At 36.4% G+C, this 124,845-nt stretch overlaps 4 protein-coding genes and 2 pseudogenes across 4 annotated transcripts; 3 read left to right on the forward strand and 3 right to left on the reverse strand.

Moving 5' to 3' along the window:
- Positions 1 to 2,521: 2,521 nt before the first annotated feature.
- LOC117329077 (alpha-amylase-like) lies at positions 2,522 to 9,699 on the forward strand. Its single transcript, XM_033886790.1, is given in 8 exon segments — positions 2,522 to 2,609; positions 3,519 to 3,649; positions 4,020 to 4,165; positions 4,397 to 5,456; positions 5,458 to 5,512; positions 6,208 to 6,429; positions 6,637 to 6,868; positions 9,255 to 9,699. Coding segments are annotated over 8 exon segments (2,139 nt in total). The 5' UTR covers positions 2,522 to 2,548; the 3' UTR covers positions 9,487 to 9,699.
- A 2,260-nt stretch (positions 9,700 to 11,959) lies between these two features.
- On the forward strand, positions 11,960 to 16,812 carry LOC117329078 (cytochrome P450 2F2-like). The gene is made up of 4 exons (XM_033886791.1): positions 11,960 to 12,422; positions 13,183 to 13,701; positions 14,058 to 14,498; positions 14,691 to 16,812. Exons 1-4 carry the CDS (start codon positions 12,071 to 12,073, stop codon positions 14,867 to 14,869), a joined length of 1,491 nt encoding a protein of 496 aa, XP_033742682.1. The 5' UTR covers positions 11,960 to 12,070; the 3' UTR covers positions 14,870 to 16,812.
- A 2,008-nt stretch (positions 16,813 to 18,820) lies between these two features.
- Positions 18,821 to 24,130, reverse strand: LOC117329079 (heat shock 70 kDa protein 12A-like). The gene is made up of 4 exons (XM_033886792.1): positions 22,461 to 24,130; positions 21,401 to 21,619; positions 20,773 to 20,950; positions 18,821 to 20,335 (listed from the first exon to the last, which is right to left on the reverse strand). The coding sequence occupies exons 1-4, from the start codon at positions 22,794 to 22,796 to the stop codon at positions 19,287 to 19,289; spliced, it is 1,782 nt and encodes a 593-aa protein (XP_033742683.1). The 5' UTR covers positions 22,797 to 24,130; the 3' UTR covers positions 18,821 to 19,286.
- Positions 24,131 to 28,228: 4,098 nt separating this feature from the next.
- Positions 28,229 to 38,748, reverse strand: LOC117330055 (annotated as a pseudogene).
- A 4,762-nt stretch (positions 38,749 to 43,510) lies between these two features.
- LOC117329080 lies at positions 43,511 to 56,878 on the reverse strand (annotated as a pseudogene).
- Positions 56,879 to 74,413: 17,535 nt separating this feature from the next.
- On the forward strand, positions 74,414 to 110,295 carry LOC117329081 (RING finger protein 150-like). The gene is made up of 6 exons (XM_033886793.1): positions 74,414 to 75,092; positions 78,642 to 78,916; positions 98,036 to 98,107; positions 99,439 to 99,521; positions 106,033 to 106,135; positions 107,816 to 110,295. The coding sequence occupies exons 1-6, from the start codon at positions 74,531 to 74,533 to the stop codon at positions 108,209 to 108,211; spliced, it is 1,491 nt and encodes a 496-aa protein (XP_033742684.1). The 5' UTR covers positions 74,414 to 74,530; the 3' UTR covers positions 108,212 to 110,295.
- Positions 110,296 to 124,845: the final 14,550 nt, after the last annotated feature.

The following is a 124,845-nucleotide window of genomic DNA, read 5'->3' on the forward strand; positions in this document are numbered from 1 at the left end:
CTTTACAGACCCTGCATCTCTAAGATCTTTGAAAGAATCATGTGTGGTCAACTGACTGCGTTTTTACCAGTAGTTTTTATCAATCTTTTCCCGACGTGTTGTAGAATAGCGAAAGGCTTAGGACAATCACGTATATATCGCCGCCATACTGATGGACCTGTCCAAGGCTTTCAACTGTCTACCTCATAATGTGCTCAAGAAGCTGGGGTCCTACAATCTGAGTAGAGGTTCTGTTGACCTGGGGTCCTACAATCTGAGTAGAGGTTCTGTTGACCTGGTGTCCAGCTATCTGAGTAGAGGTTCTGTTGACCTGGTGTCCAGCTATCTGAGTAGAGGTTCTGTTAACCTGGTGTCCAGCTATCTGAGTAGAGGTTCTGTTGATCTGGAGTCCTACGATCTGAGTAGAGGTTCTGTTGACCTGGTGTCCAGCTATCTGAGTAGAGGTTCTGTTGACCTGGAGTCCAGCTATCTGAGTAGAGGTTCTGTTGACCTGGAGTCCAGCTATCTGAGTAGAGGTTCTGTTAACCTGGTGTCCAGCTATCTGAGTAGAGGTTCTGTTAACCTGGTGTCCAGCTATCTGAGTAGAGGTTCTGTTGACCTGGAGTCCTATGATCTGAGTAGAGGTTCTGTTGACCTGGTGTCCAGCTATCTGAGTAGAGGTTCTGTTGACCTGGAGTCCAGCTATCTGAGTAGAGGTTCTGTTGACCTGGTGATCTACGATCTGAGTAGAGGTTCTGTTGACCTGGAGTCCTACGATCTGAGTAGAGGTTCTGTTGACCTGGTGTCCAGCTATCTGAGTAGAGGTTCTGTTGACCTGGAGTCCAGCTATCTGAGTAGAGGTTCTGTTGACCTGGTGTCCAGCTATCTGAGTAGATATTCTGTTGACCTGGAGTCCTACGATCTGAGCAGCAGGAAGCAGCAGCTAAAGATTGACACTTAATGTGGTGACTGATTGATTTTATCAGTGCACAGGGAATCTATCTTAAACGTAATATTGAAGGTGAATTTATAGACTGGTTTACATCAAACAAAATGAAGGCAAACCCTAATAAATTTCAGGCCATTTGCATAGAAAAACGTACAGTAGAATCTTTTGAAGTTGGCGAGGCAAATATTACTCCTGGGATTATTCTTAAACTACTCGGTGTAAACATTGACTCTTTTTGAGACACATTTTTTTTTTTAATCTGTAGGGAAACCTCACGACAACTGTCGACTCTCGAACGTATTGGAAGCTTTTAAACTAAACAAGGCAGACTTGTTATTTTGTTATTTTCATAGTGTCAAATTGTAATTACTCTCCGATGTTATAGCATTTTTGCTCCATGAAAAGTATCAGATAGACGAAAAAGATACAAGTACTTGTCTTGCAGTGTATCGTAGAGGAGCGAAAATTACAAGACCAATTTTGATTAGATTGGTAAGAAATCCAACTATGACTTTAGGAAGGAGTATATGGCAGAGGTGCCATTGGTAAAAACTGTTAGTTATGGTCAAAAGTCATTTGTTTTTTAGGCCGACCGGGTATGGGACAGTGTTCCTAATAACTTTTAAAGACAAGAAATCTTCACGGTGTTCGGGAGACTGGTTCACTCCTGGGATGGTCTCATCTCTCTATATTATATTTGCAAATCCTGATGCTTCCGGTTGTTTGCTCTGGTCTATAGATATTTATTTTTCTAAGCAATTTTACTTTCTATGTGTAACCTTATATCAGAAAATGTTCAATTTACTATTCATTTATTTATGAAATTATTATCTATCAGGTAAGAGAGTATGGTACAGAGACTATTCCCAACAACCTACTCTCCGAACTTTTAATTATTCTTAATTTGTAATTAGTGCGTATATCAATTTAAATGACAACCTTTCTTGTATAGATCTATTATTATTTTAGCTTGTTTAAATGTGTAAAGGCCGGTAAATCAGGTAGGTAGGGATTCCAAATCACCTGTTCTGTGAGCTATCTATTTTACGATATTAATTTATAATTAGAAACAAGCTGTTTTTAAAAGCTTTCATGATAACTTTTAATGCCTTCTATCTGTTAAAATAATATTTCATTTTAAGGCTAATGCTCCTATCTATATTGTAAAAACGTGTAAATGACTGTCAACTATCATATCAGGTCGATGTAAACTTAGATTTTTGTTTTATCTTTATAAGGCATAAATATATTAATATATTTCATTCATTTTTTTTAGGAAATATAACTCCGATATCAATGAGTGTGTTATGAATGTACATCAAGTTATCAATTTTGATGCATAAAATTTGTTCGATAAATCATTGTATCACTTATTGACCGTGGTTATCCCCTTATAATGGAGATCCACTCAAATCGATGCAATGTTATTGGAACTTTGACATATCATTTTACAATCTCTACATCTGTTTGGCTATATTAATCATTAACAAGTTGTCGAGTGTATAGACACTATGAGACAGATCACACGTGTCTACCATACAGAGGTTATCAGGGACTCCGCCGCACTGTCTTATCTTACCAGGACTACTTGATTTGGTCCTTCTTACCGTGAGGAGGAGAATGTTTGTCCAAGCGGCGTTTGTCCGAGCGGCTATTGTCCTCGCCATCAGCGCTTTCTATGGTAAGTTGTGAAGGGCTCTGCTGTCCACAAAATTGTATACCAACCATTTGGTTTATATACTGTGTTTACGTTCGTATGGAAATGCTACTTGCTTATAACTTAATGCTCTTTGAAGATACGTAGGTTCAGATAAGAAACGGAGATAAACAGACCACACAATTTGTTCCATTTCTGATGTGCAAAGCGCATTTTAAAACGCTGTTTTATTGGCAGATTAACGTTATCGTGGACCGTTTATTATCACTCAACCTCACGCATTACGTCAATTTCTCTATCCAATATAATAATATTATCAACACACTCTCATAAAAAAAAAATTAAAAATAAAACCTTTGGGTTGATATGGACCGAGGGCTAATATAATTGTAAATAGAAATGTCCATATGACATCAAAGTAAAACTCTTCCGTATATGGATAAAACGTTTATCTCTAAAGTGATACTATTGTCGATGTTAATCAGTCAATCAGGAACGTACATTCAATGTATCTCCCCGAGTTAATAAACTTACGGATTTTCCTTCTTATACATCTTATCTGATTAAAATCAGTATGACTGATCAGTACCAGAACTATAGAAGGGCTATATACACCATCTAGGATGTCACCGGGTGTAGACTTACGTGAAAGGAGAGGTAGCTCTAGAGAAGACTTTTCATACTCTCTGGGTAATTTATATATTTATTGAAGTTTGTCTAAACGTTAATCACAGAACATTAGACTACTCTATGTATATATTTCAGCAATTATCTATATCTTATACCCTGAGAAATTCCAGACAAAATATACGACAATAAATTCGTTTCCGAAGGCAACATTTTTTGAGTTGAAACAAGATGAGACATAAAAGCCCCCCATGCTCCACAATGTAATGCATTTGTGCGGGAATACTTTATTTTTTTTCCTTGCAGTCAAATCTGAATATACTGATCCTCACTGCTCGGGAAAGCAGGTTATTGTTCATTTATTTGAGTGGAAATGGACGGACATTGCAGATGAATGCGAACGGTTCTTGTCAAAGAAAGGCTACTGCGGTGTTCAGGTTTGTACACGGTAACAGAAGTTTGGCCACAGTACGAGTGGATATAGAGGAAGTAGAATATACTAATGTTGAATCTAGTTATATAGAATGATAATGATAATATTAATGATAACAAGGGGAAGGGTGGGTGGGTGGGGGTGGGGGGGGGGGGGGGGGGGGGGGGGGGGTGGGGGCATATCTGAATCTGAAGCAAGAAAAGAATAATAAAACTGCAGATAGATTTTTTGTTTTTGTTTTTGTTTTTTTTATAATGCATATACATAAATATTTAGTCGAAATTAAACCTTAAATAAAACATTATTAAAACATATGTGTTAGATAGTCTATACCTTACTATGCACGCATTACTCTGTGCCCTGTAATTGTTAAGGTGTCCCCAGCCAATGAGAATGCCGTCATTGACCCACGTCCTTGGTGGGAACGCTATCAGCCGGTTAGTTACAAAATTGCCACCCGCAGTGGTAATGAGGCCCAGTTCAAGGATATGGTCACCCGCTGTAAGAACGTAGGGGTCAGGTGAGTGACGAGTGACGTCAAGCAGATAGCATACGTCATTATTAAGTCATATTTATATCATGTAATATACTTTTTCAAACACAATATCTTATTTTGGTTTGTTTGACATTGTCTCCGTCTATCGTTTACGATCAAATGTATTGCTTCCTTTTACTTCATCATTTACGTTATTAAGAAATAATTCATTTAATCATGTATTGTTTATTCATTTATAATCTATTTCTGAAAAAGAATTTACGTCGATGTTGTCGTGAACCACATGGCGGGACTCGGCAGAATCGGAACGGGCACTGGTGGTACTCATTTTGACTCGGATAACTTCGACTTTCCTGGCGTGCCATACCGACGGGAACATTTCAATCCAAGAAGCAAGTGTCCTTCCGGCGATGGAAATGTCAACAACTACGGTGATCCAAACAACGTACGAAATTGTTTCCTGGTGGGTTTGACAGATCTAAACCAGAACTTAGAATACGTCCGTGACAAAATATCAGATTACTTCAATAAACTCATAGCTATGGGTGTGGCAGGCTTCAGAGTAGATGCTTCTAAACACATGTGGCCAGCGGACATCAAAGCAATCCAGGAGAGGACCAACGACCTACCTGAAGGCGGAAAACCATTCTTCTACCACGAGGTCATAGACCAGAATGATGGCGCGGTGAAGGTCACAGAGTACGAGCCGTACGGTTACGTCACTGAAATGAGGTATTGTCAAAAGATCGCCTGGGGGATCAATAATTTCGGTCAGTTGAATAACGTGGTCGATTATGGATGGGGAATGACAGACTCCGCTCATGCTTTCATATTTGTAGATAACCATGACAACCAGAGAGGTCATGGTGGAGGAGGAAATCTCATCACACACAAACAACCACGAAATTACAAATTGGCTCAAGCGTTTACATTGGCTAATAACTACGGCTTTCCACGCGTTATGAGCAGCTATTATTTCCAAAGCACGGACCAGGGACCACCTCACAATGGCGACTTCTCTACTAAGGATGTAACAATCGATGGGGATGGTTTATGTGGAAACGGATGGGTGTGTGAACATAGATGGTCGGCTATTGCAAATATGGTTGGGTTCCGCAATGCTGTAGCGGGGACAGACGTCAATCATTGGAGGGATGAGAATGACCAGGTATCTTTCAGCAGAGGAAATAAGGGATTCTTTGCTATGACAAAACAAGGACACATGGACGAAACGCTACAGACGGGACTTCCGGCTGGGCAGTACTGTGACCTTATCACCGACTGTAAGACTAAAGTCACTGTCGACGGAAGTGGTGAATGCTCACATAGTCATCAGTGACAACGAAAATCCTATACTAGCATTCATCGTTGGTAAGTTGTGAGTAACTGTTGAAAATTATGAAATAAACACTATTAATAGTGTATGCTACACATAGTCAGTATCTCCAATCATTGATGAGTTATTGTTATGAGTAAAAACTGATTTCCCAAATATCCTTACAGTGACCGTGATATAATCATTTAGGCCTGAAACAGTATCTCAACAAACACTTTTATATCGATCCAACAAGGCGGAAATCAATTCTCTAAAATAAAGTACTCCCATCGTTATCTTGTGAGAGCCCTTTCAAAGGAGGAGATTTAAGAACTATCGAATTAAGGTAGTAAAATGTGAAAGTAAAGTAGTATCGATGAAACATATCCAGATAAAACAAACCAATCTCATGCAAGCCCTTTCAGAAAAGATGGTTTTGGTTTTAATTTGGAGAACTCAATTCACCATCCCTATCTGAAACGGGTACTTATAGAGAACACATTCCTAAATAAATACATCCAGTGATATTTTAGATTTTAGCTATTTAATTTATCACATTGCTTCCAATATGTATGAGATCTATAATGTACAAATCCACAAATGTTCTATAAACAACTAACGAATTATCACTTTACTTCAATTTTTGAATCAGAGATTTATGTTAAACTGAAAATAGAGTTCCGATGCTTTGATTAAAAATAATGAAAAAATATTCCATAAATAGAAATATGCTTATTCTCAACTCAAAAAGGTGGGCCTTCAGAACCTACAGAAACGCACGGCACATCCGGTGGTAACTCCGGCATCACAGCTGGGCATGCTGTCACTTCTGGTCCTGTTAGCACTTCCGCTTCAGTTACCTTTGGTCCTGCTCCTACCGGATGGGCAAGAACTGTTATTTTAATACAAGCAGAAACCAGGACAGGACAGAACGTCTTCCTTAGAGGAGGAATTGATCACAGCCACCGAGACGGTAAAATATTCAATGTTTGATTTGGACCAATATATATTGGAATATCTAATCACTTATTTATGAATATAGAAAACAAATTCTTTTAGATTCTACAATCATTCAATTTCGAACAAACTAGTTATCAAACTAACCACTGACAAAAAGAAGCTTTATCTCAGGACGTAAATCAAGGATTTAACAAACTTGTGTATCTAAATGGTCCTATAGGTTGCACCAACCAGGCGTCCTCCAGTGCGTGCGCCATTCCAATAAAAAGCCGCGATATTGGTACCGGTGACCATTATGCTGGATACAACGCGTGGCGACAAGGTGACCATTTTCTGGACTGGTACGGACCTGAGCCGGGTCAAGGGTCATTTCACGGGGCGCCAGCAAAGGGTACCCCAGCCGTATGGACAACCAACCAACCTGGAGGTCACGGCTACACGCCCTTAAATACGTATGTATATCGAAGGGAGAATTTTGTTGAATTCCTCTGGCTTTGGTTTCGGATTGGAGATTTAGGCATACTTTATTTTAAAATGTTATCAGAGAGGACAGACAAATCTTTATATGACCAAATCCATTTTTTACCCTTATCAGCATCTGGCAAAATCACTTGCAATCTTTTAACTATTAAAAGCGAAGCCTTCAGAGACTATTTCGCCATTTTTCAACTTTCGTTTTCAAAAGTGCAACTGTCCTTAACATTTTCCGATCATAAAAGGACATCCACCTGTGGTTGCGAACCGCTATAGAAGGACTGGTAGACTACTTTTATTGTTATTGATAGTGTATGTGTTGAAGATATTCCTACTACCCAAATAGGGAAGATGAGATGAAAAACAAAGTTGAGAATTGTTTTAGAAAGTTCAGGTCTTTGGCGAAAGAAGGGTTTAGTGTAGTTTAGTCTTTACCCATCAAACCTGTACACAATAGATGTAAACAGAGTTGAAATTGTTATCTGAAATGGTTTTCTCTCATATTTCGCCATGTTGGATAGAGTTTGCCCATGTAAGATAGCTATGTAAGATAAATCTATCTTACATAGCATTTCACGCGCGCGGATTAATCTGCGTTCAAGGGGGACAACTCTCACAACGTCGTCTGCTTGTGTTCACATCCGACAGTCCTTATCGTCGGTGTCGGTTTTGAAACGTTGGACTTAACTATAAAAATACATACATTCTTAGATAAATATATATCATATCAGCAGTAAATCAATAGGGCTACACGGTTAAACGATTAGACATTTCGTCTGAGCGAACATATAACTCCGTTACTGTAACAAACAGTTAGACTACGCCTCAGGCCTGTTGTAACAGTTACAGACAAATACAGACATGCCTACCCGACAGATTTGTCATTTGTCATTAAAAACATGTAAATACACGCAATCACCTGGCAATGACAGGAAGTAAAATAAAAGCCATACATAAAAAAATATAAAAAAGAAAATGTCAAACGTCACAACCTATGAAATGGTTCCGTTTGCGTCAGCAGAGGGCCCTGGAATTTGTGTACTCTACTGTACTGTCAGTAACTGTTAGGCCTACTCAGTAAATTGTGTATTTGGAAGTTGGGAATTGGCTCTTAAATGAACGAACATTCGGTAAAAATGACACCCCTCGATGTTCATATAAAAATATTTATTTTAATTGTAACTCAGAGTCTATATTTGTGTAGAGTAACCATGAAAACTAACTGCCATCCTAGCCTTTCAATATGATCATCGTTAGCCTATCGACTGACCTACCTTCGTCATTCCATCAAGACAACCGGTTAAACACATATAATCCTATGTCACAGAAAAGATCGAATACTCGTATAGAGTCACTGTTCGCTGGTTCACACACGAAGTTGCCAAAATCACAGTGAATTTAAAATTACCAGCCACGAAACATCGCCGCGTCATGGCGATCGAGATCGACATCACTCTCAATATCCTTGAACTATGAATGGAATTCCAATGACAGTCGTGACGTCATGCAGTGACGTGGTATTTTATAAAAAAAAAATTTTGACTTGACATGTAAAAGTACAGTGTGTTCTGTGAAATGATTAAATATGTCGAGGTGCAAATCAAATTATATGTGAAGTTGGAAAACTCATTTCAGCGTTGGCTTTCAGTATTGTTGATAGAACTTCTTTTTCTCGGATGTTGACAATTTGATCACGGCCACGTAAAAGTCGGTCAAGTTACGGTAATTTTTATCGGCGAATTGTTCATTCGTTCATCACTTAACCACAAAATGAATGAAAATTGTGTGCAAACATAGTTTGCCAATATAGGGTATGATCTTTCAGAATATCACAAGTATATTTAGTAAAAACGTCAAATAAAGAAATTAAAAAATTGAAGAAAATGGATGGCTGAGGGACACTTTCGCCAGAAATTCGGTAATGATATGAGAGAATAAGACTCTTTCATTATGTGTGTATGTAGGATAGGGATATTCCACCCTCGGGATCACAAAATGTGGTAAAACCCTCGGCAAGCCTCGGGTTTCACCACATTTTGTGACCCCTCGGGTGGAATATCCCTATCCTACATATACACATATGAAAGAGTCTTATAGTCATTACCGCGTTGGTATCGTGGATTGCATCCATGCTGAAAATAGCCAAAAACGAAGGCCGATACTAATGGTAAGTTAAAGTCTTCATCACCCAGTGCTATCTTGGGCAGAAAGCGTCACTCTCCAGTAATAAAGAAGAATGTTCTTTATAAGAGTTATCTAAACCAAAACAAATGATTTACGGCCAGTGGTAATGGATCATGAATGCAGTGTCTCAGTTCAAAGTGCGTTTGTGATAAGTTTTTGCACACGATGTTACTTTTATAGGTATGGTCAGCACTACTGGTTGGTAGACGTGGATATGGACTGTTCCAAAACCGAGAACGGCTGGTTTGAGATCAAGGCCCTAATTAATGACAACTGGGAACATGACATGCGCGTAAGCGGATGTGGCACTGAGACAGCCCCTTATGCCTCCAACAATCACTGGGTTAGATGTGGCTCCAAAAACGTCTTACATTTCAATAGTGGCAGTTGTGAAATATCGCCTGTCGCATGATTCATTAAATAGGTAGCACGAAATGTCTCGGTTGTATTTTAAATAAAATTAATCATGTAAGCACATACATTGCAAAACATGCGTTAGTCTGTGGGAGTGTTTTAGTGGTTAAAAAGCCTATTTCCCCTCATACGGGAGAGTATCGGAAGGGTGAGCCTTATTTTATTCCTGCTGTTTAACATGTGATTGGTAAATATTTATAGTGTTGCTCTGTTTGTTTGTTTGTTGTTTTTTTGTTTGTTTGTTTGTTTGTTTTTTTGTTTGTTTTTTAGGCGGGATCTGGTTTCTCAAATAAAAAAGGGGAATATATTTGGTGGTTAATTACACATCTAGATCATAGTGGGCTAATTCATTTCACTTAGGGATGGTCGGACGGCACAGTGGTAACACCCTTGCTGTCCACCCGTTCGGGTGTGAAAAGGTGTGTGGTAACCTGCCCGATCACGTGAGTTTTTCGCCGATATCTGACCTGTAAAGCGAGAACAGTGAACAACACGCGTCTCCGAAACTGATTAAGTGCACGAGCAAGCAACCACTGCATTCGACGTTGGCGTCGCCTCTGCGTAAGTGGTGGACCAACATAGGGACGTCCTGGCCTTACACGAAACTCCCGCAGCCGATTTCTTACCGTTCCCTGACACATTGACCGACCAGAAGTGCCGACAAATTGACGTGTCGTCTCAGCCGCCGTCTGGAATCGGTTACAGGGGTGCGAGAAGCATATGCCTCTATGTTGACGCCGCATTACCAGAGCAAAGACCCTATCCCTATCGACTTCATTCAAACGCAGCATTTCGCTGTGTAATCTTTTCGAAAAGAAATGTTGTGTAACCATTCCATTGTTTGATTTGTAATGATTTACCAGTACATATGGTGCAAGAGTACCTCAGATGCACGCTTTCTTGAAAAAAATGACCAAACCGATTTCACCCCGCTATTATACGTAATAAAGCTGTTCATATATGTTTTATTTATCCAAAGTTGTAATATGAAATCATTTTACGTAGAAACATAGTCCTCTAACTTGCAACAATCCTTAAAATTTGAGCAAAAACACAATTGTTTTACATGCCGCGCCCGAAGTGTGCCGATGATAATGACGCATAAGTAGAATAGGAAATTGCTTCTTCACATCGAGTCGCGTCTGTCACTTGACCCTGTGACGAACAGTTGTACTTTGTCACAGAAACACGTACACTTACCTCCTTAGATAACAGGTTATAGAGAAACGCATCATAGAAGTATGTAATGAATAAGGTATGTGATATAGGTCACGCACATCATACAATGAAGAATGTAAACAAACAGGTTATTGATCAGCTGATAACTGGAATAAATATGAAACACAAATGTATAAGCAACAGATTAGATATATAGTAAGATATTTGCTTTTAATCGAAGTTTATTAATTAGTAATGGTCTCTTCAATGGTTTCACAGTAAGCTCGCACAATACGGACGGAATCTCAAGACTACTGCCGACGTAAAACCATTTTATCAACCCATGTATGGTTCGTTGGCTGAAAAATATCAACAGGAAAGCAACAGGTCACCACATATCAGGTTAATTGCTTGTTTGATGTTGTCAGGAAAAACTTGTGTAGTGTTTGTTGTTTGTTGGGGGTATTGACAGGAGAAAAAGCATCACTCCATGAAGTATTTGGTTGTTGTTGGGGGATATTGACACGACAGAAAAATTCACAACCCATTGTATTATTTAAATTTGATAGTTGGGAGTATTTACAGGAGAGAAAAAAATCCAACGCCACATGTAAAGTCGTTGGTTGGATGACATTGACACGAGAGAAAAGCTATAACGTCATGTTGGATGTTTTGTTATTTAGTATTTTCTAAAATCCTATAAAACAATAAGGTCATAGCTGGACGGTGCCTATGTGACTGGGGTTAAGTGAACGCCATTCACAATGCCTGTCATTCATGCTGACTATGGAATTAGTACATGTATATAACAGTCATGAGTCTGACATAATAGCAAATATTCAGGTCTTAACATGAGACAGTATCAATTAACATTTTACCATTTGCACCCAAACTTCCCTCCGGAAAGTTTTCTGTAAAAAAATATAAATCAACAGGAATCTTGTAATTTAGTATCGGCATTAGTGTTGATATTTTTTAATCAATAAGGATTGTTAATCATAAAGATAGAATTGATCACGACATTATTTTTGTAATATATGCGTCATATCTAAGCTGTTTCATTCAATATCATCACTACCACCCTTATCGCAATCGTCAACAATTCTAAGTACTAAGATAGGTTTTTTCTTAGAATCGTAGTTAACCTTTTCAAAAGCATGTCAATGGTCACGTTTGCTACACGTATATATCATTCTTCCTCGTAGGCCCACAAGTGTTTTGTAATTGAAATCTCTGCACATTTCATTCTCGATGTAATAACATCAACAGGAAACTTCTTCCGGTATATTCCCGATATTCTTCCTGTTTGTCAACGAGCGGTCTATAATAGTCCCGGGTGATGATATTCTCCTATAAAATATACTCATCGAAGGTCTGCACCAGTGTCTGTGTTGATATAGAATTGTCGACATAGATGAGACAGTATGTGGATACAACACACAGTATCGGACTACCTGTACCAGATAGCCTTGGTGTCCACAGTCTTCCTCCTCGGTAAATACTACATAGGATGGAGAAAGTGGTCCAATGTTCCCCCGGGGCCACAACCACTACCCCTCATAGGGAACATGGGGTACTTCAGATCCAAAGATAAGTTACAAACGTTTCGGAAACTTAGAAAGATTTATGGTGATGTTTTCAGTCTTCGTGTTGGCGGCAATTTATTTATTGTGTTCAACGGCTATGAAACTTTAAAGGAAGCATTTGTTAAAAATGGCGATGTTTTCTCGGACAGACCAAGAACGTATATTATGGAGCTGATGTCCAGAGGGAGAGGTAAGAGAGACATTTCAGAGAATACTTTTAGTAACATAGCTTTTATCAAACTATCGAAGAATGCATCTACAAAACTGAAATCTACGTCAGCTTTTTGTTTACAGTACACAGTGTATAACACACAAACAGGGGACATTGCTAGACCTCCGTTTGACATCATATGATAGATATATACACAATTGAAAAAATACAACGACGATCACCACTGTACATCGACAAGAAACATCACAATACTTGTCCTGTTATAGCCCGGGCACGTTGTATGATGCAGTCTATATTCATTATTCGGCATATTATTAAATTCATTTTAACAGATATATTCCAATGTCTGTCTTTTGTGAAACCCTCGCACACAGACAAGAGCATCACACACACTCTTAAAACAATATGGTAACTCAGCATGTTGACTATAAGCATACATACCCTAATCCCGGAAAGTCCCAGAATATGACATTGACACTGGTACATACAATGCTAATCGATATAGATATTATAATTGGAAGGCAGGAAACACGCTGACTTTTATTAGGTTCTTGTTCTTCCGGCAATATATTTTTTTTCGAAAGAGTCGCTCATGACCATTCTAAATGATAGGCAAGACGTTTTATAGAAAATTAATAACAAAATACAAAATAAAGAACTCATTCCCTTTCCATGCTTCATATCTATCCCTCTATTATCTTAAGATAAATTATACCCTCATGGTTGAAGTATTCTGCATGTCAAACTGAAATACACCTGGTTTTTTTTTTAATTGTAGGCATATCCGGGAGCTCGGGAACGACCTGGAAAGAGACCAGGGCATTTACCATCAGCGCTCTCCGAGATTTTGGATTTGGAAAAAGGTCAATGGAAGCGAAACTCATGGAAGAGGTTGAGACGTTTTTAGCTGTTATAAAGAAAACAAATGGAGAACCATTTGACATAAAGAGTGTCAGTTACACAAGTGTGTCAAATGTCATCTGCAGTCTGATATTTGGCCGTAGATTCGATCATGGTGACGAGACGTTTGAAACCCTTCTGGAATTATTGGACCAAAATTTTAAACTTGTTGGGCAAACTGGTATTATTGGTATTTTCCCGTGTTTAAGATATTTACCGGGGGACATGTTCGGAGCAAAACGCTTGATAAAGAATACTGCTAGAATTAAAAAATTCTTCGTCGAACAGATAGAGTCTCATAAGGAAGGCTTTGATTTAACAAATATCCATGATTTTACTGATGCCTTTCTGAAAGAACAGAAAAATCACGTAGGCGAACCCAACACCATTTTTACAGGTAAGAGACGGGTACAGTGTCCTGTTAATATGAGATTTTGTGAAATATCATAACTGGTCTGTAGATATTTCATATTATTAGCGTTCGTTTTTGTCAATTAAAAATGTATTTTTTTTTATTATAACAGGAATGTTTCAAATCTAGATAAAGCTTTAGTATTTTGACGGTATATGTTTATTTTCCTTTTCGTAAATAAGCATCACTAGAATACCATGTTTTTGATGTCATATACAACCTAAATAAGACTATAGGTTTTACTGATGTGTAAATACAGAAACAATTTTGTTAGATATATGTATGCAAAGGTGTACCCAAGCTTCAAAATAAATGTAGCTCTATTTTCGTGTCTATTTCAGATGACAACCTCACAACATTAATCGGAAATGTGTTCTCTGCCGGAACGGAAACGACTGCGACAAGTATCCGATGGGCAGTACTCTACCTTTTACATTACAGAGACATACAGGACAAATTAAGACAGGAAATAGATCAAGTCATCGGAAGGTCTCGGGCGCCATCTATTTCCGATAAACAAGACATGCCTTTCTTCGAAGCCTTCATTATTGAAGTCTTACGTCACGCCAATGTAGCCCCTCTCGCCGTGGCGCATGGAGCCGCCCAGGATACAATGTACAAGGGCTTTTTCATTCCCCGTGGGTCTATTCTAGTCCCAAACCTCGACTCCGTCATGAATGACCCTAAATTGTTTCTCCATCCGGAAACATTCTGCCCCTCACGGTTTATAGGGGACGACGGAAGAGTCACGGGCTGTGACAAAGTCACAGCTTTTTCTGTTGGTAAGTGAACAAATCCTTTAATGAATACAGCACGGTCGTAAATAGTGACTTTCTTCAGTTACTAAGTTTTCATCATATTTTATCTTATAATACTATACAATCTCTCTCAAAGCAGTCATAGGTATATGCCCCCTGTTTTACTACCGAAGTTTCTGATCATGTCCTCAGTTTAAATTACGTTGCTGATTTCAGGAAGAAGACTGTGTCCCGGGGAGACGCTAGCGAAAATGGAACTCTTCTTATTCCTGACTTCTCTTGTTCAGAACTTCCGGTTGCTTCCCGAGGACCCAACTTGTCTACCATCATTACAGGGGTTTATGGGAATGACAAAATCTCCCAAACCATTCAAACTACGAGCAATTAAACTATAGATATACATTTTATATACTTGCGTCGCTTATATGACATGTTGTATATAACAAATGGGTGTTCCTTATGTGAATTGTGTTAAAAAAACGTCTCGTTTCATTGTGTACTACAAAATTTCAGGACTGTAACTCAACGAAAGTGCATGAGATAAATAACATTTCTATTAATACCTCAAATTTCCAAACTATTTAGAGAATTAAATTGAACACATAAAATACATCATTCTTTCCTCTTTTTTCTTAGTGTCTTTTCATCGCACTTTTATGTTATTCATGTTGTTATCGTGAATAATTTTGGAATACTGTTAAGACGGAATATTCCAGAAACATTTTTTTGCTAAGTTTTCTCAAGCATTGAACTGTTACCAGATGCTAGTATCGACTATTATTACTAGTATTATTGACTCTAAAATTATTTTAATGAAAGTGGTCCTGACAGTAGGTGAAGGACATTTCGTTTGAACGGATTCCATGTCTTATCGGTCAGATAAGTGTCTCTCGGTAGCAGACAATGTTCACAGGGGCTTGGTTTCGAATTTTGAGTAAGATAGGCAATTGACATAAGATGATAACCACGACATTAAAATCCAGTCTGTATACACATCCAAAAACAATGTCGATACCCCCGATTTTTGAAAAATGCTGGACTTTTGATGTTGTCTTATACTTGCATTTCTCAAAATTCGAACACGAGACCTTGTGACGACAATGACAAAATTCGAAAACGAGCCCCTGTGACGACATTGACATTTTGGTAATTTTGGTATCTGGATTTGCTCTTAAAATAATTTTGTGAAAATTAGAAACCTACATTCCTTATAAAAATGTAGCGTCATAACATATGAAACTGCTTTATTTTTGTGGTTGCTTATATGCCTAAATGCTAAAAAAATTAGAAGGCGCTCTAGACCTGTAGATACCGAAAGTAAATTGAGAACACTTGGAGCTGTATAAATATACTCACCGAATCACTGTAGTAAACTGTCTCATAACTACTATTTGGTTTACTTACGCCATATATAGGAAACGCAACACATAATATAAATACTATAAGTATATACATTGTAATATATTCCCGTCTTAGATACAAGTATCTGATAAATTGTCATATCTGTACTTATATATGTGATAGGGTACATACTGTATACGTACAATGCTATTGCCGACACTTATTTTGTTTAATATGGCACAGACTGTTCATATGGGCCATTTTAATTAACACGCTGTCGATATAGGTCGTTTTTATAAGCACGTTAATGGAACATATGGAAGTGTTTCTATTTTTTCGGTATTTGCAGCAATGTAGTTTCAAAACTAATATTAAGGAAATGCGATTTTCTCTCACCATCAGTGTATGTCAGGAAGTATTAACATATTCAAGCATGTGACCTGGTGTTAACCTGTGGAATCTATAGAGGTGTTCTATGTATGCCCCTTGGTATTCTATTGAAAGACTCCATATGATCAATAAATAAATATTTCATCTTCCAATCATGTATGTGTTACAATATGTGATGTATGACAATGGAATTGTATATGTCTCCATCGAAGTGCTTCACATTCTCATTAAAATCATGGCTCCTCTTCTACTTTTGTACTTTAAAACAATATACCCTGGTTTCTACCACATTACGCTGTGTTACTCCACTCTCAGGCCATGTAAAACTATTGTGACTGTTTAATGTGTTTTTCATATTTCCCTAGTGTAATATAACCTTCCGGTATTTTGATTGATCTAGAATTCGAACTTTGACCCGAACTCTAATTGTTTTCACGTTCCCCTTTGATTCAAGCTGATGTTATTGTGGTAGGAACAGGTCACACGACTCGTCATTTTTTATATGTAATTTATTTCACACTCGTAAGTATACATGATGTAGTAGTAAATTGGTGTGATTTAACAAGATTTTGAAACTGGAGAAAAATAATAAAAACACACAATGAAAGTGTCGTCCAGTTACTTAATTGATTTAAAATGATAAAAATATGCGTTATCGGTGTTTTACGTCATTATTCATGTTGTTAACTAAACCGGGGAAAGAGCATAATAACACACCAACGCTATCCTGGGACGTTATAATTTCTCTTGACAATCACTTTTTAGTTTTGGATGGAAAAGAACATTTTGTAAATCAATATGTATTTCTTAAGACCGGAACTCTTTAATTTCATAATCAGGCTGCGGTGTTTTTGTTCTATCATCGCTAAACAAAATTTCAATATTTTCTTAAATAATTATATGAGAAATCTGGTTATCAGTCTGGTACGCATAAATGAGAAATGGTCAAAGAGATATGGCGCATGTTGATCATCTTCGCTAGCCAAGGCTTTGATTACGTTACACTCCACGAACCCTGGGCAGATATAGGCGTCAGTTCTGGCCCTCTAGCGGAGATTCGAAATTACCACCCTTTACGTATGAAGTTTTCGACCAATCAAAACGAACGTTACCGATTTATTTCATCTGTGATGTTTAAAAACACACAAGGAGGCTTATGTCATTTTGATGAGAAATGTGATCAATGACTTCTATCAATTGATCAATCACTGCGAATGTTTCCCCAAAGATTGTATGTATCTGTATTTAGATAAAATACCATGACATAGTCGACAATGTAGCTCTGCACTGGGCGCCGCAATTGTTGTTTCCTGTGAAACCAAGCCTGAATGTAAAACGCAATTTGATTGGGTGCCCTGGGATTCCAGGGCGCGACGGTTTTGACATGCTTTCATGGACATATGTATAGTGTCAAACCACAAGCTATTATGTGGTTTGGTCAACAGCGCATGTGCGTTTTCAGACCTGCCCGGGCAATATCATTTAGACGTTATTGGAAGGCAATACACGTGTAAGTGAATACCTATCGTTATTTCAATGTCAGTATCTTTCTATGGGTACCATATTTGAAGGAATCGCGATTTCTGGTAATACCACAAATGACGGAAAATAAGCGTTTGCGGGTAATCGGCATGCTTAAGGTTGGAATGACCTAATATGGCGCCGCACAGCGTTTCCATATGCATATGAATACCATATACTAGCATAGAGCCTTTCGTAAGACGTTATCGACAATGTGGCACAACTCGGGATACACCGCGTTCAAGGCGTCTGCATGTGACGTCATGTCAATAGGACAATCACATACGGTTAACGCATCTTAGAACTCGTTTCCAAACGGCCAGTTTAACGTCTAGAAGCATTCGTGGACTAAACAATATCCACCCAAGAACCGTCCGTAACCGGTTGAGAGAACACGAAATTAGGCCGGGACGCCACGCCATAAGTCTGTATTGCTTCACCGTCATAGCCAAGAACGAGTAACGTGGTGTCGAAGGCATGTCCGATACACCCAACGCCAATTGACATGTACTTTATTCGCGTCAATTTCACGGATAAGTCAAGATTACACTTAAATAGCAGTGACGGCCGTAGCAGAGTGTATCGTCGTGTGGGGAAAAGATTCCAAGATGCCTGCGTCATAAGACGACGTTCTTCTGGTGGTGGCAGTGCCATGGGTTGAGGAGGGATCACTGCCCATGGCAGATCCCCTCTTGTGTTTGTCTAAGGTAATTTGACTGGAATTCGATACAGCGATGTGACCATTCCACAAAATGTTGTACCCTTCATTCGTGCCAGACAGCATCAAGTGACGTTACAGCTAGACAACATACGTTCGTATGTTGCACGTGTTGTTATCGACTACTTAAACCAACACTCAATGTTCTTCCCTGGTGGGGCGTTTCTCCAGATTTGGCACCAAACGAGCATTAGTGAGACGAGACGGAACGTCGTCTACGTCAACTGCCTAATCTTCAGATTGTGCTGTGCGTGGACTAGATTAGGATAAACGTAAAACGACATTTATTCTTTCTAAAATGATCATGTGTTCCAAACACCAATAAGTTAAATTTGGTCAAACAGAAAAGACATCACAGATAAGTGACTCGAGAATTGTCAACTTCCTGTTTTATTTAGCACTTTAAACATGTCATTGATGATTATTTGGGTCATCTAGTATTACGTGGATCAATTTGTGGTTAAAAATCTGACATAAAATCGCTATATACTAAAATACATAATTATTGTCAATATTTTGTAAAAGAAAAACAAGTATGTGAAATCTGCTTAATAGGCTAGTATGCGTAAATATAAGGTTACATTTGCATTTTTCGTGGTCTTTCGACCTATGTCAGTTCCCTTAATCGCCTCCTAGAATTAATTCTGAGGCCTTTTCCATTGCTGCATGATGAAAATTTACTGTAAATATATCACTGATAATTGTTTGAGTTTGTTGTAAAGTCTCGATCGACTTCAGGTATGTTTAAAATCTTATTCAAGTGTCAGTATCAAGTCGTTGTTTCATCTGTCTTTATCACGCGGACTATAAATCTGATACCAAGGGTATCCATAAACGTTAGTCTACAAACAGTCAAATGTTGCCTTGTGAATGATCCCTGTGTCCGCTTCTTCTGCCTTTACGATCACTTCCGTTGCTCCAAAATTAAACCGTGATCGTATATTTCTACTCAATCCTGGCTTGAAAACTGGAAGTGGAATTTTGAGAGTTCCAAGTAGTCGTACATCTGGATCTGTGATATATTTCGGATCTTTCTGCTGTGATGTGTAAATGTTGATGGTCATGTCGTTTTGTTTCTCCGATGCCGGTCGATGTGTAGATGTGATATAGTCGCCGCATTGTATCTCTGTACCTATGCGAATGTAATGCTGGAAGACTCCCCTACAACATTCAATGCCACTCAGACTCACTTTCTTATCCAGGGGATGGATTTTGGGGTTAAATTTTGGCCAGACTTCATAGCCGTATGTATATCTTGCGACCCTGGACACAATTGCCGTGGGGTTTTGACCATATATCACGGCGCCTTTCAAAACTGCAAGGACACCATCTTTTGGATTCAATATCGCAATACCAGGGAAGTTATCGCGAATAGCTTTGTCCACAAGTTCACAATCTGAGAATCCTCCGACCATCATGATCATTTCAATCCTTCCTACTTTCTTCAACAACTTGTGAACATGACTGACGATTTCCTTTATCGGTACTTCAAAAAACCCTTTCAGAACATCTGCATCTATTCTCAGTTTGTCACTAAAATATCTACATTTTTCTAAATATTCAGAATTGCTCAGAGCGTTGTGGACAGTTGTGTTTGAATTTTCTTCAAAAATTTCTTTGAAAGATCTGGGGAGTTTCAGACTCACTTTCCCAGTTGTTTCTGCTTTAATAGTTCGTTTTTTCATTTCAAAGTCTCTACAAAAATCCACGTAATCTGACATACATTTTCTTTTGAACTTTTCTACTACTTTTCCTCCGAAGACTTGTGCCAGAAATTTGAAGAACTCCCTGTCGACAGCCGTTCCTCCCCAGGGTCCTCCCGTTGGCTCGTGAATTTCCTTCAGACTGTCATTCACCTGCCTTTCGTGCACTGTAATGTCCGCTGTTCCACCTGTGTAATTATATTTCATAAGTTCTGATCAAACTAACAGCTCTTCACATTATATGTGATCAGACAGTTATGCTCATGGCATGGCACATAAGCATTAATAATAATTAATAATAATTAATGTTAAAGACTTTGAAATGACTAAATGTCGCCAGTGATTTTTTATACACACAAAATGGCTATGCAGTTGTTCTCTTCATAGCTCTAATTTTCACATGTTACACAAAGCTACATCTTCTGATGCCATTGTTTGTACACTAACACTACTTCGTTACGCTACACATATGATTTTGAAACAAATCAGCGAAAATAGTCCTTCATTTTCTGCCTGCACAATGTTTATAACTGTACAGAAAAATCCATCCTCCAGATTTTTATATTTCGGAGCATGGTATGCTAGACCTAAGATACATTGTACGTATTATAACCGCAAAACTTACCTCCAAGATCCAGAATCATGTATTTTTCGCCAGATTTTGCCGACTCAAACTCTTTCTTCTTCGCATCAGTACCACCAGGTGTATCCACCTCGGCCACCTTAACCTTCACTAATTGACAATATAGTGATGCAGCTTCCGGTTCCAGTGCAAAGGACAGTTGATCGGATTTAATGCCGCTCTGTGGGGAAATATGTTCTTGTTTTGGTTTTGGTTTATTTTATTTTTTTTTTTTTTTTAATTAATTATTTTTTTTTGGGGGGGGGGGGGGGTTCTATCTATGCGCCGTGAAATGTTTCACTTTATCATATATACTTACATATATCACAGTATTTCGTAATAAAAATGTCACTTAATTACCACGATGAAAATCCTGAAAACATATAACTAATACGTAGAACAATAAAATATCGTTAGGACTGTCAGATTTCGTTCCCATGCGCTATACAGCCCTATTTTGTTTGACCAGTTTATCTTTGTTATGAGGAAGGACAACTAGCATTCTTGTTGATACTTCACCCACTGATCATAAGATCATGTATTTGATTTCCTATAATTACACTTTAAATACATGTACCTTTTAATAATGACCATCTCAATATAAACGAATGTGGTATATACAAATGCTTACTTTGACAGCAGCTTCACGCATGAACTGTTTTACTGAATCGTCCCAGATGGCAGGGATGGTGATGATCCAGTGGATGTCGTTTTCCTCAAGGCCAATACACCTCTTGTTGATGAGAGTTTTGAGGTGATCCTTCATGTACCCGATAGACAAGGATATGACCAGCATTGCCGGGAGCTTCTTCCCAGTTTCATCCTCTATCATTGTTTCCCTGGTAATGCCCTTCAAAACAAAACTAAGAGTAACTTACCTACCACATGGAAGAAAGCCTACAAAGCATGTGTGTGAAAGGTAATTTGAGTTAGTTTCGGTTATTGTCAATTAAGCATCTTTATGCATGGGATAGGTATGCAAGGAGATGAAAATAAATGAATAACAGCGAAGTTAACAATTCTACGGTTATTGGAATAATAAAGAAGGAAATACTGTCAAGCTGAAGATAATAATTTATTATTAGTCAGAGGAAGAATAGTTAAACAAGACGTTAGTCACAAACTAAGTGATATCCCAGTTCCTACAAATTTTTTTTAAAAACTTTTATAAAGCAAGCTATCTATTGAAAAGGCGCATGATAAATTTCGATCATGCAGATGTATTGGTATTTACCCAAAGATGCACATACTGGCATCACTAAAGAAACTGTGTTTAAAATTTCCAAGACTGTCCGATTTGATATTTTATTCCTTGGCGTAGGGAAGCTAATTTTACAAAAATACCGCATGTATCATCAAAATTATATATATATATATAAAATACCCATTATTTATATTATTTTTATGCTAAGCAGATACTATGATAGGACACTGTAAGATAATACTTTTTTACAGAATAATAAAATTCTGGACACATTTTCTTGATACCACACAACATGAGCATCCTTAAGTGTCACGTGTTCACATACGATTTTATATCTATGTACAAATCTATATCTGCATCTGTACAAATTGTTATATCGTATCATTTATGCGAGCGCTTCTGTGACAAATGGGAAATCATTGTTGTTTTTTTTTTTTTAATTTATCAGTCTTGTTATCAGATATGCTTTGTTTCACTTTGTATTTACCCCTCGAACGTTGTACAATAACATTTTAAACCGTCTGAAGTAGTAATATTTCTCATATGGCCTGTCATCGATATCATTGTCTTCAGAATCTTCGATCAGTTGGCTGTACTGGTTTTCTGCCTCATAACCAAAAGCTTTGAGTTTCTTGTCCGGGTCAAGTAGGAGACAGGTAGGCGTTTTCTCGGAAAGGCTACTTCCTGAATTCCATACCGGATTCGCCATCATCTTAAGTGGGTCCTTCTCAAAATCGCTCCGAAATGAGAAAGCATAGCCAGAATACGTTGTCCCAAAATCTATAGCGGCTACTAAGAGGCGGTCTGTGCATTGAGCTTCCATTATCTGCAATAACAAAAACCTCAATTAAGATTTGCATATACAGAATAGAATTATAAAGAAGATATCTGATAGCTTCTTTCCATAATAATATAGGGAAATTCAGCTTTTTATTTCAGTAAATACAAATTTTTTTTTTTATCAGTAACAGGATTTTGTATTTATCATATGAGTATCCCGCTATCAGTTTAATATCACCCATCACAAGTACTCGTTATAGATATAAAGATGAACAACAACAACCACGGATAGACGATGTCACGTTATTGATTTTCGTTACTTGCGGCTTCGTTAAATTGTATTATATTGATATTCTGTTGTATTTCAAATCAATAACCCTAAATGTTTTTATCAATGTTTTCATAAATGTCTTTGAAAAGTTGAAATGATCAATGAAATATTTCATTATTTTCTGCATCTATGAGATTTGGTGAAATCAGTTCCGATTTCTGGCAGAACCCTAGGTAAAATGAAAAGTTTTGGACTCGTTTGATAATTTGCCATGATAGGGAAACACAGACAATTCCTGTATCTTAATTTTCCTTAAACGTGTTTATCTATTCATTTATGGGACATTATATAGAATGGTGTGTAAACAAGGAAACCATCGATAACCTTAAACTACATGGTTGTTTTTTCAATCTTTATAGATATTAAGGTGTCGAATACCATTAAGGCATTCTGTCGACATAAATGCTTAATCAACAATGGGAAGGATCAAAAAGGTATCTTTCATATGCAATAAATCAAATAGCTCATTCCCATATATGCATTTATAGCGCTAATATGTTTAAATCACGTGTTCGTGTGCATATCATAAGCCTTGGTCACAAATAATTATATATAATTGGTATACTAAGTGCACGTTCAAAAAAGCCTCCTCAACGATAGCCACACGATCAGATTACCAGATTACAAGATCCGATTATTATCCGAATTCCATTTTATTACTTTGTACACAGATTATCCGAAATGATGAAATAAGATATATGTGCTCAGGAAAACATGAATATACTTACATGTATCCGCTCACTGTCCACTACAAACGCATTCGGAAATCGGAGATTACACCTCCCCTTGATTTTGTTATCGATTAAGACCTTGTACTCGGCTGATAATAAAATCGCTGTACGTGTACAGACATAAAAAATATGCACCCATGGCTGTATAAAATAAACAGTGGATGTTTTATATTGAAGTTGTTAAACGACGTAGTTGGGAAGTAATAACTTTAATATCTAGTAATCAATAAATAAGGTACAAAAATGAAGATTTACAATCATTTATATATTATCAATTCATGGTATGAAATATAGAAGAATAAAACACACCTTTGAGACCTGTTCCGACACGCGTGTAGTGTCAAAATATCAAAATATCAAAATATCATTTATAACATCATTTTGATCAAATATTGTTTAACTGTCTCCTTTCCTCGCCATGTATTTCTGTATTTTGATGAAACACCATGATCAATCTTATCAACAACACAGCAATACGTTGGAATATAGATACCGACACTGATAACGACCTGTAGAAGGTCATTACGTCACTACAATCACTGTAAGGGGTGTCATAACTTTATATGTTTCATTGGGAATATATTGCAAATTAGGTATTTCCTTTACTCATAGTGATTTAGGTAAAGATCGTCAGAGAATACGTATGTGTCCGGACAATCGAGCTACCATACCTACGTTTGTACAAGCTGACTTAAAGATAAATATGTCGCTAGCAAACGCTAGTAAAATCGAATTTCTAGTATGAAGTTCAAATTAAATGTATTACGGGAAGAAAATAAAACGCACTGTTGTGTTACTGATTGCATGTGACTACAGAAACCGCGACTACAGGAACAACGGACAGTTCCCGTTGTTGAAACATTATGTCAAAAAAAATAATAAGACGGGAATTTAAAGTCATGACTTTAATTTTAACTTGTTTAATAAAAGAAGAAGAAAAAACAACGTAAACAAATAAACTGTCTTGATACTATATTTATAATTCGTTTGGCAAAGATTTGCAAGTACATGTGAAAAAGTTTTGGAGACAGTTACCAGTGTATCATCGTGTAGTGATTTAAGTTCTTCAGCTCTGGTTCTGTCTCGATTTTTATGGCAGGATACAATACTCACAATGCTCACGTGACCCAACCGTGCTCCGGCCTATATCTCATATGAAAAATATCCACCCCTGCCCCCACTGGGGATAAATGTACATAAAAATACCCCGGCTATAACATGCCTACAATTGAGAGAAATATTCCACCTAACCCGGGAAAATTTAGAGGTATACGGCCGAAATATACTACATACTTGACTCTATAAAAGAGAAAGATGAGCCGGCCGCCTACGGTAAGGCACTGCTAGACTGTCGTATAATTATAAAATGCACAGTTTTATAGCTAAATTTAATTATATTCCTAGAAATGCACGTACAGTATGTCCTAAGACTCTAGATAGACATATGCCTGAGCGTAGAGTAGTGTACAGGTGAGGTTATTATAAATAAACACATACCAAGATTATTAGTAAATCAGATGCGTCGAAAATTACAACCGAAAGGGATTCCCCAACGAACGGGAATACTTCAATATGCAACCAATGATCACAACAACGCAAACGCTGGTTTACGGTATGTGAATATGGAATTATGCAGTTCGATGCTTAAATACAAAGATAGCATGTTAATGATTTTGTCTCATTATACAAGCCACATCATTAGACATTGATGCCTCCACACAATTAATAAAAAAGAATGATGCTCTGTTTTATTTAGGTTATGTCTCATTTCATAGCATTAGGGTTTGATACAAAAGAGATAAACTTTTACTAAATATACTAACATACCTTATTACAGCTAAAATGTGTTAAGGGCAATATACTGGAGTTGGAGGTGGCAGAGACAAATCGTATCTTCTAGAAAGTCTAATCCAAACTTAAGATCGATCAGATGATGAAAAAGAAAAACTTGAAAATTATTTGAAGATTATGGCAATGTCATCATTCATTATTCATATGTTTTGATACATTCACATAGAGGAATCGCCAGGATAATATCTTCTAAAGCCATACTTTAGTGTTATCCTGAATTTCTTATGACAACTTCTTTATTTGATTAGAAATTACATTATTCGTCCTTAATGTTGTCAGTGTTTCTGTCTTCCGACGTTGACAATCAACCGTGAATTTGCTATCTTCCTGTCCATCGTACAAATCAGTTCTGACTATGATCTTCTGCGGTCAATGGTCCGGGTATAATTTTTAAAGAATGGATTTTAAGCTGAAATATGGCATTATAAATGAGATAGTTGTTAAAGCATCATCAGTCTATATGAAAAAGGAGGGTGCCAATTTGGGCCTTTCTGTGGCCAATCAGTGATAAGGATAATATTTTGAAAAAGACTCTCTAAGACTAGATGCACATAGTATGCAAAACATCAGATTTTACTGAGCCCATAGAAATTTCAGGGGTCAAAGGTCACAGGGTCTTAAATTCCAAATTCATTGTTAGGGCTAATACAAATTCAATATTGGAGTAAAATTATATTTTTGAAGTTTCTGTTAAATAGGAGTCGGGATCAGATATCCCCTTCTTTGTTGGAGTAATTTCCCTTTCCTTAGCACTCATCTTTAAACTACAATTACTAACAGTTTACAGAATGGATATGTAGTATTACATATTGGTAGCCATATCCATAATATGACATAAATCATGTGAAATCAATAAACATTCACACTGTAATAACAATATAGCCGTCGTGCGTACATTATATGGCATATTTAAAAAAAAGGATATCAACCAGTTTATATTTGCTATATACATCATACGTATATATCATGTTATATACTTATCGTATGGCACGATCAATTTAAAATTTACATCCATTTTGTAAAACCGGATGTATCCTGTATATTGATCTACATGTATTAAATCATTATACATCAAATACAAGTCAAGTACAAGTATATCCTTGTAAAGCTCTTTTATCACTCTGAAAAAAATGTTTTAGATAAGTATGAGATTGTTAATTAAATAGGATTAGATACAAATACACTCATATTTTACATTTTGTTTTACCAAAATACTATGTTTTACATATCCTTAACATATGCAGTCTTGTCACTTCTTACAAAAGCCAATTCATCCCAGTAAAAAATCCGAATATTTCCGAAAGTTGCAGTCATATAAATAAAAATGCACTAATATTTTTTTTTAAATCATTATAACTACCATTGTAACATTGTGAGTGTTGATTCTTTATATAAAGATACCAGCTGAAAACAACAAAACACTATAAATACAGTATAAAAATATCATTGCACGTGCTGGTTTTTCCCACATTGCAACAGTTCAATATTTATACGCCTTAAAATGGTCCCATTTTCATTACCCTAAATTGTGTTTTCTTTTCCATCTATACACATCAAATAAATCTAATCTAACACGAATTATTGTATATAATGTTATTTGATGTCTTTTTGTTTTGAATAAAAAGCAAAATCTACATATCCCGTGGTGTGCCTTAGCAAAATGGTTTTATGATAGAACAATGCCCGAGCCCTGCCATAAAAAATGTTCTTTAAATATAATTTTACAATTTTTTAACCATGTTTACCGCGTTTGATTATTGTAAATAATGCTACACGGAGAAGGTCAAATTTAGTGGCGTTCTTCCGAGTGACGAGTCTGTATAACGTTCTGCTTCCAAGCGATAGCATATAGATTCCTGTAGGACCTACTGTATTGTTTTGTACCGATTTCGGTATCTACAAAATATGGTTACAGACACTTTATATTTTCGGAGGTAAGGGAAAGTCTTCCTTGTATGATATTATAGCTTTCAAAAATATTACGGCTGATAATATCTTGCAACAGCGATTTGTTCAGTTACAGTCGTTCTAAAATAATTATCAACTCATACCACAACAGAGAAACTGTAATAATTTGGAATTTGGTAAAGGAAACAGTAATGCAGAATTGTGTACTTGTAGTACTGAAGTGTTGAATAGAGGAAGATTGTGAATTTAGGTTAGGTTCATCCAGCTCCTTCTAATCAGAAAATACAAAATGTATACAAGATACTTCTTTCAATAAAAAGAAATGAATGCTAGATAAGATGTAGGAGGGATAAATGGTCGTCTATGTAATGTTGGGGGTATCTTGGGGATGATAATAATTACTTTTTGTTTAAAAAATCATACATAATTTCAAACAAAATGAAATTTACTCATTGGCCACACATTTCTTGCCTTCAACAACAAAACGAACATATAACACCAACTTGATCAAACATTATTTTTAGATAATGTGTATATCTGTAACCAAAAGTAGAAAAGTTCATTGGCTCCACCTGCAGTAATCTGTCTGCCATGTCAAAATGACATTTCTCAAGTACAGCGGATTCACAATGCATTAAAATGTACAAAAAATCCAATAATCATTTTATTGGGAATTTACTTATCACTAGTAAATGGTTTTGGTGTTATGTTGGAGTTAATACGAGTTAGTTTTGCTCTGGTATCGCTTCATTATTGAATTGTTAACTGTAAAATAATTTCTTCTTTCGGTGAGTCAAATATAATCCATCAAGTCAAGAGTTCGATTATTCACAAACAGTCAAACGTTGCCTTGTGAATGTCTCCAGTTTCCGGGTCTTCCGCCTCAATTATAACTTCCGTTAATCCAAAGTGAAGACGTACCTTTACTAGTCTTCTTGACCCCGGCTTAGGGATCGGAACTGGAAGTTTGAGAGTTCCAAGGTATTGTACATCGGGATCTGTGACAAATTTTGGATTCCCCTCGCGAGATATGTAAATGTTAATAGCCATGTCATTTTGATCATCAGATACCGGTCGATGTGTATGTTTGCTGTAGTCGCTACATTCTATTACAGTACCTTTTTTAATGTAAGACTGGAAGACCCATTTACAGCATTCTACGCCACCAAGGTTTACCTTCAGCTGCTGTGGATGAATGTTTGGATCAAACTTTGGCCACGTTTCAAAGCCGTAGGTGTATCTAGCCACCCTTGACACAATCGCCATGGGATCGTGACCAGAGATCACGGAACCTTTCAAAACTGCAACAACTCCTTCTTCTGGATTCAAAATTGCAATACCAGGGAAGTTGTCGCGAATGGCTTTGTCGACAAGTTCACAGTCTGCAAATCCTCCAACCATCATGATCATTTGAATTCTTCCTACTTTTTTCAACAACTTGTGAACATGGCTGACGATTTTCTATATCGGTACTTCAAAAAACCCTTTCACAATACTTGCATCTATTTTCAATTTGCCATGTGCCCATTTCAATGAATATGCAAAGTTATTCAAAGCAGTACCGAAAGAAATGTTTGAATTTTCTTCAAAGCAATCTTTGAATGACACGGGCAGTTTCAGATTTACATTTCCAGTTGTTTCTGTTCTTATTGTTTGTTTCTTCATTTCAAAATCTCTATAAATTTCTACGTAGTCGGACATATATGTTCTTTTGAAGTTCTCTACGGATTTTCCTCCAAAGACTTGAGTCAAAAATTTGAAGAACTCCCTGTCGACAGCCGTTCCTCCCCAGGGTCCTCCCGAAGGTTCGTGAATTTCCTTCAGGCTGTCATTCTCCTGTCGCTCGTGTACTGTGAAGTCCGCTGTTCCTCCTGTGTAAGTATATAGCATATGTTCTAAATAACAGCTCTCTACATTGTATGTGATTATACAATGTACATAGTTATGGCACTTTAGCGATAATACTAATCGAATAATAATTAACATTAAAGACGTCGAAATGACTTCATATTTTTGTTTCCTTCCTTTGGCAATCCTTCCTTACAAATCAATGAACGTAGCATTCGGCTATATATCTCATACCAACGCCAGTGGAATGCTCATAGAACACAAAACGGCTATTTTGGCCACCGAATGACTGAGACTTTTATATATTAAAACATGTAGTTATTGTTGTCTTCGTAGGAGTTTTTCACATCTTATACGAAGTAACATTATGCCATGGATTTTATACTGACGTAACATATAAATCTTTTCCTACTTTTTCTTAACCAGCAAATATGATTTTAAAATTAATCAACGAAAATGGTCCATATTTTTATATTTTGGAGCATGGTATGCTAGACCTAAGATACATTGTACGTGTTATAACCGCAAAACTTACCTCCAAGATCCAGAATCATGTACGTTTCGCCAGATTTCGCCGACCTAAAAGCTTTCTTCTTCGCATCAGTACTATCAGATGTGTCCACCTCGGTCACTTTTACCTTCGCTAATTGACAATATAGTGATGCAGCTTCCGGTTCCAGTGCAAAGGACAGTTGATCAGATTTAATGCCGCTCTGTGGAGAAAGAAATGTTTCAATGTATCACATAAAAAATACATGTATACCTTTATTTCGTAATATAGAATGTTACTTAATTACCATGATAATGTGAATAATGTTGATATATTGATGCTTCACCCACTGATCAGAAAATGATGTATTTGATTTCTTATCAATACAGTTTTAACATTTCAAAAAGGGTCGTAAGTAATCTTGTACCTGTTAACAATGCCCATTTCAATATAAACGAATGTGGTATAAACACATGCTTACATTGACAGCAGCTTCACGCATGAACTGTTATGCGGAATCGTCCCAGATGGCAGGGATGGTGACAACCCAGTGGATCTCGTTTTCCTCAAGGCCAATACGTCTCTTATTGATAAGAGTTAGGAGGTGATCCTTCATGTACCCGATAGACAAGGATATGACTAGCATTGCCGGGAGCTTCTTTCCAGTTTCATCCTCTATCATTGTTTCCCTGGTAATGCCCTCCAAAACAAAACCAAGAATAACTTTATTACCACACGGAACAGAGACTACCAAGCATGTGGGTGAAAGGTAATTGGAGTTTTTTTTCTCATTGTCAATTAAGCATCTTTATACATGCTAAGTATGCAACGAGATGAAAATAAATGAATAACAGCAAAGTAAACCATTCTCCGGTTATTGGAATAATAAAGAATGAAACACTGTCGAATGGAAGATAATAATGAATCATATAATAAATACATTAATCAGAGGACGAATAGCTAAAGAAAGATATTAGTCACAAACTATGTGATGTCACAGTTCCTACAAAAATAGTAAAATGATCTACCCTTTTATAAAGCAAGCTTTCTACTGAAAATGCGCACCATAAATTTCGACAATATAAGTGTATCAGTATATCGTTACACAGAGATGCACATGCTGTTATCACTAAAGAATTTCTGTTTAAAATTTCTCCGATTTGATATTTTATTTTTGATGTAGTTATGCCATTTTTGGATAAATACTACATTTATCATCCAAATAATGAAAAAAATACCCAGAGATAATGATTGTGTATTGTTATGCTAAGCAGATACTAAAAGAAGACCCTGTAAAATAATATTTTTCAAAGATCATTTAAGGACACATTTTCCTGATCCCACCCAACATTTTTCTTAAATGTATGCCAATTTACAAATCTATATCTACATATGTACAAATAGTTATATTGTATCATTTATGCGAGCGCCTCTGTGATACATGGATTTTTTGTTCAAATGAATCAGTCTTGTTATCAGACATGCTTTGTTTCACTTTGTATTTACCCCTCGAACGTTGTACAATAACATTTTAAACCGTCTGAAGTAGTAATATCTCTCATATGGCCTGTCATCGATATCATTGTCTTCAGAATCTTCGATCAGTTGGATGTACTCATTTTCTGCCTCATAACCAAAAGCTTTTAGTTTCTTGTCCGGGTCAAGTAGGAGACAGGTAGGCGTTTTCACGGAAAGACTACTTCCTGAATTCCATACCGGATTCGTCACCATCTTTAGTGGGTCCTTCTCAAAATCGTCTCGAAATGAGAAAGCATATCCAGAGTAGGTTGTCCCGAAATCGATCGCGGCTACTACGACACGGTCTGTGTGTTGAGCTTCCATAATCTGAAATAGCAATAATTACATTACCAAGAAAAGATGGGTCCATGAATATCCTAGTATGGAATACTTGGAGAAGGGGGTCATTCTTTTACACTAAGCCCTCGGCTTACGAGGGTATCACATAGCAGGTTTAAAGCACTATCAATAAAATAAACAACATTGCTACATGAACTTCAACAATTTAATATACTGAAAATCACTTCTGTGGAAATTAAGACACTGACTGACATCTGAGCCATTCGGTGACAACTTGGTTAACATGTAACCACCAAAGTCCATCTTGTTACAACATTGTCTCATCCATGTCATTAATGTGAACGACCTAAAACAGAGTTAGCGAAGGCATCAGAACAGTCCACATACCTGTTGTAATATTCATTTTTAAGGAAGCTGCTCTAGACCAAACTGCTGTATATAATATATTGCTTAGTTTGATATCTGACAAAAATGTAGAAGTACTCCTGTAGGAGTGTGCCCTGAAATGTGTAGTGTCAATACCAGAGAAGAATAGAACCTCCTTCGGCCACCTGGGAATAGTAGATGTACTCACAGCTTTTAAAATTTTGAATGATACAAATAACCTGCTGGATTTTCGTTCAATTGTCCTTTTAAGATAATACTTTAAAACTCTGACAACGCATAGTCTTTTGTCAACTTGGTAATTGCTAAACTCCAAACGTCTGGCAGGCTTCCCTAATTTGAGAGTAAGGAACTTCAATGAGAGCTGCTCGATCGGGTATAATATTCGTTAAAAAACAGTACTACTGACACATCCCACGTGTAGGAATACCTTGGTTTAGGTGCTCTTGAGTTGTAAAACCCTTTCATCAGTATAGAAAAATATGTAGACCCCATACACCACTTCACTCCTAATATAGGTAAAGTTTGAGTTTAACATAGCTTGATGGCTGCTGATCACAGAGTAAGGCAGGCCAGTCTTAAACAGGTGAGTAAGATAATCCATTACCTGAGCTTCAGACGGGAAAAATGAATAGATTTTCCTGAAACGACACCAAATAATCCACTTTCTCTAGACCTGTTCATACTGTAGGGAATATACACCGGTCAAAACACCACTCCCAAATTGTCCTAGTTAAATTAATAAGTTCAATAGGCTGCATGCCATCCATGTCATTTATATAGGAAACTGATGTATAATTGTCTGTTTAACGCTTATGTTCAAGTGAGATCTTTTAAAGAAAATGCTCCGATTCCAAGAAAAATTGTCGTAAGCTCTAAAACATTAATATGCATATAACCTTCAGGTCTAGACCACCTGCCTCCAGCAGGGCCACCAATGAAGTATGCCCCCCATCCTTGTAGGGATGCATCTGTTTATATCCAAAATACAGGGGGGGTCTGTCTTATTGATTTACCATTTAACACACAAATATTTTGCCTCCGTCAACAAATCTCGTGTACACTCTGTTCAGATAAAACCACGAGTGAGTCAAAATCATTATAGCTGTGTTGAGTCAGTTGATATTGGCCCTTTCTAAAGGTCGATAATGTATGGGCCCTGGTTGGATTGCATGGAACGAATGGACTATGAGTGAAGCCAAATCGCGATTGACAATTTTAGCTGAATTATCACGCTTGTCACAAGACTCGATGATTGTATCTACCTTTCCCTATAGAAGATAAAACTTAAATTGATCAATATCAACAACAAGTCCAAAAAATACAATTCTCATAGTTGGAATCAACACCGATTTTTCAGTATTAACAGTGTAACCTAGATTCGCCAATTGATTTCTCTGTATTACTGACTGAACAAGCATAGCTTTGAATCATCTGCAAAGAATCATCAATGTAAAAGGCACATCTAATACCTGCTTTCCTGAAGTCAGCATATACAGTTTTCAACACCTTTGTGAATACTCAAGGAGCTGAAGACAACCATAACGAATAAACCAAAAACTCAAAAATCTGCTCTTTCCATGGGAACCTTGGGTATTGTTGATACTCTCAATGTATGGGAATGCTGACATAAGCATCCTTCAAGTGTATTGATGTTAAAAATCATTCTTTTGAATCAAATCCAAAATAATCTTAATATGTTCCTCTTTAAAATGTATATATTCTACAAAATCATTTAGTCCACGTAAATTGATAACTGGCCTAAATTTCCCATTATTTTTAGGAACAATCAAAATATTTGATAAAAATTGGCCTGACTTTGGTTCAACTTCTCGTATAGCTCCCTACCTAAGAAGTTTACTAATTTCCCTATCTCTGTTCCTGAAAAACATATATCATTCGGAAATGAAGACTGAAACGGTTTTGCACAAAATTCAATTTTATATCCAGAATTGGTGTTAAAAATTCCACTTATCAGTAGTGAGCAATTCCCATTTATCAGTTACTGGGAGGGTGTGGCATTATTGTCTTTTTGGGGCATTCTATTGCCTGTGAGTCTTTCAGTTATGTTGTCTTCGAACAAGTGATGTGTTACTGGCATTTCCTGTGAGCAAATGTTTCTGTACCTCGGATTAAGGGAAGGCCGCAGACCATATCTCCCTTTCACCGACAAAGATTACATGGCATTTCCCATCATTGCAACAGTGTCTGCAATCAAACTCTTGCATTGACTCTTTTCCTTCAACTCATCAGAGAAGGACGTAACCACTTCAGCGACGTTACAGATGGGAGCTCTAGAAGTTAGAAATCTCAATAAATCGCAATTTGCTTGTCTGGGGTATTTGTTTTCATAAGCTCTGCTATTTTACCAGAGTCTACTCTACGACTAAAGACTCTATCAACAGCTCTGGCCAGTGGGTGAGATATTTTAGGACCCATAGTCTCATTATCCTCATTCTGTCATATTCAGGCTCACTGACTTCGTCAAAACTACTTTTGTTCTTATCCTCGTCTATAGACGATTCACCTGACTGAAACAGCAACAGGACATCGTCCTTGTCGGACACAATTTCGTAAACACGTTTCCACCACGTTGAACAACGACAACCAACTTACCTGTAGTCGTAGCGTAGCACCGACAGAAATGAAAAGCGTGACATTTTTAACTGAAACTGTTAAATAACATCAACAATTGTAAAAACAATAATCAACTGTCTCGTTGTCACCTATGTAGAGCAATTCTGCAATACACATGTATCTCTGTGTCGTCTATGACTGCTCAAAAAGAAAGATGCGATTTGTGCAGGCGCATGCGTTAAATTGCTATTGCTATGCATATTCATGAGGTAAAAAAACTCTTTGAATGAAGATCGTCTCTCGCTGGTCAGCGAGAATATGCTATGTGATACCCTCGTAAGCCGAGGGCTTAGTATAAAAGAATGTGTTTATTTATTTTATTTATTTATGCAAGATAATATAGAACGGTGTAAACAAGGAAATCATCAGTAACCTGATAGTGCACATTTTTATATTTCCACATATGCATTATCATTAGATATTTTTATGTGTCGAATACCATTCAGTCGTTCTGTAGTCATACATGCTTATTCAACAAAGAAAACCGTCAATAAAACAGCTTTAAGATTATGAAATACCTGACTATATATTTGCTAATACTCTATTTTACATTTGTGATGTAGGTACGATATTTTGATACGTTTCTAACGTCGACTGCGTTGGTAACCTATTTTTGCTTTGTGTCGATTGACTTAATATACAATAAATTCGTTGCCATAGATGCGTTAATAACGATTTATTTGTTCGTGTTCACATCAGAATTGTTGGACATAAATTATTCTATTCACTAGGTATACCGTGTGCACGTTCAAACAAACCTCATCAAGACTTGCCAAAGGATCAGATTACCAGATTACCAGCTCAGATTATTATCCGAATTCCATTTAATTACTTTGTACACAGATTATCCAAAATTATGAAATAAGATATATGTGCTCAGGACAACAGGAATATACTTACATGTATCCGCTCACTGTCCACTAAATACACATATTCGGAAATCCTAAAGGAGATTACACCTCCTCTAGATTTTGTTATCGATTAAGATCTTGTACTCGACTGATAATAAAGTCGGTGTACGTGTACAAACATAAAAAAAAACATCTACCCATGGTTGTAAAAAATAAACAGTGGATGTTTCATAGTGAAGTTGTCAGCGACGTAGTTAGAAAGCAATAACTGTAATATCTAGTAAGACACTAAATAATGTACAAAAATAAGGATTTACACTCATTTTATATACTAACAATTAATGGTATAAATTCTAAAAGAATTAAACACACCTTTGAGACCTGTTCCAACACGTGTAGAACTTCCTGTCATTTTAAAGTAAATAACAATGATTTCAACATGGCTTCAAAACTTGCATACCCTCTCCTTACAAAATATAAATGCATGTGTAGTTACTCTGTAATATTTAATTTCTTGGTCATTAATTTATCTTAATAATAAAATAGTGTCTTTATGAATTGTACGTTTACTATATTCGAACGTTGACAGCTTCGTTATTAACTTTGGGAAATGATAATTCTTTTCAAGATGTGGAGTTGATACAATAAACATGAAAGGTGACAAGATATTGACACATTATCTTGACATTTCCTCGTACCATTGAACTAATTGAATAACAATACTAACACATTGTCATACACTAATTGTATAATTTATTTCACTTTAGTTTAGAAACATTTCTGTTGATCCTGGTTATATCAACACAAGCTAAGTTAATATAGGACACTGTCAAACACAACGTGATCACTGATGAAGACACGCCTTGATATCTAAATATCAAAATATGTCCGAAACGAAACCAAATATTCCCGAATCTACTTTATACATAGTTCGTCAGGTGAACTCAGAGAGGTTTTTGCGTAGAACCCTATATAACCCGAAAAGTAAATATCATTGCACTACAATTGATATATCTCTGTTTAATAGTATATACTTAAAACAAAAGACGAACTAACATTTTCGCAAATATGTTTGCAATTTAAAACATATATATGTATGACAATAAAAATTAAAATGCACACTGTTAACGTCAAGTCGACGAATTGGCAACGATGAAAACACATTTTGGAAAAGTAAATACTTAGTATACGGATTTTGACCAGTCACAAGCTCGTTGAACAGCTTGTCACACAATACATCATTTCTCATAAAAAGTCTCCAGAAAGTCAAACACATTCAAATCAAGGTTAGGCTCGCTATCGTACATATCTAAGTGTCTGTGATACAACGTTACCAATACAATGTATAGTTAAAATCTACCGCTATTTGTGGAGCGGTGCCATGTTCGTAATACACCGCAACAGTACAAAATACCATTGCCATGATCATGGTAAAACCGTAGTGGCTCTTATCGAGTTGAACCATATAATCTCATTCATATTAAACATCAGTAAAATAATACAAGGAACAACAGAAATGCACTTTACAACAGAATGAACAGAAATAAAAGCAGTCATCACAGGGGACTCCTAAATACTGATCATTAATCTCAACCCTGGTCAAGCTTTTGTTTCATTTGACCTTTACAGCTTGACCTTAACTATTGCCTCATACAATAAGCCTCTACTGAGGTACATACATTTAACATGGCAAGAAAGGTATTGCTTTGAATATCGATTTCCATTGCATAAGTATGAATGATGAGAAATATTATGTACCATACTATATGTATGCCATAAAGATACTAGAAAGTAATATTTCATAAGAAACAAATGACATGTATACTCTTATAGTTGGGAAAATTGGGAAATTTACTGCATTACTTTACTTTACCTATGTTAAAATATGTGCATTGTTCTCACAGCAGAAAGCATAGTAGAATGAACAAAGAAGGGAAATATGATCATTTTCAATTTCTTCGTGGTTTTTCCACTAACAAGAGGCATTCCATTTATCGAGGACCGAACATAGTTTTGTGTAAAATGCATAGGAATATAATTGTTTGAAGAAGACCATGAGAGATGGTTGAAATATTTCAGGTAGCATAATGTTGCTTTGAATTTTGAATTCAAAGCGAGAGATCAATATACTTGGTGATAAATAAGATTGTCGTTTTTGTATTTGGAGGAGACGTTGGGGCTGTTTATAATATCATTCTCTTACGAAAACCCAGATACTTTTCTAGCCAATTCTAATTTACTTTTAAGCCAAAACTTTCTTTTTCCAAAAGCACAATGAGATTAATTTACAAAAGATGTCATGGGACAGAGCTTCAGCACAGTTACGGCCTAAAGTATAAATGTACACTATAAGTAATATGACCGAGGCTCTGATTATAATAGTATATGTCTGCCTAAAGCAATTTTATGTATTTAACATGACCAACATATGAAGTGATTAATGTCACTGGTCACGGTATTTTTTAATTCCGATGTCATTTTGCAATGCTCTTGTGATGTCATTATCGAATTGGTAATTGTTTGATAAGACATGTTGCGCGCTTCCGTCCGGACCAAGCAGAGTGATTAAGTTGATATAGCTTGTTTCGCAGCTGTAGTAAAATAAAAGGTTACATTGTGGCCGGTATCAAGATATCTTTTTTCTGTCTGCATGTCAAATACATAATCAAGTGTTTGATTCTTTACAAACAGTCAAACGTTGCCTTGTGAATGTTTCCAGTATCTGCATCTTCCGCCTCAATCATAACCTCGGTTGCTCCGAAATGAAGGCAGCCATGTACTTTTCTTCTCGATCCAATGTTCGAAGCCGGAAGTGGGAGTTTAAGAGTTCCAAGGAGTCGCACATCGGGGCCATTGACATATTTCGGATCCTTCTCATCAGTTACGTAAATGTTGATAACCATGTCTTTTTTATCATCAGATACCGGGCGGTGTGTAGATGTAATGTAGTCGCCACAATTTATATCAGTCCCGACTTGAATGTAGGGCTGAAAGACCCCTTGACAACATTCCATGTCGCCAAGTTTCACTTTCAGCTCTGGTGGATGAATTTTGGGGTCGAATTTCAGCCAAACTTCATAGCCGTAAGTATCTCTGGCAACCCTAGACACAATCGCCAAAGGTTTGTGTCCAATAACACGACGCATTTCAAAACTGCAAGGACACCCTCGTTTTGGTTCAAAATCGCAATACCGGGAAAGTAATCGCGAATGGCTTTGTCCACAAGTTCACAATCTGAGAATCTATCGACCATCATAATCATTTCAATCCTTCCTACCTTTTTAACAACTTGCTACAATGGCGGACAATTTCCTGTATCGGTACTTCAAAAAAACCTTTCACGACACCTGCATCTACTTTCAATTTGTCGTGTACCCATCTCACTTTTTCTGAGTATTCAGAGTTGTTCAGAGCATTATCAAAAGAAATGTTTGAATTTTCTTCAAATTTGTCTTTGAAAGACGGTGGAAGTTTCAGAATCACCTTTCCAATTGTTTCTACTTTAATACTTCGCTTTACCAATTCAAAATTTCTACAAAGGTCCAGCTAATCAAACTCTCATTCACCTGACGATCGTGCAATGTAATGTCCGCTGTTCCTCTGGTTTAAGTATTTAAATTAAGGTGTTAGCAAAATGACAATTGTTTACCTTTCATATCAACTATTGTTGCAATCTTTATGACGGCACATTAATGAACAGAATTTATTTATTTAAAAAAATTTCATCAGTTTGGAAGTATGTGATATAAAAATGTCTGGGTGACCGATTTGAATTATTTACATATACACCGATGTATATTTTCATGTCACTGGCACGATAACTTAATTAGTGACACAAAAACATATGAAATCCCATTCCTAAATACAAAAAGAGGATGACGTAGCAATTTACCAAAATAAGACATAAGGCCCATGTCACAGATCGGGAATACAAGTTCATATCCAAACATCAGAAAATATCCTTAGATTGTATTGCAGTTCCATAATCCATAAACTGAGCTACGTCTGTTCATTAACACACTCTTTACCAACACATGGACATGGGCACCACGTACTTTAGGTTCAGAGGTCAGGTTTACCAATAGAAGTACTGAGCGGCTTTTGTAAGTACTGTGTCAACAATTGTTGCAATGCTGTTCATGGAACACTACTATGAAACCGCCATTAAATCAGAACCCAATGAATGCGACAAACAACATTGGAAACGATACGTAGATGACATCATGGAAATAGTCAAAAAAGGAGTTGTACTGGGCCAAACAGATCATCCTAATATAATGAACGAAACAAATCCCATCACATTTACCCACGATGAAGAAAAGGATGGAATCATAAGGTTCATGCTACCACTTATTGTCTGTAAATGACATATCTATGTACCCCAAACTAACACAATCTGATCCCACCCTCCATTATGACAAAAGCTCGTACACTCGTGGACAGAAAAAAACAATATCATTACAGGACGAAAGACACATAAGGGATAAGCACATAAAACACGCACTCAACTGTTGTCGCTGTCCGACTTGTTAATCAACAAAGTAAAAATATTTGATATAATTCAAGACAGATGAAACCCAGTAATTGAAAAACTAAAAGCAAAGGCTAGGTCACGATACCTTACGTCAAGAGGACATCTGAGGCGTTTGCACGAGTAATGAGGAAATACGAAGACAAGAATGATATTTGAGACTAAGCAGTCGTGGTATACGAAATTGCATGCATTTATAGGCAAAAAAATGAAAGGCAATTTGATACAAGTGGGAAAATTAACAAAAATACAGATTGTTGCGAAAAGTTTAACACGTTTATTATTGTGTAGAAGAAACATTTATTTTGATATACAAATTATAGTTGTGAACATTTTGTTATATTTGTTTCTGACTTCTGTCTTATGTTCCGGAGTTTAAAATTTAAAGCATACTGTCCTACAATTACGAAACGTGTTCGAAACATAAAAAAACACCTCAAGGGTCCAGTATCATGAACCTCTCACAGCACCTGAAATAATTGTTCTTTCCACCGGTAGATGTACCCTCCGTAGATGAAACGACCTTTATTGATTGACATTAAAGTGACGCTGCGGGAAAGTCGAATTAAGATATAAAAAGAAATGTGAAATACAACCGAATTACACTAAAAAGATCAACTCATTGAATGATGTCTTTATATTTTATGTATGATATTCTCTCTTATTTAATGATCTGAGGATAGCATTCATATGAAATCCAAGACAACTCTTAAAGAAGATTTAGAATTAGAATAAGCGATGTCAAATTAAAACTGTCATCAAAGTCGACATAATCAAATGGATACAACTAGATCAAACTCAAAATAAAACGCAAACCTCTTTGTTGGATTAGACTTGTTTCATTAAATCTTAAAGATGTCTCCCACTCAGAACCAAGGTAATATTCAATGATCCGCTTTGCCCTTGACATTTTCAACCAGATGTCTTTTATTTTGGACACAGCGATTTTCATCATTGGACATTTGATTCCTTGTTTAATTCCAAGCAACTTTGTAAGGTTTTGATATAACGTTAATTAATGAAAAGAAACAAATCAGGAGCTAAGCTTTTGACCCAGTTACCTTGACATTTGGCAAGAGGACTCTTTGTTGAAATTCAAACCAAATTTGATTCATAATCTCATAAGAAAATGTTAATCAATGATAAACTAGAAAATAATACGTTAACCTTTGGACTGTTTAACTCTGAACAACTTTGCCTAATCATGCCACCACAAAATTCCTATCAGTAAATAGATACAAAATACAGACATACCACTGACTATATGTTATGTTAGAAGATAAAACTACAGACATACCACTGACTATATGTTATGTAAACTACAGACATACCACTGACTATATGTTATGTAAACCACAGACGTATCACTAACTATATGTTATGTAAACTACAGACATACCACTGACTATATGTTATGTAAACTACAGACATACCACTGACTATATGTTATGTAAACCACAGACGTACCACTAACTATATGTTATGTAAACTACAGACGTACCACTGACTATATGTTATGTTAGCAGAAGATAAAACTACAGACATACCACTAACTATATGTTATGTAAGCAGAAGATAAAACTACAAACATACCACTAACTATATGTTATGTAAACTACAGACATACCACTAACTATATGTTATGTAAACTACAGACATACCACTAACTACATGTTATGTAGCAGAAGATAAAACTACAGACATACCACTAAATATATGTTATGTTAGAAGATAAAACTACAAACTCTGCCCAGTGACCTTGAGCTTTGATCAGCTGATTTTTTTACTATTTTTGCTTCACAATGTCTTTAAAAAATCATCAGTGAAAAGGTATCAAATTTGACCTTGAATTTTGACACCACGACCTTGAGTTTTCTTCAGCTGACAATTGTTCAAAAGTGTTTTAACAAAACGTTCAGTACGCTAGTGCGTTTAAAGAAATAATGATAACAGTTTTCAATTCTGAATATCCAAGATGTCTGCCTCTGTATCATTTTGTTTTCTGGATCAGATTCAAGATCATATGGCCCAAGAAAGGGATCAAGAATAACCCACATATAAGCTTTGATCACCAACATATAAACAGGTGTGATATAAACAAATGCTTACTTTGACAGCAGATTCACGCATAATGCAGTCCTCCTTCTGATTTGTTAGACATATAAAGAATATAGAAAACGTTAATTTCATACACAATTACTTGCTTTATCTGAACTATGTTCTTCACAAATCATTCCGCTTACTGGCAGGTTTGTGCAAGGGGAGGAGACTCGTACATACTCTTGTCGATTCATTTTGTTGCGACATTGGAAAGACATTTTGATACAAATGGCCCTCACCAATTGAATACTATGTATAGACTCGCATTTTGGCTTGTTTCAGCAACGGATATTCCTAAATCAATAAAGAGGTGTGTATAAAAACACTCCGTGAATTGAAAAAAAACGACTTTAAAGCGACATCATAATAAACAAATGTTTAGTGTTGTTTGTTAGTATTGCATATATCTATATCAAGGGCATTGCCTAATGAACAATGACAATTGGATTGCGCTGAAATCTGTACATATAGATGTGAATTAATAATTACAATAAGGAGAATCTCTCGTTGTTGATCAGCAGTCAGTATATGTCATCGTTTTTATTCATTTGTTGTAAAATATGGGAAGACTACCTTCGTGTAAACCGACATGTAATTCGCAGTCAAAATCGAACAGATAAGTTAACCCTGTTGATATCACCCGTCCGCGAGATTACAGCTAATTCATTGTGTTCAAGTGATCAATCGAACAGATAAGTTACATTTGTCCAAGAAAAATAAGACCAAATATTCAATTTATTTTTTAAATGCTTTTCTTCTCTCGTCATAACAAAGATGTGAAAATATCTACCTATTAAAGTCAGTGGTGGATCAATGGTATCCCCGATTTTTTTTAAATATATATACAATATCATTGCAACTTCAATGTATGGTGAAATATCCGCTTCTTGTTCACTTTTATAACATATCTTCATTTCATTATTCACTCGTACTTGTAATTAAGCTGTTATTTGAAATATATAACTAGGGTGAAAAGAATGAGTTGATCAATGAAAATCTTGATCAGTTATTTAACCTTCAGTTATAATTACATTTGTACAATCCTGGCGGTAACAAAACATCATTAGCGTCAGTTAAAAGCTTTCGTTAGATTGTCGATACAATTCATATTTCTATTGTCGTTTATAACTGTGCTCTTCCCTTTTAATATATATATTTATAATTATACACACACGTCCTTAATCACATTACACATCGATATCACTCAAATATTTAAATGACCAAGGACTGATGATTGGTACGGTTTTGTATTGTTTAACAACCTATCAACAGCTATGGTAATTTCATTTTTTATTTGTGCATAACACTGCAATCAATACAGTATACTGAAGTGAATCCAATAGATATTCACATTTAAGATTAAATTTGCATTTCATAGACGCAGTTTATTTATGTCATCTTAAAGTAAATAACAATTATTTCAGCATGGCTTCAATATTACAAAATATAAATACATGTGTAATTACACCTGTGTTTGATTGTTATAATATATACGTAAATGTTTTAACATAAAACGTAATATGCTACTTTCATTTTTGTTTTCTCATACAGTGTGCCCGGATGGAAGAGCTCGAGGATCTTGCTGTTGAAAGGAATAGTAAGTACCCGGGAAAACTCACGTGATTGGAAAGGTTACTCCGTATCTTACTAGTATCACGTCCGAACCTAATACCTTATCAAACCCCGGTTGCTTAGATACCAGCCGAGTGTGTTACCAGTGGGCAACTTTGTAATATGTAATTTTTTGGTCATTAATCTATCTTGATAATAAAATGGTGTCTTTATAAATTGTACGTTTACTATTTTCTAACGTTGACAGATTCGTTATTGACTTTGGGAAATGGTATTTTAGCAGATGTAAACAAAAGCATGTGTTTCTATTCAAGATGTGGAGTTGCTACAATAAACATGAAATGTGACAAGGTACGGACACTTTATCTTGATATTTCCTAGTATCATTGAACTAATTATGCTAATGTTTGAATAACAATACTAACACATTGTCATACACTATTTGCATCATTTATTTCACTTTAGTTTAGAAACATTTTTTTTTATCCTGGTTACGTATACACAAGCTAAATTTATATAGGGCCCTGTCAAAACAAAATGTGATCACTGATGAAGACACCTTGATATCTAAATATCAAAATATACCCGACACGAAACCAAATATTCCCGAATCTACTTTATATGTAGTTCTTCAGGTGAACTCTAAACCCTATATAACCCGATAAATAAATATGATTTCACTACAATCGACATATCTTTGTATAATATTATATACTTATAACAAAAGACGAAGTCACATTTTCGCAAATATGTCTGCAATATAAAACATATATATGTATGACAATAAACATTAAAATGCACACTATTAACGTCAGGTCGACGGATTGGCAACGATGAAAACACATTTAAGATAAGTAAATATATGGATTTTGACCAGTCACAAGCTCGTTGAACAGCTTGTCACACAAAACATTATTACTCATACAAAGTCTCCAGAAACACGTTCAAATCAAGGTTAGGCTCGCTATCGTACATATCTAAGTGTCTGTGATACAACGTTACCAATACAATAGATAAATCTACCACTATTTGTAGAGCGGTGCCATGTTCTTAATACACCGCAACAGTACAAAATACCATTGTCATGATCATTGTAAAACCGTAGTGGCTCTTATCGAGTTTAACCATATAATCGCATTCATATAAAACATCTGCAAAATAATACAAGAAAGCAACAGAAATACACTTAACAAAATATGTACAGAAATAAAGCAGTCAGCACGGGAGAGTCCTAAATGCTGGCCATTAATCTCAACCCTGGCCAAACTTTTGTTTAATTTGACCTTTACAGTTTGACCTTAACTATTGCCTCATACAATAAGCCTCTACCGAGATGTTTTAGTTCACATAAATGTAACATGGCAAGAAAAGTATTTCTTTGAACATCGACTTCCATTTCATATGTTTGAATGCTGAGAAATATTATGTACCATACAATATGTATACCATGTAGACATCAGAAAGTAATATTTCATGAGAAACAAATGACATGTATACTCTTATAATAGGGAAAATTGGGAAATTGACTGCATTACTCTATTTTACCTATGTTAAGATATGTGTATTGTTCTCACAGCAGAAAGCATAGTAGAATGAAGAAAGAAGGGTTTGGTTTGTTTATGTTTAACGTCCTATTAACAGCCAGGGTCATTAAGGCTGTGCCAGGTTTTGGAGGCCAGAAAGAAGGGAAATATGACCCAATGAGTAATAATCAGGGCAATGAGAACACTTTCAATTTCTTCGTGGTTTTCCACACAGAAAGTACCAACAAGAGGCATTCCATTCTTAGAGGACCGAACATAGTTGTTTTGCGTAAAATGCACAGGAATAAAATTGTCTGAAGAAGACTATGAGAGATGGTTGAAATATTTCATGTAGCATAATGTTGCTTTGAGTTTGGAATCCAAAACGAGATCAATCAATTTGGTAACAAATAAGATTGTCGTTTTTATATTTGGAGGGGACGTTAGGGTTGTATATAATGTCATTCTCTCACGAAAACCGAGATAATTTTCTAGCAAATTCTAATTTACAAAACTCGTTCCAAAAGCACAATGAGATTAATTAACAAAAAACGCCATTGGGCAGAGCTATGGCTGAAAGTATAAATATACACTATAAGTTATATTACCGAGGCTCTAATTATAATAATTTATGTCTGTCTAAAGGTTATTACTAAGGTACAAAGCAATGTTATGTATTTAACATGACCAACAACATATCAAGTGATTGATGTTACTGATCACGGAATTTTTAAAGTTCTATATCACGTCTGCGCAACAAGTTGTTTCGCAGCTACTGTAAAATAAAGTTTACATTTAATCGAATTGTCAGCTGTGAAGTGGCCGGTATCAAGTCTGCAAGTCAAATACATGGCCAATGTTGTCAAGAGTTTGATTCTTTACAAACAGTCAAACGTTGCCTTGTGAATGTTTCCAGTATCTGCATCTTCCGCCTCAATCATAACCTCTGTTGCTCCGAAATGAAGACGGCCATGTACTTTTCTTCTCGATCCAAGGTTCGAAGCCGGAAGTGGGAGTTTAAGAGTTCCAAGGAGTCGCACATCGGGGCCATTGACATATTTCGGATCCTTCTCCTCAGATACGTAAATGTTGATAGCCATGTCTTTTTGATCATCAGATACCGGGCGGTGTGTAGATGTAATGTAGTCGCCACAATTTATATCAGTCCCAACTTCAATGTAGGGCTGAAAGACCGCTTTACAACATTCCATGTCGCCAAGTTTCACTTTCAGCTCTGGTGGATGAATTTTGGGGTCAAATTTCGGCCAAGATTCATAGCCGTATGTATACCTGGCAACCCTGGACACAATCGCCAATGGTTTGTGTCCAAATATCACGGCGCCTTTCAAAACAGCAAGGACACCCTCTTTTGGGTTCAAAATCGCAATACCGGGAAAGTTGTCGCGAATGGCTTTGTCCACAAGTTCACAATCCGAGAATCCCCCGACCATCATAATCATTTCGATCCTCCCTACTTTTTTTAACAACTTGCTTACATGGCGGACAATTTCCTGTATCGGTACTTCAAAAAAACCTTTCACGACATCTGCATCTATTTTCAATTTTCCTCCTACCCATTTTACTTTTTCTGAGTATCCAGAGCTATTCAGAGCATTGTTGAAAGAGTTGTTTGATCTTTCTTCAAATGCTTCTTTGAAAGAAGGTGGAAGTTTGAGGCTCACTTTCCCAGTGGTATCTGCTTTAATTGTTCGTTTTTTAATTTCGAAATCTCTACAAAATTCAACGTAGTCTGGCATACATTTTCGTTTGAAATTCTCTATTGCCTTTTCTTCAAAGATTTCCGCCAGAAATTTAAGGAACTCCCTGTCAACAGCCGTTCCTCCCCACGGTCCCCCTGAGGGCTCGTGAATCTCCTTCAGACTCCCAGTCACCTGATGTTCATGGACTGTTATGTCCGCTGTTCCTCCTGTTAATTATAGAAGATTATCTATTATGATAACATTTGTATACATGGCATATTGTCAGATATTGCAATGACCTATAGGACGGCACATTAGCACTAATACGTTTCTATTGAATGACGTCGAAATGAAATCTGGCTGGAGAGGTACAAAAGACTTATGATTCAATAAACACAATTTACAATATTGGATTTCAAAAGAGCGTAAATAAATGTTTACATTCTTTACTGTAACACTATTCAAAATAACTAAATCGTGACAAGTCGGTTACGATTAATTTTGGGGTCTGAGCAGTCCTTCACAAGTTGTACCTACCACCTGCAATCTCAAAGGATTGTGCAAAAGACAAACAAGATATTAGCAACTTTCAAAACCTTTCTCAACAGAGAGTAAGATACAATAGAGCCAAAACGATTTAAACTGCATCATACAGCTATTTCGTCCTTTCAGAAGTCTTCAATGATGCCTTGAAGGCGACCAAGAAGAAACTAGAAATAGGTCTAAAGAGTTGAAACATTGTCGGCTGGCATGGTCAATTAATCATAAATATACACGTGGTTAATTTAATAAATGTTCCCTTGTGTCATGATTCAAATGTGTGGTCAATATTGTAGGCTCTATTGCACTACCTCAAAGTAGTGTACAGCATTTACAATTGTGTCACTGGTCAGGAGTAAAGAACACTCATCTATACCTAACTTACTCTTGCCAGGTTTTGCTGAACTTTGATACTTGTATTGGTATCTAAATGGCTTAACGGTAATATGATAGTGAATACTTTTTATTTGCATAGTAGTGACAGAAGTTATTGAATAGCCCTTGTATTGGACACACCCCTATCCGGCAAACGTAACTGTCGTCATACAGTAACTATGTGTAACGTCTGTCTGACTAATGTTGCTTTATCGTCGTCGTCGTAGTCGTTAGCTTACCTCCAAGATCCAGTATCATGTACTTCTCGCCAGATCTGGACGACCTAAAACCTTTCTTCTGCGCACCTGCACTAGTAGGTGTGCCCTCGTCAGTCAATATCACCTTCATTAATTGACAATAAAGTGATGCTGCTTCTGGTTCCAGTGCAAAGGACAGTTGATCAGATTGTATGCCACACTGTGGAGAATAACGTTTTTTAGTAGATCGTAAATATATCTACATTATATAAACGTATATGTAATATGTGTGTTATGTGTTTTTAGTATTCATATTATTCAATGAAATATTTCATTACTAAACCATTTAGTTACAATATTTTTGCTGCGATAACACATTTAAGCTTTAAAGAGTAATCATTGTACAGTGCATTATAACCGAAAATGAAAAAAAAAGTTAAATGGAAAATGGTCTACAAACACAAAATATAACACAAAAACTACTAATCTGCATTTATGCCCACTGAAATCTCATCCCGGAAGGCGGAATATTTTGATTGTATACGGCTCGTTTCCGCAACTGACTTCTGTTTTAAGACATATTTAAGTATACAAATATGCATTAAGATCACTACCAGACTTGAAGACTTAATAATGCTTATCAAAATAATTTGGTCAGCCAATTTATATATTAAGTGAGGTCAGCATACTTGTGTTTAAAGCACTTCGTGATCAGAAATAACAGCTTTGATCTTCGAGTAAGGGCCTTTAACGATGACAGATGATCACTAAAATATATACATGTAACGGCGTGGTGTTTACGATTGCTTACATTGACAGCAGCTTCACGCATGAACTGTTTAGCGGAATCGTCCCAGATGGCAGGGATGGTGATGACCCAGTGGATGTCGTTTTCCGTAACGCCAATACATCTCTTGTTGATGAGTGTTAGGAGGTGATCCTTCATGTACCCGATAGACAGGGATATGACCAGCATTGCCGGGAGCTTCTTCCCAGTTTCATCTTCTATCTTTGTTTCTCTGGTAAGACCCTTCGAAACAAAGTAGGAAAATAACTACAACGTTATTACTACACTGAAGATCAATCCTGCAAAGGAATAATATTGTTGGAATGGTCGCTGATGGAACTCAATTAAAGTTAAACTGCGTCACATGTGGTTAAGTATTTAGAGAGACACAACGAAATTATCTCTGGGGATACATGTGAATAATGGAATGAAAATTACAACTGTAAGTCACAGGTTAACTTCTATCTACCAGGAAACTAAGAGAACAACTGAAAGTCACAGGTAAACTACTATCTACCAGGAAACTAAGAGATCAACTGTAAGTCACAGATAAACATCTATCTACCAGGAAACTAAGAGATCAACTGTAAGTCACAGGTTAACTACTATCTCCAAGGAAACTATGAAAACAATTGTAATTCACAATTTAACTACTATCTACCAGGAAAATATGAAAACAATTGTAATTCACAGGTAAACTTCTATCTACCAGGAAACTATGGGTTCAACTGTAAGTCACAGGTAAACGACAATCTACCAGGAAACTGTGAGAACAATTGTAATTCACAGGTTAACTACTATCTACCAGGAAACTGTGAGAACAACTGAAAGTCACAGGCAAACTACTATCTACCAGGAAAATATGAATACAATTGAAATTCACAGGTTAACTTCTATCTACCAGGAAACTGTCAGAACAGCTGTCAGTCACAGGTAAACTACTATCTACCAGGAAACTATGAAAATAATTGAAATTCACAGGTTAACTTCTATTTACCAGGAAACTGTGAGAACAACTGTCAGTCACAGGTTAACTTCTATATACCAGGAAACTATGAAAACAATTGAAATTCACAGGTTAACTTCTATCTACCAGGAAACTTTGAGAACAACTGAAAGTCACAGGTAAACTACTATCTACCAGGAAAATATGAAAACAACTGTAAGTAACAGGTTAACAACTATCTCCCAGGAAACTATGAGAACAACTGTAAGTCACAGGTAAACTAATATTTACCAGGAAACTGTGAGATCAACTGTAAGTAACAGGTTAACAACTATCTCCCAGGAAACTATGAGAACAACTGTAAATCACAGGTAAACATATTTCTACCAGGAAACTGTGAGTCACAGGTAACTACTATCTACCAGGAAAAAATGAGAACAACTGTAATTCACAGGTAAACTAATATCTACCAGGAAACTGTGAGATCAACTGTAAATCACAGGTAAACTAATATTTACCAGGAAACTGTGAGAACAACTTAAAGTCACAGGTAGAACATATATCTACCAGGAAACTGTGAGTCACAGGTAAACTACTATCTACCAGGAAACTGTGAGAACAACTGAAAGTCACAGGCAAACTACTATCTACCAGGAAAATATGAATACAATTGAAATTCACAGGTTAACTTCTATCTACCAGGAAACTGTGAGAACAGCTGTCAGTCACAGGTAAACTACTATCTACCAGGAAACTATGAAAATAATTGAAATTCACAGGTTAACTTCTATCTACCATGAAACTTTGAGAACAACTGAAAGTCACAGGTAAACTACTATCTACCAGGAAAATATGAAAACAACTGTAAGTAACAGGTTAACAACTATTTCCCAGGAAACTATGAGAACAACTGTAAGTCACAGGTAAACTAATATTTACCAGGAAACTAAGAGATCAACTGTAAGTAACAGGTTAACAACTATCTCCCAGGAAACTATGAGAACAACTGTAAATCACAGGTAAACATATTTCTACCAGGAAACTGTGAGTCACAGGTAACTACTATCTACCAGGAAACTATGAAAACAACTGTAATTCACAGGTAAACTAATATCTACCAGGAAACTGTGAGATCAACTGTAAATCACAGGTAAACTAATATTTACTAGGAAACTGTGAGAACAACTTAAAGTCACAGGTAGAACATATATCTACCAGGAAACTGTGAGTCACAGGTAAACTACTATCTACCAGGAAACTGTGAGAACAACTGAAAGTCACAGGCAAACTACTATCTACCAGGAAAATATGAATACAATTGAAATTCACAGGTTAACTTCTATCTACCAGGAAACTGTGAGAACATCTGTCAGTCACAGGTAAACTACTATCTACCAGGAAACTAAGAGATCAACTGTAAGTCACACATAAACATCTATCTACCAGGAAACTAAGAGATCAACTGTAAGTCACAGGTTAACTACTATCTACCAGGAAACTGTGAGAACAACTGAAAGTCACAGGTAAACTACTCTCTACCAGGAAACTAAGAGATCAACTGTAAGTCACAGATAAACATCTATCTACCAGGAAACTAAGAGATCAACTGTAAGTCACAGGTTAACTACTATCTACCAGGAAACTGTGAGAACAACTGAAAGTCACAGGTAAACATCTATCTACCAGGAAACTAAGAGATCAACTGAAAGTCACAGGTAAACTACTATCTACCAGGAAACTAAGAGATCAACTGTAAGTCACAGGTTAACTACTATCTACCAGGAAACTATGAAAACCATTGTAATTCACAATTTAACTACTATCTACCAGGAAAATATGAAAACAATTGTAATTCACAGGTAAACTTCTATCTACCAGGAAACTATGGGATCAACTGTAAGTCACAGGTAAACGACAATCTACCAGGAAACTGTGAGAACAACTGAAAGTCACAGGTTAACTAATCTCTACCAGGAAACTAAGAGATCAACTGTAAGTCACAGGTTAACTACTATCTCCCAGGAAACTATGAAAACCATTGTAATTCACAATTTAACTACTATCTACCAGGAAAATATGAAAACAATTGTAATTCACAGGTAAACTTCTATCTACCAGGAAACTATGGGATCAACTGTAAGTCACAGGTAAACGACAATCTACCAGGAAACTGTGAGAACAACTGAAAGTCACAGGCAAACTACTATCTACCAGGAAAATATGAATACAATTGAAATTCACAGGTTAACTTCTATCTACCAGGAAACTGTGAGAACAGCTGTCAGTCACAGGTAAACTACTATCTACCAGGAAACTATGAACATAATTGAAATTCACAGGTTAACTTCTATTTACCAGGAAACTGTGAGAACAACTGTCAGTCACAGGTTAACTTCTATATACCAGGAAACTATGAAAACAATTGAAATTCACAGGTTAACTTCTCTCTACCATGAAACTTTGAGAACAACTGAAAGTCACAGGTTAACTTCTATCTACCAGGAAACTATGAAAACAACTGTAATTCACAGGTAAACTAATATCTACCAGGAAACTGTGAGATCAACTGTAAATCACAGGTAAACTAATATTTACTAGGAAACTGTGAGAACAACTTAAAGTCACAGGTAGAACATATATCTACCAGGAAACTGTGAGTCACAGGTAAACTACTATCTACCAGGAAACTGTGAGAACAACTGAAAGTCACAGGCAAACTACTATCTACCAGAAAAATATGAATACAATTGAAATTCACAGGTTAACTTCTATCTACCAGGAAACTGTGAGAACAGCTGTCAGTCACAGGTAAACTACTATCTACCAGGAAACTATGAAAATAATTGAAATTCACAGGTTAACTTCTATCTACCAGGAAACTGTGAGAACAACTGAAAGTCACAGGTAAACTACTATCTACCAGGAAAATATGAAAACAACTGTAAGTAACAGGTTAACAACTATCTCCCAGGAAACTATGAGAACAACTGTAAATCACAGGTAAACATATTTCTACCAGGAAACTGTGAGTCACAGGTAACTACTATCTACCAGGAAACTATGAAAACAACTGTAATTCACAGGTAAACTAATATCTACCAGGAAACTGTGAGATCAACTGTAAATCACAGGTAAACTAATATTTACCAGGAAACTGTGAGAACAACTTAAAGTCACAGGTAAACATATATCTACCAGGAAACTGTGCGTCACAGGTAAACTACTATCTACCAGGAAACTATGAAAACAACTGTAATTCACAGGTAAACTAATATCTACCAGGAAACTGTGAGATCAACTGTAAATCACAGGTAAACTAATATTTACCAGGAAACTGTGAGAACAACTTAAAGTCACAGGTAAACATATATCTACCAGGAAACTGTGCGTCACAGGTAAACTACTATCTACCAGGAAACTGTGAGAATAACTTAAAGTCACAGGTAAACATATATCTACCAGGAAACTGTGAGTCACAGGTAAACTACTATCTACCAGGAAACTGTGAGTCACAGGTAAACTACTATCTACCAGGAAACTGTGAGTCACAGGTAACTACTATCTACCAGGAAACTGTGAGAACAACTGTAAGTCACAGGTAAACTACTATCTACCAGGAAACTGTGAGTCACAGGTTAACATATATCTACCAGGAAACTATGAGAAAAAAATGTATTTTCTTTTCATAAATAATGTTATAGATTGATGAAGGGAAACAAATCAAAATAAAAGATGCTCCTCTAAACAACAATCAAAATCATACACTGTGTCACACAAGCAGATTTTTTTACCTCTACTACACAATTGTACTACTTACGTGCATGCTAACTTTTAATTATTATCTACGGAGAATGTACAGTAGGAAAACTAGTAGTTTGGTTAGACTTATAAACAGGGAAAACAATAGGAAAGAAAAAACACTAACGAGGAAAATTCAAACTGGTCGAAAACAACAGGAGAAAAACCGACATGTAAAGGAAATTTATACTCAAAAGACATCAAAATATACATATATATATTAAAAAGTATATGTGTAGATTGACGCGTATAACCTGGAAAAAGTACAAAGAGAAAAAGATCAGGTGTTGCGGACAGGCGTCATTTGCTTCAATGGTGGATTGTTACAAAGATATATACAAGTAAAATCATACTGACACAGTTATACTATTATGGATGAAAATTAAGAAAATTGCACATTACAAAATACGGAACATGTAGATTCCAAATAAGCAACATGCTGGTACCAAATGTGGAACATGCTGGTACCAAATGTGGAACATGTTGGTACCAAATAATGAACATGTTGGTACCAAATAAGGAACATATTGTTACCAAATAAGTAAACCGTTATCAATAATATTTGTAGCACAAGTTTCTTTGAACACATTTTGATCCGAACACAATAAGAGTATCGATGTTGGTCGCATATCATAGGTCCCAATGTTGACCTATACAGATACCAACGTCTGTGTAAAATATTAGTAAAGTACAACTCTAATCACACAATAGAAGTGTATTATGACTTACCCCGCTACATTTATGTAATAACATCTTAAATCGTTTGAAGAAGTAGTATCTCTCGTATGTTTTATCACTGATGTCATCGTCTTCAGAATCGTCGATCAGTTGATTGTAGTCATCCTCTGCCTGGTAACCAAAGGCAATGAGTTTCTTGTCCGGGTCGAGTAAGACACAGGTGGCCGTTTTCTCGGAGATCAGGGCGGCAGTCCCTGCTATCCAAGTCTGGTTCAATTGTATCTTAGTGGATCGTCATTGTACTCCGACAGAAATGAGAATGCATAACCAGAGTAGGTTGTGCCGAAATCAATGGCGGCCACCAAGAGGCGGTCTTTCCGTGGAGCTTCCGGTTCCATTGTCTGTATGAACAGAGAATGATCACACGAAACGCATGCTTAGTGTTTAACATTTAACTGAAAACGTTTAAGGTATATTCCTTTTGTTACATAAATATATGGTTGATTGAGTATAAGTATTTGAATTATGTTTTTGATAAACGGCTGTTAATATAAATGTGAAGAATATTTTGTTAATAACACATGTAATGCTGATACTTAAATCTAATTAAGTCAAGCTTTTTATAAACCGTATATATCGAGTTGTGAGGAAAGATAAGCATAAGTACTTATCTGACAACAATTTTTTTTTTTTTTTTTTTAATTGAAAAACTATATTTAATAAGTATACTGGACATTGCTTTGTTATAACAATACATGTCACCTCATCACCCCACCACTGCACTAAGAATAGTAACAGTGACCTTGATCCAAAACCTTGAAAGTCGAATTTTGATATATTACGGTCCTGTATCATTGTGTGGTTTGATCAAAATCTCTCAAGAAATGAAGCAGCTAGAGTGCTGACAAACTTTGGCGTTACATACATACGGATACGTACAAGACGGACGGAGAGGAGTCCTATAGTCGGACTATTTTAATTTTCTAAATCTATATATTACATATTGTCCAGGTCATATATTGTTAAACAACACCTACAAATATAAAGCAACGGGCATATTTCTTCATATTTTACTACGTCGATGTATGAAGTAAAAGTGCAAACAGTATTTCCCATAATTCTTATTCAACGGCATGGCTTTTATTCAACAATCGAAACTATAATACTGATGTAAGCAATCACTACATCACAAGCCTAATAATTATAACCAGATCATTAGGACGATGTTCTGATGTATTTTATAACAGGGAATATCCAACGAAACAATCTAATATATAATTGTAGTAATTGCAGATATCCCAAAATGTCACAGGCGTACTCGCGTCAAAAAACAAAAAAGGTTACAGATGTTCTGGCTTCAGAAATCTCAAAAGGCCACAGATGCACCAACTTCGCCAGCTAAGGGTGTTCAATATGGTACTCTCCTGTTCAACTTTGAAAAGGAGAGTACTTATCGTATTGAACATCCTTTGCTGGCGAAGTTGCAGACGTACTCGCGTCAAAAATCTCAAAAGGTCACGGAAATACTCGTATCATTTTGTAACAGAAATGAATACTGACATGTCAATGAAACCAACTCAGAATCAATAAAACAAACAAAGACAAAATAGAGAGAAGAATTATGTAGACATGCAGGTTTGACGCAGTCAAAGATTCATGATACATCAGTTTTATATATCTAACAAGTTTGAAAAACAGTTTAAGTAGGCCTACATGAAAATTGATTAAAATTACGACAAATAACACGTTCAATCAATCCAGGAAAGTGAGGCATTTCCCAAATCATAAATTCCCAACTAGGAATGGGCGACGAAAATTATGGAATGAATAGATACTTTAAAAAACAAGAGGTCAAGAAGTAATAATGTTTAATAAATGACCGACTAGAGCTGTTATCATTATTATGCGATTTGACATCGATCGTATTTTTTTCTTTTGAGAGCTATTATATAGACACGCTCAGATAATGACAAAATAAACAGTAAACAATGTGAGGAATTACAAAGATTTATATATATATCAAATCTAGATGATAATCGAGCATATAATGGTGATCTAGTTTTTCTTATCAAAATTTTGATTTGCATATCTTTATCAATGCAATGGCTATTTAAATTTTGCAAATGGCGGCTGCATGGTTTACTTTCGTTTTGGGTAACTTAACTGTACAATTTATATCCCTGTCATCGCTTACAATAAATATCGTTCCCGTCAATATATGATTGATTACATTTACAAATACATGTTCTGAATCACGTGGGCATCGATAGTGATAAATTACTTGACTAAAAAGGAACCGATGACCTAGTTTCACTATTGACATGCAGGTACACAATACATGTTAATTTTAAAATACATCGTATCAATGCAATAAAATAGGAAATCAAATGAAGATTATGTTTACATATGTAGATTATGTTGATTACCTGACAATAAATAGTATATATATTTCAACCTGGTTTCAATACTTACTCTATTGGTCCACTACAAACTAGCTACACCCACATGTGTAGCCACCTGTGTTTGTACACCTGGGCCTGTTTTAAAATGTAATCGGTTGAGTTGTCAGCATTATTCTCACTCGTCACAACACCGCTATCTGTAGGGTATCCAATTTACACCACCTAGTAGTGTCTGCCAGGGAAAGGTGACGATGTTTTATGTTTGACGTTGGAGGAATATACGTTGTGACACGCATAGCAGAACCGGTTAAGTAAAGTTTTTTTTTTATTTTATGAAATGACGTGTACATTTACCTTCAAATGTTTTAGCGTATATAACTGATAAGTATAAATGAAAGAAAAAATAATGATAAGGTTGTAAATGAGTTTGGTCGGAAGTTATTGATACATCGTAAGGGCAGTGGTTTGTGTATTGTGAATGGTAGACATCAAGATTATTCATTGTCGGAACAAGTCTTATCGACCATGTTTTGGTTTATGAAGCTAAAGCTGATTTAATTGACTAATTAACGAATTATAATACCGCACACCTATCATCTTACTATCAATGAAGAAACGTGTACAGACTAAAGTAAATAATAAATCGGGAGATAGGATGAGGAACAAACGGAACTAATACAGCAGACAGTGAGGGAAATATCGCAGTTTTAGGGTTAACAACAGCAGACAGTGAGGGAAATATCGCAGTTTTAGGGTTAACAACAGCAGACAGTGAGGGAAAATATCGCAGTTTTATGGGAAACAACAGCAGACAGTGAGGGAAAATGTCGCAGTTTTAGGGGAAACAACAGCAGACAGTGAGGGAAATATCGCTGTTTTAGGGGAAACAACAGTAGACAGTGAGGGAAAATATCGCAGTTTTAGGGGAAACAACAGTAGACAGTGAGGGAAAATATCGCAGTTTTAAGGGGAAACAACAGCAGACAATCAGGGAAAATGTCGCAGTTTTAGGGGAAACAACAGTAGACAGTGAGGGAAAATATCGCAGTTTTATGGGAAACAACGGCAGACAGTGAGGGAAAATGTCGCAGTTTTAAGGGGAAACAACAGTAGACAGTGAGGGAAATATCGCTGTTTTAGGGGAAACAACAGTAGACAGTGAGGGAAATATCGCTGTTTTAAGGGAAACAACAGTAGACAGTGAGGGAAAATATCGCAGTTTTAGGGGAAACAACAGTAGACAGTGAGGGGAAATGTCGCAGTTTTAAGGGGAAACAACAGAAGACAGTGAGGGAAATATCGCTGTTTTAGGGGAAACAACAGTAGACAGTGAGGGAAATATCGCTGTTTTAAAGGAAACAACAGTAGACAGTGAGGGAAATATCGCTGTTTTAAGGGAAACAACAGTAGACAGTGAGGGAAAATATCGCAGTTTTAGGGGAAACAACAGCAGACAGTGAGGGAAATATCGCAGTTTTAGGGTAAACAACAGCAGAGGGTGAGGGCATATTTAAGGGAAACAACAGAAGACAGTGAGGGAAAATATCGCAGTTTTAGGGGAAACAACGGTAGACAGTGAGGGAAATATCGCAGTTTTAGGGGAAACAACAGTAGACAGTGAGGGAAATGTCGCAGTTATAGGGGAAACAGCAGTAGAGAGTGAGGGAAAATGTTGCAGTTATAGGGGAAACAGCAGCAGACAGTGAGGGGAAATATCGCAGTTTTAATGGGAAACAACAGTAGACGGTGAGGGAAATATCGCAGTTTTAGGGGAAACAACAGCAGACAGTGATGGAAATATAGCAGTTATAGGGTAAACAACAGCAGAGGGTGAGGGCATATTTAAGGGGAACAACAGAAGACAGTGAGGGAAAATATCGCAGTTTTAATGGGAAACAACAGTAGACAGTGAGGGAAATATCGCAGTTATAGGGGAAACAGCAGTAGGCAGTGAGGGGAAATATCGACGTTTTAAGAGAAACAATAGCAGACAGTGAAGGAAAATATCGCATTTTAGGGGAAACAACAGCAGACAGTGAGGGAAAATATCGCATTTTAGGAGAAACAACAGTAGACAGTGAGGGAAAATATCGCAGTTTTAGGGTAAACAACAGCAGACAGTGATGGAAAATATCGCATTTTAGGGGAAACAACAGCAGACAGTGAGGGAAAATATCGCAGTTTCAGGGGAAACAACAGCAGACAGCGAGGGGAAATATCGCAGTTTTCTGGCAAACATGTAAGTATACAGTAGATGACAGTGTTGAAATGGTGAACTCCTGACAGAAGTCATTTTACTCTAAAACTAGAACTTAAACTTCAGACATTATATAAAACTCAACACGGAAACATAATGAAATATATAAGGAAATATATCAAAGTGGCTTTAAGATGAACAAATACAATGTATAATAAGAATATGATACAAAATGTAAGATGTTTGTTAACGTTTCAGATAATCAGCTGCTACCACCTCAGACATCAATGCGGAAGTATTTAGGATTATGATAACAATTACAAATCTATAAGTATACTGTATGAGGAGCTAGATATGTACCTTACAGAAATAGACATATTACACGCAATCTGAGAGTTATAATAACCCTACATATGTACCTTACAGAAATAGACATATTACACGCAACCTGAGAGTTATAATAACCCTAGATATGTACCTTACAGAAATAGACATATTACACGCAACCTGAGAGTGATAATAACCCTAGATATGTACCTTACAGAAATAGACATATTACACGCAACCTGAGAGTGATAATAACCCTAGATATATACCTTACAGAAATAGACATATTACACGCAGACTGAGAGTAATAATAACCCTAGATATAATGACTAAAAATATTACACGCAATTAGAATGTCATAATAACGCTAGCGGTAGTGATGACTAGAAATATTACACTCAGTCAGAATGTCGTAATAAAGCTAGCGTTAGTGATGACTAGAAATATTACTCAGTCAGAATGTCATAATAACGCTAGCGGTAGTGATGACTAGAAATATTACACTCAGTCAGAATGTCGTAATAAAGCTAGCGTTAGTGATGACTAGAAATATTACTCAGTCAGAATGTCATAATAACGCTAGCGGTAGTGATGACTAGAAATATTACACTCAGTCAGAATGTCATAATAAAACTAGCGGCAGTGATGACTAGAAATATTACACTCAGTCAGAACGTCATAATAAAGCTAGAGGTAGTGATGACTAGAAATGTTACTCAGTCAGAATGTCATAATAAAGCTAGCGGCAGTGATGACTAGAAATATTACACTCAGTCAGAATGTCGTAATAAAGCTAGCGGTAGTGATGACTAGAAATATTACACTCAGTCAGAATGTCATAATAAAGCTAACGGTAGTGATGACTAGAAATATTACACTCAGTCATAACGTCATAATAAAGCTAGCGGTAGTGATGATTAGAAATATTACACTCAGTCAGAACGTCATAATAAAGCTAGCAGTAGTGATGATTAGAAATATTACACTCAGTCAGAACGTCATAATAAAGCTAGCGGTAGTGATGACTAAAAATATACCTCAGTCAGAACGTCATAATAAAGCTAGCGGTAGTGATGACTAAAAATATACCTCAGTCAGAACGTCATAATAAAGCTAACGGTAGTGATGACTAGAAATATTACACTCAGTCAGAATGTCATAATAAAGCTAGCGGTAGTAATGACTAGAAATATTACACTCAGTCAGAATGTCATAATAAAGCTAGCGGTAGTGATGACTAGAAATATTACACTCAGTCAGAATGTCATAATAAAGCTAGCGGTAGTGATGGCTAGAAATATTACACTCAATCAGAATGTCATAATAACACTAGCGGTAGTGATGACTAGAAATATTACACTCAGTCAGAATGTCATAATAAAGCTAACGGTAGTGATGACTAGAAATATTACACTCAGTCAGAATGTCATAATAAAGCTAGCGGTAGTAATGACTAGAAATATTACACTCAGTCAGAATGTCATAATAACGCTAGCGGTAGTGATGACTAGAAATATTACACTCAGTCAGAATGTCATAATAAAGCTAGCGGTAGTGATGACTAGAAATATTACACTCAATCAGAATGTCATAATAAAGCTAGCGGTAGTGATGACTAGAAATATTACACTCAGTCAGAATGTCATAATAAAGCTAACGGTAGTGATGACTAGAAATGTTACTCAGTCAGAATGTCATAATAAAGCTAATGCCAGTGATGACTAGACATATTACACTCAGTCAGAATGTCATAATAAAGCTAGAGGTAGTGATGACTAGAAATGTTACTCAGTCAGAATGTCATAATAAAGCTAGAGGTAGTGATGACTAGACATATTACACTCAGTCAGAATGTCATAATAAAGCTAGCGGTAGTAATGACTAGAAATGTTACTCAGTCAGAATGTCATAATAAAGCTAGCGGTAGTGATGACTAGAAATGTTACTCAGTCAGAATGTCATAATAAAGCTAGAGGTAGTGATGACTAGAAATATTACACTCAGTCAGAATGTCATAATAAAGCTAGAGGTAGTGATGACTAGAAATATTACACTCAGTCAGAATGTCATAATAAAGCTAGCGGTAGTGATGACTAGAAATGTTACACTCAGTCAGAATGTCATAATAAAGCTAGCGGTAGTGATGACTAGAAATGTTACACTCAGTCAGAATGTCATAATAAAGCTAGAGGTAGTGATGACTAGAAATGTTACACTCAGTCAGAATGTCATAACGCTATCGGTAGTGATGACTAGAAATAATACACGCAATCAGAATGTCATAATAAAGCTAGCGGTATTGATGACTAGAAATGTTACACTCAGTCAGAATGTCATAATAAAGCTAGCGGCAGTGATGACTAGAAATATTACACTCAGTCAGATTGTCATAATAAAGCTAGCGGTAGTGATGTCTAGAAATATTACTCAGTCAGAATGTCATAATAAAGCTAGCGGTAGTAATGACTAGAAATATTACACTCAATCAGAATGTCATAATAAAGCTAGCGGCAGTGATGACTAGACCTATTACACTCAACCAGAATGTCATAATAAAGCTAGCGGTAGTGATGACTAGAAATATTACACTCAGTCAGAACGTCATAATAAAGCTAGCGGCAGTAATGACATACTTTTTCATTAAGATTGTTTTCCATGCAGTGTAAAGAAAGTTTGTCAAGTATAGAAATAATAGCCTGTGTTTGTGTAACAACAGTGGAAGACGAGTATCATTTTGTAATTAAGTGCCTATTTTAGGTCGATATTCAATCAACCATGTATATCAATTAACAGCATATGACTAAATTTATACAATTTATAAACCATGAAAACACCAAAGAATTATATAAACCTTTGGAAATGCATATGGTTAATATGTATGAGGAGAGAGGATAGGATTGGGTGGTAAGATACATAATGCTACATTGTAAGGGGGGAAAGGATAGGTTTGGGTAGTATATATAATGTTAATCTGTAAGAGGAGAGGGGATAGGATTTGGTAGGATTGGGGTAGGATGGGGTAGGATACATAATGCTAATATGTAAGAGGAGAAAGGATATGATTGGTTATTAGGATTGGGTAGTAGGACTGGGTAGTAGAATATGGTAGGATTGCGTAGGATTTGGTAGTAGGATTGGGAAGAATTGTGTATTGGGTATTGTGTAGGATTTGATAGGATTGGTAGTATGATCGGGTAGGATTGGGTAGGATTGGTAGTAGGATCGGGTAGGATTTGGTAGGATTTGGTAGAATTGGTGTAGGATGGGGTAGATTGGGTAGGATTGTGGTAGGATGAGGTAGGATGGGGTAGGATAGAGTAGATTGGGTAGGATCGGATAGGATACATTTTGTGCGATAGTATAAACTTGATATGGCACTCTGCTACATATGTGGTATGTGTGTTATCTGTAACGCAAAATCATTTATAAAAGTAATGTGATCATGTATGTAATACAATTTGAAATGTGTGTAAATTATGTAACGCTGTATACCATGTCTGTCCCTGTCTGTAATGGTTAGTGATCAGTTGTTAATCTAAGCTGATAAAGAAACTGAAACTAATCTGGATACCAGCATTTAAAATTTTCCGGGAAGTTTGTTTTGTAACGGATTCTAGTTTCTAACAATGAGTCAGCATGGAAATTGTTCCTGTACATGTATTACTCAAATAAAATTCGATATATCTATGTGTATTCTTATTTGCTTATTTTTCTTATTTATTTTGTTATGAACATAATGCTCTTACATATGATTATTCATAATTACACTTACATGTAGTAACTGATTTAAATCAACGTTACTCCTTATCTTTATTTCACATAATCGATTTCTGTTTTTTCTATTTTTCACTTTGATCTAAAGACACTCCTACTACAATATCCAAGTGCTACAAGAGATGAAGATATATGCTGGTGCTTGAAAAGAAAAGTGAACGCCGGCGGAAAGTTTACCTTCCTCGTAAACATTTTTCAAATACATTTCTGTATCTTTGTTCAATAAAATCAAAACATACACTTCAAAAAAGCTTGTCGGTGAGCAACGAAAACTCTTGATAAGTACGCATTTAAAAAAAAAAATTATTTGCAAAACAAATTAAAGTTTTGTATATTCTTAAGTCGACAACTTTGCTATTGAATTGAGTGGAAGGATAGTTCAGAAGTATTAAGTATTCAATGCGAGACTGCGAACTAATCGCCGTGTGTTACAACACAACGGGTACCAGGGTATAAAAGGTGACCCTTGTGAATTTCTCTAGTGTCACTGAAAACAGGAATATTTATGATAATGACACACCATCATGGTGCATTAGAAATTTATATAGAATATGATTTAGTAACAGTTACAATTAAAGCTGAAACACGAAACAAAATTGTATCATACAACTGTTTAATATGGGCCAATTATAACAAGATTTAGCTTTTTTGCAGTTTATGCCGTGGTGGTGGTCGTCTGTCGTACTTTAAATTGCTACTTATCCTGAACGACTGAAAGGTTTTGATAAGATTTTGCTTTTCTTCGGGAAGTCATTGAGTCTTAAACCTTAGGAAAAAGTTCAGACTTTTTAATTGAAGATGAAAAGTATGTAAAATTTGGTGTTGCGTAAAATTATGTAACATTTTTTCAATCGATCATAATAACTCTGTCGATCATGATAACCCAATCGATCATGATAACTCAATCGATCATAACAACTTAATCGATCATAATAGCTCAATCGATCATGATAACTCAATCGATCATGATAACTCAATCGATCATAATAACTCAATCGATCATAATTCAATCGATCATGATAACTCAATCGATCATAATAACTCAATCGATCATAATAACTCAATCGATCATAATAACTCAATCGATCATAATAACTCAATCGATCATAATAACTCAATCGATCATAATAACTCAGTCGATCATAATAACTCAATCGATCATAATAATTCAATCGATCATAATAACTCAATCGATCATGATAACCCAGTCGATCATAATAATTCCTTGTCGGAGATGTAGCACTCACAACGGTATAATTTTATAACAACATAATTCTGACCATCGCTGAAAAACTCATCAACCATCGTTATTAACGAGGTGATGGTCGAAAAATCACTCACGGTTTTCCTTTTATATAATTGTCTATCCTCGTCATAAAACAACAGCATTGTTTAGTTTCTATTACTTACTCTCCTTGGTGTTCTGTGCCCAGTTATTCAAAATGTGATTAGCTTAAGCACTTGATTAGTGAAACTCTCATTTCTCTTTCGCATGAAATCATGTCGGTAGTCTTCCTCTCTTCATATCAATTTTTTCCTTCATCTTTGTAAACCGCCATCTTAGATTGAGGAGGGAATTAAATCAATTATAGACTTGATTGATTAACAAACAAATGGAATAACAAGATGATTAGTTATAGATTAATTAACAAATGAAATAGCTAGAGGATTGGTTAAAGATTAATTAGAAAACGGAAAAATACGAGGATCGATAATAGATTAATTAGCAAATTAAATGACAAGACAATTAATCATAGATTAATTAATTAACAACGGAATATTAAGACCATTAAATATAGATTAATTAACAAATGGAATAATAGGGGATATTCGAAGTTTTAATTATAGGGTTTAATGTATTTCAATAATTAAGACTGTTTAATGATACCACAAATGGCATCATAGGTTTCAAAATTGATTAAACAATACATCTAGTAAAAGTTTATACATATGTCTACTATATCGTCATTAATGCACATATTCTGTAGATAGCCACAAGGGTGTCTGGTTAATATTTATGACTCGCATTTTAACTTTTCTACTAAACAATTTGGATGTTAACAAGCGTGTTTTTGTCGGTCATCGCAATCAACCATAACCTTTAATTATTTGCTACAGTACGGATTCTACCCATAGAAGAACTAGTCAGTTATCTGCTGATGGGTGGTCTTATTATTCTATTTGCTAATCAGTCCCTCTCCAATCCAAGTGGGCGGTTTATATAGATCTGAAGAGACGTCCTCGAGGAAAATTTCACTGTGTTGGAGGACTTTATGTCAATCGCAGCAAAAGATCGGCGAATCGGTGGCTTGTTAACGGAAGGAAGACATCATCGAAACTTGTCGGACATCACAATCAACCAAAACCTTTACTACAGTACAGATCCTACGTAGAGAAGAAATTGTCACTATTTGGCGGTTTTTAACAAAATTACTGATATTTTTTCGTAATTTATCTATTTTACTGAAAATGATGTTAATTTAGCATAGGTATTGACACTTTCCACGAATATTTGCACATTTATTTGTAGTTAAACTGCGATCGTTTGAGGCTTTATAAAGCTTTACAAATGCAAAGAAAGACAACTCTAACGTTATTGTGGACAAACATTTTTCTTACTCTGGACGGACTCCGGGAGTTAAATTTTCTTATCTAAACTTAGGGAAAAGACACACTGCACGTGCTTTTTGCACGTTTTCAAAAATTGAATTACGTCACATCAACAACACTATGACGTCACGGCGACAATACAATCACGTCACGTCGGATTCCCAAATGAGATTCTATTATTCTCGCAGTAAATAGTTTTATTCAACTATTTGCCCAAGTCAATTTTGAAATCATAAATATAAAGAAAACAAGAGCAAGGAATTTTTATCTTACAAGTCCACACGCAGAGAAATATATTAGCATTTCCAATGGTGGAATAAATGAGCTTTACCAAAAGTCGAGACATTATGCAAATTTTTAGTCATGCTTAATCAGAAAAAGTTCTCCTTTAAACAATAAATGATAAATAATCTTGTAAACTAGGATTTTATTAACAAAAGTATGTTGGCCAAAAAGAACGAGAAGAGTGCGCAAAAACACAAACACAATCTCCTCTGTGGGCCACCCCACCTCTCCAAATAAGGACGAGAAGATTGCACCAAAACATTAATATACAATCCTTTTCCTCTGTTTCCCACCCACACCTCCAAATAAGCTCGAGAGGAGTGCGCAAAAACAATTACACGATCTCTACAATCCACACCACAATTTCCGTTGTAATATATTTATATCTCATGCTTACGGGGACTGTACATGTTACTACGTATTAATATAGTATAACATGGATCTGTTCCGTAGACATGAATATCCCAACCCTCGAGTATGTCCAGTCAGCACGAGGCTTGTCGAGTACTGGCCAGCCATACTCCTGCACGAAAGTTGAAATATCCTTGTTAGCGGATCAGACCCAAGTTTTTCTCAAATACTTGCAAGCAAATGGATATTTTCATGAAAGTTTTTAATCGCGTCAGTGCTCTTTAGAATGTGCGTCAACATTTACGTCATCTTTTACGACATGGCTATTCAACGTAAAATGATGACGTAACGTTATTGTGAGCAGCGTCATATAGTGCGTGCCAGCTATCTTTACCACCCTGTGTGAGATCGATTTTTTCTCTTAATACCCTGGACAGGGATATCCGCAGTTTTACCGGGGTAAGACAAGCTACACGTGCTCTTTGCACGTTCTCAACAATTACATTTCGTCATGTCAACAATACCACGACGTCACGGCGACAATACAATCACGTCACGTCAACATTTCCTTGCATTGATGTAAAGTCAATATTAGATACATAAGAGGGTAAACAGGGTAAGAGAAAAATAACCATTCACCCAAATGGAAGCGAGATAGGGGAATCTCAACCCTCGGGGTAAGATACTTAAGCTGTCAAACGTTCGGCAAGCCTCGTGTTTGGCAACTTAAGAATCTTCGCCCCTCGGGTTGAGATCCCCTTGTAACACCCACAAGGGGGAGAAAGATTCTATTAATATTTACCTAGCAACCACATGATAACCCATGTACTAAATGAGGGAGAGAAGCTCAATTTGTCTGACATTAAACAATAAAGGTAACTCTGAATTAGTATGCTATTAACGTCTATTTTTACAACTCTGAAACCTTCTTTCATGTCGGGTTCTTCTGGTTCTGTCTTAATAAGGTAATGCCATTAAATCCGTCATAATGGTAACATTGTATCACCTGGTTTCCGAAATCAACTTTTTTTTTGCAATTCTTAATACCGCATAGTTAATAAGCCGAGCTTCTCATCCCTTTTTTTTGTCAACATCTGTTCAAAATCAAACTGTAAACTATCTTCTTGAAATTATTAAAATATTTCATCTCCTTTCAATTTGGACCTTTTCATCAAAATGATTTTAATGAAACTTCCATGCATCAAGACTAACACATAAAAAATCTTCCCCCGTGTGGGTTCATTAACATCTAGATATGTGTACGTGACATACGCTGACGTCTTCACATGCTCCAATTATCAGTTCTTACCAGAATTGTGTTTTTCTTTTCATAGTGATAATTAGCATACCTCCTTAAACACAGGTCAGGTAAAGTTTGGTGATAATGCGTCAGTCATAGCTTATGGAAGGTATATGTCAAAGAATTAAATAATCTGGGAAAGTGTTTATAGAAAGCACCTTTACTACGTTCTACTCTGATGGCTTCTAGTAACTAGTAGTTTGATCCATAGTATTCATTTACCTTACTGAATCATATATATATATAACATAGTAACACAAATGACGAAGGAAGACAACTTTTGGACTCGTGCCCTGACCGGGCCTCGAACTCACGATCTACAGCACCCAGCACCCAATCGCCTAGCCAGAAATACCAGCAGCGTATACCGCTGCGCCACATCGGCGCTCTACCGAGAGAAATATATATATATATATATATATATATATATATATTCAAACATGTGCATGCTATAATGTCATATGCCAGTGCATTGCTCTACCGGAGCTAACTTGAATTATAATTGTATTATGTTGATGAGATGTACTCTCAAGACTAATAAAGAATTGAATTGAATAATACATAATGACAGAGACCTATATATACTAATATATATTAATATAGGTCTCTGATAATGAGAAGGCCTATATAAGTTATCTATGTCCGCTGTATACAATGTACTGGGAGTGGGTTGTGACAGCTGTATAATGTATTGGGAGTGGACTGTGACAGGTTTACAATGTATTGGGAGTGGACTGTGACAGGTTTATGATGTATTGGGAGTGGGTTGTGACAGGTTTACAATGTATTGGGAGTGGGCTGTGACATGTTTATGATGTATTGGGAGTGGGTAGTGACAGGTTTATGATGTATTGGGAGTGGACTGTGACAGGTTTATAATGTATTGGGAGTGGACTGTGACAGGTTTATAATGTATTGGGAGTGGGTAGTGACAGCTTTATAATGTATTGGGAGTGGACTGTGACAGGTTTACAATGTATTGGGAGTGGGTAGTGACAGCTTTACAATGTATTGGGAGTGGGCTGTGACATGTTTATGATGTATTGGGAGTTGGGTAGTGACAGGTTTATGATGTATTGGGAGTGGACTGTGACAGGTTTATAATGTATTGGGAGTGGGTTGTGACAGGTTTATAATGTATTAGGAGTGGGTAGTGACAGGTTTATAATGTATTGGGAGTGGGCTGTGACAGGTTTACAATGTATTGGGAGTGGGCTGTGACAGGTTTACAATGTATTGGGAGTGGGCTGTGACAGGTTTATAATGTATTGGGAGTGGGCTGTGACAGGTTTATAATGTATTGGGAGTGGGCTGTGACAGGTTTATAATGTATTGGGAGTGGGTAGTGACAGGTTTATAATGTATTGGAAGTGGGTTGTGACAGGTTTATAATGTATTAGGAGTGGACTGTGGACAGGTTTACAATGTATTGGGAGTGGGTTGTGACAGGTTTACAGTGTATTGGGAGTGGGCTGTGACAGGTTTATAATGTATTAGGAGTGGACTGTGGACAGGTTTACAATGTATTGGGAGTGGGCTGTGGCAGGTTTATAATGTATTAGGAGTGGACTGTGGACAGGTTTATAATGTATTGGGAGTGGACTGTGACAGCTTTATGATGTATTGGGAGTGGGCTGTGACAGGTTTACAATGTATTGGGAGTGGGTAGTGACAGCTTTATAATGTATTGGGAGTGGGTTGTGACAGGTTTATAATGTATTGGGAGTGGGTAGTGACAGGTTTATAATGTATTGGGAGTGGACTGTGACAGGTTTACAATGTATTGGGAGTGGACTGTGACAGGTTTATAATGTATTGGGAGTGGGACTGTGACAGGTTTATAATGTATTGGGAGTGGACTGTGACAGGTTTATAATGTATTGGGAGTGGGCTGTGACAGGTTTATAATGTATTGGGAGTGGGACTGTGACAGGTTTATAATGTATTGGGAGTGGGCTGTGACAGGTTTACAATGTATTGGGAGTGGGTAATGACAGGTTTATAATGTATTGGGAGTGGACTGTGACAGGTTTACAATGTATTGGGAGTGGGCTGTGACAGGTTTATAATGTATTGGGAGTGGACTGTGACAGGTTTATAATGTATTGGGAGTGGAAGTGACAGGTTTATAATGTATTGGGAGTGGGCTGTGACAGGTTTATAATGTATTGGGAGTGGGCTGTGACAGGTATATGATGTATTGGGAGTGGACTGTGACAGGTTTACAATGTATTAGGAGTGTATTATAACAACTTTACAGTGTATTGGGAGTGGACTGTGACAGGTTTATAATGTATTAGGAGTGGACTGTGGACAGGTTTACAATGTATTGGGAGTGGACTGCGACAGGTTTACTGTGTATTGGGAGTGGACTGTGGACAGGTTTACAATGTATTGGGAGTGGACTGTGACAGGTTTACAATGTATTGGGAGTGGGTAGTGACAGCTTTATAATGTATTGGGAGTGGACTGTGACAGGTTTACAATGTATTGGGAGTGGGTAGTGACAGCTTTACAATGTATTGGGAGTGGGCTGTGACATGTTTATGATGTATTGGGAGTTGGTAGTGACAGGTTTATGATGTATTGGGAGTGGACTGTGACAGGTTTATAATGTATTTGGAGTGGACTGTGACAGGTTTACAATGTATTGGGAGTGTACTGTGACAGGTTTATAATGTATTGGGAGTGGACTGTGACAGGTTTATAATGTATTGGGAGTGGGACTGTGACAGGTTTATAATGTATTGGGAGTGGACTGTGACAGGTTTATAATGTATTGGGAGTGGACTGTGACAGGTTTATAATGTATTGGGAGTGGGCTGTGACAGGTTTATAATGTATTGGGAGTGGGCTGTGACAGGTTTATAATGTATTGGGAGTGGGTAGTGACAGGTTTATAATGTATTGGGAGTGGACTGTGACAGGTTTATAATGTATTGGGAGTGGGACTGTGGACAGGTTTAATAATGTAATTGGGACGTGGGTTGTGACAGGTTTACAATGCATTGGGAAGGGGGTTGTGAATGTTTACAATGTATTGGGAATGGCTGTGACAGGGTTTACAAATGCATTGGGAGTGGCTGTACGGTTTACAATGTACTGGAAGTGGGTTGTTGGACCGTTTGTAATGTTTGTGGAGTGGGTAGTGACAGGTTTCTAATGTATTGGGAGGACTGTGACAGGTTTACATGTCTTTTTTGGAGGGCCTGTGACAGTTACAGTTATTGGGGGGCTGTGACAGGTGTACAGTGTATTGGGGGGGCTGTGACATGTGTACAGTGTATTGGAGGGGAGGCTGTTTTGGGGGTACATGTGGGACAGTGTATTGGGAGGGGCTGTGACAGGTATAGTGTATTGGGCAGGACTGTGACATGTGTACAGTGTATTGGGAGGGAATTGTGACATGTGTACAGTGTATTTGGAGGGAGATGTGACATGTGTACAGTGTATTGGGAGGGGATTGTGACAGGTATACAGTGTATTTGAAGAGGCTGTGACATGTGTACAGTGTATTGGGAGGGCTGGGAAATGTGTTCGTTATGGGAGGGGATTGGTAAGTAAACGGGGTTGGGGGGGGGCTGTGACATGTGTACGTGTTTTGGGAGATGTGACATTGTACGTGTATTGGGAGGGGGATTGTGACATGTGTACGTGTATTGGAGGGTTTGGTGACATTTTGTACAGTGTATTGGGAGGGAGTTGTGACATGTGTACAGTGTATTGGGAGGGGCTGTGACATGTGTACAGTGTATTGGGAGGGGTTGTGACATGTGTACAGTGTATTTGGAGGGGCTGTGACATGTGTATAGTGTATTTGGAGGGAGATGTGACATGTGTATAGTGTATTGGGAGGGGTTGTGACATGTGTACAGTGTATTGGGAGGGGATTGTGACATGTGTACAGTGTATTTGGAGAGGCTGTGACATGTGTACAGTGTATTGGGAGGGGTTGTGACATGTGTACAGTGTATTGGGAGGGGATTGTGACATGTGTACAGTGTATTTGGAGAGGCTGTGACATGTGTACAGTGTATTGGGAGGGGATTGTGACATGTGTACAGTGTATTGGGAGGGGGTTGTGACATGTGTATAGTGTATTGGGAGGGGTTGTGACATGTGTATAGTGTATTGGGAGGGGGCTGTGACATGTGTACAGTGTATTGGGAGGGGCTGTGACATGTGTATAGTGTATTGGGAGAGGCTGTGACATGTGTAGTGTATTGGGAGGGGGTTGTGACATGTGTATAGTGTATTGGGAGGGGGCTGTGACATGTGTACAGTGTATTTGGAGGGGGTTGTGACATGTGTATAGTGTATTGGGAGGGGCTGTGACATGTGTACAGTGTATTGGGAGGGGCTGTGACATGTGTACAGTGTATTTGGAGGGAGATGTGACATGTGTACAGTGTATTTGGAGGGAGATGTGACATGTGTACAGTGTATTGGGAGAGGCTGTGACATGTGTACAGTGTATTTGGAGGAGGCTGTGACAGGTAAACAGTGTATTGGGAGAGGCTGTGACATGTGTACAGTGTATTGGGAGAGGCTGTGACATGTGTACAGTGTATTGGGAGGGGCTGTGACAGGTAAACAGTGTATTGGGAGAGGCTGTGACATGTGTACAGTGTATTGGGAGAGGCTGTGACATGTGTACAGTGTATTTGGAGGAGGCTGTGACAGGTAAACAGTGTATTGGGAGAGGCTGTGACATGTGTACAGTGTATTGGGAGGGGCTGTGACATGTGTACAGTGTATTGGGAGATGTGACATGTGTACAGTGTATTGGGAGGGGATTGTGACAGGTATACAGTGTATTGGGAGGGGATTGTGACATGTGTACAGTGTATTGGGAGGGGATTGTGACATGTGTACAGTGTATTGGGAGAGGCTGTGACATGTGTACAGTGTATTGGGAGGGGGTTGTAAATTTTTAGGTATTGGGGGCGTGCAGGTAAACAGTGTATTTGGAGAGGGCTGTGACATGTGTACAGTGTATTGGGAGGGGCTGTGACATGTGTACAGTGTATTGGGAGTGGATGTGATGCGAGTATAATGTATAGAGAGGGGCTGTCACATGTGTACAACTAGTGTATTGGAGGGGTTGTGACATGTGTACAGTGTATTGGGAGGGGGTTGTGACATGTGTACAGTGTATTTGGAGGGGCTGTGACATGTGTATAGTGTATTGGGAGGGGCTGTGACAGGTATACAGTGTATTTGGAGAGGGCTGTGACATGTGTACAGTGTATTGGGAGGGGATGTGACAGGTAAACAGTGTATTGGGAGGGGTTGGGACAGGTGAACAGTGTATTGGGAGGGGTTGGGACAGGTGAACAGTGTATTGGGAGGGGTTGGGACAGGTGAACAGTGTATTGGGAGGGGTTGGGACAGGTGAACAGTGTATTGGAAGGGACTGTGACATGAATATAATGTATTGGGAGTGGGTTGTGACAGGTTTACAATGTATTGGGAGTATATTTTTTGGGAGGGTGTGTGACATGACTTAAATCGAGCCAGCTTTATACCGAATTTTAGCGGGTGAGAGTACCCGAGTACCCAAATGAGTTTACAACTGACAATATTTGATGCAATTTTAACCATTTTACAATTTGAATTTTTTCGTGTTATTCTGATCAACTTTTCACAGTTCAACTGTGCCACATGCTTCTACAGGATACATTATCCCCTTAGGAGCGTATATGTATATATATATGTTATTTCTAATAGGTTATGTTGTATCAAGGATTGATAGTAAATAATCTCTATTCATTGTTTTATCAGAACTGATTTTTTTTTTTTTTGTCACAACTTATAAAAGCCCTCTCCACAAATATATATTACAAAGATTCTGATAGCGACACAGTATACTTATAATGATTATAAAGAAAGAAAAACAAAGAAGAATGACAGGAAGAAAGACAGATCTAGAGATCTAAGAGTATAAGATGGAAGTTGCTACATTAGGATATGCTACAAATTATGGTTCATAAACGATGTACACAATATATATCTTTTAATTCACTTAATTAAAACTAGTTAAAAACTAATGCATGTCACATTCTAGCTACACATCCGATATATCCATTATCCATTATTTCAGAACTCCTGTTTTCCACTGCCTTGAAATTCAAACTATATCAAACTAGATTATTGGACAGGTGGGCAAAAAGCATGGCTTGTAAATTTATGATTTGTTTTATCTCAAATAAAAAGAATATTGACAAATTAATTGAATTAGAATTGAACGGGAAGATTTTAGACTTTACAGATCGTCATAACCATTTAGGCGTTACGTCAGTTCCAGTGTCAAATTGGGGGAACATGTAGAAGCGATACATTCTTCAATTATGAAGAAAATGAATGTCTTATGAAAATTGATTTTTGTGTTCAATCGAAATCATAGATAGGGCCTATGGTCTATGTTTATCTATGGTTTTCAATCCAAAATATTAACGGTATTATTTCAAAGAATACTATCTTGATCGTGCAAGTGGAATTGGGTTAGTAGGCCGAACGTCCCGCATACTAGGGCCTATAGTGAGTGGCCTGTCTACGTATATGCCTAGCTCTATAGTCAGGAAACCAAGACTTTATCTTTGTAATAGACAGTCATTTGTCATACTCATTGTCATACTTCCGGTTAAACTTCAGGAGCATCTGAAAATGCCAATTAAGTGAGAGCAATCAAAACGCGTGGAGCTTAAAACAGTATGGTCGCTGTCCCGATAAGGTGAACGTCATTCATAAAAGCGCACTTGTTTATAGATGGCGCTGCAGAACACAAATCACATGTCACGTGACGTCATGAATGAAAACAATGTTAATGTAATGCACCAGACCCATACGGGCAATATGAGTGTCGATGTTTCTTCGTCAACGACAATATAGAGACAAATTCACAGGTGAAGAAGGTAGGGGATTAATCAACGAAGATGACTACTAACAGGTTAAGTGAAAATGGACTCGAAATGGACGGTATATGTGAAGAGAAACGAACAAATTCTTCAAGGTTTTTGGTTACTTGTACGTTTCCAAAATGGAGGTCATGGAGATTAGTTTACCATGTACTTTTATTTGTTGTTTTGATTGCTCCTCCTGGACGATGTGCTAGAGATTCCAATCGTTCGACGGAATTGAAAAAGAGGACAGCAGCTAATGTCAATATCACTTACATAGATGATAACAAAATGACTCATGTGTTATTCCAAAAAGCTAAAGAACTTGGCCATTTCGGTGTCAACAGCAAAATAGCTCCGGAATCTGGACAAGTCGTTAGCGTGTTGACGATTGAAAATAAAACAGACGGATGTAAAGATCTGAAAAATGATTTACCTTCAAGGAATTGGATTGCTTTAATTCAAAGAGGAAATTGTCCTTTTAAAAAAAAGATCGAAATTGCAGCTAAAACATACAATGCGTCAGCCGTTGTCATTTACAATTCTGAAGAGGAACCAGAAACCGGCAACAACAACGAGATTGAGTTACTCACGGGAGGTAGGTATTTCTAAAATGCAAAAAGTGTGCAACTTATTGATATTTTTTACCATTAAACTGAAAACTCAACACATTTTACCCTACGTGTATGAGACTAACGTCGGCCATCAAAGATGGAAGGAAATAGTCTAAAAATAGACCAACCCAACCATACAGTCGTATGGTACATGTGTATTGCATTTATATACTTGTCACTTGTGATGTTTTCTAGGTCATGTGTAGTCTACACCAAGATAACAAGAAAAATACAGGGTTCAGTCACACATGTATGCATAATTTTGTATTGCACAATGATAATTTGACAGACAGTTCTACTAGTAGGTATGCTATATTAGAAAAGGTCCAGTACTGCAGGTAGGTGATGGACCATGGCCAGTGCCTTGAAGCAGATCCATTCTTTGATGTGATATATTAAGTGTTTATCAGATAATGCAGTCTGTGAATAGTGCTCACTGCTCAATATATGATATGAATTTTGATGAGGTCACAATTTATATTAACTATTTGTCATTAAAATGGCATGCTAATTATAAGATAACATATATATATAGTTTACAATTTTGAAAAAATGGTATCCTGTGCATCAAGTTGGTAAGTTGAAGTGAATTGTTTCTCCTTGCAGATGGATTCAGATTGCCAGTAACTTATTATTAGCTACTTGGGTAGTTTTAGTTCAAGTTTCCTTTGACCCATGCCCAGCACCAGGCATTTTGTCAGTCAGATATATATATCTGGTTTGGAGCAAGCACCATGTTCATGTGGTGTTCATGTTGTAGTGTCTTGAATTGGGTGCAGATTAAATCCATCATGAACAATACAATGCTAATTTGACATTGTTTTGCAAAACAACTTATAAAGTATTAATCACTTTCCGCATTTCAAAATTATCCTTTTGCACCAGATGTCAGATGACTTGCTGAAGTTGCTATAAAATGTATATCATTAAAAATTATAAGCATGCAGAGAGTCGGGGACATTCAAGTCATTTGTTCTCGCTTATGTCATCTTAAAAAGTGTGATATAGTTTTCCACAAGTGAATAACTTTTTCCAATTCATTATATCATCTAGCTATAGTCATGAACTGCTTTATTGCAAAGATTTTTTTAAATACTTAAAACTACTGTAAATGATTTTAATCAGTTTTTTTGTAGTTTTAATGTTGTTTTTTTGGTGGTTTATGTTGCATGTATATTGTCACAAGAACCAATTACATGATTTCAACAATTAACTTTATCTCTGTATCAATTTGATTAAAATGTTGCATATATATCATACATAGACTAGTTGTGAATTTCTCCTGCATTATTTATGCTATATGGTTTTGTGATATTGGATGTTATGTTTGAAATATGAAGGTTACGTCTTAATTTCAGAATTTGAAATTACTCTTCCTGTTATTGATCATGATGAACATTTCTTCATTGTAATATACTTTAGTAAAATATGTAGTCATGATCAGTCATCAATAGTCAGCTAAATGGGTCTCATCTGATCACATGAGCAGATTTGGTTTTGAGGTTGACCCTGGTATTGCAGCAATAAACACAAGCAAAAGAGACTTCCTGTTTATCTGTATCAGTGAAGACCGGTTAGACATCCGGAAGCTGATATTAGTGTACTTCAAGTCTTATTCCGGTATAATAATATATGGGTTGGTAGCGTACCACAATCAGGCATAACTTGTTGGTGAGATTCATGCATAATTTTTAACTTATTACTATGTTTTATTTTGAATCAAGTGTATTAGAGGACTCTCACTTTTTTTTTCTTTATACTAATTTTGAGAAAATATTAAAAATGAACACATAATATAGGAAAATCACATATTCTTTCTTCAAAACTGAAATTTATCTCATAACAATAGTACATTGTGCATAATGACCCAGCATCTCAATTGTTGTGTCATATTATATATGATTTTATGGTGGTGGGTTGATGATCGAAAATAAGTTGGGGAAAAAGACAACAGTGATGATGATTTTGAAAAAGCAATTAATCAGAAATTTCTGGAAGTGATATATGTTCTTAAATCTTCAGTTTTGCATATTTTTGTTATGTTACCAAGCCAGAAAATGAATTTAAAAAAAAAAAAAATATCTTTCACCATTCATGAATTAATGTTGAATATGTAATTCTCATTATCTGAAGTGCTGCACTGATTATGAGCTTATAGATCAATTTCTTTATTAACTGTGGGCCATATTGCCCATTATAAGTACATATTATAATATACAAAATCGTAATACACGTGAACAGCAATACAAATTACAAAGTGGAGAAATCGAACGAGTTAAGAGTTTGTACATATAGCCCGCTGAGGATCTTATATTGGCTTCGAAAATAAGATTTGCATGATACAATTCACTGACATAAGTTACACTCAATAACTTGTATTAAATATAAAAGTCTATACTTAGTCAAATTAAATATAAAAGTCTATACTTAGTCAAATCATGTACTATTGGTTACATATAATATTGATATAATAACAGTATATTAAAAGCTATATATTTGATCCAAATGAAATACTGAGATCCAACGGTGAGGGAGATGCGAGAGTGGTTGAGGATCAGATGTCTGATCGCAACTAGTCATAAAGTTATGAATGGATTTGAACCCAATTTGGTCAGAAACATCCTTAGTGGAAGGGGAACAGATTTTGCATTAATGGTGACTCTGACCCCAAGGGGCCAAAGGGGCAGGGCCCAATAGGGGAAATAGAGGTAATTCCTTTAAATCACTACTAGTCATAAAGTTATGAATGGATTTGAACCCTATTTGATCAGAAACATCCTTGGGGGAAGGAGAACAGATTTTGCATAAATGGTGACTCTGACACCTGAGGGGCCAAATGGGCGAGGCCCAATAGGGGAAATAGAAGTAATTCCTTTAAATCGCTACTATTCATAATAAAGATGTGAATGGATTTGAGCCCAATTTGGTCAGAAACATCCTTGGCCTGGGGCAAGGGGAACAGATTTTGCATAAATGGTGACTCTGATCCTAAAGGGGCCAAAGGGGCGGGGCCCAATAGGGGAAATAGAGGTAATTTCTTTAAATCACTACTAGTCATAAAGTTATGAATGGATATTTGAACCAACTTTGGTCAGAAACATCCTTGGAGAAAGCGAAACAGTATTTGCATTAATGATTATTTTGACCCCTAATGGGCCAAAGGGGTGGGGCCCCATAGGAGAAATAAAAATAATTTCCTTTTAATCAGTACTAGTCATAAAGTAATGAATGCATGTTGTAAAAACAATCCTTGAGGTCTTTCAGACCCTTAGAGAGTCTGGACTTCATTATTTCTTTAAAGCAGTTGGGATCCCCACACTTTAACCATCTATAGCATTGTTCGAGATTGACAAATAGAACAAATTGAACATGAACATTATTTTGACATTTGGTCACATCCAACCAGGTGAGCGATACAGGCCCCATGGGCCTCTTGTTACAGTATAAAGATTGTATAAATATTGGAGTTACATTGGAGTTAAAATTAAATCAATATTCTCTTAATTTTTAGATTTTTTTTCTTATTCTTTCAGTTGAAGATGTGGTTACAATCTACATTAAGCACCAAGAAGGCCTGAAGATTGTTAATCTGTTAAAAAAGGACTTCACAGTATTGATGCATATAACAGTTGGAACTGTAACACTACCCAAGACCGAGGACCCCATCTTCAATCCTCACAACATTAGCAAGACCTCAGTCCTCTTTGTTTCTATTTCATTCATTGTGCTGATGATTATCTCCCTTGCCTGGCTGGTTTTCTACTATATTCAAAGATTCCGTTACGCCCATGCCAAAGAAAGGTTAACGGTAAGTTGTGATCATTTTTATTTTGTCAGTTTTGGGTAATTGGTAACAAAATATTTCCAAGCATGTCATTGGCAGCAATTTATTTCCTTGAAAGGGGGATTTGGGGATTATATGTCTGTAATGGGACAACTGTTTATTTGCCCAAAATGACTCAAATTATCGATGGGCCGTTACATAATATATACAATACAATACTACCAAGCAGTATATATAGTGATAGACTTCTTCAAGAAATAACATTGGGAATCAAGAATTAAATAACATTGGGAATTAAATTGTTTCCAAAACTGGGAATAATTTCAATCTTTGTCCAATGGGAATAATTGGGTAGAATATTGACCATGGCAGGAAAAACACTGGTTAATGTTTATTTTTATTCATTAATAAGAAATGTAGATTTCCTGACATTCTCATTGTGTTTATGTATACATGTATATATATAAATCTGTCAATCCACTTGTATACAAATATAATTTTACTTATTCATACATCTTTAACATTGGAAAAAAAATGTTATTTTGCAACTTTGATGAAACAAGGATATCTATGCAATTATTCATTTCCATTGGTCTTGATGGAAGCATGTGGAGGTCTTGGCATTGCAGAAAACCAAATAAACTTTCATATGAGTAAGGCAGGCGAGCCCATATTCACATTTGATCGTGATATTGAAACCTTGCCGTCTTCACTCCTGGTGAAAAGGCAAGTGTAAATGTTCTAGTCATTATGATGATGACCACATATATGTACTGTACCACATAACTGCCAAAGTGTTGGTACATTTCTATAAATCTATAAACAAAATATATGTCATGGGAATCACAAAAAAATATACACTGTCATTTTCTGTATCTTGATAAAGTGGTAGAAGGTTTAATAATTAATTATATAACTTATCAAACAATTTGTGTCTCACATCATTGTTAAAAAGATCATTGTATTGTCTGAATGAAAAATTTACCAAACTCAGTAGTATACCAATGAGTTGTCAGAAGTCAAAATAGCTTGCCATTCACCTGCACATCATAGCATTTACCTGCACATCATATCAAGTCATGGTCCGCCAGGTGTTTTCCAGTCGTGTTCAATTTCCCACTGGTACCAGACTACTTGACTACCTACACTAAAGGCTACAGTACTAGTGGAGACCTGTCCCTGGATGATGCTGTTCTATAATGAAATGTACAAAAAAAATTGCTGATCATGAAGTAAATCTTCTGTATGTTATTCAGTGAGGTAGCCACCAACTACTACAAATAGATCCCTCCTTAGAATGACCCCCTATGTTCAATAAAGCCTTAAGACTGATGCCATTGAATTTTGAGACTTACAGAGCAAAAAGAAAGAAGTAAGGCAAAAACCTGAAAGTACTGTTATAAGTCACGACATTAAATTCAGTGTATCCATATTTAAGTCAAGATATATTATCTATATATTGTGGTATTGTTCTACACTGCTTTTGTTCCATACAAGTGTTACTATTTAATAATAAAATCTTGTATTATTGATGATGAGGATGACGAGGAAGATAGCCTGCAGCTGGTGGTGGTTTGATTATCTTGTGGTAGATAGATTTTAATAGCAAACCGATTAAAACATAATCGCTAAAAACATTGAACATGTACAATGTGTACTATTATATACATATATGTATATCTCACTCATGTATTCCATGTTGTATTTTGAATCAAGCTTGTATTTAACCGATTGGATTTCAGGCCAAATTGTGATAAGAATTGTAGTAATTTTTTAAAATTATATTGAAATCTGATCGGGGAGAGCAAAAGTAATTTGACAATATGCGGTATATGAGATCACAAATTATTGTTTTGAAAAACAATGCTATTATATTACTTCTTAGCTTCCTCTGTGACTTGCCTGCAACATTGATGGAGCTTTAATTTGACATGGCTAGGGATATTTTTCAACAGGTTCTCCTATTAGGTATACAGTATATATTTGGTATATCCATGCCTACAAAGTGAAACATACCAGGTTTTACATACGAAAACTGATAATAACATGTATTAACTGTCAATGTACAGGTATATAATGTAGGAAGCAGTTATATATTACCATTACTAGATCATGACTTAAGTAAGCAATGTCAAATTGAGGTCAATTTGAATGCTGATGTTAAAATGATATATAATATTACTGATATCGATATATATCTGGAGATGCTAATGTCTGAGAATTGATCATGTTTTATTTAAGAACAGGTCTTAATTTTTGGGAAGCAAAAATCTGAAGTTTCATAATACTGTTTCAAAATATGCAGTAAAGAATGATAAGTCAAAGTTGACAAGATCAAGTAAAATATTTTGACTTTTAGATTTGTTTGACTTAACGTTGTTGCATTGCTATATACAGAGATGTGCAGTGACATAAATAACCTCAAATTCACCATGCCAGTTGTCTGCTGTGTATATGTCCATAACATGGTCATTTAGATCTGACAAAACTTGACTTAATGAATACTACTTTTTATGCCCCACCATGAAATGGGGGGGGGGGGGGGGGGGGGGGGGCGTATAGTGTTTCTCATCAGAAACTGCTGATTCGATCTTCACCAAACTGTGTTTCAGGGTGTCAAGTGGCAGCGAGGGCATTAATGTCTTGCAGACATTTTCTTGTTTAATATTAATATTATAACAATGAATTTGTAATGAGATAAAGACTATTTATGCACAGAAATAGATACAGAAGATTACAGAACATCATGTATAGGCCTAAGAAACACTGGTATCAAATCTACTTAAAATTCCAATGAATAAAGTTATTCCCCTTTTGTATCCCAATCTATCGATGTGTATTCATGTGTTGCATCCAAGATTTGTATGTTCCTATAAAGCTAAGGCTGTAGCATGCACAGTCACTGCAGCATATATACTGTACAAACTAGCCAAGCTAGCTGGTTTAATTTGCAAAGAATAAAAAAATTGTTATCTGAATTCTCGGTTCTCTGTCATTTCAATAGCAAAATTTAAACATTAACTTGCAATTGTGACAGGAAATACCAGTCCATGTAACTTGATATGCAAAGTTTTTTTTTTCAAATTTGGTGGTGTTGCAGTATTTATCACTAACGTCTTCCTACTGATATTTTGGGGATTTCAAGTACATTTAAAACCAAAAAAAAAACAACTCTAGATCCAAAGTTTGGTAACTATATAGAGAAACAAAGCCCGCACCTTTGTCTCCTGTACTGAGCCTGTAGAAACAAAGGAATTTAAATTATCGATCGATATCCATCAGACTGAGCTAGGAATTTTTACCTGAGACATAACCCAACCTGATACATTACAAAATTATTTTTTTTTATGTTTAATTGACACAAAAAGGAAATCTCTACAGAATATTGAAGTGACAGATCGATCTAGACCACAAACTATCATCGACCAAACCAAAGTATTTGATTCAACAGTGTTTTAAACATATATGATATATTGATATACATAGAATTAAAGGAGAAAAAGTATTTGATTCATCTGATGTTCGACATGAGTTTTACTGCATGACTTAGGCATGTATGATATGAGCACACCATATATCATCACTTCAACAACTTTCAAAGTGATGATCATCATTGCTTGTAAAGATACATCTACATAAAGAAGTTGAAACCCTATATTCAGACATATATTGCATTTCCTGGAGACATGCATGCTAAGCAATAGAATGTCAAAAGCAGAACCTAGACAATGCAATGAAGCTACGAGAGATATCGATCCAAATCTTAACAGTGAAGAAGCCTGGGAGTTGTGACACGCTGTGATCTGGAGGAAAATTGATTTATTTCCATGGCTGCATACCTACATGAAGATCCTTATAGAATTCTATCACTGTTTTCTAGTAATCCTACTTAATGGTAGCTATAGAGTGCTATAGGGTTGGCAAAGACACCTGTGTTTTGTATTAGTCTTTTGCATATGTTGGGTTGCAAGGTGGTTTTTCCATTTGCTTCTTTTATCAGTATTTTTCATCACTATACTCAATAACATAACCTGTCAAAAAGGCTACTTATTTACTGTTAAGGTTCATTTATTTTGGTTCCTTGGTACTTTTATATAAAGACCACCTGCGCTGCCTATATGAAGACCACTTTTCTCTGCTCCCCTGGGTGGCCTTTATAGACAGGTTTGTCTACATTTATATTCAAAATGTTAATGGTATTATCACAAAGACACATCAATAATTGATCCATGCCAATGGTAGCTGAGGTTTTTGGTGACAATATGTTCCTGATATCATCACAACTTAAGTACATTTGTATATATGTGTTATTTTTTTTATCAGCTCTTAAAATCAATACTTCAGTGTATCATGATCAATAAAAGAGTTTTATCAATCAATAATCTCATGCTTGGTTAAATTCCAACAAAACTTTTCACATATAGACATATTTATAGAACATGTTTCATTATCTGTTTTTAGCTCACCTGCCCGAAGGGCAAGTGAGCTAATATGCCATGGTGCGGCGTCCGTCGTCCGTCCGTCCGGCCGTCCGTCCGGCCGTCCATCCGGCGTCAACTTTTTCATTTAAACAACTTCTTCTCAATAACCAAGAGGCGCAGGAACTTCATATTGGGCCTGTAACATGCCGGGGTGAAGGGCTACCAAGTTTGTTCAAATGAATGACATTGACCTTCTTTCAAGGTCACATGGGTCAAATAGGCTGTAATCTTCAAACAACTTCTTCTCAATAACCAAGCGGCCCATGGACTTGGTATTGGGCCTGTAGCATGCTGGGATGAAGGGCTACCAAGTTTGTTCAAATAAATGACCTTGACCATCATTCAAGGTCACATGGGTCAAATAGGCTATAATCTTCAAACAACTTCTTCTCTACAACCAAGAGGCCCAGTGACTTGATATTGGGCCTGTAGCATGCTGGGGTGAAGGGCTACCAAGTTTGTTAAAATAAATGACCTTGACCTTCATTCAAGGTCACATGTGTCAAATAGGCTATAATCTTCAAACGACTTCTTCTCAATAACCAAGAGGCCCAGGGACTAGATATTGGGCCTGTAGCATGCTGGGATGAAGGGCTACCAAGTTTGTTCAAATGAATGACCTTGACCTTCATTCAAGGTCACATGGGTCAAATAGGCTATAATCTTCAAACAACTTCTTCTCTACAACCAAGAGGCCCAGGGACTAGATATTGGGCCTGTAGCATGCTGGGATGAAGGGCTACCAAGTTTGTTCAAATAAATGACCTTGACCATCATTCAAGGTCACATGGGTCAAATAGGCTATAATCTTCAAACAACTTCTTCTCAATAACCAAGAGGCCCAGGGACTTGATATTGGGCCTGTAGCATGCTGGTGTGAAGGGCTACCAAAGTTGTTAAAATAAATGACCTTGACCTTCATTCAAGGTCACATGGGTCAAATAGGCTATAATCTTCAAACGACTTCTTCTCAATAACCAAGAGGCCAAGGGACTAGATATTGGGCCTGTAGCATGCTGGGATGAAGGGCTACCAAGTTTGTTCAAATGAATGACCTTGACCTTCATTCAAGGTCACATGGGTCAAATAGGCTATAATCTTCAAACAACTTCTTCTCAATAACCAAGAGGCCCAGGGACTAGATATTGGGCCTGTAGCATGCTGGGATGAAGGGCTACCAAGTTTGTTCAAATAAATGACCTTGACCATCATTCAAGGTCACATGGGTCAAATAGGCTATAATCTTCAAACGACTTCTTCTCAATAACCAAGAGGCCCAGGGACTTGATATTGGGCCTGTAGCATGCTGGTGTGAAGGGCTACCAAAGTTGTTAAAATAAATGACCTTGACCTTCATTCAAGGTCACATGGGTCAAATAGGCTATAATCTTTAAACGACTTCTTCTCAATAACCAAGAGGCCCAGGGACTTGATATTGGGCCTGTAGCATACTGGGGGTGAAAGGCTACCAAGTTTGTTCAAATGAATGACCTTGACCTTCATTCAAGGTCACATGGGTCAAATAGGCTATAATCTTCAAACAACTTCTTCTCAATAACCAAGAGGCCCAGGGACTTGATATTGGGCCTGTAGCATGCTGGGATGAAGGGCTACCAAGTTTGTTCAAATAAATGATGTTGACCTACATTCAAGGTCACATGGGTCAAATAGGCTATAATCTTCAAACGACTTCTTCTCAATAACCAAGAGGCCCAGGGACTTGATATTGGGCCTGTAGCATGGTGGGGTGAAGGGCTACCAAGTTTGTTCAAATAGATGACCTTGACCTTCATTCAAGGTCACATGGGTCAAATAGGCTATAATATTCAAACAACTTCTTCTTAATAACCAAGAGGCCCAGGGACTGTCTGTAGCATGCTTAGAGTCAAGAGTCGCCAAGAACCGATCTTAGGCCAATAGTATGCTGGAATGAAGGACTAGAAAATATATTGACATGAATTAACCTGGCTTACTCTGATATTTAAATAAAGTTGTTATCAGCATAGTATCTGTAGAAATGACCTCAATCAACTGCAATTTTGTGTAGAAGCAGGTGAGCGATACAGGCCCATTGGGCCTCTTGTTTAGATCAATTTATCAGACTCAAAAAATGGTATATTCAAAATAATGCTAATAATACTATGTTAATGTATTACACATACCCGGTATCTGTCACCAATCTCAAAATAAAGATTTCAAATCCAATTACCTCCTGTGGTGAATCTCATCTATTGATACATATAAAGGATATATATATAGACTAATGAATAAATATGTGGCACAAAATTAAAATTGACAGAATTTAAAATCTGAATATTCTTTCTGTAAATCTACTATTTACACTATGCACAACGTCCTTTAAAGTTTTCATATATATATATATATATATAGATTATATGAATATTCATCGAGTACAACTATGACAGGAAATTCACATCTTTGATAGTAATTTCCTGTGAAATGATATTCTTGGCAATAACGTTAACATTATCAAGATGCTGTTGAAATTTTAATGAGGTTTTTTTCACAATTTGTGTGATTACTGTGAAATGGTGTTTTGTGATAATCGTTTGGAATTTTCGTCTGCTGACAGCTGTCAAACACGATCCCAGAAATATATATATATATTCACTTTCTATAACCTAGCTGCACCGAGGGTACAATGTAGTGGTCACCAATACCATCCAAGACCTGATCACGCTTGAGACTCATTGACTTTGTCGCTTAATTAAAGCTTGAACTCCTGTGTTCAACCATGCCTATATAGCTATGTGGACTATATATACTAGGGCTGTTTGTCGCTTGAACCCCTGTACATGTGCTCAACCATGCCTATATATAGCTATGTGGACTATATACTAGGGCTGTAACGAGTACCCGGGTGACCCACCACGGGTCAGTTTTGATCCCAACCCGGGTTTGAAATTGTGTACCTGAACCCCGAAACTTTGTACTAACATAGTAATAACTACTTTAGTTCACCGAAATACACATATAATTCAAAGAACACCATATCACTTTGACACACTTGAGTCATCACATATAGATACTTAAACATTGTTTTTAGTGTTCTGTAAACATGTCTCCTGTATGAACAGTTACACATTGTTGCATCGTCTGTTGACACTTTCTCAGGGCCGCGAAACATGCTGCCTCGACACAGATTTTTCTTGTAACACTCGGAACTCTGCAATGTACGCAAGGCAAAACACACACATTAGAGAAACCTTGAATTGACACAAAATAAACACTTACTGTAATAACCATACACAAGCCTCGCACAAGTCATGGGCGATAATGATAGTATAAAACTGCTCACTTTCATCATGTCGTTTTCGTGTGTTCTCTTTACCCGAGTTATTACGGTAGAGCTGTGTTTCCGGTCATGCGCAAAACAAACTGCACTTATGTCAAGCAAACAACATGGCTTCCTTGATTGAAGTGCGACTCAATACAATGTCTTTTCATCAATACATATCATGACTTCATCAGTAATGTTCTACTAAGAAGTAATTATAAGAACTATTCAAAGTATTCATAATATCGAAGGCCTCTCCTGTTCTAGTTCTAAACGTCCATACAGGGCTACAACTTACAAGTCTACAGCCAACCGGTAACTGGGTACGGATCTGGTTGTAAAGACCGAGTACCCGGGGCAAAACAATTGTACCCGTGACAGCCCTACTATATACGATGCCATATTAGTGCCTTAGCCAACGAGCTTTGTCCAAAAGCTCTCATGGGTTTGACCTGGCATCTTAATTAGCAGGTACAAAACTGGCCTTCTTGCTTTGTTTTTATAGCAGTGCCACGTGCAACTAGCTATAGGCCTCCTGAAACATTGCTTCCCAAGCTATCTGAAGGCACCCTACAGGATACCAGGTCTGTTCTTCGCTGCCATCAAATGTGACCTGCACCAGGGGTTAAACTGTCAACAGATCTAGAGAGGTCAGCCATACAAGAGCTGCCATGATCATGACCACGCTTATGATTATTTTTTCTTCAGCTCATACATAGCTATAGACACAATACTCAACTGCAAAGTTGCAAAAGCTAACTATTGGACTATGTTTATTGCAACTGAAATGCCCATATCTATGAATTGTCACACCTACTACAATGATTTTTTCCTTCTTCATTAAATAATTCATATTTGAATTTCATCCATTTCCATATAATTTTTTACTGAATGCAGGTGCTTAAAGTGTTAGAAACATGCATTGACTGTCCGATTACTCAATTTTGATCTGATGTATTTCACAAACCCTTCCTGTAGCATGCACATGCACTTGCTCCACAGATATTGAAACTGTCCAATGTTATTTTGAAACAAAAATGGCAAAAAACTATCTAGCATCGGTTTATAATTAAATCATGACCAATGCTATTGTAATGATCAGTTGGGCAAATACATATATACAGGTCAATTATACAAAGGAAATTAAACTTGACCAGTACAAATGTCAACAAAAAAATACAAATGCTTGCAGCTGTCAATGGTTTTCTACAAAAGATATGGTGCCAGTTTGGCTTATCATTATCAAATACATCATGGTTTGCTACGTATACTGACCTTCTTTATTGAAGCAATAACATTGTTATGGATGAGGCTGAAATGCCTTATGAACTTTACTGTCCTTCTATATATGCATCTATGGTTCCATTGTAGGTCATGTAGCACACACCTGGGACTATTTTGTCCTGTTCCATAAGTCTTTAAGTGAAAGGGCTTCATGTAATCTATTGAAATACTCAAAATCTACATCCTGCCCTTTTTTGACGTAGATTAATTGTTACAGTTCATCGTCTTCTCTATGTTAATCTCCTTTTTGTGTCGCCTTTGAAAAAGGAGACATATAGGTATTACTTTTCGGCGTCGGCGTCGTCCGGAAAATGGTTTTCGTGCGATAACTTTAGTAGTTTAGAACGGATTAATTCGAAACTTCATGGGAAGGTTCATTACCATGATAGCTCGGACAAGTTCGATAACCACAATTATTCGCACCTTTTTAAAAGAGTTATAGCCCTTTAATTTTTTGCGAAAATGGTTTCCACTCAATAACTTGAATAATTATTACAGGATTAATTTGAAACTTCATGGGAAGGTTCGTTACCATAATACTGTGGACAAGTTCGTTAACCAAATTTATTCGCACCATTTTAAAAGAGTTATGGCCCTTTAATTTTTTGCGAAAATGGTTTCCACTCAATAACTTGAATAATTATTACTGGATTAATTTGAAACTGCATGGGAAGGTTCGTTACCATAATACTGTGGACAAGTTCGTTAACCAAATTTATTCGGACCTTTTTAAAAGAGTTATAGCCCTTTAATTTTTTTTGCGAAAATAGAATGTTCGTTACCATAATACTGTGGACAAGTTTGTTATTGTTTTTTGACACAAACGTAAGTTTGAGTCTATGTCAGCGCTTTTGAGGTGTAGCTGACAAAATCTACGATGCCCTCTGGCGGATACTGCCTTGGCCAATCTAACCGTTGCTTTACAGTAACTCCGTAATGCTATGCAGTAAATATTTGTAAATATCGTAAATATTCACGATAAAAAATGACATATAGTAAAGTTCAGCTATAAAAAAATTACCTTTTGTTTTGTTGACACAAACGTAGACACAAACGTAAGTTTGAGTCTATGTCAGCGCTTTTGATGGCTCTGGCGGATACTGCTGTTGGTCAATCTAAACGTTGCTTTACAGTAACTCCGTAATGTTATGAAGTAAATATTTGTTTAACTTCACGATAAAAAATGACATACAGTGAAGTTCAGCTATTAAAAAAAAATCACCTTTTGTTTTGTTGTATTTTAAAAGCTGACAGGACAATGTGTTTTTTTTTGGCATTTTCGTTCGCTCTGACACAACTTCCACTGCCACTTCACAATCATATTCTATCGCAAAAAAAAAATAGTCCCGTGACTTACGGAGTCAAATGCAACACTGCAGTTTCGTTAGATATATGACAAAACAACAGAACCTCACAAATAGATAGTTTTCAAAGTATTTAATTTAAGTATGTTCTGTCGATGATACGTAAGAATATTTTTCCGCGTTGAACGCATTAGATTTCACGCGGAATGATACAATCGACTTTTCGCTGGCGCCATATTGCTGCTTACCTGTGACCCGGAAGAAAAATCTACTAACATCACGCTGAATTTTCATCATCGATATCTATGTGTTTTTTTCTTTGGTGGCATGTTACTGAATGGGTTATAATATTGATAAAGTTTCGTCGGAATATCGTTGTTATTTTGTACATTGAAAAATCACTCATCCAGCATCCGATTTTGTCCGCCATCTTTCAGTAATGTAAACAATAATAAAAGAAAGAGTAGGTGATCAAACCCAACTTTGAATGTCATTTTCTCACTGAAATATTAACTTGCATGTGATTGATGTAGTCTGCAGATGGTTAGATTATATAGATGTTTTTTTACGAAAGAAAAAAAGTTGTCTTTTCATCATGACAATATCACAACAACGGCAGTCGAGTACCATACGCATGTTTGCAAATAAAAAGTTAAATAAATTCTCACTGAATAGGGTTTCGAAATGTCAAATGGACTTGTGAATATTAATATTGACTTCGGATCTATTGATTATATCCTACGTAATGCACATGAAGTTTTTCGTTTACAGAACGCGTACCGCATTAACGTGGCTGTCTGCATGCAGATGTAGACGTCACTGAAAATTTCATCTCTAATTATAGCGACTGATTCTTTTTTTTCTAATATTCGTGATGGTTTAAAAAAAATAGAAAATGATCTATCATTATCATTTGAAATATTACATAACAGTCGAAGCATATTATAAAAAAGAAAGGGGTCTACGATGTACATCTACATAGACCTTTATTATGTTTGGTGGAGTTTTGAACGCTTCAGGGACGGTTAAAGGGCAGTAACTCTTTAGAAAACACCATTTTTCATGGAAATGTACTGATTGCTAAATTTAACCAGAGATATTTAAAGGCAGTGGAAATGTTATATTCCTACATCTGCGGTTTTTTCTGTCTTAAATCATTTCAGCTTCTGAATTAAATTAACCTTTAAACTAATGCACAGTAAAGTATTGATAAATCAATGCAAATAATTTATTATCACTTAGATTTATTATTATTATTTAATCTTTTTTTCTTTACAACACTAGTACATATTATTTGAGAAGAACAGCAAAAATTACTAAGTTCATTATTCTTCTAAACAACAAAAATTTGTAAAACTTTTTTGTGTTGTGCATATATCCTATTGTGAAATAACTTGGCATGACTAAAGATAATAGTATTGTCTTGATGACTGTTACATACTATATCATAGGTTGAGTTAAATAATTATTTTCTTCTTGTCAATTATGGTAAATGGTGAAAACACATTTTTTTCATTTAAATTGTTAAGTCGGTTTAATGTTCAAATTCAGATTAATTTAATTAAAGCAACTATTAATAATGTATATATGTGTTAACTTTTCTGACAAAGTCTTCAAGTAACCTGATTATATTTGACAGAGAATCAAAATAAGTAATTTTGTTGTTAAGAATAGTGGGCTTAGCCATTTACAACTGTTTAGATTCTACTTAATAAGGTTTGATTTTTAACATTTTGGCAAATTTATCTTATCAATATCCAATTTAGTTTTAAAGATAAGCAGTACTTCCATTTTTATGAAAATAAAAATTACTTCAGTGTTCTAATAATTTAAACACATGAACAATTGAAAGAAATACATTTGTATGAAAAGCATTCATAATGGACTTTGAAGAATGCTACTACATGTACAGTTCATCCAGTTTGGGCATTCGAACTACATTTTCATCTGACAGATGCTGCAGATTAAAAAAAAGCCTCTGATTTTGAAATCGATGATATCAATACATATAGCTACATTCACATCTCACTAACATTAATTAACATGATATATATACCATACATACATATATATATGTATCATGCAGTTACAGTTATGTATATGGTACATATACTATTGCGGAGAATATTTGATGCAATGTACATAAGTGAAAAACAAAATTCCACTTCAAATTGATTTGAACTGTACATGTGAATGAATGTGTTTTTGTTGTATAGATGATTTGTAGCTACACAGTATGGAGTGTAAACATATAACGTAGAGTGCTATATGAAAATCATGTTCACTCTTAAGAAACTGTCTCAAGTCTGAGCTGATATGAGCATGTAATTCTAAGTTTTGAATATAGTGCTTAGTTTAATGTGCCCGTCGTGATGGTATACCCTGCCCTGTCTACATCCGCATTCTACGCTTCCAGAGTCTGTTTATCAGACCCAGGTGTTTTTAACCCACCATCATCAGATGGTGGGCTATTCAAATCGCCCTGCGTCAGTGGTCCGTCCGTCCCTCCATCCGTAAACAATTCTTGTTATCGCTATTTCTCAAAGTACTGAAGGGATCTTCTAAAATTTCATAGGTTTCTCTTGGTTTCTAGTTATGCATATTGCATTTTGAGACCAATCGGAAAACAATATGGCCGACAGGCAGCCATCTTAGGTTTTGACAATTGAAGTTTGTTATTGCTATTTCTCAGAAAGCACTGAATTGATCTTTCTCAAATTTCATATGTAGGTTCCTCTTGGTGCTAACATTAGTTATGCATATTGCATTTTGAGACCAATCGGAAAACAATAAGGCCGATAGGCAGCCATCTTTGATTTTGTCAATTGAAGTTTGTTATCACTATTTCTCAGAAAGTGTTGACGGGATCTTTTTCAAATTTCATAAGTAGGTTCCCCTCGGTGCCTAGTTATGCATATTGCGTTTTGAGACTAATCGGAAAACAACATGGCCGACAGGCAGCCATCTTGGATTTGGACAATTGAAGTTTGTTATCGCAATTTCTCAAAAAGTGCTGAAGGGATCTTTCTAAAATTTGATATGAAGGTTTCCCTTGGTGGGTGGTTATGCATAATGCATTTTGAGACCAATGGGAAAACAATATGGCCGACAGGCAGCCATCTTAGGTTTTGACAATTGAAGTTTGTTATTGCTATTTCTCAGAAAGCACTGAATTGATCTTTCTCAAATTTCATATGTAGGTTCCTCTTGGTGCTTACATTAATTATGCATATTGCATTTTGAGACCAATCGGAAAACAATATGGCCGACAGGCAGCCATCTTGGATTTGGACAATTGAAGTTTGTTATCACTATTTCTGCGAAAGTGCTGAAGGGATCTTTCTCAAATTTTATATGTAGGTTCCCCTCGGTGCCTAGTTATGGATATTGCATTTTGAGACTAATCGGAAAACAACATGGCCGACAGGCAGCCATATTGTATTTTGACAATTGAAGTTTGTTATCGCTATTTTACAGAAGGCACTGAAGGGATAGAACAATCTGCCACAAAATATCATTCAAAACCTTGACATAACATCATTCAAACCAGGGCTCGCACACATGATAAAATCCTAAAACAATCACACAAATGTTTTTAACCTGAGCTCTCTCTTATCTAAAAGCTGGTAGCTAGATGGGGCGCTACATCAAATGTATAAATATTTTTTCAAATGCTAATGATAATGATAATTTGTGAAGCGCTTATAGGCATGGGATCCTCAAAAGTTTGAAAAGAAAGGCCTCATTAATTTTACAGGTAATCTAGGACCTTCATATTACATCTACAACTACGTATACATTAACCCATTGAAGATGTCAAATAAGATTACCCGAGTACCTATTCTGAAAATTAGCTGCCAAGACGCCCTTGCAATCAAAAGTAGATATGAATTTCTTTTCTTGCCAATATTTTGTCCTAGTCCTAATCAGGTATTGGTGATGTTCCATACAAAGTTGACCATGTCCCCACTAAACAAAAGCAGTTAAAATAATTTGTTTTCGTTTGTGTCTTCAGTACTTTCAGTACTTTGATTTTTATTTAAGTCCTAGTTTTAAAGAGTTATGGCCCTTTAATTACTGGAATTAATTCAAAATTTCATGGGAAGTCTTTCGCAAGTTTTTAAAAGAGTTATAGCCATTTATTTTTTCAAGTCCTAATTTTAAAGAGTTATGACCCTTTAATTATTCGCATACACAGGCGACACCTCCACTTCCGTGGAATTCTTGTTTCATTAATTTCTACTCAGGTAGTCTTTCGAAATGGTGCCATATTTGTCAACAAGCCAAGTCACTGAGTATGTTTCAAATAGTACCTGACGTTTTAACTAGTGGGAAGTAAACATTTTCAATCGTCATAGGGCAAGAAACTCTTAGAAACGTTTTTAACCATCTCAGGATAAGCCTGTACGAAAAAAATACACAGTAAAGTGTTAGTTTGGGGATATTTTGGAATGCGTATTTCGAACATGGTTTGTTTTAATTTCAAAGCGACAGACAAGGACTGCAAACTTAGTGCTGCTAGAGAAATTTTACTGACCCTCAGTAGTTTCATAATGCCACGTGACCCAATTTTAACCATTTCATGCAACAATGCTGTTTGAGGTGCGATAAGATACATTGGTATGAAACAGTGTGCATTTTATATGCCACTGATTCAATGATAACAGAATATATTTAAGTATATATATAACTTCCTATTAAAGATACAATAATCTGGACAACCATAAAAATGTCAGAGTATATATATGCATGCAATGTCATAGAGAAAGTGTTGGATGCATATTTCAGTGGTATATTTCGTAGATAAATAACGAGGTAGGTATGTGCATGTTTTTGTGCAATTAAAATCTCATTAAATGAAATATCTTTTGCGTATTTATATGTTGTGTCATATCATATATACACAACAGTATAAAATATCAAAAATGCATAATCTGCATTCTAAATGAAATATGTTTTTATAAGGTGTCTACTTTAATGCAGGATTGCCTGTATGACCTTGGTAATATTATCATTATATAATTAGTCACTCACTTGTACAAGTTCATACAGACAAATGTGGGTCTGTTTTGCAGTTGCGAGAGTCACCAGTGCTTTAACTCGGTCAGTAGAGCATCAGGCTATGTAACCTTTAGTGAAGATCTGAAATGTGTGGACCAATCCCTTCCTGTGGCAGTGTATATTTCTCAGGAAATTATCTGGATATATATATGCACAGGCTGCCTTTGTGATGTCCACTAACTATACTTATACAATGAAAATTAAACCCTGTCTTAAATGACCCTGGCTGTTGACAGGGAAGATAAACTTGAATTGGCAAACAACTAACTGTCTGTCCGTGTCATATACCAGGGTATATATGTACAGTAGATCTAGATCTTGTCCAAGGTATACTTATTATCTCAAACCCTTAAATATTTCCTACAGCAGTCAAATGCTGCAAACATATACTTAGTTTCATATATACTCCACTATATTCAAGGTTGCAGCCCTTTGTTTATAGTTGAAGGGACATTTTGATACTCTTAATATATATATATATATATGTTCCATGTTCTATGTCTATATGTGATCGTATGTAATTTACCTGTGTCTTGATAAAGGGGCAGATTGCCTCGAAAATTTGACAATTTACTTGTCTGTACTGTCATTATTACTACTTGACATGTTAATAATATATATAACTTAGCAACACAAATGACGAAGAAAGGACATGTAACTTTTTGACTCGTGCCCTGACCGGGCCTCGAACTCACGATCTACGGCACCCAATCGCCTAGCCAGAAATACCTGCAGCTTATACCACTGCGCCACATCGGCGTTCTTAAAAAAGAACGTTTCAATGGCCCAGTGATTGTAGGCCCGATACCCTGACATGATCATTGTGGAAGTCGTCTATAAGATGATATGAATACCTGAATCGCAATGTATTTACATACATGGATACGAATTGTACATATATTATACATATATATTTCTCTCGGTACTGAACTACGACAGGAAATTCAAATCTATATCTTCAGATCACCAACACATAGTGTATATGATACATTGTGCTAATAAATAGATATATAACTTAGCAACACAAATGACGAAGGAAGACAACTTTTTGACTCGTGCCCTGACCGGGCCTCGAACTCATGATCTACGGCACCCAATCGCCTACCCAGAAATGCCCGCAGCTTATACCACTGCGCCACATCGGCGTTCTTAAAAAAGAACGTTTCAATTGCGGAGTGATTGTCGGCCCGATACCCTGACATGATCATTGTGGAAGTCGTCTATAAGATGATATGAATACCTGGATCGCAATGTATTTACATATATATACATGGACACGAATTGTACATACAGATATTATATATATTTCTCTCGGTACAACTACGACAGAATATATATTATATATGTCACTGGAAGTGTCTTCTCATAGATCTGATATCGATGATGATGTAGAATTCTCTTCATCACATACATTGATAAAATATTGCATTGTAATTAATTATACAGCATTAACAGCTTAGCTATAAGTTGAGGGGCCATACATGGCTTGCTTGTTTCTCTACTCTCTTTTGCACATGCAAGAGTTTGTCACATGGATGCAGCATTTTTCATTTCTCCAACAAATAACCCAACAATAGTTAATGATAATTTCCTACATTCTGCTTGCTGTAGTCATGGTCAGTTCATATCATTATAGAAATGGATTTGAATGGAAGTGCACATGCATTATGCATGCACATAATCATATGCCTGCTTTTAAGTCATGACAAGACTTAAGTTCAAGGGCAGATATTTTCTTATACTGGCCAAGAGAGCTTGCAATTGCTGTCTTTTTGAAGAGCATTCCTGAATATTGATGTGCAGGATTTATTGATCAAAGTAAACATACATATTGTCCAATAACAATATAATTCTATAACCGATATGGAAAGTGTTACTATTTTTTGACCAATTAAATAAAGATATTGGCATACGTAAATTCTACGTTATACTAGTACTCCCCTGCATCAAAATTGGGTTGGGAAATGTTGGGAATTAGTGGGGGATGTGTTGGAACTGAAATCAGCCTGTCTGTTGTACATACATGTCTGTCTTTGTGGACATGCCTGTCTGTCTGTCGTACACATCTGTCTTGGGACATGCTGCTAATATTTTTATGTAAGCTTTTCACTGGCTTTCATTTACAACTGTAATATATTTCTTTCCTTTTGAAGGTAATTTCTTTGATATAATAGCTTGATTTGTGCAGGGACCAGGGCAGTGTTTACAGTATTTATGTTTGAGTGATGTGTATTTGGTGGTGGAAAGTCTACAGCTTTTGTTTTCTCCCTAGACAGCGTGTATATATACAACATTTACACACAATCTGACAAAGTGTTGCAAAACATACAGTCTGGCTCAGACATTTGGTGGTATGCCTGGTCATCTTCACACAATGTAGACATTCCCTGCAAAAACCACTGTGTAAAGCCATTACACTAAATGTCATATCTGGGAACTGATTTGATCTCGGCTGAATATATTGGATTTCCCAATCCTTCACATTACAAATTGTGTGGTAATTTGTTTTGTATAGTTAGAAAAAAAAAACTTATGTGAAGAGATGAAAAAAATATACCAAGCTTTATCAAGATTTTGGAAAGAATGCAGTCAGCCAATGTACATATACTAGTACAAAGCCTGTATCAACCAAGCAGGTCTTCACTCAGATTCCAGTCTGGACGACACTAGGAGCTATCTACTACATGATGATCCCATGGCTCATCTCCTTGGAGAGGTGTCAAGGTTATAGGCATTCTCACAGGTCCCTCATGTTCTGATCTAATCATAAGGTCTGGTGAATTTGGTCATAAATATATGTATCTTCAATCATATGTTATACAAGCTCTACAACAAATATATCCAAGTAGGTGGAGACTACCTCTGATAGGAAATATATAGGCTTAGATATATGTGATATGTGAGTGTTATTTTGTGAAGTTATCCAAATGTAAATTTATTAAATATAGAAAGAAAAATAAAACACTATATATATATATATAGTACATCATATACATATACTTGTACAACTACATGTATATGCATTATATCAGCGATCATCATGTGTTCTTTAGTCTCACATAAAGACCCCTGCAAATGTACCAAGTTGACATAATTTGTTTCATCATTGTTGTAAAATAAGTTGTTTGGAACATAAAAAAATAAACAGAATTTTCTTTTCAGCCTGGTATCATATGTATGCATGACAACCACAAAGTTAACTTTTGAATGATAAAATGTGTATTGGCATTGAAATTTTGATGAGGTGTCAGATCACTAATGTACAACTTTAATATGTAGTTATTAGATGGCAGTGCTTTTCTTAAGTGTGTAATGTTCCCGGCCCCCATTTATCACTTTATTGGCCTGTTACATAAATATTGTAGGACACCCATGCAGAAACTATTGTGATGTCATAAATTATTTATGACATCACAAATGATCTATGACATTACATGATTGTCTGTGTATATCTACATAGAGATGAACTACCCTTCTAGCCAAAATTTGCCTGTCTTGTATAGAAATTGTTTTGAGAATTTTCACTTGCCGTTATATAATAATAAATAGCACTTAAGTCATGCGATAAACAGAAGCTTACACTGATGCAATTTATTAATCAAGTTCAATAATTTGATATGCCATATGTCCAAGCCCTTATTTCATGTTACAGTAACCATTCATGAAGGATCGCCTTTACATGTTATATGTAATTAAACATGTTTATATTTTACAGAGACGGTTAGCGAGTGCTGCCAAGAAGGCGATAGCTAAAATTCCCCAGAGAACAGTCAAGACTGGAGACAAGGTTGGTGCTTCTGTAAATAAGTTAAATTCAAATGTCACTGACATGGCTGTTATGTAAAGTTCAAATGTCAAGGTTACTCACAATGGACTCATCATTACTTGCAGGAGATCAAATTAATTCTGAGTTTCTTGCTTTGATACAGTTTATGCTTTAAATTTCGTTTTTTGAAATGTATGTATTGATATTATTGACTGACCAAGTTATGGTTAATTAGTTTCTTTAGACTATACAGTATCTATTTTTTGTTCAGTAAATGTACAATCCTGAAAAACTCCTTTTATTCAAATGTAATACATTATTGGCTTCAATTACATGTCAGTTTTCACCACATTTATTATACTTTCAATAATTATACTGTGATAAGTTTTCCATTTGACCATAAGAAATTTTTTATACAAAGTAAGAAAACAAATTTAGACAAACTAGATTTCTGTGTTCTATAGAGATATATTAGTGCCAATATTGCTGGCTTGCTTTTAGTAGAAGTACCAGAAATACATATGTGTTGTGTTTTCTACTCGAGTGAGAATGGGGGGTGTTGCTTCACACAAAGGTATTGATTTTGTAGTAATTGAATGAGCAAGTGATTAAATTAGTACTTGTGTGCATATCTCTAGAACTATATATATGCAATTAGCTTAATGTTCCTGCTGTTGCTTCAGCATTATTTTGTTATTGAAGAAATATGTGGAACATGGAATGGCTTTAGAAAAATTCATAGTCTGTTGAATTTTATATTGCAGACTTTATATACAAGAGTTGAATTTTTCCATATTTTGGCAATTGCCCTCAATTGTGGACTGTCAAATAATTAGTTTGTGTTTTGGGATTGCCATCAACTTCAATTTCCAAAATGTTATATAAATATCCATGCAGTGATATCTTTCTACTTCTCTTTATGGCCAATTGATCATGTAAACATGAACTTGTATATATGTGTCCAAATTTAAGACAGGAGGAAGTAACAATATTATATTTCAAGCTCGCCTTTCTTCTTTAGGAATGGAAGGATTTAGTCAATATTTAGTCTGAACTATCCTTAGGTGAAGGAAAACCAATTTTGTATAAACAGTAGTGGGCTTTGCCTCCTAGTGGCCTGAGGGACAGGGCCATCTTTGAATTGAATGAGAATGGTGGGTCTTGGCCCTTGCAGGGCCTGAAGGTGGGCCAAATATGGGAAATTAAGCAATTTCTTCAAAATCCTCCTTCAGTAGAAATGTAAACTGTTTTCCTATATTCACTGCCTTATTGAGGTGAGCGATACAGGCCCTCTCAGCCTCTTGTATATGTCTCATTTAATTCATGATGAGTACATGTTTTATAATTTACAGGAGCTGGAGTCTGAGTTTGACCAATGTGCTGTGTGTATAGAAGGGTACAAAGCCTCTGATGTCATCAGGATACTCCCTTGCAAGTAAGTCCTGACCACTGTAGCTTATTGTAGGCATCAGATATTCTGTAATTAATATAATTTGCCATAGACCTTCTTTAAGAACCATTGCCATTTTAGAGTTTGTAAAGGCTCTTATGATTAGATGATACAGATTTTGATAAAAAAAGTTATAATTTCTGTAGTCCTTGTAAAGAATCTTAATCACTGTAGACCTTCTTAAGATTTTCTTTTACATTTCATCTTTCAAAGAATCTTAATCACTGTAGATCTTGTAAATAATTTCACTGCAGACATTTAAAAGAATCTTAGACTTAGTTTCTATAGACCTTGTAAAAAATCAGAATCACTATATGGACCATGTTAAGGTCAGAATCATTGTAGATTTTGTAAAGAATCAGAGTCACTATAGACCTTGTAAAAAAATAAAGAATCAGAGTCACTATAGACCTTGTAAAAACTAAAGAAATCAGAGTCACTAAAGACCTTGTAAAGATTAGAAGACACCACAGATTTAATACACAGGATATTCATCTGTTAATCAGTTGTCAGAGACATAAGTTATTAATCAACATGTGCTGAACCGATAGAGATGGCTGTCATCTATAGCACAATATGTCAGAGGTCACATATAACTCTATGGTCATGTACCCTTTTACATATGAAGAGTTATGGTAAATTTGTATAATATCAATCCTCTTATCTTATACATATACCTGCAAAGACATCCTTTTTGAAAAGTATATATGAGAATAATGTTTTAACTTGTAGTTATTGATATTTCAAAGATCTGTCATATATTATAAGAATCAAGAAATTGTCTAAAGTGTTGTACATATATACAAAATAAATATGTCTAAACATGTCTAAACCAGATGTCACCGTGACCAGACTACTTCGCTGGTTTACACAGGTAACCGGTTTATAGAGATTGGTAATAATCAACATCAGAGAAATGATTATTGACTTAAATTTAAAACTAAGAAATCAAACATCACCTCTATTCAATTGCTTACTATATATATAGCTACAAACAGAGGAAAAGTTGGCCGTTTATCGATCTCGATGTTTTATTTACAAGCTAAAAGCAAGATAAAAAAAATCAATCAACTTTTGTCTAAAAAGGTTCATCATTGTTTCGTGTGTGTAAGAAGCAGATTTTTCATGTACAATATATTTTCAATTGCTGTTTTTATGTCCAATACAGATTGTAAATACCAATCTCTTTATTAATTGCAAACGAGAATAAGAAATTTTAAATGAAGTTGTACATGTGAGAACACATCTTGGCTATGTCTGTGCTGGAACTTCCAGTGTTTGTGATTTGAATTGGTAATGCCAGTGTCGGCATTTTTAACGTCAGGATGTCTTTGGCACCTGCCGTTATAGTCGTGGTGGGTAAATTTTGTTATAGTCACACTTTTGTTTCAGGCTAACAGCTTCTCTTTTCTGTATTACAAATGATATACATCTGCAGTCTAATATAGTTCCTATTTTGACAGCAATTATTGACACGATTTAACTGATGGTCCCCATGTTAACTGTAATTATTTAAAATGAAATATGAATGTTTGGTGTTCTAGCTATAGACTATTTTAGATTATAAATATAAACATTTTTCTCACCAGTATAATGCAATTTTGTTGGCGTAGGATTACGTAGTTCTGTCTCGATCCTGCCTTGAAAACGAAAGTAAAAAAGTGGAAATTTAAATGCGGCCACAGAGAAACTATCCACATGTCTAGACTCATATATATATATATATGTTCATTCTGAGTTCATGTGCAGGAACATTTCATATAAGTCTAAAACCAACCGTGTTTACGCAGTCAAAAGTTTACAATTCTATAAATAGCTTTGCAGCACTCCTACGGGATAACTTCAGCTGTCACATGACTAATCACATGATCATCACTAATCGGCAAAAATGGCGGTTATATCTAATGTAACTTAACCAATGACCGTTCGCAGTTTCATATTTATTTGTATTGCTAGAATACGCAAGAAATATCAACAGGAATTGAAGGCAAGTTGTAACAAACTACATTGCCGTTTTTCATGAGGATTTTGTTAAATAAGATCATTATTTGTTTATTTGAAAAGAATCTAACGATTATGATCCGTGACTGGCATCTTGTTTGTCAAAACTGTTAGGCCTACATTGTATATATGTCTCGTCGGACAGCGTAACCAGATTAAGACATTTCATCTGATACAAATGTAGCTGTCTGACTATAAAATCCAATTTTAAATTTCTTGTTATATGACCTCAGACCCTGACGTTTCTCAGGGCCTTTGGCCCTTTGATTTCCACATGGATTTTACCAGCTAATTAGTCACTGACCAAATCGTTTTCCTTGTCACCCATGTAAGTCAGCTCAGTGCTGCTCAATGCTTGGACCAAACAATAAAGCCGAAATAGAAATGGATCCGGATTAGACATAGACCATTTTGACAAGTTACTATATATATATTTACCCCATCAGATCTTACATAACAGCTGACATTTGCCTCTGTGAAAATCAATAAGGCGCGGCTGATTGATGGGCAGAGTGACGTATCTGTTGTGTATCGTAGGTACAGCCATTGATCATTAGGTAGCGTCATATCAACTGGCAGACAATAGATCAGATGGAATATGTGTGCCTCCTGAGAATCAAATGAAAATTCTGTGGTTTCATCTTGGTGTTCAGTCTCATCTGCCGTTGCAAAAACTAAAGGTCTTGGAGCTCGAGGAGGAGGAGGAAAGTTGTTCTACGTGATGGATGGCCTTATGTTTGCCTGCATAAACAAGCAGGACTGTGCCAGAAAATGTTCCAATGGTTGTCTGACAGATTGTACAGTTGATTTTATTATATCATGGCATGGGTATAATAAACTATGACAGATTTAAAGGTTCAACAAGTGCCCCCCTCCCCCAAAAACGAAAAGAAATTATGGAATTGCAACCCACAAGAAGTCAATTAAAGACTAATTTAAAGTATCGGGTTCCCAGTGACCTACATTTAGATGATGTGCCTAAGAATTCTGTAATAATGTGAGGAAGACATATGTTATTAGTAACAAAACTTGATGAGGTTATAAGTTCAGCCATTGACCTTAATTATTCCTCCCCCTGTCAACATTGATATACCACTAAAATATTTATCGAGATTTTTGTGGCATTCACAGTAATCGTTGCCCAAGGAATTTATGAAAAAAGGGACGCTAATTAGGATTATAGTAATAATAAAATCTGGCAAGAGTCTTGAGAGGAAAGAAGAGGGCATGTTATCATGGCCAGTATGTCTGTCCACAGCTTATAATTATAAAAGATAATTTAGTTCTGCATATGTAATAGTAAGCTTGAATATGCATTCAATTTTGGTAACAATAACAAAAATGACATTATATAGCTATAGAGTCCTAATTCAAGACCTAGGCCTAAAAGTCATAATGTATTAGTTCATTTGAATGTGCCATCTGCCTCACATGAACTTTTAACATCTCAGCTTTTTCAATCCAACAGTTTGATTACCTAAAATTTATCTGGAAAAAGGTTGGAGATAACCATGATGAAGTATTAATTGTTATTTTCTCGAAGATGGCCACCATTATAAATACCATCTTGAAAAAAAAATAATGTATACAAGAAAAGAGGATGGGCGCGCTAATTGAAACATATGAAAAGTCCCTCACCTCACTGACCTGTTAATATATATTACCATGATATCTAATACATGTACCGGTATATAAATTTAAAAAAAAAGTTATTTTTCACTACCAGATTTCACATGGGAACTTTTCACTCTACATGGCTTTATTGATTGTTCATATCAATAATATTAAGCTGAAACCTTTTAGGAATGATATAGACAATGGCTATATCAAATGTACGCATTCATTTTTTTAAGGACTGCTTATCAAGAGGTGGGTTTGAGGCACTCCTCTTCAAATATAAAAATTGTATACATATAAAGGGGATATGGACATAGTAAAATATTCATACACATCATACCAATATCATACTGTTGTTAATTTGACTATTTTCCTCCCAACTTGTCTGGGATTCTGGTAAATGTAGATATGCTAGCCCGTTATTTTAAGTCACCTTTTGATTAGCTCATGCATAAAGCAAAATTGTCTTATTTCCTCACCACCTATTGAGTGGTTGCCCCTGAAGTTATATGTGACTGTGCCATCACCTGTCCATACTAACACACTGACGCAGGTCCTACACGTCACTTCCTGCTGTCTGTCGTTGTCCATAACATGGATCCCACATCTGTGCTTGAAGGTTAGCCTATTTGTCCAGATCCTACTCCATGATCTATTTGTGGTATGGCCTATTATCACTGCCCGTATGGATATGGAGGGTCGTTGGACTATGTGATCGATAAGAGGGAATAGAATTACACATTAAAAAAGCATCATGATTATAGGGAGTCTATGTGGGTGTTATAAGATACACTGACTACAAGACAGTTTGCTTATGCACTGTCTTTAGGCAAAGGGCATACGTCACTGTCATGTTCTTATATGGACAATGTTTTTATAAATATCTCGCACATCTCTATAAGATACTACTTACATGTTTATAAAGATGTAATGCCATATACATCACCACTGCATTTCTTAGTTTTATTCATTAATCAGTTCTAAAGATGGATTATTGCTCATTTTGAATAGCCTTTGGCTATTGCTGGTTGAATAGCCTTTGGCTATTGCTGGTTGAATTGATACACATGTATATATATATATGCACATAAAACTTCTTTTTTTTTCTGTTCAGAGTTGGGGCTACAATGTGCAGCTACAGTTTGTACTCTATCTAATAAGTAAAATATGCCTTTGTAAAGGAGTGGATTGCAGTCATTGTTACTTTTCTGATTATTTATATATGCATCATTGGGGTATACTACATTTATGTATAGGTGTAAAAGGTATGTAATTCATGATTACTGATTGTCTTGGCAACAGCAGTAAGCTATCAATTACCATTTTGCCGTTATAATGAACACTAGTTTAAAATTCTCATTCAGTGAACATGTATACCTATGCATTTTTATATGCATTGAAGAAGAAATATGAACTGAGAAATTTTTTTAAAAGAAATCCTGAAATTATAGTTCATGTAGAATATTCGAATATAATCATATGGAGTACAATTGATTAATTTCCCCACATCATGATCACTTCATTTAATTAAGGGAACTAATCCCGTTGCTTGAGGAAGGTGAAAGGTTAATCTACATTTATAACACATGATGATATTAAGCACAGATGCTCATGGTAAATGTATTGATTTGGATCTTCATTTGTATTAGCCGTGAGTGACGTACCCGTCAGTGAAACATCGAAACTACTACAGCTCCCTGTGGTGTCCCTGTTAATATCCATTCTATAACAGTCAAATGGTTTTGTCACTAAAAATTCTCTGTAGCTTGATATAAGTACCATACAGATTAAAACTGGAAATGATACGGTGGCTTATTATACCTAGTACTACCCAGACTTGAAACAAGTAAAAATGTACTGTATAAAATTTGATGAATGTATTGTCTTTCCATTTCCAGTACATGAAGATGACATAATTATGATAAAACTCCATTAGTGTTTTTAATACAAACAAATAAAAATATTTTTTTGTGGAAAGACCCAGTATCCTTCAAAACACATGTTATCAAACAGGTTTAGTTTAAATATAACATCAATAATTATCAGCAAAAGATGTTTTTTTAATTGCCATTCCATATATTCTAACTTAATGCATAGTCATTGCTGGATCTCAGTTACTAACTTACTACAATATTAATGATCTCCATACTACTACCTGTAGTGTAGTTATTTGTTTAGATTTATAAATGTTTTTCTTTTTGCTTCATGTGAAAAAGACATATCTGGAATAAAATGTTTCCCAATAAGGGTTAATACCAATTAAAGAAACCAAAAACATCAGACCTGATTTGTTGTAGCTATATATAGACTCTCAGGATTTTAAGTTGAAGCTTGAAACTATGGAATTCTCATTTTATCACAACCTTTAATCTGAAAGAATTGTTTTGCTGATAATTCGTGTTATACTATCAGAATAAATGTCTTCCACGTGATTTAACTCCAGCTTCTGAGATAATGCAGCTGGTCTAGACTCTAGGGAACTCTTTACTTTTAAAACTGGAATAGGGAACACTTTACTTCTAAAACTGGAAATAAAATGCAAAGGTAGGACAGTAATATAATGATGTTTGTACACCACTTTTGTATAAAAAAAAAATCTACCCAAAATCCAGGAAGGGTATAGCATGGTTTCTGCTTTTATACAGCTGGGGCCCTTAAAACCAACAATGAGGAAAGCAAAACAGTGATTTGCACACGACACTGTATTTGGTGTAAAACAAATCTCTTTCTACCCAAAACTCAAAAGGAATGGCATGGTTCAATTTCTTCTTGGTGCCTGGGCAGTATGGCGTAGGGGCTTTGTTGACCTGTATATGTCTGTTCTACTTGTTTCTACAGTTATTATGTGTATAACCCACTTTTGCCTTTCCTTTTGCAGGCATATATTCCATAAGTCATGTGTGGACCCCTGGCTTCTAGAGCAGCGAAGTTGTCCCATGTGTAAACTTGATATACTGCGTGAATATGGAATGCAGGTCCATGTATGTATATTTGTATTTTGTGCTGAAGTCTCCCAATCGTTCAATATTTATATGAATTGTGTTTCATTTTAGACAAAAACAATATGAATCAATTGAATATTTATGACATATTTTAATGGACATCATGCTATTTATCTGTTGACAAACATTATTCAGATGAAATATGAATAATCTGATTGAAAATTATATAAAAACACCCTGGCAACCATTCAATGATTAAATAAGTAATAAAATTATTGATAATTACTTAGATATAAGATAGTGTTACATAGAAAGTTTTTATTCTGAAATTTAATATGGAAATTATGTAATGCTGCATCTCTGGCCTTCTGACCATTAATTATAAGCACATACATTTTATTCCATTTAATACATCTAAAAACAGCAAAGTTTTTGTTTGATCATACCAATTTTAACAGGAACATGTATTTTGAATTTGAAATTTTTATGGTTACGGACATCTGTAACAAAATGTCAGAAAAAACAACAAAGCTTCCAATTAGAAACATTAACATATAATTATTTTTATTCTCCTGTCTGAGATGGGCCACATTGTAATAAGGTCTTGTCCCTCCATCTATTTGGCTGCAGACAATAGGTTGTTATCACTCCACTCGGCATATTCTGAAATACCTTTTTAATGAAGTCTTGTAAAGATTTTACCATACATGTTCTCAATGTCAAATGCCAAGGTGCTCTGGTAAAACATTTTTACAATGACATTCTGAAGATGCAAAGTTTTGTTTAATTTTGAGTTCCTATTCAACTGAATAGAGTTGCACATCTTGTTTTAATGAAAATCAACTGAAAAAAGGTATTGCTCTGTTTTCCTTAGAAATAGTCTGGAAAACTCCTCTTAAACTGGTGGGCCAATTCCAATGAAACTTCACACAAATATAATGGATCATGTGTAGATGTGCATACAACTTTTTTTTCTCAAAATTTTGGTTGCTTTGGTATTAGTCACTGTTAACAAGTTTTATGATAATAATTTTGTGCGAACCACTCCTCCTAAACTGGTGGGCCTATTTCAATGAAACTTCTCACAAATATATAGAGGAGGTCATGTGTAGATGTGCATGCTGTTGTTCCAAAATTTTGGTTGTCATGGTTACAGCAGGTTTTCTTTTGTCTGTACAACTTCTCCTAAACTTGGGAACTGATTTTCACAAAACCTTCCAGATGTTAGGGAACGGGTAGATGTGCATGCAGCTGTTTTAATTCCAAAATATTTGTTGTCATGGTAACTGGTCACTATCAACAGATTGTTCTTGTTGTTTTGATTGATAGCAAATACAATGGTCATTTGTTTGCCATGGTTGAAATGAGGGGTAGTGGGGGAATTGTTTGTCACTGGCTTACAGTTCTAGTTGTTGGTGGGTTTATCTAAGGCCTGTTCAATGAAAACATAAATATTTGTGTTAAATATATTGCACCTCTTGCAGTAACCTTGAGATTAGTTATGTTTGTTTTGTACTGTCCTATGATGCATGATTTACTCAAAATGATTATAAACATGTCAAGTGTGACATACAGTGTATAAATATTAGTTTAGCTGTCCTGTCCTCTTTTATGATTCAGATTTTAGTTATACCGAATGAACTTTTCGATGATGCACTATGTTACTCTAGTCGATAACAATACAAACATGTGTTGACATAGTTTTTGACCTATTTGCAGTTGAACAGCAGCCAGGAGAGTGTTCATGCTGAGGTCGAGAGTGGAGCGATACCGTCAGCGATCGCAGATGATGTGGAACATCCGCCATCTTCTTTAGAAGATCATGTAGGGGCGGAGGGCATGAACATTGTGCTTATCAGTCATCCATCGCTACAGTATCATGGTAGTGATACCTTCTGTGTCAAGGAGGAAATGAGTACAGAGAGCACAGCATTAAATCCGATTCACTCGGGCACAACCAAGGTGTCACCAAATGTACAGTGTGTACGGGCAGATATAGAAATAGACAGCGATGATCATAACAGTGATATGGATGGAGAATGTAACGAACTTCACTCCCTCATGACTGGTCTGCCTCCAGTCAAGGGAAGTAAACGAGACAGCCTGGAATCATAACCAGAACGTCTCGGTCAAACCAAGCACGTCTGTAGCAGAGCTGAAAACAAAACAAAAACATTCTTTGCCGTACTATGTGATAGTTATTGGTTTGATGGAGGCGTTGGATATTGTCAGTGGATTAGATGACTGCCAGCTGGAAAACAGACAAAGTAATACCACAGTGCTGAAATGACAGACAATGAATTATCTATCTGTTATTGTTCTTGTTTGACCAACAACATTGATATCAAATGTATTGAAAGACAAGACTTAGTGCTGAACAAACCAGTCTTAAGAGATTAGGCCTTCTGTGAATAGAAGGTCATCTTTCAAGACTGGTTATACTAGAATCATTATTATGATGATCTAAAGATTGGTTCCTTAATATTAACAGGTAGGAATGGCAAATACAAAAATTGATGTGAGGGTATGTGTGCAATGTTATAAAGACTTTTAATGTGACAAAAGAAAAATCACAAATTTGAGAAAATGCTCGGATTAATATCGCAAGGTAAATAATTCAAAGTTAACTGTTCGGTCAACTGTTTGATGTTATAAACATGAGAATGTATTCATTGATAGAAAGATGTGATAAATAGTGCTATATTTACTCCCAGAAAACGTACCTAGTAGTAAAGATACGCTGATTGGCTGACGATTCACAATGTGGTGGGAAGGCCGAATCTTTTCTCAACATTGTCTTTGTTATAGTTTTAAATGTGAAGTTTCAAAAATCTTCGTTGTTTACTATTTAAAAATTGAAATGTATCATTATTATTATTATTATTATATTATTATTATTACTATTGTTCCTACATGCCAGTGAAATGATTTTAAATATTGTTATTTTGTTTAACTGTACAAAAAAAAATCTATGTACTGAATATAATGTAAAAAAAAGTTGTGCAGATGTAATATATGTATGTTTATTTTCTTGGTGTGGAATTTGAATCTTCCACATCAGGGAAAGATTTGAATCGCTAACAGCTGTTTATAGAGGATGAAAGTGTATGTATGTTGAATGTATTCGTGTAAGCAGATTAATGACAGAATATCTATATATAATAAACCACCAGTCAGTTTGAACATGTTTAAGTGACAGTGAATGAATTATTCAAACATCACCATTATAAATCTGAGAAACCAATCTCAAGTCTGCCACAACAAATCTGTGTTTACTCCCACTGTATATTAGGTAAAAGACTATCAAAGAAGATATAAAGAATGTTACAATGTTTACAGAAGATTATTTTATATAAATCATGTCATCTTTTATATAAAAACAAAATTGAATATCTGGAGAAAAAAACAGAAATGTGTTATATCCAATAGTCTGCCCATATATCTTCTTTGTTTTTAAACATATGTAAATTATATATTTATTGGCATAAGTAAATTACAGAAAATTCCAAAAGTCAAAATTGTTTAAGGTGACACCGGGTACCAGAGACCCCAAATTTTTTTAGAATTTGGTTTTAAGACAGGCCGAAGTATTCAAACATGCGAGTACACACTAACGTGGGGAGTGTCAATGTAGAAGAAAACCAAAAATTATTTCCTGCTTGTGTTACGGATAGGAGAAATATTACATCTGATTAGATGGAAACCAAACGGTGAACATCACTGAAAAAACCAAAGGTCCTAAGGAATTACATCAATCACAATTATTAACAAGACTATTTTGGTTTGAAATATTTCTACCTATAACACATCATTGATATTCGTGATTAAAAGTTTGTTTTTGAACTCAATTCAAACTGACTGGAGGAATGTTATACGCTGATACCATAGAACATCATATTTCTTAACCTTTTATTTTCAATAATTTTCATTTTCAATCCTTCAGTACAAATTATTAACTAGTATGGCAAGGCTTTCAGTAGACCTGTCAGGGTATGTGCATGCATTGAGTCTCCACAAAGATTTTTGGTTCTCTGGATTTGAAGAAAAGTATCTGCTAAGTCTTAGTGACATGTTGTGAACAGTCATATTTCTTGGAAAAGGTAAGGACTTCTGTAGTTGATACATGAAGAACTAGAGTTCACTGTAAGCCTGCGATGACATTTATATACTAGTAGTATACATTATCAAATAATTTCAACCATTTTTAGCTCACCTGGACCAAAGGTCCGGTGAGCTTATGTCATGGCGCAGCGTCCGTCGTCCGTCGTCCGTCCGTCGTCCGTCCGTCCGTCCGTCCGTCCGTCGTCCGTCCGTCCGTCGTCCGTCAACATTTACTTCAAATCGCTACTAGTCAAGAAGTTCTTATTGGATTTTGACCAAATTTGGCCAGAAACATCCTTGGCAGAAGGGGAACAGATTTTGCATAAATGGTGACTCTGACGTCCGAGGGGCCAAAGGGGCGGGGCCCAATAGGGGAAATAGAGGTAATTCTTTTAAATCGTTACTAGTTATAAAGTTATGAATGGATTTGAACCCAACTTGGTCAGAGACATCCTTGGGGGAAGGGGAACAGATTTTGCATAAATGGTGGCTCTGACCCCTGAGGGGCCAAAGGGACGGGGCCCCAATAGGGGAAATAGAGGTAATTCCTTTAAATCGCTACTAGTCATAAAGTTATGAATGGATTTGAACCCAACTTGGTCAGAAACATCCTTTGGGGAAGGGAAACAGATTTTGCATAAATGGTGACTCTGACCCCCGAGGGGCCAAAGGGGCGGGGCCCAATAGGGGAAATAGATGTAATTCCTTTAAATCGCTACTTGTCATAAAGTTATGAATGGACTTGAACCCAATTTGGTCAGAGACATCCTTGGGGGAATGGAAACAGATTTTGCATAAATGGTGACTCTAACCCTAAAGGGGCCAAAGGGGCGGGGCCCAATAGGGGAAATAGAGTTAATTCATTTAAATCGCTACTAGTTATAAAGTTATGAATGGATTTTAATCCAATTTGGTCAGAAACATCCTTGGGGGAAGGGGAACAGATTTTGCATAAATGGTGGCTCTGACCCCAAAGGGGCCAAAGGGGCGGGGCCCAATAGGGGAAATAGAGGTAATTCCTTTAAATCGCTACTAGTCATAAAGTTATGAATGGATTTGAACCCAATTTGGTCAGAAACATCCTTGGCAGAAGGGGAACAGATTTTGCATAAATGGTGACTCTGACCCCCGAAGGGCCAAAGGGGCGGGGCCCAAAAGGGGAAATAGATGTAATTCCTTTAAATCTCTACTAGTCATTAAGTTATGAATGGATTTTAACCCAATTTTGTCAGAGACATCCTTGGGGGAAGGGGAACAGATTTTGCATAAATGGTGACTCTGACCCCAAAGGGGCCAAAAGGGCGGGGCCCAATAGGGGAAATAGAGGTAATTCCTTTAAATCGCTACTTGTCATAAAGTTATGAATGGATTTGAACCCAATTTGGTCAGAAACATCCTTGGGGGAAGGGGAACAGATTTTGCATAAATGGTGGCTCTGACCTCAAAGGGACCAAAGGGGCGGGGCCCAATAGGGGAAATAGAGCTAATTCCTTTAAATCGCTACTAGTCATAAAGTTATGAATGGATTTGAACCCAATTTGGTCAGAAACATCCTTGGGGGAAAGGGGAACACATTTTGCATAAATGGTGACTCTGACCCCCCGAGGGGCCAAAAGGGTGGGGCCCAATAGGGGAAATAGATGTAATTCCTTTAAAGTGCTACTAGTTATAAAGTGATGAATGCATGCATGTTCTAAAAACAATTCTTGAGGTCTTTCAGACCTTTAGAGAGTCTGGACTTCATTAATCTTTTAAGCAGTTCGGATTCCCACACTATAACCATATATAGCATTGTTAGAGATTTACAAATAAAACAAATTCAATATGAACATTATTTTGACATTTGGTCCAATTCAACCAGGTGAGCGATACAGGCCCCATGGGCCTCTTGTGTTGAATTGTTCTTTCTTCTCAAAATGTAAAACCAAGGAACAGATTTATTCTCCTTTTAAAGATGGAAATAAAAAGTGGTACAAATTTCATGTTTTATGGTATGAGAATGAAAGGATTTCAGGAAATGTACTTTACTATGTTATAGGCTATTTTATTTCTAGATATTTTTCTGTCTATGTATAGTAAGTGTAACGTTATGTATTTTGTGTATTTGAAAGATCTATTATCAGTTAACCCTACAGAGATAATATGTACTTACGACCCCCTTTGCTCATTTTATAGAAAAATTTATTGCAGCATTTTATGTTTTATTTATATACGAACAAACAATGATTATTACCTGTTTTAAGTACATAGTCATGTCAACTAGGGAATACATAATTTGTTGAATCAGTCACCAAAATAAGTTATTTCATCATGATCATCTGCATACTACAACTTCTTTTATTCCTAATTATATATAATTAAGCCCTGCCCTCAAAGTCCGGCCTGTCCATCTCACTTTAGTTTGACTTTGTGATAAAGTCTGCTTCACCGTCACTAAGATTAAGGGTGCTGATTTTGTTGGAGGCTTTGTTTCAGTCTTAATATTAGTTATTGCAGAAGATTATTTTCTGGATTGTGTTCAGGAGTATCTGTATCCACAACAGTGTGTAATCCATCTCAGCAGACACTTTTTTTTTTTTTTTTTTTTAAAATCTTGCTTAATATCATATTTTATACATTTTACGAATGATTTGCAAGTGATTAATGAAACATTTTAACCATTGTCTTAATTTTCATGTTAATATAAGTGTTCTGAAGCTATTACATCATCATTTCTCCTCGTCCATTTCAGTTAATAGACAATAGATCATACCCCGGTATTACAATAGGCAGCTGTGAAGGGAGATAATTCATAGAAAACCATACTTTGTGTTAACTGCATTCGCGAAGCATTTAGATTCAAATTATATTTGTAAAAACATTGTCTTAATCTTTTGAGGTTTTATTCTCACAATTAGTATTTTAAGCATAATTGTTTATTGAATAAAATCAATAAATCTGTTTTGAGAATCATTGGACCCCATTCCATATGTTATTGGAGTTAGAAAAAAACATTCATCAAAAGGAAAATTAACTACAGAATTGCTTGAATATTTAGAATCCTGATCATAATGTCTTTCTTTTATACATGGATGTTCATAAAATCAAGGTCAGCAGTGGAATCAATGAATTTAATGTTTTATACACTTCAGAGAGCTTAATGCTGCCTTGCACTATTTTAGTAACCAATAAGAAGGGAGATAAATCTGTATATATGTATCTAACGCAGGGCCTTGTAAAAAAAATAATGAATTTATAGTTAATTTTACATATCTATCATGTCATGCATCACAGGATTTGAAATTAGTTGTTTACTGTAAATTCATTTATCTTTATTGATTTAACGCTAAAAACAAGTGTTTATATAATGATCATCATTGTCAAAGGAATCAAAGAGTATTGAATTGGATTTTATAAGCCTTACACAGGAAAACTTGTCACACACCAATTGAAATTAAATTTCCTGTAGGTATTGGTGTAATGCATTGGAGCATTTAGAACAATAGAAATCGTGTAAGATTTGGATGGAAAACTTTTGAATCTAGATGCATGCAGAGGGAAATTAATTTTAAATTGGTTTGTGAAAACATAAGTATTCCTGCTTAACATAATTTATGTAGGTTATAGGACACCTGTTTCGTATGATACCGAGATACAAAGTTATAAAGTTAAAACTTTTTTGTTAATTAAGTGAATCATGTTTTTGTTTCAGAATTTTTTTATTTATTCAAAACCTGGTGAGGTTCTTATCTGTATATACTGTTTTAAGTTCGTATTGGTCAGCTAGACTACAGACTTAGTGTATTATATTCATAAGGTGCAAAAGATAATGCATGCAATTTTTTTATGGACATCTTTTAAGCAGAAATTTACAAAATGGAAGAAATGTGTGTAACTGTATTTTACAGCAATTTATAATCAAGGCATTGTTGATTATTTATCATAATGTGACTGGTGTTCAATCTGTTTTTCTAGGTTGTTTTTTTTTCACATTTACAAATCCAGATATCTTTGATTAAGATCACTATACGTCATATGTTGGTTGCTGTCAATTCTCGAATGTTTCACAGAAGTTGTATTATTCATCAAGAAATTGATAAACATAGCAGTGAACAAACACAAAGAAATCAAATTGTTTGATCATGAAAATATAAGCAAAAAATAAGTATTTTCAAATTTATTGGGCCTTTTTGTTTGTTGGTGATAGAATAAAAAAATTCAGGTATAAACATTAAGTAACCTTCAAATGACAAAACAGGCTTTCATAGTCTTTGTCAAAGCCCTCCAGAAAGTAAAATGAAGATTACTAGTATAGGTTCCGGTCTAATGTTTGTAACATGATAACGAAAAAAAGGCCAAGGATAATTCATTCATATTACATTGATATGACTCTGTAACACATTGAATATCATATGCATGTCATACATCTTTTTTCTGTCTCCTAATATGTCATCGAAAAATCATTGATTTTATGTTGTCAGATAAATTTATAAAAATATTGTATTGTCATTTGAAATTATCACTGGTCATCTCATGAACATGATATTTGATGTGATTGTCAAGATTCTTGTCTTATCCAAGTGCTTGTGTATATGTATGGGCCAAAGAATGGATGGAATTATGAGAGAGGATTTCATGCAAAACAGCAAACTTAAAACCATGATAATGAATAGGAAAGAAAAGTGAACAATAAATGTTTTTTATTTATTTTATAGTCCCTGTGTATTAGTATATAGGATTTTAAGTTAACAGTAAAGACTGTAGGACTCACTTAGTTCTAATCAAAAAGTGATATAGATAGGAATCGAGTCAAATCACTTTGCTTTTCTTTCTTATTTTTAGTCCCACCATCTCATGATGGTGGCCAGTTCAAATCACTTCGTCTGTGGTCCGTTGCCTATCAATCCCCCATCCTTGAATTTGGTATAAAAGTATTTGATTCCGAAACTATTGAATTCTGAGTAGTTTTGAGACTGATTGGATGATTAGAAGAAAAATATGGAAAATGGAAATCGGATGATTAGAAGGAAAATATGGAAAATGGAAATCGGATGTCTCATTTACATGTTAATGCTCCAGTCTATAGATTGATAGGCATTCTTACTTTCAAAGGACATTTTCAAGGATAGCAAAATTAATTTGAACATTCCATATTATTGTAGATGTCAATATGACAGATAATGAAAAGAAAAAAAAAGCTAAACCTTATATTAATTATCTAGAACCAATAAAGACCATATGGTGCATTCATTATGGTGAGCTCCAAGATCCCTCAGGGATTTTGTGTTCAGTTGTCAGATTTTTTAACCCTGGTCTGCTGTGAGTGGATTCCTATTGATGATGAAATAGCATAATATAGAAAAGGACTTGTTCTGATGTGGTTGTTCAAATAATCTCTTCTATAACATAGTACTTCATGAATTAAAGCTTATTTGTTCATTATTTTAGCTTTCATTGGATTAATCAGTTAACTTTTCATCTTATTATCAACCATCATTGTGTGAAATTGACGTGATGTTTTCCAAATCTTCTATCGTTACTCAACAATACTTCCAACATGTACAACAACAAAAAATACAATGACTAAATGCTTGTTTCTTGCCGGTTGTAATTTTTTTAAGCAGTATTTTTCGAATTAATGCATACAAATATGAGACAATGTTGTTATTCCAAAATTAAATATTTCATCTTGAGGTAGTCTACATATTTATAAAGCTTAATGAACAACTTCACGTCTTTGTTCAAACTTGTATCTTTAATCTGCTTTATTTTTGAACTACAGTTGAATAGCTCCTCATATGTAATGGACCTCTCAACCTTGACGAGATAGCTCTGTTATAAAATATTGGGTACATGCCAATCCACGATGAAATTGTACCTACTCCACCTTGATCCATTCATAATTTCCCATGGAAACCATAAAAAAATCTTTAATGATTTTTGTCACAAGTTTTGTTTGTCACATTGGAGAGGGGAGAATGTAAGAATCTGCTTATATTATTGCATAAGTGTTTTTTTAACAAACATTAATGAAAACAGTATTTTCTCTGCTGATATGAAAACTAAAATGGAAATATCAGTGTCTCTTCTATAGATATGGGCCAATGGATGTACCGTGAACAATAGAAACCTTGAATGAAGCACACAGTCATAACACAATTTATGTAACAGGTAATGAGTTTTATGACACTGATAACAGGGTAGTTATGTGGTAAATCCATTTAAGAGTGTATATAATGAAATTAATGAAAAATGTTTAAAGCCTAGTCAGATTTTCTATTCGCATTGTACATGTTATTTTTGGTGGCTTTAAATGTTTGACCAGTGTGTTCATTATTGTTCAGTGTTCGGTATTTTCATACGGAAAATAAAGACATTTAATTGCATGGTTCCCAGAAATTTACTCATAAACAAGGAAAACAATTACATTGTATTAACAAAACCCTGTTCTTACCTGCATCAAGCAGTGATCAAGAAGGATTGTCAGGTTAGCAATAGAGGAAAGTTGAGTGTTCATCAAAATGCTATCTTCGTAGGGGCTGGCATATATGTTTCAAATGTATTAATTATGTATAACTGTTTCTTTGTTAACAATACAAAGAAATAAAACATGGTTCAAAAAGTAGAGTTCTTTCAGGTAATGTACATCATTGGATACCTACAGTTGATTGTACAACACTACACTACACTTACCATGGCGTAGCGTAGTGAAATCAACCACAGAAGATGGGTAAGGTATAGATTGTCAAAATATTGAAACGGGAAAATGAAGAAACAAGCATTATATTTCTCACTGGTAATTTTATATAACTCATTCAATGCAAAATACATGTTGATCTTAATAATGATTATCCGTGTTATTTGATTCCATATTATTGTGGATTTTCGTTCAGTTCCTTTATATGTCAAACAATTGTTTCTCCTGATTATTTCAGTTAAGAAGGTATATATGTTGTAACTGCTAGTCATTAATAGTGTACATATGTATACCTTGTGTAAGTAAATGAGGATGTACTAGATATACGTATCCTAGTATAACTGTTGATAACAAACTTCCTTGTGTCAAATAAACACCATATTCTTGGTCTCAGAATATTTAATAAAATGTGCTAATCCATATTTCAAATATCAATCTGATCAATAATTCTCCAAAATCCAATCTTGCTTTCATACACAAGTTTATTTATATTTGATACATACTGGTACATTTTGATATTGACTTTGGGTATGCTAACATTTTCATATGGAACAAAATTTTTTAAAAACATTCAAATTCTACATATCATATTGTTTGGCTAGTCCTTGTAACTAAAATTGTTAAAACATGATTTTATGTAGAACTACCAGGTATGTAGAAAATCCACAATAATGTGTGTTTGAGCAGACCCTGTACCAAGCAGCCCAGGATGGCATACAATAAATATCATACTAGGTTTAAACAAGGAGATAAAACAATGCATTTCATAACTGTTGTAAAAGTGTTGATTATTATTGATGATTTTTAGCTTAAAACAGCAGCACTCACAGCAGACATGTTGTTAGTGGTATGACAGGATAAACATAGGTATAGCAGACTAGAGACTGTATCTGTCTCGGGTCAGATTGGTACATTTTAGGAAAAAGTAGTTCTTTAATCCTAGTTTTAGCTTGATCCTCAACTGTGTGTGGGTGTTTGTGCGTTTGTATTACCAGCCTTGCCAAAAAGTCCTACCATGATCAGTTCCTATTTGTACAAGAGTGCACACATACAGAAGTTTAATCTGGATTCACTTGACACCTTGCACAGGTTTATTTTATTGCTTTTAAGCAATTTAAATCAATGATATATACATGTACATATTTTGTAATATGATCTGGCCATTATTCAGTGTAATATCAGTGTAACTTTAAATTTTGTATATGTTCGATGGGTATCAAAATTCTTTGTGATGTATCCATTGATAAGAGGTATGATGTAATATCATAATACAAGACAAAAGTGCTGTGGCTGTTTTTAACTACTTTGCACTGTTAAATCTTACGATAAAAGTAATCTCAAATCGTTTTCTGTGAAACAAGCTGAAGCTGTGGTTTAAATATAAAATGCAAGCTCACTCAAGATCCTGTTTACCACACAGATATCATAGTGTATTTTATGTAACCGTGGTAAGATACTATTTGCTTCCTACCAAATCGGCTAGGGAGAATGTCTCTTAAGCTCAATTAGACTAGTAAACCAGGGCTCCTGGGTTTGATCCCTTGTGGAGACATTGAAATATATAAACGGACAATAATCCCTGTTACATTTATATGTGGAATAAGTGATACAAAAGGAATAAAATTTTATACAAGGTTTCTTCAGTAATCCAAACTTATAAATCTATTCATAATGAGGACTAGTTTAAACATTATTGATAAAGTATTATTACATAATTAAGATGTTTCATTTGAAATATTGACAAGAATGAATACCGGCTTGTGTGCTATATATTACCATGTCTTGATATCGTGTGGGTGCTTTTATGTCTGACCTCTCATTTGTTGCCTGTTGTTCTGTATTTTTCATTTGATGTAAATACCCATGTCATGCATTGTTATATGAAGTACTGGCCTGTTAGTTGTGGCGTATGATATGAATGCGCTTAATAAATATTGAAAGTGAACCCAGAATTTCAGTGTCTTTTGTATATTCAAGAATGGAAGGGGGACATTTCTCTCATCAAAATGCAACTCTGACATTTTACTTCATGCAGTTGTGTATCATGGCAATTGAGAGACATATTGCATTTTGACAATAAACCACACACCCCAACCACTAGCCCATAATATTTAAGACAGAATTGGAATAGTTAGAAGGTTCGGATATTGGTCAAAATTCGTGTGCACCTCGAGTGGGATGTGATGAACAGGACAATCTGCTTATTCCGGCAATCCTTTCATTGGTGAACAATTAACCACGTGTCCGCGGCAGCTTTTTTACAATACTACGGAAAATGGTGACGGTTCAAAATACAGTTCTGTCGTCATTTCTGGAGTAGTTAGAAGGTTCGAATCTTGGTCAGAATTCATGGGCACCTCCAGTGGGATGTGATGAACAGGAAAATCTGCTCATTCCGGCAATCCTTCCATTGTTGAACAATTAACCACGTGTCCGCGACAGCGTTGTTACAATACTACGGAATATGGTGACGTTCAACATACAGATCTGTGGTCACTTCTAGATTAGTAAGGAGGTTCGGAACTTGGTCAGTATCCGGTGTGCACCTCGAGTGGGATGTGATCAACAGGAAAACCTGCTCATTCCGGCAATCCTTCCATCGGTGAACAATAAACCACGTGTCCGCGGCAGCGTGGTTACAATAGTACGGAATATGATGACGCTCAGCATACAGTTATGATGTCATTTCTGGAGTAGCTAGGAGGTTCGGTTCTTTTTAGGCACCTCCAGTGAGATGTGATCAACAGGAAAACCTGCTCATTACGGCAATCCTTCCATCGGTGAACAATTAACCACGTGTCCGCGGCAGCGTGGTTACAATAGTACGGATTATGTGACGTTCAACATTCAGTTCTGAAGTCATTTCTGTAGTAGCTAGGAGGTTCGGATCTTTTTGGGCACCTCCAGTGGGATGTGGTGAACAGGAAAATCTGCTCATTCCGGCAATCCTTTCATTGGTGAACAAATAACCACGTATCCGCTGCAGCGTTGTTACAATAGTACTAAATATGGTGACGTTCAACATACAGTTCTGTCGTCATTTCCTGAGTAGTTAGGGGGTTCAGATTTTGGCAAGGTATCCGTGTGCACCTCCAGAGGGATGTGATTAACAGGAAAATCTGCTTATTCCGGCAATCCTTTCATTGGTGAACAATTAACCACGTGTCCGCGGCAGCATTGTTACAATACTACGGAATATGGTGACGGTTCAAAATAAAGTTCTGTCGTCATTTATTCAATAGTTAGAAGGTTCGGATCTTGGTCAAAATTCGTGTGCACCTCCATTGGGATGTGATGAACAGGAAAATCTGCTCATTCCAACAATCCTTTCATTGGTGAACAATTAACCACGTGTCCGCGACAGCGTTGTTACAATACTACGGAATATGGTGACGTTCAACATACAGTTCTATCGTCATTTCTTGAGTAGTTAGACGGTTCGGATCTTGGTAAGGAACCGGTGTGCACCTCCAGTGGGATGTGATGAACAGGAAAATCTGCTCATTCCGGCAATCCTTTCATTGTTGAACAATTAATCACGTGTCCGCGGCAGCGTTGTTACAATACTACGGGATATGGTGATAGTTCAAAATACAGTTCTGTCGTCATTTCTTTAGTAGTTAGAAGGTTCGGATCTTGGTCAGAATTCATGTGCACCTCCAGTGGAATGTGATGAACAGGAAAATCTGCTCATTCCGGCAATCCTTTCATTGGTGAACAATTAACCACATGTTCGCGGCAGCGTTGTTATACTAGTACGGAATATGGTGACGTTCATCATACAGTTCTGTCGTCATTTCTTGAGTAGTTAGGAGATTCGGATCTTGGTCAGTATCCGGTGTGCACATCCAGTGGGATGTGATCAACAGGAAAACCTGTTCATTCCGGCAATCCTTCCATCGGTGAACAATAAACCACGTGTCCGCGGCAGCGTTGTTACAATAGTACGGAATATGGTGACGCTCAGCATACAGTTCTGACGTCATTTCTGGAGTATCTAGGAGGTTCGGATCTTTTTGGGCACCTCCAGTGAGATGTGATTAACAGGAAAACCTGCTCATTACGGCAATCCTTCCATCGGTAAAAAATAAACCACGTGTCCGCGGCAGCGTGGTTACAATAGTACGGAATATGGTGACGTTCAGCATACAGTTAAGACGTCATGTCTGGAGTAGCTAGGAGGTTCGGATCTTTTTGGGCACCTCCAGTGGGATGTGATCAACAGGAAAACTTGCTCATTCCTGCAATCCTTTCATCGGTGAACAATTAACCACGTGTCCGCGGAAGCGTGGTTACAATAGTACGGAATATGGTGACGCTCAGCATACAGTTCTGATGTCATGTCTGGAGTAGCTAGGAGGTTCGGATCTTTTTGGGCACCTCCAGTGGGATTTGATCAACAGGAAAACCTGCTCATGCCGGCAATCCTTCCATCGGTGAACAATTAACCACGTGTCCGCGGCAGCGTTGGTACAATAGTACGGAATATGGTGACGCTCAGCATACAGTTCTGACGTCATTTCTGTATTAGCTAAGAGGTTCGGATCTTTTTGGGTACCTCCAGTGGGATGTGATATACAGGAAAACCTACTCATTCCGGCAATCCTTCCATCGGTGAACAATTAACCACGTGTCCGCGGCAGCGTGGTTACAATAGTAAGGAATATGGTGACGCTCAGCATACAGTTCTGACGTCATTTCTGGAGTAGCTAGGAGGTTCCGAATTTTTTTGGGCACCTCCAGTGGGATTTGATCAACAGGAAAACCTGCTCATGCCGGCAATCCTTCCATCGGTGAACAATTAACCACGTGTCCGCGGCAGGGTTGTTACAATAGTACGGAATATGGTGACGCTCAGCATACAGTTCTGACGTCATTTCTGGAGTAGCTAGGAGGTTCGGATCTTTTTGGGTACCTCCAGTGGGATGTGATCAACAGGAAAACCTGCTCATTCCGACAATCCTTCCATCGGTGAACAATAAACCACGTGTCCGCGGCAGCGTGGTTACAATAGTACGGAATATGGTGACGCTCAGCATACAGTTCTGATGTCATTTCTGGAGTAGCTAGGAGGTTCGGTTCTTTTTGGGTACCTCCAGTGAGATGTGATCAACAGGAAAACCTGCTTATTACGGCAATCCTTCCATCGGTGAACAATTAACCACGTGTCCGCGGCAGCGTGGTTACAATAGTACGGATTATGTGACGTTCAACATTCAGTTCTGAAGTCATTTCTGGAGTAGCTAGGAAGTTCGGATCTTTTTGGGCACCTCCAGTAGGATGTGGTGAACAGGAAAATCTGCTCATTCCGGCAATCCTTTCATTGGTGAACAATTAACCACATGTTCGCGGCAGCGTTGTTATACTAGTACGGAATATGGTGACGTTCATCATACAGTTCTGTCGTCATTTCTTGAGTACTTAGGAGATTCGGATCTTGGTCAGTATCCGGTGTGCACATCCAGTGGGATGTGATCAACAGGAAAACCTGTTCATTCCGGCAATCCTTCCATCGGTGAACAATAAACCACGTGTCCGCGGCAGCGTGGTTACAATAGTACGGAATATGGTGACGCTCAGCATACAGTTCTGACGTCATTTCTGGAGTAGCTAGGAGGTTCGGATCTTTTTGGGCACCTCCAGTGAGATGTGATGAACAGGAAAACCTGCCCATTCCGGCAATCCTTCCATCGGTGAACAATTAACCACGTGTCCGTGGAAGCGTGGTTACAATAGTACGGAATATGGTCACGCTCAGCATACAGTTCAGACGTCATTTCTGGAGTAGCTAGGAGGTTCCGATTTTTTTGGGCACCTCCAGTGGGATATGATCAACAGGAAAACCTGCTCATTCCTGCAATCCTTCCATCGGTGAACAATAAACCACGTGTCCGCGGCAGCGTGGTTACAATAGTACAGAATATGGTGACGCTCAGCATACAGTTTTTACGTCATGTCTAGAGTAGCTAGGAGGTTCGGATCTTTTTGGGCACCTCCACTGGGATGTGATGAACAGGAAAACTTGCTCATTTCGGCAATCCTTCCATCGGTGAACAATTAACCACGTGTCCGCGGCAGCGTTGGTACAATAGTACGGAATATGGTGACGTTCAGCATACAGTTCTGACGTCATTTTTGTATTAGCTAAGAGGTTCGGATCTTTTTGGGTACCTCCAGTGGGATGTGATATACAGGAAAACCTACTCATTCCGGCAATCCTTCCATCGGTGAACAATTAACCACGTGTCCGCGGCAGCGTGGTTACAATAGTAAGGAATATGGTGACGCTCAGCATACAGTTCTGACGTCATTTCTGGAGTAGCTAGGAGGTTCCGATTTTTTTGGGCACCTCCAGTGGGATATGATTAACAGGAAAACCTGCTCATTCCGGCAATCCTTCCATCGGTGAACAATAAACCACGTGTCCGCGGCAGCGTGGTTACAATAGTACAGAATATAATGACGCTCAGCATACAGTTTTGACGTCATGTCTGGAGTAGCTAAGAGGTTCGGATCTTTTTGGGCACCTCCAGTGGGATGTGATGAACAGGAAAACTTGCTCATTTCGGCAATCCTTCCATCGGTGAACAATTAACCACGTGTCCGCGGCAGCGTGGTTACAATAGTACGGAATATGGTGACGCTCAGCATACAGTTCTGACGTCATGTCTGGAGTAGCTAGGAGGTTCGGATCTTTTTGGGCACCTCCAGTGGGATGTGATCAACAGGAAAACTTGCTCATTTCGGCAATCCTTCCATCGGTGAACAATTAACCACGTGTCCGCGGAAGCGTTGTTACAATAGTAAGGAATATGGTGACGCTCAGCATACAGTTCTGAAGTCATGTCTGGAGTAGCTAGGAGGTTCGGATCTTTTTGGGCACCTCCAGTGGGATTTGATCAACAGGAAAACCTGCTCATGCCGGCAATCCTTCCATCGGTGAACAATTAACCACGTGTCCGCGGCAGGGTTGTTACAATAGTACGGAATATGGTGACGCTCAGCATACAGTTCTGACGTCATTTCTGGAGTAGCTAGGAGGTTCGGATCCTTTTGGGTACCTCCAGTGGGATGTGATCAACAGGAAAACCTGCTCATTCCGACAATCCTTCCATCGGTGAACAATAAACCACGTGTCCGCGGCAGCGTTGTTACAATAGTACGGAATATGGTGACGCTCAGCATACAGTTCTGATGTCATTTCTGGAGTAGCTAGGAGGTTCGGTTCTTTTTAGGTACCTCCAGTGAGATGTGATCAACAGGAAAACCTGCTCATTACGGCAATCCTTCCATCGGTGAACAATTAACCACGTGTCCGCGGCAGCGTGGTTACAATAGTACGGATTATGTGACGTTCAACATTCAGTTCTGAAGTCATTTCTGGAGTAGCTAGGAAGTTCGGATCTTTTTGGGCACCTCCAGTAGGATGTGGTGAACAGGAAAATCTGCTCATTCCGGCAATCCATTCATTGGTGAACAATTAACCACGTGTCCGCGACAGCGTTGTTACAATACTACGGAATATGGTGACGTTCAACATACAGTTCTATCGTCATTTCTTGAGTAGTTAGACGGTTCGGATCTTGGTAAGGAACCGGTGTGCACCTCCAGTGGAATGTGATGAACAGGAAAATCTGCTCATTCCGGCAATCCTTTCATTGTTGAACAATTAATCACGTGTCCGCGGCAGCGTTGTTACAATACTACGGGATATGGTGATAGTTCAAAATACAGTTCTGTCGTCATTTCCTTAGTAGTTAGAAGGTTCGGATCTTGGTCAGAATTCATGTGCACCTCCAGTGGAATGTGATGAACAGGAAAATCTGCTCATTCCGGCAATCCTTTCATTGGTGAACAATTAACCACATGTTCGCGGCAGCGTTGTTATATTAGTACGGAATATGGTGACGTTCATCATCCAGTTCTGTCGTCATTTCTTGAGTAGTTAGGAGATTCGGATCTTGTTCAGTAT

Source organism: Pecten maximus, chromosome 6 (assembly GCF_902652985.1).
Source record: "Pecten maximus chromosome 6, xPecMax1.1, whole genome shotgun sequence".
Taxonomy (NCBI): Eukaryota; Metazoa; Mollusca; class Bivalvia; order Pectinida; family Pectinidae; genus Pecten; species Pecten maximus.

Coding starts and splice junctions, on each gene's coding strand:
- LOC117329078 (XM_033886791.1), top strand. CDS start 12,071: ATGTGGATACAACACACAGTATCGGACTACCTGTACCAGATAGCCTTG. Junction 12,423..13,182: donor GCTGATGTCCAGAGGGAGAG/GTAAGAGAGACA, acceptor TTTTAATTGTAG/GCATATCCGGGAGCTCGGGA. Junction 13,702..14,057: donor ACCCAACACCATTTTTACAG/GTAAGAGACGGG, acceptor TGTCTATTTCAG/ATGACAACCTCACAACATTA.
- LOC117329079 (XM_033886792.1), bottom strand. CDS start 22,796: ATGGAAGCTCAATGCACAGACCGCCTCTTAGTAGCCGCTATAGATTTT. Junction 21,620..22,460: donor TATTGTACAACGTTCGAGGG/GTAAATACAAAG, acceptor TTTGTTTTGAAG/GGCATTACCAGGGAAACAAT. Junction 20,336..20,772: donor CATGATTCTGGATCTTGGAG/GTAAGTTTTGCG, acceptor ATAATTACACAG/GTGGAACAGCGGACATTACA.
- LOC117329081 (XM_033886793.1), top strand. CDS start 74,531: ATGACTACTAACAGGTTAAGTGAAAATGGACTCGAAATGGACGGTATA. Junction 75,093..78,641: donor GATTGAGTTACTCACGGGAG/GTAGGTATTTCT, acceptor TTATTCTTTCAG/TTGAAGATGTGGTTACAATC. Junction 106,136..107,815: donor AATATGGAATGCAGGTCCAT/GTATGTATATTT, acceptor ACCTATTTGCAG/TTGAACAGCAGCCAGGAGAG.